Source organism: Dipteris shenzhenensis, chromosome 16 (genome assembly GCF_047967505.1).
Source record: "Dipteris shenzhenensis isolate YYH24624 ecotype China chromosome 16, Dip_SZ_1.0, whole genome shotgun sequence".
NCBI classification, from domain to species: Eukaryota; Viridiplantae; Streptophyta; class Polypodiopsida; order Gleicheniales; family Dipteridaceae; genus Dipteris; species Dipteris shenzhenensis.
Genome location: NC_141611.1, coordinates 27,079,904 through 27,224,082, shown reverse-complemented (window position 1 = coordinate 27,224,082; position 144,179 = coordinate 27,079,904). Strand labels below are relative to the sequence as shown.

The window sequence follows — 144,179 nt, the reverse complement described above, 5'->3', positions numbered from 1 at the left end:
TTTTGTATTGTAAAGAGTTCTTTTGAGAGTTTTGTTTACTTGTTTATCGCCTCTGGGCATTATGGTGGTTTGCTAACTCTTATTTATTGTTGCAACATACATAGTAGAAAGAGGAAGCTTACTCTATTATGTATGCTACATCCATTTTCACCATGCAAATATGTTAATCACTACTATAGTAGTGTAGCCTTATTTTACTTGAAACATAGCATGTGGGAACATTAATGTTTCATCTTCTTCCAACTACAATTCACCCCTTTGCCATTCTATCTTTCATTTTCTAATTCAATGTTCTATTTGGCCATTCTATCTTTCATTTTCTAATTCAATGTTCTATTTGGCAAATGTTTTCCAATTCCATCATCTAAAGGAAAAATCAATGATAGATGAGAATATATGGCACATCAAGGGATTTGATTTATTTATTCATGACTTTGGTTGTTATGGTTATTAATCATTTATGAATAGACTAGCACTAGCAAGGCATATGCTATAGCATTAACTTGGTTGTTCTTAGTAAGGGAGTGTCATGTCTTGTTGGTTGGTTAGTGATCTAAAGATTATACAATGATGGGGTAATGTTTGATAATGTATAGTCATTAGTTGGTCAGGTACCATGTATCTACTTTTGTATATGTCCAGTGTACATACATTGGGTAATGGGATAGGTTTACAAGAAACCCTATTATGGAACCTAAGGCAATGTATAAATGTCTTCATGGTCTTAAGCAAACCTCCTCTAGTGTTATTATGTAATGTGGTAGAACATTCTTTGTTAATGCTAAAGATCTACATTTTGTATGCCCAGTAAGAGGTATTATTATGTAATGTGGTAGAACATTCTTTGTTAATGCTAGAGATCTACATTTTGTATACCCAGTAAGAGGTATTATTTTCCCATGATTGTTTGTGTGCTAAAGTCGGTTAAAATTTAAAATTACCTAGTTGGATTCTCAATCAATAGAAAACTAGTTGGTTAGAATTTTAGCCTTTCTAGTTACATTGCAAGTCAAATTTTGGTTAGAATTTTGAATTTGTAGGTTTGATTACCATTCAACATGAAACCCATTATTGTAGCAAATGTGCGATGTGCTTTCAAGTTGGCATAAGCAATTAAGGGTGTTTGCAAACTATGTTATTGTTGCATGCCCACATACCATGGAAGGGTCAAAGGGCATTCCCATGGAAGGGTTAGAGGGCATTCCCATGGAATGCTACCTAAGTATATATTCCTACGAATGCCCAAAAATGCCTATGTTGAATATGTTACTGCTCCAAAACCTGTAGTGGCATTTAAATGATTCATTGGAGGCAATTTTTTGCCTGGGTTTGCTATGATAAATGGTCCATCCAACAATCCTAGTATTCTGATTTTGTCAAAGTTTTTCTATCTCCATCATCCATCATTCTAATTTTGACAGATTTTCCAAGCTCTATCAATGGCAAGATCTAGTGGGAACATATGCTCTGCCATGCACTCTTATGGCTCCTTGTGTTGAAGCACCCTAGCATAGCACATATCATAGCAAGAACATGCTCTTAGACTTCTTGCCCATATTTTCTCATGACCTAGATACATTCAATGCATTATGGGTGGGTGTAGTCTCTAAAGACCCTTCTCACAAGAGGAGGAGCTAGAGATAGTTAGAAGACATTCTCGTGACGTGCCATCTAAGAAAATATGCCAAAAATGCAAAGGTTTGCTTCGTTCCCCCATCCAATCATGGATTTTTAGGTTCCATGTTTTAGCATCACAGGTACCGCAGTGGAGACATAATTTTTTCCTCTCCACCCAGGCATGATGGGGCTGGGACTTTTTTGAGAAAGAAATTAGAGTTCTCAATCTATCTCCAAAAATCAAATGAATGTTTTAAAGCTTTAGCATATTTTCCAACCATGTGGACCTATGCTTGTGATTGCCAAAGTTTTGGCATTTTTGCTAGCCCAACAGTGCATGGGAAAGGCCCCTTAGGCACAATGTTTGTGGCAAGATGTTCATGGGGCAAGGAATCCATAATTAGTGGTGGGAGACAAGAGCCATGATACAAGACATGAGCTTGCCAAGTGGCATCAAACCCCTTAATGCTCGCGGGGGAAATCTTTTGGCGAGCTTTTTAATGTGAGCTTTTTTACCATTTCCTTTGTTTTTGCGAGCTTTTTTTAGAAATCCATACATGTTTTTGTTATAAGAAAAATGGGGAGGTTAGAAAGAGGGGGAGAGAATATAGGATATGTTCATTTTCATAGCATGTGGGAGGGGTGGAAGAGTGTATACTATGCACAAGGGGGGGGCAGATATGAGTGGCAGTAGGAGGCAAAAAATTATGGAAGATATGTCCATATTCAAAAAAAAAAGGGAGGAACTATTGGAGATATGTACATTTTAAAAGTGTATAATTTGAAATTTTTGACCTCATATTTGGATTCCTCGTCGAATTCCGGTCATTTTGAGTACCAACATGACCATATTCTGATAAAAATTGGAAAAATGGTGTTTTTGTCATTTTGGCCTGTTTGGGGCCTATTTTGAGTCTGCGCTGAGACTACACAAAAATGTGTTTTTGTGTAGTCTCAACGGTGACACATGTCATGGTGTTTTTGTGTAGTCTCAATGTAGGGAGAGAGACTTGACAATTAACCTAAGGAAGACCAAGGTTATGATCTTCAACACCTCACGTGCTATGCTGCACCGACATAGCTTCACGTATCGAGGTGAGCTAGTGAAGATAGTGCAGCATAGCACGTGAGGTATTGAAGATCATAACCTTGGTCTTCCTTAGGTTAATTGTCAAGTCTCTCTCCCTACATTGAGACTACACAAAAACACCATGACATGTGTCACCGTTGAGACTACACAAAAACACATTTTTGTGTAGTCCTAGCGTAGACTCAAAATAGGCCCCAAACAGGCCAAAATGACAAAAACACCATTTTTCCAATTTTTATCAGAATATGGTCATGTTGGTACTCAAAATGACCGGAATTCGACGAGGAATCCAAATATGAGGTCAAAAATTTCAAATTATACACTTTTAAAATAAACAAATTTCCCACATGCTCTCCCTTCCCCTTTACATTTAGTAGATGAACATAACTTTCACATTCCTCATCCTTTCTCTCCTCCTTGCACTCCTCTTTGCATACCTTATAAGTTCCCCCTCTACGTTCTCCACTATGATAATGAATATATGTTCCAACTCCCCTCCCCTCCCTTCTCCATGCCACCTTACCCATGCGCCTGTCCCTCCCCCTTTCCTTTATCTCCCCTCCCCCCCCTCTCTCCTCTTAACTGCAACCACAACCCAAACTTTCAACCCACCCCACTCCATGACCCCCCCCTTCTCTCTCTCTCAGGTGAATGAAAAGCTCGCAATATTCATGAAAATTGAAAAAAAGCTCATGACAAAAAGCTCACCAAAAAATCACACCCAATGCTCGCCACCTTCATCCTTTTCATGGCTTCCCCTACTATCTCTGCTTGTGTTCTCTCATGCCCATTGTTCTAATCTGTTGTACTTTTACTCATATTTCATCTCCTTTGTTTTGTAAATCCTTCTTACTCAACCATTTTTGGCCCTGAAAGGGTCCTAAGGGATGGTGTTGATTAGAGAATGTTAATCTGACTCATAGTTTAGAATGTGATTGATTTAGTCACATTGACCATGTTAATGGGTGTTTAGTGTTAGGATTAGTATTAGTTTAGGCCATTGAGTTTAGGTTTATGCTTTTGTCTCTTTATGGAGATCCTAAATGACTTTGTCACTTTGTATGGATTAAGTTTTTGGCCTTACATGAGGGGTAGTGAACTATTTGGTCTTTTAGCTTGTATGACACCACCTTTATTAAAAGCATGTGATATTATTTTAAATGAGCATCTCTTGCCAAAATGGCCACGTCCCCACTCATATTTAATTGTTCATCCCCTCTTTTATCTCTTTTCTCTCCTCTCTTTTCACTCATACAAAGTTTCCCCATATTCATTCACCTTCAAGTCACTTGCATTTTTCTCTTTTCCTCCCCTTCCAATTTACACCTTTTGTTTTCCTTTACAAGTTATTGGAAAAGTTCACTGTAATATTTATCCAAGCTACTTTACATTTTCTCTAAATGGGAACTTAATGATTGTGCCTCCTTGTTGAAAGCAAGACTATAGTAGTGACTTCAACATAGATAGCTCTCAAAGAACACCACAATCAACAAATCTAAAGACCATGGTGGATTACTTTCACTTCAACTTGAAATTCAAAGAACCAACAACTTACAACTCTCATTTAGTGACATCCTAAAAGTAGTTACCATCATCAAACATTTTTGCATTCTGCTAAGTATACAACACCTTTAGAGGGCATCCTATCTAATGACCTTACTCTTGATGAAAAGGTATGCATCACATGATCCCTTGTGAATTCAATGGGATTTTTGAGTTGGTGAGCACTATTCAAAGAGTAAACTTTAACATATACTTGTTTCCTTATTCTAAATAGGTGATTCAAGTAGGCCATAGTCTCAGTGAAAGCAGCATCACCTACGCTATCAAGCTCTTTTGGAATAAGGTCTACAAGGCCATCTTCCTCATTGCCATCATGCCATCAAAATTGTCAAAGCTTTGTTCTTACATCGCTTAGCTAGGTATGAAATTCATATTTGAAATAAGATCTCTAAGTCCACGAGATTCGGAATCTTTATGTTTTGGGGTTCATCTAGAACTCGCAAAAGTATTCCAGACTAGCGGTTCTACTACTCTCATCACTTATAAATAGAGAACTTTTAACATAAAACTCAAAGATACGCTGTAATGTTACACTGTGTGCTAAATACAAAATTAACAGTATGATTATACCAAGAATCACCATTACAACATAATTCAAAAACTCACAATACTATTTGAATTGTAGAGAACAGATCAATAGATAATAGGCATTTAGGAATGTAAAGTGCTTATAGATATAGCAAAATTATATCATCACAACTCATAATCCCATAACATCTCATTCTGGTTCTCATACGTTTCCAAGCATGGGGCTGAAGAGGTACACCCGACAGGTGGTTACCCTTTGTATTTGTAAGCACTAACTATGCATAAAGTGTACTAAAATACTATTTGGATATTATCCGCCTATCACTTTAATTTTTGCCAATATGACATCTTCTATGGGTAGGGGTTCACTATTGCAATCCAAAATGGTGCTTTGATCTTGAATTTTGCCAACAAACACTTTGCTCCTCCTACCTAGGGAGCCCTTAACCTTAGCCTAGTGAAGGATTGTTTTTACAATGTAAGCCCACCTGAGTTATGCACAATCTTGTCCAAAATTGCAGGCTACTTGTAATCTTGTTTTGAAAACCATCTTGTTCAGAGATTAACAAGAGGGATATTCTAATCTATAGGATGTAAATCTTGTATACACCACATTGACTCTGACCTTGCTAATCCTATTTCAAGAGGTGTTGAACCTGACATGTACAAACTGCAGGAGCATTCCATGCTTCTTTATCAAAAATACATTAGATCATGCATTTCCATCGAGCATCCAACAAGGCATAATTGATGCAAATCCAGCACAACAAGTCTTACAAGAGTGACCATGCGGCTTTCTTCTCTTGTACTGTGGCTCTAGGCTAAATTTTCGTATCCATAGCATCAACATGAAGGTGTTACATGCCAATACATAAAACTACAATGCATTATTAATGCTATGAGCATCACAATTATTTTGAAGGTTCTTGACTTCACTACAATGAAAATAAGAGTGTGTGCATCATCGTACATGAATTTGAACCATGGTAGTGGATTTGGTTAAGTTGTGGCCCTCTCTTAGAAATAGGAGTGCATGCATCATCCTTCGTGAATTTGAACCACAGTTTTGGATTTGATTGAATTGCTACCCTTCTCTCTCCCTCTCTTATTGCCTCCTACTCCCCCTCTTCAACATTCAGCTTGAGAGTATAACAAATGCAATAAAACCCATTTATATTTTTGATCTAGTAAAAACATATAAAACAAAGATAAAGATGATATCCATCCACATTTTTAAACTATTGTTCTTCCAACATCCTACATGTAACAACATTGTGATATGTTCTTTCTCTTGCTACTTGAAACTTGACTTTCAACTCGTTGCTTTTGAAAAAATTATAACCCGATGTGACCTATTTTTGTTTGACTAATAGCACACATAAAACAAATGTGGGAACCTTGAAATCAACCAATGGAAGAAGAACAATTTACAGTTATTCAAGTCTTTTATTTCAAAAGTCTCATGAACTCATTCCAATTAATGGAATATGTACGTGGACTAGAAAGGCCCAAAATTTTGAGTAGCCTTTTGTTTGTGACTTTGAAATAGTCTTTGTGAACTCATTCCAATCAATGGAATACGTGGACTTCAAAGGCCCAAAATATTGAGTTGCCTTATTGCTACGCAAGGCCCAAAATGTTGAGTTGTCTTGTTGCTAGCCTTTTGTTTGCGACCTTTCTCTCTCATACTCATTGATGGTGTTTATAATAATTCAGATCAATCACCATGTGCATTTTTGGTAATAATCAATGAGCATACATAGTTTCATATAATGGGGATAATGAAGCCATAGATTGAAGCTTTAAGCCTTCTTCTTCAAACATTGACTTCAAACATGGTTCCATTCATAGAACCATGTGGGTGGATGCATGGTTAGGTGGACCGGTCTTTGCACTAAATAGCACCTTTAAGTTAGCACCTAATGAGGCACTAACAAGTGCTAAATAGCATGATGAACTTAGCATCTAGCACTCTTCATGTACCACTATTCATAGTCTCACCTCATACCTCCTCCCCTCCTTTTTCAATTCAAGATTGTCTATGCTCCCTTGCGTTCCCCCTTCTTGGAATTCTCCCATGCTTCCCACCCTTTTCAATGCAACTCCAGTCTCTTGCTCCCTTGTGTTCCCCTATCCTTTCAATTCAACTCCACTCTCTTACTTCCCTGTGCTCCCTACTTTTTTCAACTCAACTCCACTCTCCTGTGCTCTGCTTTCTTCTCATCTCGATAGCAAAGTCTAGAGAATCCTATGGAAAAGAGTTGCTCACAAGACTCTTGGACTAAGAAAATGTGGGTGGAGCCTCCATTTCAAAACTTAGAGGTTCAACTATCACACAGAAGAGTTCCATGACGATTATGGTCTTAGCATGATTGGCAAGACTCCACACAAGATTTACGGTCTAGATGATTTAACCAAAGAGCAGTTGCTGTCTGTGTTTGACCATGTGATTCCAAAGTTTGGCTAGAAGGTGAATTCTCATTGGGTTCCTCCTAGTCTCGCACAAGAACTAGTGCTATTCCACTATAAGGTGTACCAGGGGCACCCAACAACCATGAGATTAGGATTGCATTTGCAAAGGAGGATCTTTCCAACCCTGATGGGTATCCTCAAAACCTTCATGCATCACTTCATAGACAAGTTGAGCCTCTGTAAAGGCATAAAAGGGGTCATCTTGACCCATCAACTACTTTTGTTTTTTGTTGGAAACCAACCTGTCTTTTTGAAAAGTCTTCTCATAAGGACAGTCTGCCATTTGATCTAGATAAAAAGGAAAGGCTAATGAAACTGAGAGGAAAATGCGAGGGCAGAGAAAACATGAAAAAAGTCTATACGAAACGAAGGTTGATAGCTAAAGAATAGCAAAGAGAAAAAGATAGCAGAGAGAGGAGGAGAAGGGGCAGCAGAGAGCCTATATGGACAACAAAGGGAAATAGTACGGACGACAGGGGAACCTGTACGAACAGATGAGCAGCGATTGTAGGCATTGTATGGATGGCGAGGGAACTTGTACAAACAACAAGACAGAGCCATATAGTTTGTACAAACATGTCAGAACTATACAGATAGAAGTACGGATGGGAAGGCAAAAGGGTTTGTACAAAGGGGCGAAGCCAAAGCATATGGACGTCAATAACGTGCATAGATGGGGGCGGCTGAATTGTACGGACATAGAAAACGTGGGCTATACGGATATTCAGAGTTGTACAAGCGATTAGAGCTGTATGGAGGTTGGCACGAAACCTGACAGGGGCTGCAGGGCAAATCCATCGATCCTTCCTCTCTCTCTTACACTCACGTTACACACACACACACACACACTTTGTTTTCTTTTTTTAGTGAAAACTTTTGATTGATTAGATTACAAGAGTAGCAACCTTAAAACGAGGTAGCCAAAAGTACATCAATTGAAAATCTTAGTGTATTCTAAATATACATCATGATCTATGCAGTGTGTTTGCAAGCAATCAAAGAAGGACTGCTACAAAGAATGCTTAAAAAAACCAAATAAAGAAAATATGGGATCACCAAATACTTTACAGTTCTTGTCTGTCCATAAATTCCAGAGTGCCCAATAGCAAACCCAAACAAAGAAAAGATGAAACTCTCGTCTGGGTGGATGAAAACCAAAGAGCTAGGAAGACTTCCCAAAAAGACTAGTTGGGAATCTCGCTCGCAGGCGCTGGCAAAGAAGATCCATGAACTCACGAGAACATGGACAAAACTAGAATAAATGAGGCATAGTCTCTTAAGGACTCAAGCATATGTGGCAATGAGCAGGAGCAATGTGTCTACGAGCCAACATCTGTCCAGATGGAAAAATGCCCATAAGCACTTGCCAGAAGAAAACCTGTTGTTGGAGAGGAGTTTTGTAAGCCCAAAGCTACTTTAATCTCTTTCTCCACCGCTTGGCTATGCGATGCATTCGCCAAATACAATTGCCTTTCTCTAAAACCCAAGGTTGAGGCAAAAGGATTTTATACAATGCAGGCACTATAATATGAGATAGCCTCAAAGGGCGAGAAGAGACACTAGTGAAGTCAAAGTCCAATCCTCCAACCTGTCCTGAAGTTCCAGAGGAAGAATCGAAACAAACGATGAAAGTATATAAGCAATTTGTTGCCACAAAGCATGATAATGAGAGCCCAAGCCATACCGTGTAGCTGTCAAAGAGAAAGTTAGCACAGAGCCATCATCCTGAATAACATTAGCAATAGAAGTGATGCCCTTAAAAGAAACAAAATAGGAACAACGAGGTTCCTGTAAAGCTAGTGGAGACTGAAAAACTGTCGACCAGTGAATGCTTTCAGCTCGCAAATAATTACCTAGTAAAGACTGTCGACCATTCCATTCCAGATGAGAGAGGACGTACTTCCAATCAAGAAGCAAACTGGAGACCAAAGGGCATCCAAGCAAATTGCCATCAATGCGACTATATAAGAAATCCTAGTAATTGATTTGCCAGTGACCAAAGGCAGAAACATTGATATGTGTAATTAGAGATCTAATCATAAGAGCCGAAGGCTGCTGATCACCTTGTAGGAAATGCAGCAACATTTTTCCCCTATGAGCAAGGATGTGCACCTGGATATTCATGATGTTCAAACCACCATGCATCTTAGGAGAACAAAGTTGATGCACTAAAAGCTGTGTGATAATTTTTCTGCCATATTTGGAACGCCAAAAGATTTCCATAATGGCAGACATGAAAGAAGCAAGACTTGCCTTAATGAACATGATCAACGGCAAGTAAAATTGAATATCTGCCACAAGGATGGACTGTACTATCCGAAGCCGAACATGCAAAGGCCAGGTTGCCAATTTCCAATATTCTAGCTTTTTTCGAAGCTTGACCATCACCCAATTAGTTTATTGAAGATGAGTGAGACCCCACCCCAAAGGGTAACCAAGATGACAAATAATCTGAGTGGGTGAAATGATTTCCCCGGGCCACAAAAGACTATGCTAGTCTTTAGAATGCAATGGGAGTAGCTTAGACTTTTGAAAATTTACATGAAGGCCAGCTGCCAAACCATAAGCAGATAGAGCTTGCATCAAAGCAGAAAGAGCGTTATGCGTATTCTTCAGGGTCACTCTACACACACATACACACACCAATAGTGCACACACAACACACACACACACACACTCTCTCTCTCTCTCTCTCACACACACACACACACACACACTTTTTTTTTTGGCGTGGAATCTTTGAGTCATTATATTACAAAAAAAGCTATCCCAGAAAGGGAGAGCTATAATACATCAAGAGAAAATCTCACTGTAGGACAAATATACATCATGATCAAAGACATGAGATTACAAGCAATCAAAAAGCGATTGCTGCAAAGAGTGTCTGAAGAAAGAGAAATTGGAAAAAACAGAATCACTAAAGACCCTATGATTGCGATCCTTCCAGAAAGTCCAGAGTGCCCAGTACCGAACCCAAACAAAAAAGAAATCAAACTCCTGTCTGGTTAAATGTACACCAAAAAGCCAAAAGAACTTGCCAAAAGCAATCTGAGGAAACCAAGCTCTCAAAATATGCCCAAGGAAGTCCAAGAAAGCACGAGAGGAAGGACAATGCAAAAAGAGATGAGGCATAGTCTCTCTCGGAGCCAGACATCTGCGACAAATAGAGGAAGCAATATGTCATCGTGCCAAGAGCTGTCCATGAGGAAGAACACCTAACAAAGCTCTCCACAAGAAAACCTGCTGACAGAGAGGAATCTTAGATTGCCAAATCCGTCTCAAACATTTCCGCCACCATTTCATAGGACGATTAAGATGCCAAAGCTGATTTACCTTTTGTGAGATAAATGGGAGAGGAAGTAGAACTTTATAAAGAGAAGAGACAATAATATGTGCAAACCGCAGAGGACGGTATGACAAGCCCACAAAAGAAACTGTCCAGTCTTGAAGATGATCCTGTAGATGCAATGGAGGAACCAGCTGAAAGGGCTAGAGCATCAAAGTAATCTTATGCCAAAGTGGACGATAATGCATTCCAAGGCCAAATTTGGTAGTGGCCAAAGGAAAAGTAAGGGGAATTCCAACATCATCAACAACATCCTGAACCAAACAAATCCCCTTGAGACTCAGAAAATACGAATGTCAAGGCTCCTGCAAAGCCAAAGGAAGGGCGAACACTCTAGAGCAATGTATACTTTCAGCTTTGAAAAAGTTGCCCGGTAAGGAATCACTGCCATGCCAATCCAAGTGAGAAAGGATATGTTTCCAATCCATCAACAAATGGGAAACCAAAGGACAGCCGAGGATTTTGCCTATCATAGAACCAAAAAGAAACTCCCACTAGGAAAGCTGCCAATGACCAAAAGCTGGAGATTCAACATGCAAGAATAAATGACGAATCATGGCAGCCTATGGTTGAGAATCTTGCAATCTTGCAAAAACTACAGCATGAGTTTCCCCTTATGAGCAAGAATGTGCATATGGATATTAAGAATATTAAGACCTCCATGCATCTTTGGAGAACAAAGCTGATGTACCGGAAGCAAATGCAAGCTTTTTTTGCCATGGTGAGAACACAAAAGATTTCCAGCACCTCATACATAAAAGAGGCAAGATCAACCTTACTGAACATAATAAGAGGCAAGTAGAATTGAATATACGCCATCAGAATAGATTGCACAATTCGAAGACGAACATGCAGAGGCCAAGTTGCCAATTTTCAGTACTCCAGCTTTTTCTTGAGAGCTACGAGAGTCCAATTAGATTGTTGACGAGGAGAAAGTGTCCAACTCAAAGGATAGTGAAGATGACAAACCAATTGAGTTGGTGGGATGATTTCTCCAGGCCATATAAGAGAGTGCCATTCCTTGGAATGCAAAGGCAACAATTTTGATTTCTGAAAATTTAGATGAAGCCCAGCAACTAAACCATATAAAGAAAGAGCTTGCATCAACTCAGAAAGATCCAGCTCTATATTGCAGGGAGTGAAAAAAGAATCATCTACATAAGCTTGAGCAAGCAATGATTTACTATCATGAATTTCCAAACCATGTAGCTTATTCGTAGCTTTGAGATGATCCATATACTGAAGCATGGGGTGTGTGGCTATAGCATACAGGAGCACACTAAGTGGACAGCCTTGGCGCACCGAGAAACGAAGAGTCCATGCTTCAGAGATATCCCCAGAAAAAATGCAAGGAGCTTGATTGTCACTATAAAGCCAGTATATGATATGCTGCAATTTTTGTGCAAATCCCCAAGCATGCATTGTCTGAGAGATGAAGTCCCATTGAACAGTATCAAAAGCCTTGGCAATATCAACTTGCAGTAAAAGAACATCCTGCTCTGTGTATTTGGCATACTCAATTCCAACATAAGCATTTGCGATATTATCAGTGATATGCTTGCGAGGAACAAAACCATATTGTGCAGGATGTAAACCATCATGCAAGTATCCTTTAATATGATCAACCACCATTTTGGTGATGATTTTATAAATGACAGGCATAAGAGTAATGGGTCTCCTATCAACCAATGTTTCACAAATTTGCTTTTTGGAAATAAGCTTTTCTAGCCCTTTTTTCCAAGAAACTAGCATATGTTGCTGTTCCTAGGCATGGTTGATCATATGTAGAAAAATGGGCTTGAGAAGATCCCAGTATGCAAGAAAAAATTCCACTATAAGGCCATCCCATCCCGGAGATTTCATGCTCCAGTAATTGAGTCCGAGCTACCAATACTGTTGGAGAAAGAGGATCAACCTATCCAAACTACCTGGAAAAATGATGAACACAAGCTGCAGCAAGTTGAGCTTGAGAGGAAGTCCAATGTCCATCAGAAAGCAGAGTACAACAAATATTGGTAGCTTGTCGCTTATGATGTAAGCTCTTAAAAAAAACCCTTCGACGAGCAACCTTTATCCAAGAAAGCTTGCTGACGAGCTCTTGTCTTCCATTTGGCAATTTTTCTATGATCATTACTTTGCAAACAATGTCTAGCTTGGCATAAAGATGTGCTTCCTTCAAGAGACAAAGACCAAAAATGACTGAGTTCAGGCAAAGACTGACAGGTAGATTTTGCCCGAGCAACCATATCCCTCAATGTTTTGAGATAATTTTTGCCATAATCCCGAATAACTGATTGCATATGAGCAACAAATGCATCCCAGACATAATCAATATCAATAAAACTCTGAGGTGAAAGAGGTTGACATGCATCATACACCATGGCCTTAAAATGATCATGATCCAAATAGCTATCGTTAACCATGAGGAGCCTTCTGTGTGGAAGCTAATCATCTGGCATGTCATGCAGAGAAATCCTCAAACATAGAGGTGCATGATCAAAATGCACAAATGCATAATCAATTTACAAGGTAGTAGTAAAAGTATCAGAGTGCTGAGGATCAACTCTGTACCACCTGTCCAGTCTAGTTTGTATGTAGATTGAGCATTGTACTGGAAAGTAAACCCAGGAAGCAATGGATATGATGCTGTCTAGAGATCAGCAAAATTGAAATCAAGCAATAATTTAGACCAGCTCTGCCTCTCAGAGGCCAACATATGTGTATGGCCAGATGTATTATCCCTTGGCTGAGGAGCATTGTTGAAGTCACCACAAAGAAAAGCATACTGCCTCCATGGATACCTCTGCATATCTTCCCAAATCTATCCTCCATGTGATGGGAGGATTGAGGAGCATAGACAGATGCAGATTCAAAGATATCACCCTGTACAATGCATTGCATAACCATCTGCCTTGTGAATCATTGAAGGCCACAGAGGGATGAAGACCATGCCTGATCAAAAAGACCACTCCCGAAAAGGAATGTTGTCAGCATAGAAAATCTCATAACCGTGAAAATGACCATGCTGTCTAGCATACACATGTTGATTATGTTCCTGCAAAGCTACCACATCTAGCTGTAAGTGATTGAGATACCCCACTGCTGTCTTCCATTTAGAAGCATCACACAAGTGTGATCGCTCGCCTAAACAGTATCCGCTCACCTAAATTGTGGCTGCTCGTCTAAAAATTTTACCCTGGAGTGACATGTTGTCATAATTTTTCCCTTGCTGAAATGACCTCCTGCGAAGGTAAATCTGCTTTCCCAAACTAAGCTGCAGCATGCTATGCCCTAGAAGAAGTCCAAACACTATCCGATAACAAAGCCCTACAAATATTTTAAGAAGACGTTCTATAATGCAGCCCTTTAAAAAATGCTTTGGAGGAGCAAATATTATCCAAAAAATCTCTCTATCGTGCACGTGTCTCCTATTTGGCTATTTTCCTATTGTCATTGCATTGCACATAATATTTTTCCCCACATAAAATCTGATTTTCTTGAGAAAAAAGATTCTTGAAGTGGCACTTTTTTTTGGGTTGAAAGAGTTATATTTATATTACAGAGTCACAATCCCAAAGTAGGATGTGCTCAAGTACATCAAGAGAATATTTCAAGATATGACAAATATACATCATGATCAAAAGTCCCCGTTTGCAAGCAATCAAAAAAAGATTGCTGCAAAGAGTGCCTGATGAAGGAGTATAGGGGGAAAGAGGGATCACTAAAGACTATGATTTCTATCTTTCCAGAGAGTCCATAGTGCCCAATACCAAACCCATGCAAAAAACAAATCGAAACCCTGTTGGTGTGGGTGAATCCCAAATAACGAGAAAGATTTTCCAAAAGCTGCATTGGGAAATCTGGTTTGTACACGCTGGTGGAGCAATCCCAAAAAGTCAGGAGTGTGAGAGCAATGCGAAAGAAGATGAGGCACTGACTCTTGTGGAGCCAAGCATTTATGACAAACAGGAGGAGAAACATGTCTGTGTGACAAAAACTGTCTAGATGGAAGAACTCCTAGCAATATTCTCCAGAGAAAAACTTGCCGTCGAAGAGGAATTTTAGATTTCCAAATCACGCGCGATCTTCGTTGCCACCATTTTGCGGGACGATTCATATTCCAAAGGTTGTTTGCCCATTGTGAAACCCAAGGCAAGGGCTGAAGAACCTTATACACAGAAGAAATTGTTATGTGAGACAGCTTCAATGGACGACATGTCGACCTTGGCAAATGAAGTGTCCAGTCTTGAAGCCGATCCTAAAATTGCGAAGGAGGTATCGGAATATAAGGTTGAAGCATATGAGTAATAAGATACCAAACATGACGGTAATGCATGCCAAGACTGAATTTTGCAGCAGCTTGAGGAAAAGAAAGAGGGATCCCATCATCATGAATCACATCTGCAACAGAATGGATCCTCTTAATACTCAGAAAATAAGATCATCGAGGCTCTTGCAAAGCCAAGGAAGGGGAAAATGCTCTCGACCAATGTATGCTTTCAGAACATAAAGAATTGCCCTGTAAAGAATCCCTGCCGTTCCATTTCAAGTGAGATAGAATATAATTCCAGTCGACCAACATTTTGGAGATCAGTGGGCAGCCTTTGATTTTTCCCTCAATAGAACCTAAAATAAAATCCCAAGGAGTAGGTTGCCAATAACCAACGGCAGGGGTAGTAAGTTGAGAGAGCAAATGATGCATCATAGTAGCCCATGGCTGAGAACCCTGCATAAATTGTAGCATCATTTTGCCTTCATGACCAAGAATATGTACATGAAGATTTAGAATATTAAGTCCTCCATGCATCTTGGGAGAACATCAACGCTACACAGAAAGTAACTGTAAGGTTTTTTTGTGATGTTTAGAGTGCCAAAAGGCTCCCATAACCAGAGAGATGAAGGTTGAAATATGCCCTTTGTTGAACATGATCAAGGGCAAATAAAACTGGATGTATGCCATAAGAATGGATTGAACAATATGTAGCCTAACATGCAAAGGCCATGTGGTAAGTTTCCAATATTCAAGTTTCTTCTTCACTTTGCCAAAACCCAATCAGATTGTTGCTGATGAGTAATCATCCAACCAAGAGGATAGCCCAAGTGACAAACCAGTTGATTTGGTTGAACAATTTCCCCAAGCCATAAGAGAGAATGCCATTCCTTGGAATGCAAAGGTAACAATTTGGATTTCTGAAAATTAACATGAAGTCTAGCGGCCAAAGCAAAAAGAGAGAGTGCTTGCATGAGAGAGGATATATCTTGCCGAGTGTTCCTTGGAGTAAAAAAAGAATCATCAGCATATGCTTGAGCAATTAGCGTACACTGCAAGGAATGTCAAAACCGTGAAGCCTATCTATTGCCACCAGATGATCCATATACTGAAGCATGGGATGGGTAGCAATGCACTAAGTGGACAGCCCTGACAAACTGAGCACCGGAGATTCCACGCTTCAGAAATATCTCCCGAGAGTATGCAGGCAACCTTACTATCACTGTAAAGCCAATAAATAATATTCTACAGTTTTTAACCAAAACCCAAGACACGCATAGTCTATGAAATGAAATCCCATTGAATTGTGTCAAAAGCTTTAGCAATGTAAACCTGTAATAGTAAAACATCATGCTCTGTATATTTGGCATATTATATACCGACATATGCATTAGCAATATTATCTGTAATATGCCGTCGAGGAACAAGACCATATTGAGCATGATGAAGGCCATCATGCAGATACCCTTTAATGCGATCAACTACCATCTCGGTGATGATCTTGTAAACAATAGGCATAAGGGTAATTGGCCTCCAATCAGCTCGGGATTCACATAAATTCTTTTTCAGAATGAGCTTGACAATCCGTTTTTTCCATGAATCAGGATGTTGATTTTCCCAAGTAGAATTGATCATGCATGAAAGAGATAGCTTAAGAATGTTCCAGTATGCAAGAAAAAACTCAACTGTGAGACTATCCCTTCCTGGATATTTCCATCTTCCACAAGGTTTTAATGCATCAATCAACTCTATTTCAGTAAAAGGCATTTCTAGTTCAGTAGCTTGCATAGGAGAAACAATGGGAGAAACATATTGAAGGAGAGCATTCCTGGCTTGAAGAACATCTTGTGAAGAGAGATCTTCCATCCCAAATTGACGCGAAAAAAGATCAACACATGCTGCAGCAAGTTGTGCTCTTGAAGAATTCCAAACCCCATAAAAATTTCTTTAGACGAGAATCCTTTATCCAAGAAGGCCTTTTGTCTTTATCTTGTCCTTGACTTAGAGATTTTCCTGTGATCATTACTTTGGAGACAATGTCGAGCTTGACACAAAGAAGAGCTTTCATCCATGGAGAGAGGCTGAAAATGGTTAAGCTCAGTTAAAGATTGGCAAGTCTGTTTTGCTTGAGCTACATTTGCCCGTAGAGTCTTCATGTAATTCTTACCATAGTTCTTGATAATAGATTGCATGTGAGCAACAAAAGCACCCCAAGCATAATCTATATCAATAAGGCTTTGAGAGGATAGAGGCTAACATGCATAAGAAACCATGTCTTTGTAGACATTAATGTGCAAGTAACTGTTGTTTACAATGAGCAACCTTCTATGAGATAATCGACCATCTAGTATATCATGCAATGATATTCTCAGCTAGGCAGGAGCATAATTCGAATGCACAAAGGTATAATCCACCCACATTTTTGAAGTAAGATTGCCATAATTCTATGGATTAACCCTGTACCAACGATCCAGGTGTGCTGATAAGAGGAGACTGCATTGTGTTGAAAAGTGAAGCCTAGCATAAAAGGTAGAGATTCTTTCCATAAGTCAGTCAAACGAAGCTGAAGTAAGTAGCATTAGAGCTATTAGACTAATACCTACATATCTCAGCAATTAGAACTAGCATAGTAGATAGTATTAGTCATCATTGCAACAATGTTGCTAGCATTGCCAATATCTATGTACTAGTAGATGCTATTAGTCAACACTACAACAACAGTGCTAGCATGATGAATATCTATATACTAATGTTAAGATTTCTAAGGGCCAACAAGTCTATCATGGCACTTTGATACTAGGCACTGCTAACTAGTAGCATCACATTTATGCAATATGAAATTGGTTGCTACTAAGCCAACACTAGGATGATAATGCTTGGTACAAGCATTACTAAGTACAAGATAGCAATAGCAACACATCTAACAAGACTAGCTATAATAGCAATGCTATGGTAACATGATAAGTACAACATTGCTAAGTACTAGCTATGGTAGCAGTGCTATGCTATCACTATAAGTACAACATTGCTAAGTAGTACTATTAGCACTAGTATGATAGTACTAGGTACAAGCTTTACTAAGTGCAAGTATGGTAGTAGCATACACATGCTAATACTACTAGCTATGGTAGTAGTGCTAGCATTTCTTGTGAAGTGTTGGTAAGTGCCAGCCATGCTAAGTGGTAAGTGCTATGCTAAATGCTAAGTGCTACCATTGAGAACTGGTAAATGCTAGCATCGCTAAGTGCTAAGTGCTAGCATTGATAAGTGCTAAGTGCTAGCATTGATAAGTGCTAAGTGCTAGCATTGTTAATTGCTAAATGATAGCATTGCTACATGCTAATTGCTAATTACTAAGTGCTAAGTAATAGCATTGCTTAGTGCTAAATGATACCATTACTAAGTGCTAATTGCAAAGTGTTGCTTAGTGCTAGAATTGCTAAGGGCTAAATGCTAAGTGCTAAGTGCTAGCCTTGCTAAGTGCTAAGTACTAGCCTTGCTAAGTCCTAGCATTTCTAAGTGGTAAGTGCTATACTAAGTGCTACCGTTGCTAAGTGATAAGTGCTAGCATTGCTAAGTGCTAATTTGCTAACATTGCTAAGTGCTAGTATTGCTAAATGCTAAGTGCAAGCACTCCTAGCATAGTAGTGCTAGTTCATAGAGTAGCTCCAGGTGGCAAGTACTATTGGCCTACTAGTTTACCCGTGTAAAAATGTGCTTCATCGTAGATGAGTGTAGAAGAGATGGAGTGGGAACCATCAGATACAAGAATCTACAAAAATGATTCTATAACTATTGAGGTTGCCACTTATTTTGGTGAAGATCAATATTTTTATAATTTGATCGTCATTTATTATCCTCAGATTATCACCGGCTTCTTTCAGTTATTGGCGAGAGGTTTGGTATGGTGGCAGAGATCCCCCCTCTCCCTAGCGAGCCCTCTTCGACTGCTGAGGCGGTCAGGATGGATGGGGTACCCAGGGTTAGGGTCATTGTCTAGGACCCCAATATTTTAGATGACCACATCATGCTACAGCGACTCGATGGGTCTTTCTTCTGCCAGATATTTGAGGTTGCAGGTCAGCAGGACCAGTGCAGGATTTGCAGATCCTCGGGGCACTTCGCCAGAGATTGCCCAAAGAAGAAAAAGAGGCCCACAAAGCAACTAGCTCATACTAGCTTACGATAGAGAGCTAGAGCAGGACCTACCATTCCACAGACATGGGCTCCCCCCTCTCCTAGGGCTACTCGAGTCCCTCGGCACCCTGCACCACCTCTAGCCCAGGGTGGGTTACAGTCTCGGCTAGGCCCTCTACTTTAGTTCACTCCTCCACCTCTTTGGAGGCTACCCCCTTGGAACCTCAGGAGGAGACTACTATTCAGGAGCCTTGTTCGACTCCACCCTTGGATCAGGCTGTACCTTCCTCAGCAGCGCAGGTTGTTGGCACCTCGTCCGTACCACTTTTTGATCAGGATCCAGTACAGATGCCTCCCTCTTTGGATAGAGGGAAGGGGGTTTTACATTCTCTTCCTGCTTCGGTAGGAATCCTTCATACCCCCTCCCCAGGACTGGGGCTCAGCGGAACTCATTTTCTGCTTTGGAGGACCTCTCTAGCCTCCCAGATGATGATTTTGTACCCTCTACTTTTGGAGAGCCAGTTATCGGCATCCCTCTTGAGAGATCCTTCTCTCTCTCACCTGTGGACTTTCCTCCCCTTGGACCTCGTGTGTATGGCAGGAGGTTTGCTCCGGTAGAGGTTTATTTTTTCGCCACCAGGTCGGGTAAGGTATTCCAATCCACTTCCTCCCGCTAATGAGGATAGCCAGTTGGAATATACAAGGATTGGGCGGCATCCCTCATCGCCGTCGCAGACAGCTGATCAGGAATCAGCTCCATCCAGGTGTTTCAGGTGGTTCCCTAGACATTATTTTTCTTCAGGAACACAAACTGGATATTAGAGATTGCTCCAAGTCAGGTAAGCTGCTCTCAGGCCGAACTTTTTGGCAACCTGCCTTGGGAACCAAAGGAAGTACATGCATTTCAATTTCAGACTCTATTCTCCCTCTGGTCATTGGACACGGTACCATAACCCCCTCCACGGCCTAGTGGGTTTTACTTCAGATTGACGGACGTAAGGTTGGTTTCCTTAACCTTTATGCTCCGAACAATAGAGGGGACCGTGTTTTGTTTTGGAAAGAGTTGCTCTCGTGGGCTGACATTGCGGATTCGTGGATTATTGGAGGTGACTTCAACATGGTTGAGGCACCTTTTGATAAGAAATCAGGCAGAGAAGGTGGTATCCACTCCCTTGAGAGAGCAGCCTGGGATGCCTTCTTGTTCAGGTTCAGTGGCAGAGATGTTTGGTCAGATGATGCATTTCTTGTTCAGTCTCAGTCACTTTTGTTTTCATGGTCGAACCATAGGGTGCAGATGCCTATCCATGCTCGGATTGACAGATTCTATGTGGGTGATTGGGCTCTTGATAGAGGGGGGGACAGTTTGCATTGCACCCAGTGTTTCCACTTCAGACCATTTTCCGGTAATTTTGTCCATCTCAGAGCCTCATCTGAGAGGATGGTCTCACAGTATCAGGATCCCCAACGCCTTATACACGGATGAGACTCTCACAGAGGCAGTGTTGGAGATATGGGTTTCTCATATGCAGGGGGTGGTCAGTCCTTCACATGTGGCCACAGTACTTGCCAGTATCAGCGACTTCTATCACTCCATTGCTAGTGCTCGGCGAGGTGAGGTACTCAGGCGAGAGATCGGTATCCGCCGGCAATTGGCAGCCCTATAGAGGGAGGAGCAGAAACGACCATCAGATGGTTGGATACAGGAGCGCCTTGCTGCGGCAAGAGCTCACTTGCAGACCTTGCTTGATCAAAGAGCAGAGTATACCTTCCATGCACGGGAGTCCTTTTGGATAGAGATGGGAGGGAGAGTCAATAAATACTTTTTCTCTACACTTGGTCCCAGACATAGTAGAGAGAGTGTCAGGCAGCTTATTGACTCTGACGGCGTTTTGCAGTCCCATCCAAAAACCGTCATGCATTTAGCGACAGTTTTCTATACCTCCCTACTTTCTGCAGATCCGAACTCACAGGCCAGAGAGGTGGCTAGAGATGAAGTTTGGCAGAGTTTACCTATGTTGGTCACCCCAGAGATGTTATGCTCACTCGATGCACGCTTTACCGACATAGAATTCAAGACTGCTCTCTCTGCCTTTCATAAGGGCAAATGCCCTGGTTCCGATGGTCTTACTCCTCCTTTTTTTATAGCCTTTTGGGATACGATAGGTGATCATATTACTTCAGCCCTACAGGGGATTTGGGACTCGGGTGAGATGCCTGACTCACTGACCGAGGGACTCATTCACCTTATCCTGAAAGGTGGCAGCAGGAATTTTGTATCCCATTGGAGACCCATCACTCTTTTGGGCGCTCTTTACAAAATCCTTGCCAAGGCGATCAGCATCCGATTATAGCCCCTTCTTCTAGACCTCATCCATGATACTCAGATAGGCTTTGTGCATGGCAGGAGCATTTTTGATAATATCTTTCCTTTTGGGAAGCCACAGAGTGGGCTATGCAGAGTGGGCAGAGGCTAGCAGTTTTACTCTTGGACTTCGAGGAAGACTATGACAAAGTAGATTGGGGTTTTCTTGAGGGCACTCTTCTACGGTTTGGATTTTCAGATGCTTGGATCAGAGGGGTGGCCTCCCTTTACAGATCAGCCCACAGCCAGGTTTTGATTGGAGGGGTAAGGGGTGATAGGTTTCAGATTTCTAGATCAGTTCGTCAAGGATGCCCTTTAGCCCCCTTCCTCTTTCTTTTTGTGGTAGAAGCTATGAGTATCTTCCTTAGATCTCAAGCTGAGCTTTTTGGGCTGAGATTGCCCTTGAGACAGGAGCAGGAGCTTTTTGACTGTGAGTTGGTTGATGACACTACTATTTTTATTGAGGCCTCTTCATAGTCACTTGATTCTTTCTGGACATCCTTGGATATTTTTTGCTCAGCTGCAGGGGCACACATTAACTGGCATAAATCCTTTGGCTTTTGGATCAGTGATGAGGACACTCCAGGCTGGGGAGTTGACATTGGTTTTTCTTGGATTCAGTGGGGTGTTCCTATCACGTATTTGGGATGCCAGGTAGGATTGGACATCTCTCTAGCACAGCAGTTTGCCCCAGTACTAGAAAGTATAAGGAAAAAGCTCCTTTTTTGGAGCTCTGCCAAACTCGACCTTGCATCTAGAGTTGTGGTAGTGAACCAGGTTCTCTTGGCCACCTCCTGGTTTGTGTGTTCTTGTTGGTGCAAGTCTAGGGATTGCATCACTCAGCTCATTAGACCAGTCAAGAATTTTTTATGGAGTGGACTTGATGGCACAGCAGATGTTGTAGCAAGGGTGGCCTGCGAGACCATTATTCTCTCTACATGTGAAGGGGGCCTTAATGTCATTGACCCAGACTTGCAGTGCAGGGCATTGCTTTGTAAGGTGGTGGTGAGGGGACTCATGCCTGGGCAGGAACCTTGGAAGGATTTCTTTTTTGGACGCATTCAGGCTTGCACACCAACCTTGGGAGATGATTGGGTGGACAGCCCTCGCTGGATTTTCACTTCAGCCCCTCTCAGATCTCCTGCCTCTCCTCTCATGACTGCCATCCTGAAAGCTTGGGGGAGCTTCAAGAACACTCTTCGAAGGATTCCACCTTCTACAGTCGAAGAGATTGATAGGCAGTCGATCAGTTGGAATGACAGTATTCTTGATGAGCATGCCAGGCCACTTGGCACTTCCCATTACATGCAGTGGTCTAAATGGGAGAGAGGCCCCGCCTACATAGTAGGCACTTGGAAATCTTTTATCAGGCTACCTGAGGATCAAAGACTGCAATCCGTGAGTCACCTCAGAGGGGTAGCACGCAGGATTCAGTAAATAGATGCAGCCATCCCGGTGGAATGGACAGTTGAGTTGCCTATTACTTCCACCACTTGGATGGGGGCTTTTTCGAGGACATCAGTTCCTTTACAAGTGATCGCTCTGTGAGGTCTTGGGGAAGATGCACTGGTCTTTGATGTTGGGGATGGACGTTTACTTTCTACATCCAAGGATGGCATTCTTCTTGAGGTTGCCTTTTAGCCTGTCATGATTGCTGGTTTTGTGGATCATGGAGCGGGCTTGCAATGGTACTTAGACCCCAACCCTCTACTCTTGGCCTTGGGATCCTGGAGGTTGTGGTTATATGGAGGTGCACCTATTAGGTGCTTGCAATGGGACCCAGGAGAGTGGGAGTGGATAGATCATGGGCACCGAGAGAGGGGGATTCCATTCTTTTGTTTCACGGTTGGTAATGCTAGGAGATTTCAGCTGAACAGTAGGGGTTGGATTCCCTCTAGAGCCCCCCATTGGGAAAGCTTCTTCATCACCGCAGATTTGTGTCGAAATTTTTGGAGGAGGCTCTGGAAATCCCTCAGAAATAGAAAGATCATTGTTTTCTTTTGGCTTTCTATTCATGGAGGGATTGCAGTGAACCTGTGGAGATCACGATTTGGGGCTGATCCCACTTGTCCTCGATGTCATTCTGCAGAGGAGTCAGTGCAACATTGCCTTTGGGACTGCAGTCAGGCGAGGACTGTTTGGAAAGGGGTTGCTCGGATACTCAGCATCTTTCACACTTCCCCTTTCTTCATGACTTGGGGCTCGGTCGCATGGTTATCTCTTACCGGGCCCCAGGTGTTTTATGAGGGTGAGCCTTCTTCTTGGGCACTCTCGGTCCGCCGGCAGGTGATAGAGCCATGCTCTCTGCAGGATGTACCACTTACTCCCTTCAGAGCTTCTCATGTTTCAGTGGACACCTCTTGGGAGATTTTGGCTAGCATTTCCTCTTAGCACATTTGGAGAGCTTGATGTACTGAGGCCTTGGATGGCACCCAGATACACCCATCACAGGTGTTCATGGGTATTTGGACTGACAAGGTTCACACTTTGATAGCCATATGGGCTAGCATGCAAGGCCCTTCACGGGCAGCCTCTTCTAGAAGGACTATATTTCTTCGAGTTTGGAGGGGTTCTCCCTTTTTCTCGGAGGTTTCTACCAGATTGAGATGGCACTATCAACCTCAATCCTTTCTTTTTGACTCTTGAGCTTTTCGTGCATTGCATGATGTATCCCGTATGGAGCTTGCTCTAACGGTTTTTCTTTAATACTTAATAGAAGTCTCTTTTTGCAAAAAAAATTTATTACAACCATCATGCCGGATGAGTCAAACTTGCCTCCAATTTCGCCTAACCATATAAGAAATTTGATGTTTGTAGGATTTCAATTTTTAGAGGCATCGAATCACTAGTGTAGCTGCTAATAAGAGAGTTCCTCTTCATAAGGTTAATAGTCTCAAAGGAGACACATAGCATGATAAACCATTGGACACAGTCCCATGCGAGACACGCAACACGCTAAAAACCATTTTTGACATTCTTATAGCATGGGAAGAAATAGGTGATGATGATTTCCTCATCACTTCCTTGCAAAGTAAGAAGAGGATAAGGATCAAAATGGCTAAAGAGAGAGGAGTCAACCCCTTTAACAAAAAGAGGATGGAAAAGAGAGTGGAAAATCTTGATGGTAGAGCCCTCAACACAAGTAGCAAAAGCTTAAGCCTTAAAGCTTTTCTCTTTTAAGAAGCCACAAAATGCAATCAATCTTGGGCCAAGACTACTGTTAAGTTCAAGATAATTAATTCGGTTATACTGATTGAATGCTTACTATAACAAATGTCGCAATGGCATCTAAAGATATTTTTATACATCATTACTGAGAAATAAATCATTTCATTACATCTTATGATGACAGTGCACACCTTTTATTTTAGTCCATGTTTGAAGGTGCCATGAGGATGTATTAGGTTTAGTCTAGTTTTGAAGGTTTCACAAGGTGGTAGAGAGCAGTTTTGTAGTGACAAAAATCCACATCTAGGTAGCACCTTACTGCCAGATGGTGGCACACTGTGCACACCTTTTGTACATGGTTTTACTCCATGTTTGGAACATTATATACATTTTGTTTCTACTCTCTTTGAGCATCATTAAATAATTGTCTGCAAAGCCTAGTGACCCCGAAAATAGGGAAGGCCAACTTGTGCCAATGCAGAGACATGAAAAGTACTTTTATCAGTTTTAAAAATTTAAATCAATATTTTCTAAAATTTTAAGTTCTCAAATGCGAACCAATAACATGAATAGTGCCTTGTGTTTTGCTAGTCGATTTGATATGCTAGATGACCTACTTTTGGCTTATAAAATGAAAGCTATAGTTGTTTGAAGTTTGGTAATTTTTAAAAAGCTGCATCAAACATTGATTCCACGTATAACTTTTTGGCCATTTGGGCAAATTGCATGCAAGCTTGAAATTGAAATGGCATGCAACTTGCATGCAACGAGGGATCAGAATGGCATGCAACTTGCATGCAATTCCGATCCTAGGGATTAAACTATTTCTCAAATGGCCAAAAAAGTGAGGTGGGATTGGATTTTGATAAAGCCCTTGAAAAACTGCCAAACTTCAAAAACCCATAACTTTCATTTTATAAGTCAAAAGTAGATTATGGAGCATATCAAATCAATCAGCAAAAGACAAGGCATCTATTCTTGCTATTGGTTGATCCATTTGAGAGTTTGAAAATCTACATGGGAGATCCATGAGCTTAGTACATCTTGAACGGGTAACATAATCAAGATTATGATCGTCATCGACACAACTAAAGCAAAAATTACAATACTTTGTTCCAAACATCAGCAAAAAGCGGTCAATGGCAAGTGGTACCACAAATCAACATTTTCTTTGACACTTGCATACACAATCACGGGTCACAAATCAGAGGGTGCAACAATCTCAAACAAAGCGTCGCTCATTTTCCATGAAGCATTTACACCGGGCCTTGGATACATGATGCTATCTCATGTAACTGAGAGATCGAAGCTGTGAATCCTTGGACTTCCAAATCCAGGCTTCTTTACTCTGATGCTGCTAGATATTCTACAAAATATTGATTAAACTTTTTTTGACTGTATAACAATACTTTCTTATATTAGATGTTATCACTAGTCATGTAGTTTTCAAGTTTACATCATTTTTTTGTATATAGATAGGTAAGAGATTTATTAAAATATGCTAAATTTATTACTTTCTGATGACACAATATGCTTTTCCAAGTAATGGGTTCTTTTTTAGTATATTTTGATGAAAAAGACAATTAATTAGATTTCAAGTGAGTGGCTCTTTATTTTGTTTATCTTGTCTCATATTGTTCCTTATAATAGATGTATAATAGATTTTCTTTATATCCTTCTGCGAAATTTTTAGTTCTCTTATTGAGATTATCTCAATACTACTAGTCTCCTTTTCGTTAGTTCTCTTCCTCGAGAATATCTCAACACTACTAGTCTTCTTCTCTTTAATGAATTATTTTTCAATTGAAATTTTATGACCACTATAATTAATTTTAAAAATAAAATAATAGAAATAAAAGTCTATACTAAAATTCAATGCAATACAAATTTTTTTTTATTACAATTTTAATATCTCTAAATATATCCTATTATGAAATCATGTATAATTCTAATCTGATTGTTATAGTTTTCTTTCTTATTGATAAAAGATCTTAAATTTTTATATTTTTTCAAAGAGACATAGTGAATTATAAAATAGTTTTGGAATATTAGTAGAAATATGTTTTTTAAAAAGGGAATCTTTAAAGTGGATACACTATAATAGTTCTCACTTAATGTGCAATCGTGTTCGCAACATCTGGTTTGCGTTGTCCCTCTCTGTCTCTCTCTCACGGTGTTGTAAGCCTTGCTTCCACTTTTGTTGTGGTTGTGGTTTGTCAATTTCTACGTGTTGCTAAAACCTTGAGGTGGAAGAATGTTGTGTCTTTTGGTGGCCACTCAAATGGAGATGTAAGTTGGTGGGAGATGTGAGTGATCCAATTTAGTCTGACCCACTAGGACTTGTAGATGATCTATAAGCATTCCCTGAACTCCATCAAAATGCTGCTCCAACTTTTTCTCCAATCTACCAACACTCTTGTTAAATTTTGAGAATAAGAACCATGACATGATAATAAACGGCCATAACAATCCCGATCTGATATGCTTGTCTTGCTTGTGCCTGGCTTTGTAGTGAAGCTTCACTAAGCCTTTCACTTGCAGTACTAGAGGAGAATCAATATAGAGGGAGAGACGGCGAGAGGTCATAGTGTTGCCTATTGTGATAACTTTGAGCACCTTGCTATCTCGAGATTATCACAAAATCTACCACTTCATCTAGGATGATAGACATATACGATTTCTGACATTCTACCGAAGAAGATGACAATGAGATGTGCATGGATTGAATCTCCTACAATAGCTATATTTCCCCCCCAAGAGAAAATACATTTCTATCAATGCTTGAAAAGGCCACCATGCAAATCAATAGTCCTAGAGGCATTGATCATAAGGAACATAATAAATATAACCCAGCCTGTTCACAGAGATCCGAGCTCATTGCTTGAGGAATCTTTGAAATTGGGGCTTAGCAACCAAGGAGGAGGACTGTACAGCTAACAAATCCCTCGCGGCGTGAAAATATATAATATGCATGCAGGCCAAGCCAAGCCAAGCCTTGTAGAAATGCTCTCGCCTTTTGGCGGTCGCTCTTGATCCTACTGTTCCTAGATTGGCTATTTGTTTCCAATCACGTGGATGAGGATGCTCTGAACATTGGTGGAGGGCCCATAGTGACTTGCCACCTTGGTTGGACAAATCGAATGTGACTTATTGTTGGAAAGTGATTCATGTCATAGATGACAAACTACAATGCTTGGCCAGCTGTTAAGTATATGCGCTGTTTCTTAAAAAAAAAAGTATATGCGCCCGCTGCTAAGTATTGTAAGTAGCCAATAATAGGCCAGTTATCTAGCGGCTTAGAATGTGCCACATGGCTTCGTAGAATTTTAGAGTTTCAGAAAACGCGCTAGTGCTGGCTAGCCAAGTAAAGATCCCATGAAAAGAGATTCGAAACAAAGGGGCACACATGCCTAGCACACTGCCCCTTGAAAAAGGTATCCAACCAAGTGGCTGCCTATAAGTGCGTGACACTGCCTGTTGTTCCGATTTCAAAGGGCTCTGAAAAAAGTATGTTCCTCTGTGCTAGAGCCGAGGCCCAGTTCCTCTAAATGGGCGCCCGAGTGCTAACAAATATGGGCAATTCGGGGTGTATTGAAAAATATAAAAACATGTGACACAATGCATTACGTGTGAAAAACCAAGCGTTGAAACAATGCGACAAAATGCATTACGTGTGAAAAAAGAAGTGCGCTCAGGTTCATTGTCCCCTCTACAGACCTTTCTCTACTGCCTGCTCCCTCTCCCAAAACATGTCCAAGGTTTGCGTTACTGGTGCCTCCGGCTTCATTGCCTCATGGCTTGTCAAGCTGCTGCTCGAGCGTGGCTACACCGTCCGAGCCTCTGTCCGAGACCCAGGTGCGTCTCTCTTGCTCTTCCTCTCTTTGCGAGGCAATCGTTGCCCCTGCACAAGTTTAGTATTTTCCTAGTCCTTTGGTGACTTCTTTTATTCGGTGTACTGCTCACGGATAGTGTTCAACTTTGCCCCCCTTGTTGGAGACCATGAACATGTGATGATTAAGATTTCAGTGACATGTTACTTTTACAATGTCTCGCTCTCCTGAGTATCAAGCCATGCATATATACCTTTATGTATTATCTCTGTTTCAACGTATTCAATGTCGTTGTTGCGTCCTGGAGAGAGAGGGAGAGAGGGAGAGAGAGAGAGAGAGAGAGAGATCCGTTTCAGATTCAACTAATTGTGCGATTTGTGGCATCAAAGAACGCTCCTCTCCTGGTTGTATGTCACATGATAATTTAGTGCTCTTTCCTATAGTATGTTCGGTCACCATGAGCCACTTCTTCAAACTCAAGCATGTGCGGTTTCTCCATTGCACGGAGGAGGTCTACAAAATCCCCTAAGACTGTCAATATCGTGAATCTTATTACAACAGGTATGTGCGGAGTATCAACAAAGGATCTTCGTGCAGTAGCCACACCCCACTGACCTCAATGAAAACTTTTCCTTCCACAAAGGAATGAACCCCTCCATGACAAACAAACCTCGCCCATTGTCTCACAAAGGTATTAAATTACATTCTCATTGCCTCCTCGTTCTTGCCAAGCCAGAACCGTGTCGTGATATATGCTATTAAGGTCTGTTTAACCTCCGTTTCGTATCATTAGACATTGTAACTCATAGGCCTTTGGGTCTCTTGGCCTACGTGTACTTCACCAATGTGACAGCCATAATATCCTTGGCTTTTGAGGGGGATATAGACAGTTAGATTCGTGCTTTATTGGACGGGTGTTTGCAAACATCTATTTAATAACACTCAAACATCAAATAGCCATCCACTGAAAATTCAAACAATCATTCATCACACAAAGTTTATAACATATAGAATAAAGAAAAAAGCAGCAGAAATAGTGACACCTTATAGGGTGCGAATGAGGATCACCCCTTGGTAGAACTAAAATATCACGCGTCTATGGAATAGCAGGAGATTACATAATGAAATAAAGAAGTAGAACAACTCCAAAATGGTCCGGAGTAGCCAGTATGTAACAAAACAAAAGAAGTGCTTCTACTATGATACCGCCTTGACATTTTGCAAAGGACTGCAGAAAGAAGGCTGTGGATCAGAAGAAGAAGAAAAGACTCCAATCCGGATTCAGAGGAAACAAAAGCACATGTGGTAACATGAGAGCTTTTCCATGTGTTACTGAGGTAAGGCATGCAGACCCCGGAGTAATAGTAAGGATGTCTGACATTGAGATGTGGTCAGAAGAAGAGTCATATGCCTTTGTGAAGGTGAAGGACAGCATTGAGTGCTTGGATTCCTCTAGGTGCTTGGCCGGTAGCACTGACATGAGGGAGGATTCTTCAGAAGGATCATTGGATTCAGGGTCAGATGAAAGCTATGATGCCCCAGTGAGGTGCATGGTTTGCATTCAAAGCAAACAAGCAAGCAAGTGGTTGAACTGGTTTGCACATTCATTGTATATTTTGAACCTTTATAACCTGTTGTGGGCATTATAGAGTTACACAGTGTGGCTGGGTGTGCCCCAGTGAGGTGCATGGTTTGCATTCAAAGAAAACAAGCAAGCAAGTGGTTGAATTGCTATGTACATTCATCGTATAGTCATTTTGAACCTTTATAACCTGTTGTGGGCAGATTCTATGCTTTGCATTTCTCAGGTGATGAGAGATTGGAGGGTTTATGCCTTTCTAGAAGTCAGAGGAGGGGGGCTTGGTGCTTCTTCGGGCTCGAAAGCAGGGTTCTAGAAGGGGAAGATGGTGGACTTGTTGAAGCCTCAGCGGTGGAGACAGGGACACTTACAAGAGGTTAGAGTGTGCTAAAGCCAGAGAGATACTTGTTTTGAGGGCTCGTTGGGAGCTCGTGGTCTAGGTATTCTTGAATTTCATTTGAATTGGACCTGTGTACTAGAGTGGTTGTTTTGCGGAGAGCCGGGGACCTGGAGGATCAAGAGTCACCAGTCTAGAGACAAAAGACGATGACTATCTCGAGGTGTCCCATAGGGCTTCATCATGGGAGTCGATGGACTATCTTCATCAACGGGTTGGGATTGGCCCAAAATGGGTCGGTGAAAGGGGGTGTTGGAATTTAGGTTGTCACCTCCCCATTTGTAAGCCGCCATATGAGGAGAGCATGGGGGAGGTGGACCATGATGAATGGGGATGCCACATGGGCAGCACATTGGGTGCCTATGTCGGCAGCATACATACATACTAAGGAAATACAACAAGGGGGCTGCCACATGGGCAGCACATAGGCTGCCATGTGGGCATCACACGAGCTCACTTGTATGTCATTGGAGGCTGCGTTTGGAGTAGATCTGATGGAAAGAGGGGAGCTGATCAAAAGCGCAATCATCTGGAGCAGCTGATCAAAGGCGCAATCATCTGGAGCAATTCGGAACAGATATGCGCAGGTATTACACCCTAGAACAGATCATAATTAGCCCAGGACATTCAGGGACTGATGGGACACTTGGCACCTATGTACGGGCTGCTGCAAACAACCTCATGGAAGCCTTTGAGGCTGGAAATGATTAAGAGCAGGTCCAGATTCAGGCGAAACTGTTGGGAGAGGAGAGGCGACTGTTTGGCAGGGGATATGGCCTGGTTTGGGGCAAGAATAGACTGCGACTGGGGCTGCACATGGCCTGGGCCAATGTGGAGGCCACGTGCCCAGGCGGGCAGCAAAAGGCTGGTCAGGAGCAGCCGACCAGGTTGTGCCTACAGACCAGCAGGTCGGTTGTTTGGGCCTGCCTAGGTTGGCCAGAAAAGGCTGCTGGGTCGGTTCATGTTGGGGGCCCTTTGTTGGAGATAAGTGCACACTAAGTGTACTATTTCCCTAGTCTACATTTGTCTAAGTCTAGTCTAGTCTTTGTGTCTTGAGTGTGTGCCATGTGGCACCTCTACAATTATCCCATAAGCACTCTTGCTTTATGTCTTGTACTTTGGCCCATATATTCATGGGTCACATCATTGCAATCTATCTATCTAGCTTGTGTCTTGTCTACACTCATCTACAAGGTAACTCTTTGTCTGTCTTTCAATCTTGTTCTTATTTTACTTCTAGTTTTCTAGTTTCTAGTTCTTCCTTTTATATTCCAACATGGTATCAGAGCCATGTAGATTCCTCTTCTCTCCCCTCAGTCTGCTGTAGCCATAGCCGCCTCTTCTCAGATTTTTTGCTCCGCTCAGCTGGTCGCCATCTCCATCTTCTGCCCGTCTTCTCCACGCTGCTGCTTTTCCTGCTCAGGTTGCCGCTGCAGATCTGCCCGCCTCTTTCTGCCCCGCCATCTCTCTGCCAGATCTGCGCCACCACAGCACGCCATTGCTCTGCCAGATCTGCGCGCCAGATCTGGCAGATCGGCGTAGTTCTGCTCCAGATCTGCGCACCATCTCTGCCAGATCTGCGCAGTTCCGCTCTAGATCTGCGCCCATCAGCTCCCGCTCCTGCTGTCGCTCCTGCACCTGCATCAACGTACAAAGTACAGCCAAGATTGTCCGTACAGTCCGTACGACTGTACGGAATCTGTACCTGCACAGCGCACCTCTCCAGCTGCTGTTCGTGATCTGCACCATCTTCATGGAGATCTGCGCCATCTGTTCGTGACTGCACGGAGATCGCCTGAGACTGCCCACGCCTTCCCTACGGCATTGCTTTGGAGCTCGCGCTGCCTGCACCTCCTGGACCGCGCCTCTACCTCTGCTTGGGATTAAGGTACTGTGCATTGCCTCTTTCAGTCTGCTGAGCAGACCTTTTTTTGTTGGTTCCTCCTGCTTCGATGGGCTGTCACATGCTATGGCCTTGACAAAGTGGTGAGAGAACCGGCTTCTTGGATCTCTCCTTTCATTTATTTCTGCAATATTGTAAGGGAATAGACACTGCCCTTGCATCCTAGCAAGAGGTAAGACCTTCCCACATGGCATCTTCCTCTCATTCTCTCATGTCTATCGACAAATTCAATGGGTCCAACTTTCATACTTGGCAAATCAAAATCAAGTGCCATCTTATGAAAGAAGGTCTTTGGGACATTGTTCACCGTGCTGCTCCCGAAGGTCCCAACATTGAGCAAGTTGTCACTGCCAAAAACGACAAAGCCTATGCTATCATCTTGCTCGGTCTTGGAGATGATTACATTCATCACATCTCCGACATACAGCTTGCTCCTCAAGCATGGATCACTTTGGATAGCCTTTTTGGACCCCGATCTAAAAACTCTAAGATTGCACTTATGATCTCATTCTTTGATCTACATATGCAGGAAGGAGCTACTATAGCCTCTCATGTCAATTATCTTCGCAGTCTTATGGTTCAGCTTGCATCAGTAAAGTCTCCCATCTCCGAATATATTGCTATTGCTGTGCTTCTCAAAAGCTTACCTGACACCTATGCTACTCTTGTCACTACCTTCAAGTATCACAATAATCCTTCTCTTGAAGGTATCATCAATGCTCTCCAAGAGGAAGAAAGAACTCAACAACGAAAGGTAACTGACACTGCATTTTTAGCAAAGAAAGGAAGTTCTAAGGTAAGAAAGCCTTGCATCCATTGTGGCAAAACTAATCATATGGAGAAGGATTGTTTCAAGGCTCATCCATGCACCATTTGTGGCCGTGATAATCACCGGGAGAGTTACTGCTACTCCAAACCCTCTACATCAGCCCCTGCATCTACCTCAGCCCATGTTGCTGCAACATCTCCATCAGCAGATCCTGCTGTTCCTTCCTCATATGATGAGAAGTGGGCTTTCTGATTACTTCTATTTCTTGTCTACCACTTTGACCACCGATGATGTAGGTCAAGGGGTTTTAGTGTCTTGGTCTTTCTGTTTGTCTACAGTCAGTCTTCTATCTATCTAGTCTTGTCTGTCTGTCTATTTGTCTATCAATCTGACTATGTTTTGTTTTAGATCCATCTTGTCCCTACCCTTGTGGACCCATATGAGGATATCACTTGAGGAGGGGTGTCTCAGGATCTTTGTCTGTCATGTCTTCTATCTTGTCTCTCAGTCTATCAGTCTTTATGTCTGTCTTCTAGTCTTGTCTTTCTGTCTTACTCCTAGTGTCCACTTAAGGAGGGTGTTGGAGATAAGTGCACACTAAGTGTACTATTTCCCTAGTCTACATTTGTCTAAGTCTAGTCTAGTCTTTGTGTCTTGAGTGTGTGCCATGTGGCACCTCTACAATTATCCCATAAGCACTCTTGCTTTATGTCTTGTACTTTGGCCCATATATTCATGGGTCACATCATTGCAATCTATCTATCTAGCTTGTGTCTTGTCTACACTCATCTACAAGGTAACTCTTTGTCTGTCTTTCAATTTTACTTCTAGTTTTCTAGTTTCTAGTTCTTCCTTTTATATTCCAACACCCTTGGGGGCTATAAAAGGGAGCCCTCTTGGGCTCATTAGACATCCACTGGGCAGCACTTCAGGAGCAGATTGGAGCAACAGATCAGCCAGATTTGGGCCATCATCCAGGAGGGACAACAGTTGCAAGCTAGAGGCCCAGTGCTGCAGACAAAGCTCAGAAGGTGTCTTCATCCTATCAGGGCAGCAAGGAGGACGGATCAAAGGGGCAGGTTGGGCCTCATCATTGGCTGCGTTCAGAGCAGCAAGGAGGTCAAGCATCTAGGTCAAAGCACGGCCTAGGCCGAGTTTTTTGGGGGTGCCATGGCAGTAGTAGAACAACCATTGTTTATGTGGAGGGGTCCACATCTAGATAGCAGTCTACTACTAGAGAGTGACACACTGGAGATTGCTTTTGTGTGTCCATTGTGGACGGAAATATAAGTTTTGTTGGTTCTACATCTCTCTTGTGCATTGTCCATATACTTGCTGTACATCTACTTTATACATAAGGAAAGAAGTTTTGGATTCGACATATTACACCACTGTGTGAGTTCTTGGGCTCAATTAGTCTTCCGGTTTGTATACCCTCTGTTGTCCTCGTTTTCTAACACTATCTTGGTGAAAATCCAACATTATTGCCTAGCCCAAAGTCTGGTATGAAAGCACTAGGAACTCAGGGTGTAAAAAACCTATAGATGAGTGTGGAAAACTGGTGCCACCTCCATTGTAGAATTGTGTAAGCATGTGGTGTATAAACCATGAAAAGTGAACACTTAAACTATAAGTTCATGGTATATAAACCATGGAAAGTGATCACTGTAGTTGTAAGTAACCAATGCGGTGGATTTGATGTAATTGTCTTGCTGGATGCGTAAATACTCATATGTTGTTGAGATATGGTGCCATGTGCACATAATTAGAGGCTAAGGTATGGTATAGGAATGTATTAAAGTAGCCACCCTAGGATGTGGAGTACATGATGTGAGAATGTGGATCGAGGACATCCACAAGGAGAGATGTGGATTAGAGGATCCCACAAGTGTTGACTATTCTAAAGGCTCTCTCTATATAAGAAGCTTATCATGTATTGTTAATTATGCACATTGCAAAAGATTGAGTAGGGCCTACCTTATGTCTCTCTCATGGTGTTTTGATCCTCCTCGATCCCTCACTTTGTCATGGTATCAGAGCTCCCTTGCCTTCCGCTGAGGCATTGAGATCCTTGTGAGAGAGATTGAGCGATCGAGTGTTTTCATTCTTTCATTTCGTTGATGAGAGAAATTTCCATCCACTTTTAGAGGATTCCATCCATTCTTCCACTATTTTGCGAGAGGGAGAGTTTCCTTGTGTTCATTTCTTCGAATGAGTTCTTCCTTAGATTTCAGTTGGAGAAGAAGATTTCAGTTCGTATGAGTTCTTCTTTAGATTTCTTCGTATGAGTTCTTCCTTGGATTCTTCTTATTGTGAGGGTTTCACTCTTGAGAGTTGTTCTTCTCTTAATCCGAGAGAAAGATATATTTCTGTCATGGATATCCGTCCATTCAATATCATTGTGAGAGAAGGAGTTTGAGAGAGTTTCGTTTTTTGTTTTAGAGATTTTGAGAGAGCAATTGTGCACCGACGAGCTACAACAATCTAACCAAGGCTTTGCTGCAGCTCTACGAACCTCTCAACGACACCCCACAAGCCTCTTTATGGACTTTTGTTGTACCACCAAGCGGACTGCTTGCAGTCCAACACCATAGCCATCTCCTTGCTTCCTTCATCACTTGTGTACTTCCAGTCTTGTTCTCTCTACTTCCCTCCCCTATTCCTTCTCTATCTCCCCCTGCCTTCCGTGGCTTTCTCTCACTTCCCCTTTCACCTTCACTGCATTGGTATCAGAGCTTAAAATTCTGGCACCTACAGATGGTTATCTACGATTTCAAAATCTCGTTTCCAATCGACGGAAGCACTTTCTCGTTGTATTCGAGACTCGGACGCTTGAAAATGTCGGGAAGCTTTTCGACTTCGGGCTGATACAGGACACGGAGAGCCATCTGCAAATCCTTGCTTCTAGTAACGGGGGAAACGGAGTGAGCCTGCGTCCTGTGTTTTTCTCACTCGTGACCTCGCTCCGACACCTCCTTTCCGGCCTGCTTCCGTCCGTTTTCCTCTGCTCCCGCCCGTTTTCCTCACGCCTCCGTCCGTTCCTCACGTTGACCATCAACCTGTCACCGTCACCGTCTTCTGCCACCGTCACCACCAGCGCCTCAACCTCAGCCTTCCGCCTTCCGTCACCCGCATCCGCCTCAGCCTGTCACCGTCGACCATCTTCCGCCAACCGTCGACCATCTTCCGCCACTGTCTCCCGCCTCCGCCTCAGCCACCGCTTTCCGCCCCCGTCGATTCCGCCCATGCCACCGTGAATCGCCAATATTCACACCTTAGATTATTTTCTTACCTAATCTTTTTTCTAAGGATAGTTAACCTACGAGTTAGTTAACTGTTAACTGTGGTTAGTCAGTTAGTTAGTTAGTCAAGTCCTACAGTCCTAGCTAGGCCCGGACCATCCTAGTAATCCTAGCTAGGCCTGGGCAATCCTAGCAGTCCTAGCTAGGCCCGGACAGTCCTAGCTAGGCCCGGACAGTCCTAGGCCTGTCTCTTTTTTGGGCACTTCGAAGTTCGACAGTTTCTTTTGGTTCCTTCTCAGCCACCTTTGTGGCTTATCTCGAGCCTCATCTCCATCCTCTTCACCGAGCTTTCTTCGCACCCCCCCCCGTTTCATCGACTCCATCGCACACTCATGGCACCCAGGCGTGCATCCCGATCAGATGAGTCATCTCAGCATGGCGATGATGTTGCTCAGCAGGAGCTGATGCCAGTTACAGAGGGTGTATCTCCCTCACAGCCAGTTGCTGCTATGCCTACAGACACACAGTTTTTGGATGCATTGGCCTCGATGCTTCAGGGGGCTTTTCAGCAGATGGGTCAGCAGTTGGGGCAGCAGCTCACCACTGCTATGGCTATGCACGATACAGCTATCACCCAGATGGGTAAGAACATTGGGCAATAGATCACTACCGCCATTAGTATGCACGATAAGGGTAAGCAGCCCGCACCCCAGCACGGGGATCAGTCGGATAGCCAGGGTGATTTTCTTGACCCACACAGGGGATTTATGGCTGATGGCCGTTGCACTTATGATGTTGGTTCTATGCATGCACCCCAGCATGGGGATTATGTTGATTCTGGTGATGCCTTGCCCGTGCCGCCGAGCACTTCTCTTATTGATTCCAGGCCTCCATTTGGCTCGCATATTTCATTGGCTGAGCCGTCCATTTTGGGCCGGCCCATTGGCACATTTTTACCAACGGCAAGCATGCCTGGATTGGGTGTTGGGTTTCAGGGCAGTTGGGAGAGGGGCCAGTCCTCTTCTCAACCTTTTTCTATGCCACCCACCCACCGAGATGTTTATGGCAGGCAGACTCAGCAGGGATTGCATGCTTCGATGACACCTCCTGTTAATACATTCAGTCAGACTCAGCCTGCGTATCAGGGAGGTAATGCTTTCAGTCAGACGCACTTTATGCATCAGGGGAGTGGTTCTCCTAACCAGCATGATGCTGGAAGTGGGCAGCATGCAAACATGGATGATATGCTTTCAGATGCCTTACGTTCATATAGGGCTTTGCCTGAGGATGTTCCTGATGAGATGCCCTTTTCACAGTATGTGAGCTTCAAGCGTGAGTATGCTGGTAGTCACTATAGGAATAACACAGCCAAAGATGTGAAAGATAAAATCTCTGTGCATAAGTTTAAGGGTGACACTCGCACTCCCAATGAGTTGGAGGAGTGGCTCACGAAGCTGGAAGATTATTTCCGCTTCTACCCTAAGAATGATGAGGAGAGGATCATTTTTGCTGGCATGCATTTACAGGATTATGCACATACATGGTGGCGTTACATGCGAGAGTCACCTCAGAAGCCTACCACCTGGAAACAGTTCAAGGAGCTTATGGTCATGACCTTCGTCTCGGCCCTGATCCTTGACCAGTACCTTGCTGAATTCTATCACTATCACAGACAGGTACGGTCCAGGAGTACTTGCAGCGTTTTTGGAGACTCTCTTTGTTTGTACAGGATATTTCTGAGAAAGGGAAGTTGCTGCGTTTTATACAAGGCTCAAATCCCTCTCTAGCTGCTGATGTGAGAGCTCACAATCCTCTAACCATTGAGCGAGCAGCCCAGCTTGCTGAGGTGTTTGAGCCAAAATATGCTTGGCAAGTACAAGCATGTGTCACATAGCTTCTATGGTACTGCTTATGATGCTGACAGGAAGACAAATTCTGCTGATTGGATTGATAAGAAACCAGCGGCTGCTTCCTTCCCACGATATCCAACGGTTTCTGGAAGTAAGATGCCATATGCAAAGCTATACAGGCCCATGGATGCAAAGACAGGTGTCAAACCCAGTGCTGGTTTTGACAAATCAGAAGTTAAACAACATTCCAGAGCCATAATGGACAGTAGGAAGAAGGCAAATTTATGCTTTAGGTGTGGAGAGAAATGGACACCTGAGCACCGAGATGTGTGCAAAATGAAGAAAGTCAGCTCAGCCAAACTCAGCATGATAATTGAATTATCTGATGATGATGAAGTGGCTGATGTAGCAGACCCCCATGATGTCTCTCATGAGGAATTGACAGGAGCTCATGATGCAGATGAGTCTCCTGACACAGATGCCACAAAGGGGACTGCTTTTCCTTTTGATCCGGGTGGGGCTATTGAGCAAACCACTCATGTGATGCATGAGATTGATATTCAGCCTACATGTAGCAGGAAAGGCCGTAAGCCAACACTCTCTGTGTTGGAGCATCAACCTACAATGCCTTTTCATGTCAGAGGTGATGCTAATGGTAATGTTCCTGTGGGTGATGAACAGATTTATTGGGATGCCCAGTCTACACTGTATACCATCTCACTACATGCCTTGATGGGTGCCAAAAGTGCTGACACAATCAGGTTGAAGGGAATGATTAATGGCAGATCTGTCCATGTATTGGTAGACAGTGGTAGCACTCACAGTTTCATTAATTGTAGAACATTGCAAAGATTGGGATTAGTTGCTACAGAGATAGACCATGGTCTGAAAGTGGAGATCGCGAATGGACAGCACATGATCAGCAGACATTGTTGCCAGGATGCCAGGATCAAGTTTTCTGATCATTATGAGTTTGCAGGTGATCTTTTGGCATTGGATATGGGGCCCATAGATGCTGTCTTGGGTTGTGATTGGCTGAAATCCTTGGGGAAAATTAGTATAGATTTGAATGTTTTATCTCTTGAGTTTTGCCACAAGGGTAGAACTGTTACATTGCAGGGCATTGTGAATCAGAAATTGCAGGTCATTTCAGCAAGGCAGCTAGCTAGGGAGCTCAAGAACGAAAGTGCCATTTATGCATTGAATGTCTCTGTACCTCAGGAGGGTGGTATTCCCCATGTGGATAATTGTGAAATGCAGAAATTGCTCTTAGAATTTGGGGATGTGTTTGCTGATATGCCATCTCAGTTGCCCCCAAAAAGAGATGTTGATCATGCCATAGTTCTGGAACATGGTAGTAAACCAATAAACAAGGCCCCCTATCGACTTTCTAAGGTTGAACGGGAAGAAGTGGCAACACAGGGGCAGGATTTACTTGAGAAGAACTTCATTGATCATAGCACCTCGCCTTTTGCATCTCCAGTACTTCTGGTGAAGAAGAAGGATGGCTCTTTTCGTATGTGCATTGATTACAGAGAATTGAATAAGACCACCATTAAGAACAGATTTCCTATTCCCAGGATTGATGACCTGCTGGATGAACTCAAGGGTGCTCAGTATTTCACGAAGATTGATTTGAGGTCAGGTTACCATCAGATCAGGATGAAAGAGGGTGATGAGCATAAGACTGCCTTTCGTACAGAAAGAGGATTATATGAGTTCAAGGTGATGCCTTTTGGTTTGACTAATGCACCAGCCACCTTCGAGGCACTCATGAACAAGATCTTACACCACCTTCTTTTCAAATGTGTGCTGGTATTTTTCGATGACATTCTCATTTATAGTAAGGATGCACAGGAACACATTGACCATGTTCGACAAGTGCTAGAAATCTTGAGGATGCATCAGCTTTATGCCAAGGCCAGCAAGTGCACATTTATGGCAGAGGAGGTTGAATATCTTGGTCATGTTGTAAGCAGGCACGGAATCAGGGTAGACCCAGCTAAGGTGAAATGCATTAAGGAGTGGCCGCAGCCACAAAATACCACGCAGCTCAGAGATTTCTTGGGTCTTGCTTCTTTTTACAGGAGATTCATTAGGCACTTTGCCAAAAGGGCTGCCCCTCTCACTGATTTGCTGAAAAAGGATGCCTTCCAATGGTCAGAAGTAGCACAACTCAGCTTTGATAACCTCAAGGATGCCCTTAGCAATGCACCTGTATTGGTGTGCCCTGATTTCTCACGGTCTTTCATTATTGAGACGGATGCCAGTGGCAAAGGTTTAGGGGCTGTCCTAAGACAAGAGCATGGTGTGATTGCTTTTGAGAGCAGGAAGTTTAATGCCAGGGAAATGAATTATCATGTTTATGATCAAGAGATGCTGGCAATCTTGCATGCTTTTGCAAAATGGCACCACTACCTGTACGGTAGCAAGATTAAGGTCAAAACGGATCACAGGACACTCAAGTACTTCTTAACGCAGCCTAATTTATCCATGAAGCAGAAGAGATGGCTGGCTGCAGTTCAGTCCTATGATTTTGACATTGAATATAGAAAGGGGAAAGAGAATGTGGTTGCTGATGCCTTGTCCAGGATGTGGTCATGCAAACTGTTTGACATTTCCACGCTTCATCAGGAGTGGATACTTGGGATTGAGGAGGAATACATGCAAAATTCTGATGCAGCCCCTATTTTTGTGGAGTTACAGAGTCCGTCCAGCCAAGGACATGTTCGATTTCAGCTCCGCAACGGACTGTTATGGTGCAGGGACAGAATTTATCTTGTGCCAGACTCCAAGTACAGGTTGATGGTATTACAGGAAATGCACTCATCCCCTATGTCAGGGCATACGGGTATCACAAAAACATATGAAAAAGTCAAGGAGAGCTTTATTTGGGATGGTTTGTGGCGAGATGTGGTTAAGTTTGTCAGTGAATGTTTGCCCTACCAACAAAATAAAGTGGACAGCCGGTTACCCGCGGCCTTCTGCAACCGCTACCCATTCCTGAAGGCAAATGGACTCACATTGCCATGGACTTCATTACAGGCTTGCCTTCTACAGATAAGGGTTGGGATAGCATATTTGTGGTGGTTGACAGGATGACTAAGCAGGCCCATTTCATACCGACTAGGACTCAGTACTCCGCTTCACAGGTTGCCTGGCAATTCATTGAGTATGTGTTCAAGCATCATGGTTTTCCTCAGGAGATTGTCAGTTACAGGGATGCTAAATTTATGGGTCACTTTTGGCAGGAGTTATTCACTGCAGTTGGTACTTCCCTTGTGCCTAGTACTGCTTATCATCCACAGACGGATGGACAATCAGAGAGGGTGAACAAGTGGTTGGAGGAGTATCTAAGGCATTACTGTCATGACACGCAGAAGTCTTGGGACAAATGGTTAGCATTGGCTGAATTTTGCTACAACAGCACCAAACACCTCTCTATTGGCATGAGTCCATTCGAGGCTATGTATGGATGCAAAGTGGGAATGCCTTCCAGGGTTGCAGACTTGGCTGTGAAAAATCGGCAAGCAAGGAATGATTTGGAGAGTATGGATGCCCTTCTGCAGTTGGCTAAGAGGAATATGCAGGATGCCCAAGCCAAGCAGAAGAAGTATGCGGATGAACAAAGGAGGTACTTATCTTTTGAAGAAGGGGATTATGTGCATTTACGTCTCCATAAGAATCGATATTCCTCGCTGAAAGGTAATACCAACACAAAGCTTGCCCACAGGTATTATGGCCCCTACAAAATCATCCGCAAAGTTGGGCAGGTAGCATATCAGTTGGAACTACCCAGTACCTCCAAGATCCATAATGTTTTCCATGTATCCTTGCTGAAACCACATGTCGGACAGCATGTCCAGGTTCTTCCTGAGTTGCCTCCTATGGATGAAGAGGGCCACATAATCTATGTGCCGGAGCAAATCAAGGGCTTCAGAGATCATGTACTCAGGAACAAAGCCTACACAGAATACCTCATCAAATGGAAAGGTTTAACGGAAGATGAGAATTCTTGGCAACCTGAGAGCATTGTGCAGGACTACCCCTATCTCCTACAGAGCTGATCAGTTTCTGTTGTATCCTTCTCATCCAGGGCAGCCTCTTGGAAATTTTGAGGGCAAAATTCTTTGGGAAGGGATGGCTGTAATGAAGGTGGGAAAAAGATGGATTTTAAGGGGGAAATAGATGGGAGAATAGTAGGGGAAATGTGGGAACTGTGGGGGACCATATAAGTCAACCCAAAAGGATTGTAAGGGGCTATTGATTTGACGTCTAATCCACTTCTCCTTGCTTCCTTCATCACTTGTGTACTTCAAGTCTTGTTCTCTCTACTTCCCTCCCCTATTCCTTCTCTATCTCCCCCTGCCTTCCGTGGCTTTCTCTCACTTCCCCATTCACCTTCACTGCATATGATCTGTGTGTCAACCCTCTGTTTGAGCTATCGGGTCACCGAATCCGGTCACGATCATGTCGAGGCCTCGTCTCGCGGGGTCTACGTGGTCTGGCTGAAAAAACTCTGTGATAGAGCTCTGAGAGGGATCAACCGAGGAAGAAGTCTGATCCTGGCTCTGTGCTTGGAGTATCCTCTTGCGGTGTCTAATTGTCTCATGAATGAAACCTGCCAAACATTGCTAGTCTGGGTAGGAGAGGAAGCGGGCCAAAATCCCATAGCTATCTCTAAAGAGGCAGTAGAAACATAGTAAATAGGACACCTGAAGATGAAATGCTGCTCTGTCTCAACCTTCTACATGTCACACACTGTGCATATGTGCCTGTCCTTGGGTAGTCGCTCTGCTTTGTCGCTCTCGATACGAAGTTTGTGTAAAGAGACTTGGAACTACCCAAGAGAGATCCTTAGCGAGGGGGGTAGGTGAATCTGCGTGTATCCTGGTTGACCTCGTGTGATAGGAGGGGAGAAAACGGAGTATCCATGCTGTACTGGAATGGAGGTAGTCTGTCCATGTGGAGTTCTAGCCCCTCAAACCATCTCTCTGTGCGTGCATACCAGCACCTCTGGTCCCCCCCTGTTGCAAGTGCCATAGAAGAGGACAGTGCTAGCCATGGTAGCTTGCTACACCCATAGGTGTAATCCCCATACTACCTCAATAGGTGATCCATCAAATGCGAACTGCTCCTGGCGCATGACGGCTCGAGATGTATTGAAGATCATCACATTGGTTTTACCCAAGTTGACCTTCAAATCATGAGACTCACAAAAGGACTGTAGTGCATAAGGTGTCTCTAGAGCCCCTCTGCTGAGGAAGACAAGAGAGCCACGTTGATAGGTCAAAAAATGTAGTAACCTCTTGTGCACTGTACATAATAAAGGGTAGGCACATAGATATGCACTTTCATGTTTAGGTTTGGGTTATGGGATACCAGAGACTACTTCTGGAACTATGATGAATGCCTGTATATATTTCAAGGTAAATAAAAAATGTTTTTTTTGCAGAGGCACATGGAAAATGATGAGAAGCAATGTGGGTACACCCATATCCAGAGCATTTGTGGTATCGATAAATGTTCTTTTATTACCTTGTGTCTTGGGTTTCCTTTGTTATGAGTAGTTTCCATTTGTTGGGGCTCATATGAGTATCCCGTGTGTCAAGGATGGGTTCATTATATGTGATAGATTGTGGGTAAGTGCTGGCTTGAAGGGAACGTGCATTAAATGTAAATGTGGGGCATTTTTTGCCTTGGTGTATGTTTTTTGGGAAAGGAAAAGAGAGTGGTTTAATGCATGAGATGAGGTGGCCAGCAAATGTGGGAGTTTTGCATGGATGTGCAAGCTGGCTACGTGATCAGGTGAAACGCTCGAAGGAAGTGGGAAGCTGCCATGTTATGTGGTGGAAGATTGCTAGAGTTTCCAAAAGGGTGATGGATCCGTGGCTGTCTCAAGGAGGGGGTTGGCATGCAAATGGGGGAGAGCCTAACATCGTAGAAGAGGAGAAGTGCGATGGGAGAAGGAAGGAGTGTGGTTGCAAAGAAACACAGTTCAGCGTGACGTGCTGGTCTTCTTCAACGATGGTGTTCTAAGAGAACTGGACTCATCGTGAGGGTAATGAAAGGCCAGTTGCTGATTGTGATTCGTTCTTAGGGAACTGAACGATTTCTTTGCGATACGTTCTTGTTGTTGTGATCATTTGCTGATTTGATTGTGGGATATTTCTTGAGAAGAAGGCTTGAGTGATGGGCTAGTTCACAACAATGGTTTCACGATCGAAGGGAAAATGTTCTTGCTGTTGAATGAAAGGGGCTTCTACGTCATTCTCTGATTGACTTTGACTTCTTGATAGTAAGAGAGAAGAACGACTTGCTGCTGGTGTCTTTCCTCCATTGGTGTGGCGTGAGAATGATCAGTATGCCAAATGATTGATCGAATTGCGTTGAGTCAAGAGTTTGTCAGGTTGCTGGTTGAATTACTAGATTTGAGAGTTCATTTGAGATTCTCCTTGGCTGCTCTTCTGAAGTGATTGGATGGGGATAAGGCAGAGGCAGTTTAATACAGGTGCTGATTTGTCTATGGATCTACCTACGACCACGTGATTGGTGGGTTGCTGATTTGTCTATGGATCTACCTACGACCACGTCATAGGTGTCCTATCTTTTAATGAAGGGTTGGCAATGTGCCTTTACCCCAACAACCTCCCACCTAAAGGCCAATGTGCCTAAAGGGGAGAAAAGCATAAAAATTACAGCAATATACAGTTACTGTATACAAGACCATAAAGTAAGAATGGTCTCATCCTAATCCCATGATGTGGCGGCAATGTGCAAACCGCTCTGTAGGCAAGCTCTTAGTGAGCAAATCTGCAGGATTATCATCAGTATGCACTTTCACAAGCTCAAGTCGCTTGTCTTCCAGTACCTCCCTGATGAAATGATATTTCACTTCTATGTGCTTGGTCTTCTGATGAAAGACCGGATTCTTTGCCAACATGATAGCACTCTGACTATCAGAATGCAAAACTGGCATATCTCCTGTAATGCCCAAATCTCCCACCAGCCGAGTAAGCCATATTGCTTCCTTGCAAGCCTCAGTGGCTGCAACATATTCAGCTTCTGTGGTTGACAGTGCAACGCATTTCTGCAACCGAGACACCCATGATATAGCACCTCTTGCAAATGTGAAAATATAACCGGTAGTAGACTTCCGGTTATCCGCATTCCCTGCATAGTCTGAATTTGTAAAACCATGCACCAATGCATCCTGCCTACCATAGCATATGCACAAGTCTTTGGTACCTTTGAGATACCTCAAGACACCTTTCACTGCTTCCCAATGCCGCTTGCCTGGATTTGCCATATACCTACTGATGACTCCCACCGCAAAAGCAATATCTGGACGAGTGGCAACCATGGCATACATCAAAGATCCAACTGCAGATGCATACGGAACCTTGGCCATTTCAGCCTTATCATCATCTGATCTGGGGCTGTCCTTACTGCTGAGTTTTAAATGTGGAGGCAACGGGGTACTAATGGACTTCCCCCCCTCCATTTTAAACCTCTGCAGTACTTTGTCAATGTACTCTTTCTGTGACAGAAACAAAAGTCCCTTGGACCTGTCACGAGTAATACGCATGCCAAGAATATGATTTGCATCACCCAAGTCTTTCATGTCAAAAGACTTATGCAGTTGTTTCTTCAAAGCACCAATCTCATGCTGAGATTTACTGGCAATAAGCATGTCATCCACATATAGAATGAGTAGCATCAAACTGCCATCCTTTGCCCGTTTGGTATACAAGCAATGATCGGTCTCACACCGATGATACCCTTGGGACTGCATGAAGGCATCAAACTTCTTGTACCATTCCCTTGGCGCCTGCTTGAGTCCATACAAGCTCCTCTTGAGCTTACACACAAGCTGTTCTTTCCCTTTAACAGCATATCCCTCTGGCTGACTCATATAGATCTCATCATGAAGATCTCCGTGAAGAAAAGCTGTCTTCACATCCATCTGACATAAATCCATGTCATCATGAGCAACAAGAGCTAACACTGCTCTCAAAGTAGTCATCTTGACTACAGGGGAAAAAATCTCATCAAAGTCAATGCCCTTTTCCTGCTTAAATCCCTTGGCAACCAATCTGGCCTTATACCGAGGTAAAGCATTTGAATCCACTTTGACTTTGTAAACCCACTTGCATGGCAAAACCTTTCTGCCTGCAGGTAACTGCACCAAATCCCATGTATCATTCTGAAGTAGGGAGTCCATTTCTGACTGCATGGCTTTCTCCCACTTCTTTTTCTCTGTTCTTCCCATAGCTTCCTTGAAGCTGGAAGGCTCACCACAATCTGTCAGCATGATAAAATCAGCCACATTATTGGCTCCTGGAACAAACGTGGCAGGAGGCCGTTGTACACGGGTGCTCCTCCTAACAAAATGTTCCGGATTAGGCTGCTGTCCAGCCTGTTCGTCATGCATGACGGGTGGCTGTACCACCATATCTGGCTGTTCTACAGCCCCATCTGCTGGCATATCCAGTGGTGCATCATTGGCAAAATTATCTGGCTGATTTTCAGCCTGTATACCCTCTTGAACAGGGTGATCTGCAGCAGCCTGCTGCTGCATATAAATGGGCATTCTTTGCTGTCCAACATCATCATAAATAACCCTCCTGTATTCCACAGGTTGCACGGGTTCCTTGTGTACACTATCTTCTTTAAAGATGACATCATTGCTGCGTATAATCTTCCGTTTAACGGGATCCCATAACCTGTACCCCATTTCACCTTCGTCACCATAACCCATAAAGATGCATCTGATAGACTTTGGATCCAGTTTGGTGCGTAGATCTTTGTGTACATGAGCAAAGCACTCGCAGCCAAATACACGTAAGTGCTTATATGAGGGTGGCTTGCCAGACCACACCTCCTCTGGCACTTTCAACTCCAAAGCCTTATTTGGTGACGTGTTAATAATGTGAACTGCTGTTTGCACGGCTTCTGCCCAAAAGCCATGGGGTAATGCAGCATAAGACAACATACATCGAACCTTCTCCTGAATAGTTCGATTCATCCGCTCACTTGCACCATTTTGAGATGCATTATGAGGGGCTGTGAGTTCCTGTTTGATGCCCTTAGCTTGGCAAAACTGCACAAAAGCATGTGACACATACTCACCCCCATTATCGGATCTGAGGCATTTCAGCCTACGACCTGTCCGATTCTCAACCTGAGCGACAAACTTCTTGAAAGCATCTAAGGCATCTCCCTTATCCTTCAAGAAGTAGACCCACACCTTACGTGTGGCATCATCAATGAAAGTAATAAAATATTTTGCACCCCCTAGTGATAACTGTGGCATTTCACACAAATCAGTGTGCACTAGATCAAGTGGTGCTCTATTCTGAGGAGTTCTCCTCTTATGAGGAGTGACAGAGTGCTTGCCAAAAATACAATGATCACAAGTAGGCAAATCTGAAAAAGAGAGAGGCGGCAGATAACCCAAACGTGACAGTTCTTGCATTCCTTTAACAGACATGTGTCCCAACCGGCTATGTCACAATGAAACCTTTGGCAGCTCGGTTATGGCAACAACATGATTACCCACACTGGAAACATAAAGAGGGTACAAGGTATCACTTTTAAAACCCTCAGCCACTACAGTCTGGCCATCAGTAATCACCCATTTGGAATCCCCAAATGTGGTGTGGTAACCACTGTCATCCAATAAGCCAGTGCTAATCAGATTTTTCTTGATTTGCGGCACATGGCGAACACCATCAAGCATAAATGACTGTCCATCAGGAAATACTATCTGTATACTGCCAATCCCTGCAATCTGACATGCATAGTTGTTCCCAAGATGAACAACTCCATGAGTACCTGTGTAGGAAGTAAACCACTCCCTATGAGGAGTAACATGAAAAGAGGCACCTGAATCCAAGAGCCAGGTGTGCATGTCATGACCATCAATAACCAAAGCATGTGCTATTACAGCAGAAGAGCATAAAACATCATGTATGTCACTGTCATTGTCCTCTGCTGCAACATTCACTGCATCCAAGTCATCTGCCTTGGCCTTGCCTTTACCTTTGCTTGCATTTCCTGCATCCTTTGTTTCAGCCTTCTTGGCTTTCTGATCCCGTATGAACTTGAAGCACTTCGACTTCACATGTCCCTTCTTGCCACAATAAAAGCATTCAATGTCCTTTTTGCCACGGGACTGACTACGGGATTTGGACTTACTAGCAGATCTCCCCTTCTGCTGAGTCCTGCCTCTGTCCTGTACCTGCAAAGCATTTGAAGACTTGCTGCCCGCATTATTCTTCCTGCTCATCTCCTCCATAAGGAGAGAGCTCTCTACATCAGCATAAATAAGAGTGGCATTCGAGTTTGACAGGGTGGTCTTGAAGGTGTCCCAACTCTCGGGGAGGGTACACAACAAGAAAGTAGCCTTGAACTCCTCATCAAGGTTCAACCCCTGTGCAATCAGCTGTGTAAAGATAGCATTGAACTCACTCAAGTGTGAGGTCATAGCTGTACCTTCCTTCATGCGAAGATCGACCAGCTTCTTCAGCCAATAAACCTTACTGGCTGAGCTCTTTTGGGCATACAATTCTTCTAGCCTTTGCCATAGACCATAAGAGGTCTTTTCAGCCTGTACATTGAACACAAGAGTGTCTGAAATAGTGAGCATGATAGCTGCCCTCGCGGACAAATCAAGCTCTTCCCAGTCATCAGCTGCCATGTCAGATGGCTTGACACCCTTCACCCTTATGGGCTTAGCAATCTTCTTTAACAGAAGTACATTCAAGCACTGTTCTGCCCATAATGCATAGTTGTGTGCTCCTTCCAGTTTCTTTATGTTCAGAATTGAAGAATCACCTCCCCCTGATGCCATATCAGATGAGGAAAGTACCTGACTCCCTGGAAGTAAAAAAGACTGAATAAAAATTCTGATTTCTCAGAGAAAACCTGCTCTATTCAAGAGCCAGAAGCACTCTCAATTGTGCTGTTTTTACTGTCAGTAAAATCTGCAGCAAAACAGTAAATGTCCCTGCAAATACTGTACCTTCTGACAAACTGTTCTGAGCTCAAAGAGGCATAAAAACAGTAATTTCAGACTGCTGCTGCTGCTCAACAAGTGCTTAACAGTGCACAATCATCTGACAAAACCACCAACACTGCTGTAAACACTGCTGTACTGACTTACTGATCACTTCTCCCACCTCAGATGAGGTCTTGCACTGAGTTAAATTGCAGAAACCACTTGACTAACACCCAAAAAACAGTAAATGATCCTTCAGCCTGTCACAAAACCTGCAACAGTAAATGGGATAAATCCCAAGCAATCACCCTTAGACCAAGGGGAGAAAATGCATCTGAAGATCTCTGTCGGTAACCCAAGTGCTATCAAACAAAGTCTGGGCAAAAGCCCCTTGATCTGACACCTGAATCAAGTGGAGAACACCTCAACACTGAGGTAGCAAGCAATATGAAATCTCTCTGACACTTGTACCTGACAATGTGCAATGCATAGACTGCCCCTGTGTACTCAGTAACAACACAAATCACAAAGTACAAACACCAAGAAGAAAATCTTTTGAGCACTGTCAACGATGGGCAGTTAGGGACCGAGTAAACTCGATGCGCCCTGACCAAGCGTGGCTCAACTGAGATTTTCAAGGTGCGTACAAAGAATGTGACCTGCAACAAATGTCACCAAATGCACTGCGGAAACAAAGCAAATGTGTGCTCCCTGGCTACACACTGCCTCAAGGCATATACTGCAAACACATCCAGGCAAAAGCCCTTTGAAATGGTCACCCAAAACTGAGAATTGCACTCAGTAAATGCATAGAAACTTCTGCAAAACAAGCATCTGACCTTCCTGAATGACAAGTAACTGCGCAAACACCACCACTGTGGCACAAGTCACCTCAAGCGTGAGTGACACGAGAGTACCTGCTGTACCTCAACAAATGCACAGTATACAGCTGAAATGCTTCAGGAATGTATCAGAAATGCTTCATGTACTGCGCGTACATGCACAAAACAGAGTGCTTCAGCACTATTCCTCTTCCAACAAAAAGTGTGTCTGCTGTACTTTTCAGTACCTGCAAAGTACCTGCTGTACTTCTGTCCTTGCAGAGTACCTGTGTACTCTCTGTCCCTGTAGCAGGCACGCTTCCCCCCAAAAAAGTCGAGTCTTTGCAGCAAAAAACTGTACCTTCGGGTGAGGCGTCCGTACAGTTGTACGGCAGCCCGTACGACTGTACGGACAGTCCGTACGGCTGCCTCGAATCAGCTGCGCCGCTGCGCAGCGCCGCCCTTGGAGTAGCACGACGCCCGAAAAGCCAGCTGCTGTACAGCTATAGCAGTTGCTGTGCAGCTGCCTGATGCAGCTCCGCCCTGAGGCTGAGAAATGCACCGCCGCCCTGAAGCTGCCCTGCGAAATGCGCCGCCCTTGGAGCTGCGAAAAAGAAAACGCCGCCGCTTCCTGCACAGGTCGAGCCCGTCCGTACGTCCGTACGGATCTGTCCGTACGTCCGTACGGATCTGTCCGTACGTCCGTACGGAAAAAGGGTAGGCTAGGGAGAAGGCTGGGTAGGGAAAGGGGGAGCTAGGTAGGCTCTGATACCAGATGAGAGGGGGAGAGTAGTGGAAGAGAGCAAGAGAGTGAGAGTAAGAGAGAGTGACACTCTAGTGCGGGTGTGAAGAATGATGAGCCACACCACAAACTCACTTATGTTTTATTAGGATTAGGTTTACCCTATGACTGTCTTAAGACAGTCATAGGTGTCCTATCTTTTAATGAAGGGTTGGCAATGTGCCTTTACCCCAACAGTTGGTTCCTGATGTAGATGTAGAGAGACTTTTCTTAGTGAGCTGTGGGTTCATTTCCTATATTTTGCTGTTTCTTGTGCTGTCAGAAGGTGCTTGTGGGTGTTACGTTATCGTGAGATTGCTATTTTTTTTGGGATTGGTGGTTCCTGGGCTTTCTGCTTTGTGTCTGGGAAAGTTTACAATGAGATTGTGTCTGGCACGATTCTTGTAATTTTGGATCCATGCTCTGGATGGTGTGCTAAGCTACTGTCACTTGGAGCTAGATCACACAGCTTTCAGATATTTTGCCCTCAGTGGAGGTCTGGCATAAAGGGAAGGGACTTGGTGAGGCATATATTGATGGGGGAGCCCAAATATGTGTGATGACTCAGGCATGTGCTGAGAAATTAGGATTGAAGATCTCTTCTCCTTCAAGATTTTGGATTCGGATGGTTAACCACGCAAAAGTCAAAACCTTGGGGATTGTGGCTGAATTGGATGTTGAAGCTTTTAAAGTGCATTGCAAGATGGATTTTCATGTGATGCGAGCTGGTTTAGGGGCTTATCCTCTTATTCTTGGAAGACCTTGGTTACGCAGGGTGGGGGCAATTCAAGATTGGAAAAATGGGGTGATTACTGTTCATGCTCTTTCAGGAAAGAGAATGAGATTTGATATGGTTAGTAGGGCAGAAATTTCTGATCCAGAAAAAGGGGAGGAACAGGGCAGTGAAAGTGATTCCAGCGGTGAAGAAGAAAGCAGCTTTACATCAGGAAGTGATGATGTTGACGTGGCTTTTATTGGTGGAGCAGAAAATCTGCAGATAGAACATAATGAGATACCTGAAAGCAGTGAAGAAGGGGAGGACAGAGGTGAAGTAATGGAGAAGTTCATGCAGCCCAACAATTCTTAAGAATCAATGCAAGAAAAGGTAGAGCAGACTTTAAACCCCGATTTTACTGCAGAGGAGAAAAAGGAGTATTGTGCTATGCGCAGCAAATATCCAAATTTGTTCATTACTTCATATGAACAGATAAGAGGATTCAAAGGTAAGCCATTAAGGATTCAGCTTAAGGAGAATGCAAGGCCGATATTTCAACAGATGAGAAGACTTAGTCCTGAGCAGACAGAAGTCCTGAGGCTGGAAATAATTAAGTTGTTGAGGGCTGATATCATCTATCCTGTAGAGTTCTCTGATTGGGCCAGTCCTGTGGTGATAGTACCCAAAAAGAATGGCAAGTGGAGGGGGTGTGTGGACTTCAAGCCCTTGAATGCAGTAACGAAGAGAAATCATTATCCCTTGCCTCATTTAGATGATATACTTGATAGAGTGGCTGGGCATGAGATGTATAGTTTATGTGATGACTACTCAGGCTATTTTCAGATTGGTATTGCACCGGAGGATCAGGAGAAGACCACATTTATAACTCCACGGGGCTGTTTTAGATATAGAAGGATGTGTTTTGGCCTTTCAAATGCTCCCTCTCATTATCAAGGAAATTCGGATGCGGTGTTGGCACCGTTCTTGGATAAATTTTGTAAAGTTTTTATTGATGATATATGTGTGTACAGTAAGCGTAGAGAGCATTGTGAAAAGTTGGACCAAGTACTTCAAAAGCTGGATGATATTGGAGGGAAGCTCAATCCTGATAGGTGTTATCTGGCAAGGACAAGAATGAAAGTGTTGGGACATATTGTTTCTGAGCAGGGGATTGAACTTGACCCAAGTAAAATCAAGGTGTTGATTATGCTTGATGCTCCCGCAAACACTAAACAGTTACACACATTTTTGCGAAAGATGAAATACTTGTCTCGTTTTGTTCATATGTTATCTCAGGTTTTGTATCCTCTTCAACAGGTCGTGAAGCATGAGCCATTGAAATGGACTTGTGAATGTGAAGAGGTATTTGAAGTAGTGAAGGAAATGCTTGGTCATATTTCAAGTGTGAAGGTACCAGACTTCCAAAAAACTTTTTATGTGAATACTTCGGTGGGTCCTGTTACTCTAAGTTCTTGACACTTCGCAAATCTGCTGACCTCGGAATCAAGTACTGATGCATAAATCTTGGACATGACATGTCCAATCATAATGGTCCTGTAGTTCTTTGGGCTCATGGGATCCCCTGCCTTGTGAATGTGCATCTCTTTGCTCTACTGAGATGGCCTTCAAAAGTGTGGATCTGTAAAGGACTATGACTCCTCCTGATCCTCGAACCCCTTCTGTATCCCTTGTCTCATCTCTGTAGGCTGACTCCCATGTATATATCCGCTAACTACTGGTAGTGGATGCTTTGGACTCTGATGTGTCTCTGCATAAAAGACTATGTCGTGACCTGTATAGGATTCCGAGAAGTTTCTTGGTTTTGACCATAAGGTACCATTACAATTCTAGATGGTGTAGGATAGGGTCTCGGATATCTGAGTCTCAAAGACCCCGCCTCCCTATGTGGGAGGAGAGGTCGGTGTCCGACGGGTGCCTGTAAGGAGTCGTCTATCTTGTACTACTGTCCACTTCCCCTCCTTGTGGGCTTGATCTCGCTGTTGCTGCGTGGGATCCCACGTACTGTGATGTTGAGAGCCTTACTGGCTCTCTGCTGCTGCTCCAAGAGGGTAGCCGAAACGGTTACCCTTGCAAGTTCCCGTTTGGTTACGTTGACCCATCTTGACGTCTCCTTGATGGCAGATTGCATGCTTCCAATCTGTGCCTCCACTACTGGGATGCTCCCTGGGACTGTGCGTATAGTAGTGAAATCTTGTCGGAGCTGTGAGATCTCCTGCCTGAGTCCCTGAATAAGGTCAGGCGGGTCTCGGATAGCCTGAGCCGTCCCTGGGTGAAGCGTGTCTGCTCCTGTGCGAAGCGTGACAACTCCATCTTGGCTCCGGGATACTATGTACCTCCATCAGCAGGTTCTCCCAAGCCTGTGATGGGGCAGCTCGTCCGTGCCCTAGCGGGAATTGAAAAGACTGTGGCATGAAAGTGTGAGGATGAGACTGGAGGCTGGGTGATGATTGGGTGAGATGAGTGTGGTATGGAGATGAGAGTGGCATGGATGAGGAGATCCCAGCAGGGTGTGGGAACGTGGGCTGATTGAGAGGTAGAGGGGAGAGAAAGGTCAAGGCGTAGTGCGGAATAGTGTATGACCCTCCAAAGTAGGTGTCATAATCGGTGAGAAAACTGTAGTGGGAGACGAAGGGAGAGATGGAAGAGATGATGTCAGTGACAACACCTCTATCCCAGGGTAGGATGGAGCAAACGATGTCATGGGTATGGGTATATCAGTGCGAGTAGTAGTTGTAGCTGCGGATGTAGAGGCTGTGGATGGAACTGGAGCTGACACTAAAACGGAGGCTGACGCTGAAGCTGAAATTGAGGCTTGCACTAAAGCTGAGGCTGAGGATGAGGATGTAGCTGAGAAGGAAGCGGAAGCTGAAGTTGAGCTGAAGCTGAGGCTGAGGTGGAGCCCGCCTTCGCTTTGCTGTCAACTCCGAGTCCACTTCGGTTGTAGCGTGTGTTCACATCCTGGAGTTTCAATTGTGTTTGTTTCTTGGTTTTGACATCGTCTTTCTTGGTGGCTTATCCGTATCTTTGCCACCTTTCCCCATACTTTTTTGCTGATCCCATGTTTGGTGCAGGTGTTAGTGCAGGAGCGGGAGTGGGAGCATGAGCCCCCTCCCCATGGTGAGAGGCACCCCCAGTCCGGGGCTGAAAAAGAAGGGGAAGTGAGAGGCTATGAGAGAGTGGGGGAGCTCAACAGACAGGGCTGTAGGTCAAGGCGGAGGGAGCAGGTTAGAGTAGAGATGCAGCGTGGGGGGGGGGGGGCTGTGGGCTGGAGCGGAATGGTGAGGAGGTAGCATAGGGGGGGGCTGTGGGTTGAGGCCGTAGGCTAGAGTGAGCAGGAGGGAGTTGGAGGCGGGTAGGAGGGCTGCGGGTTGAAGGTGCAGCAAAGCGGAGGGGCGGGGATGCAGAGGGTGCACAGCTAGGCAAGAGGGTGCGCAACGGGTGGAGGAGCCGCCAAGGAGGTTGGAGGTGGAGCGGTGAGCAGGGGGGGCGACCGAGGTGTACGCGCGGGCAGTGAGCAGGGAGCAGCTCCAGTAGAGAGCGGAGCAGGGTGGGCAGAGAGCGGAGCAAGGCAAAGTGGAGCAGTAAGCGGAGGCAGAGGGCGGAGGGGGAGCAGGGCGAGGCGGAGCAGTAAGCGGAGGCAGAGTTGGGTGAGGCGAAGATCTCAGTATATGACAAGTACGTTAGAAATCGACCAACAAAGGGTAGGTACAGCGGAAGACTGATAGAATACCCCAGGAGCTGAGAGAGAGAGAGAGAGAGAGAGAGAGAGAGAGAGAGAGAGAGAGAGAGAGAGCATGCCTCAAACACACACACCACACTGAGAAGGAGAGAGTGGAGAGAAAGGAACAAGAGAATTGCAAGTGATCTTTGGAGAAAACCCCGCTACAACTAGGGGAAAACCTCGGAACAAACAAGCTGCTCGAGAGCTCAGCCAGATAGCTCAACAACCACGAACACAGAGAGTGGCAGAACTGCTCCACACCTCTACCCTGGCAATCCTCCTGAAGTGCAACATTGGGCTGGCTTTGCTCCTCTGCCAGAGACTGGAATGAGATGTGATAAAATGAGCAAGTGGGGGGGGCCTATAAATAGCCCCCCAGCCTCCTAGTCGGCCAGCAAGGGGCTAGGCTGACCTGCTGCCTACATGGCCGACTTACAGGCCTAGGGGGCCGACCCAAACAGCAGCCTATATAGGGCTGCACAAGGCCCTAAGGCATGGGCCTGCCAGCCGACAGGCTAGGCTCTAGGGCCGACTGCTCCTAGCCCTCCACCGGGATCTGCACGGCCAATATGAAGGGGCTGTGCCCTCTGCCCTCCAGCCGACCTGCTCATAAGGGAGCCGACTCCTAGGTTCCTCAAAGGGGGCTGCCATGCAGCAGCAAAGCAGGCCTTAGGAAGGCCCTGAACAGCCTCCACATCGCTAGCAAGCCCTCCACGCAATGGGCATCCTGCCAACCCTACTTTACCTAAGCCTTACAAGAGGGGCAGCCACACCCACAACACTGGCTCTCACTCATCTACCCTAGCCTCACTCACTGGGCGGGCACACCCTCAAGCAAGGCCCTCTCGGACAAAGTCTTGTTCTCTACCATCTCGGACAAAGTTGCCATGTCGGAGTGAAGAGGATGATAAACTGAAAGAGAAGATGGATGGGATAGAAGGGAGCTCAGGGTTGAAGAAAGGAGAAGGCGGAACAAGAGGATGAAGGGGCTGACAGCCCAATGTACCTCCACACCTGGCTTTCTGTCCCTTGGAAACACCTCCTCTCTGATCTGAAAACACCCTTCAAAGTCACCCCTTTGCTGGTCACCTGAACAGTCCACTCCTCGAACACGATCCTCCTCAAAGACACCTCGGAACCCTTGGAAACACCTCCTCTCTGGATTGAAAACACTCTTCAAAGTCACCCCTTTGCTGGTCACCCGAACAGTCCACTCCTCGAACACGATCCTCCTCAAAGACACCTCGGAACAGCACCCTAATTCTCCTCTCTGTGTGTTGGCTCAAAACGCCCTTCGCTTCTCAGGTCTCAAGCCAACCGTGGCTCTTATACCATGTGAGAAGTGGAGCGGAAATGAACTGAAGAGAGAGAGAGAGAGAGAGAGAGAGAGAGAGAGAGAGAGAGAGAGAGAGCATGCCTCACACACACACCACACTGAGAAGGAGAGAAAGGGACAAGAGAACTGCAAGTGAAAACCTCGCTACAACTGGGGGAAAACTTCAGAACAAAAGAGGCTGCTCGAGAGCTCAGCCAGACATTTCAACAACCATGAACACGGGAGGCATAGAGAGTGGCAAAACTGCTCCACACTTCTACTGGGACTGCTCCTGGAGTGCAACACTGGGCTGGCTCTGCTCCTCTGCCTGAGATTGTAATGAGATGTGATAAAATGAGCAAGTGGGGGGGCTATTTAGGGCCTTAGCACATGGATGGGGCTAGCATGGGAATCTTTTTGTCATCATTACTCCCATCCTACACCAAGTGGTCTAGGATGGATTTAGAATGGGAGTAGCCACTTTTTCTCCCATCCTGGACCATGGCCTCTAGACCCTGGCAGCCAAAATGGGTTCCCCTTTTTTAGGGATTAAAAAACATGCAACGATGACATGTATCCTTGTCCCCACGTGGTCCCCACCTCCTAAACACATGAAATGATGCCATGTGTCCTCTTTCACCTAAACCCATCCCTAGTTCTTTTTTTGTTAGCACATGGTGGGATGGGAATAGGATAGAAATATGCATGGGACCACTTGGGACCACCTTTTTCCATTCCCATCCTATTTATTCCCATGTGCTACGCCCCTTATAGCCCCCCAGTCTCCTAGTTGGCCAGAAAGGGGTTGGGTTGACCTCCTGCCTACATGGCTGACCCACAGTCCTAGGGGGCCGACCCAAACAACAGCCTATATAGGGCTGCACAAGGCCCTAAAGGCATGGGCCTGCCAGCCGATAGACTAGGCTCTAGAGCCGACTGCTCCTAGCTCTCCACCGGGATCTGCACAACCAATATGAAGGGGTTGTGCCCTCTGCCCTCCAGCCGACCTGCTCATAAGGGAGCCGACTCCTAGGCAAAGCAGTGCTTAGGAATGCTTAGGAAGGCACTGAACAGTCTCCACATGGCCAGCAAGCCCTCCCGCTTTGAGCGTCGTGCTAGCCCTACTCTACCTAAGCCTCACAAGAGGGGCGGCCACATCCACAACATTGGCCCTCACTCATCTACCCTAGCCTCACTCACTTGATGGCACATCCACAAGCAAGGTTCTCTCTCTAGGTGACATTAGGAGATGTTGACCTCTAACACCTTTCTCAGCTCCTGGATGGAATAGAGAAGCCAGGGAGCTGGGTGTGCCGCTAGAACAACTGAAGGATTCCGTTGTGTAGTGCTTCACTATAGAAGATTGCCACAGGTATTGTCGAAGAAGCCTCCCCATGGCTCGAACCACCTCAGCACGATCAGTGGAAACCTAGAATTGTTTCTCCCAGGCCACAGGTGCTAGGTATTCCTCTTGTCTGGTAATGGTACACTGGTTCATCTAGTACAACAATCCAATTGCTGGTACTGGTACGTGACTCCAACAGAGGATCTTGGAACAATAATCGAATTGATACTACCTCCAGTGCAAGGTCTGCTTCCCTGCATGGGCACCTGTATCGTAGAGCTAGATAGCCCCCTCTCAATTCCAAACTGGTACACTGTCGCCAGATCGATGAACTTCAATGCTCCAATGACAACGGGTTGATAATAGCTCACAAGGATCAATCGACTGTGTCTGGGTTCCCGCATTGGCAATCTACTGACCCATCTGGATCTCCTGCAGCATCAGACATTAAGTGCATCAGTACAGTAGGAGACCCCCTCTGGATCTGCCAGGTCATAACGTCCAAACAAAATAGATACTGGTAACATGCCACCTGAGTCAGCGAGAACAACTCCCCGTGGCTCGAGGTCTTGCCTGAAAGCCTATCTGATGAATGACCCATTGCTCGATGCACGTGATCGGCAGGTCCAACTGCCACAAACAAGCAAGTAATCCTTCATTTTGATTCGGAAAGCCTGCTGGCAGCGCCTGCCAAGTGCTACTAAAAGGCTGGAGTATACGTGGTCGCAGCAGTCACATCGTTGGCCATCTTGTTACTGGACCCCTCTGCATTTTGTTGGGACATTGACACCAATAATGACCTTTCTGGCCACATCGGTTACACATACGAGATGCCTTGAGAGCTTCTCATTCCTCAGCTGTCAACTGCTTTCTGCCTTTTTGATCAGCTGTCACAGCCTTAGGTTGACTGTCATAGGTACGATCGACGAAGTGCTCCCCCTAGTCAAGCACCATAGGGACCAATTCCTCCTAGGTCAACTCATTCACCCTACCACTGGTGATCAAGGATGAATAGAAGGCCCCGTATTGAGAGGATAACTGGGATAGGAGAGTAATGGCCATGTCCTCTGATGAAATCTGCTTCCTTGCCTGGAGGAGCTCGTGCTAAAGTTCCTGTAACTTGTTGATGTGGTCCTGCATCGATGAGGACTCACCTGGACCTCCAGTGAGACCCTCTTCATGGGAAAGGTTCGGTTCTACATGGACGTCAAATGCTCCCATATACTTTTGGCCACTGTCATGTGCTTCACGTGATTCATCACCTGAGGAGTACAGTTAAGAAATATAAATGATTTTACCCTGGCATTAACACGGTCCCAAAGCTGAGCCTTTTGCTCTAGGATGCCAAGGTCCTTCGCCAGGGAATCTGGTTGAGCAACACCTATCAAGATGAAGTTTGCCAGGTCGTATGATTGTAACATAGACTCCATCATCACCTGCTTGACGTTGTAATTGAACCCATCCAATTGCCGTCAACCAGGAACGTGGGCGACATTGGAATTCTAGTCTTGTTCTCTGCCATCTCGGACAAACTCGCCATGTTGGAGTGAAGAGGATGATAAATTGAAAGAGAAGATGGATGGGATAGAAGGGAACCGAGGGTTGAAGAAAGGAGAAGGTAGAAGAAGAGGATGAAGGGGCTAACAGCCCAATGTACCTTCACACCTCGCTTTTTTGTCCCTTGTGAACACCTCCTCTCTGATCTGAAAACACCCTTCAAAGTCACCCCTTTGCTGGTCACCCGAACAGTCCACTCCTCAAACAAGACAGGGTCTCGGCCTCCTGCTGCTCCAGGATGCCAAGGTCCTTCGCCAGGGGATCTGGTTGGGCAACACCTTTCAAGATGAAGTCTGCTAGGTCGTATGACTGTAACACAGACTCCATCATTACCCGCCAGACGCCGTAATTGAGCCCATCCAACTGCCGGTCAATTGGGAACGTGGGCAACACTAGAATTCTAGTCTTGTTCTCTGCCATCTAAGACAAAGGTGCCATGTCGGAGTGAAGAGGATGATAAACTGAAAGAGATGATAGATGGGATAGAAGAGAACTGAGGGTTGAAGAAAGGAGAAGGCGGAAGAAGAGGATGAAGGGGCTGACAGCCCAATGTACCTTCACACCTCGCTTTCCGTCCTTTGGAAACACCTCCTCTCTGATCTGAAAACACCCTTCAAAGTCACCCCTTTTCTGGTCACCTGAACAGTCCACTCCTCGAACATGCTCCTCCTCAAAGACACCTCCGAACAGCACCCTAATTCTCTTCTTTGTGTGGTGGCTCAACACTCCCTGTGCTTCTCCGGTCTCAAGCCAACCATGGCTCTGATACCATGTGAGAAGTGCAGCGGAAATGAATGGAAGAGCGAGAGAGCATGCCTCACACACACACCACACTGAGAAGGAGAGAAAGGGACAAGAGAACTGCAAGTGATCTCTGGAGAAAACCCCGCTACAACTTGGGGAAAACCTCGGAACAAAACAGGCTGCTCGAGAAAGAAAGAAAGAAAGAAAGAGAGCTGAGCCAGACAGCTTAACAACCACGAACATGGGAGGCACAAAGAGTGGCAGAACTGCTCCCTACCCTGGCAATCCTCCTGAACTGCAACACTGGGGTGGCTCTGCTCCTCTGCCTGAGACCGGAATGAGATGTGATAAAATGAGCAAGTGGGGTGGGGCTATAAATAGCCCCCCAGCTTCCTAGTCGGCCAGCAAGGGGCTGGGCTGACCTACTGCCTACATGGACGACCCACAGGCCTAGCGGGCCGACCCAAACAGCAGCCTATATAGGGCTGCACAAGGCCCTAAGGCCTGGACCTGCCAGCCGACAGGCTAGGCTCTAGGGCCAACTGCTCCTAGCCCTCCACCAGGATCTGCACAGCCAATATGAAGGGGCTGTGCCCTTTGCCCTCCAGCGGACCTGCTCATAAGGGAGCCAACTCCTAGGCACCTCAAAGGGGGCTGCCATGCGGCAGCAAAGGAGGCCTTAGGAAGGCCCTGAACAGCCTCCACATGGCCAGCAAGCCCTCCCGTACTGAGCATCATGCCAACCCTACTCTACCTAAGCCTCACAAGAGGGGCGGCCACACCCACAACACTGGCCCTCACTCATCTACCCTAGCCTCACTCACTGGGCAGGCAGACCCACAAGGATGGCCCTCTCTCTAGGTGACATCAAGAGATGTTGACCTCTAAAACCATTTCCACCATGGTCCTGTTTTTCCTTTCAACCACTCCATTCTCGGAGGAGTTCCTGTGTTTGCAAGCTCTTTTTTGATGCCTTTTTCAGCATAAAATCTTTCAAAAGCATGTGAAAAAAACTCACCTCTTTTGTTAGCCTGGAGAGCTTTCACGGGCAGCTCTGATTTGGTCTCAACTAGAGCACACCACTCTCGAAACCGGGGAAAAGAAAATAAAATTCCCACGTGTGCCAAGCTTGAACACCTCATGTACGGAGAGCAAATGAAAGCTCAGTGATGGTACAAACAATACCTTGGAGAAACGCTTCCCCCCTCTGCCATCCGGGAAAATTTTGAGCCTTCCCTTTTTACAAACTAGTATTGTGGAATTGTCGCTGATAGCACGTCGCCTGACTTCAACCGAGCCTTGATTTCTCTCAGGGCAATTCCTCTAGTGGTGACCCTTCTAGCCACAACGGTTGCATGCACGTTCTGCCTTCAAGGCCTTTTTCTCTGCATCAATCTTCTTCTCTGAGGAGGTGGATGAAGAAGAATTCCACTTACCGATGCCTTTGTTCCTCCCTTTGTTTTGCAGGACAGCCAAAGCCTCCGCACATGCGCCCTGTGGAGGGTTCTAGAAACGTTTCTCTTGATGAAGCACCATGGGCATAATCTCTTCCCACGTGAGAGTGTTTAACCTCCCACTGGTGATAAAGAGAAAGAGTAAGAAGCTGAATACTGGGATGATAATTGGGACAACAATGTGATGGCCATGTCCTCTGGAGAGATCTCCTTGCCTGCCTGGAGTACCTCCTATTGAAGCACCTGCATTTTATTGATATGCTGCCGCATGGTGGCAGACTTGGGGGGTTCAACACTCTTATCTGCACTTCGAGGGAGACTCGCTTCATGGGGGAGACTCTGTTGTAGAGAGACGCCAAATGCTCCCAAGTCCCCTTTGTCAACATCATGTGCTTGATGTGGTCGAATACTATTCTGAAAAGTAAAGGAATGAACATGAGCATTTACTCGATCCTTGATCTAGACCATGGTCTCTGCATCCTTTTGCTCAAGGATTCCAAGGTTCTTTGCAAGCAGATCTGGCTTGGTAACTCCCACAAGGATGAAGTCGGACAGGTCATAGACTGAAGAACGATGCCATCTAACTATCGGTCAACAGGAAGGGTGGATTGAATAGAGGGATCTTGACCGGTTTCTCGGTCATATTGGACAAAGTCGTCATCTCAGAGGGGTGGAGAATCAGCTCTGGTGAAAGGGAGAGGTGAAGGAATAGAAAGAATGAGAGCCAAAGAGTGTGAGAGCTAGAGAGAGTGAGAGAGTCAAGAGCTTGGAAGCTGTAGGTAGTGTAGATAAGGTTTTGTCATAGTGACAAAACCTTAGTAGTCACTAACCATAGTTAGTGAACTAACTGCAGTTAGGGGGAAAAACCTCTAAATGAGGGAAAAGTGCCCCTAACTAACTTATTATATTACATTGGTCACTGCTGAATTATAGATATAATTCCAACACCCCCCTGCAGTGCCAATGTCATGTACAAGGCTGATCAATCACCAAATGGATATAAGTTCAGGGCACTGCGAAATGCCTCAAACTTCTCACGTGGTAGTGCTTTGGTGAAGATATCTGCAACATTGTCATGTGTGGACACAAAGATCATACTGATCTCTCCTGCATGTAACTTCTCTCTGACGTAATGATAGTGAACCTCAATGTGCTTCGTGCGAGCATGAAACACTGGATTCTTTGCCACTGCAATGGCACTCTGACTATCAGTGAGAATTGGAGAAGGACCCTCCAAAGACAGATAAAGATCAGCAAATAAACGTCTCAGCCAGACACATTCCACTGTTGCTGTGAAAGCTGCCCTGTACTCAGCTTCACATGATGAGGTAGCCACTGTAGATTGTTTCTTGCTTAGCCATGAAATGCAAGATTTTCCCAAAAAGAAACAATTGCCACTAGTGGACTGCCTAGTGTCATAATCACCAGCCCAATCTGAATCACTGTAGGCATGCATCTGTAAGTCACCCCCCCTGGGAAATAGTAAGCCAAAAGACTTGGTGCCTTGCAAATAACGGAAGATGCGCTTAACTGCCTGCCAATGCATAGTTTTAGGGCTGTGCATATACCTGCTCACCTGAGATACTGCAAACTGAATATCAGGCCTAGTATTGCAGAGATATATGAGGCATCCAACAGCTTGACTGTAAAGTGTGGCATCAACTGATTCTCCTGCATCATGCATTGTAAGTTTCAGCCCTGGTTCCATAGGAGTAGATATGGGCTTACACTCTTGCATGTTAAATCTGTCCAAAAGTTTCTGAACATACTTGGACTGAGACATAACAGTGCCACGTCTCTCATGAGAGAACTGGATCCCCAAATAAAAATGAAGCAGCCCCAAATCTGACATATCAAAGTGGGTCTGCAAATCAGTTTTGAAATCTGCAATTTTGTCGTCATTGGACCCTGTGAGCAGTAAGTCATCAACATAAAGAAGGATGACTAATATTTCCCCCCCATCCATCTTGATGTAGAGGGTGCTCTCAGTAGGACTATTGTGCAGCCCCTTGCTGGTCAAAAAGGCATGTATTTTGGCATACCATGCACGAGGGGCCTGTTTCAGCCCATATAAAGCTTTATTAAGCTTGCAGACTTGAAGTGCATTTGCTGTAATTTCAAAACCCGGAGGTGGTTTGACATACACCTCTTCCAGCAAGTCCCCATTTAAGAAGGCTGTTTTGATGTCCAACTGATGAACATTCCACTCAAAATGTGCAGCCATTGCAATTATTGATCGGATGGTGGTCATCCGGGATGTAGGAGCAAAAGTCTCCTCATAATCTATGCCCTTTTTTTGAGCATAGCCTTTAGCAACCAGCCTGGCTTTATATCTGTCAATGGAGCCATCTGGCTTCCGTTTGACTTTAAATACCCATCGGGTTCCAAGAGCATGTTTACCCGGTGGCAAGTCCACAACATCCCAAGTCTGATTTTTGGCAATGGACTGCAACTCATCGTGCATGGCATTCATCCAATGCACATTACCTTGTGCCTCTTCAAATGTGGCAGGCTCCTCTTCATCAAGGAGAGTACCTGCATATGCTGATTCCACTGAATTAGCACCTTCCATGTGCCTTGCTGCACTGCGAGTCCTGCCAGGTAACGGGGCATCAAGTTTACTCTCCCGGAGAGTCTGCAACAGCCAGTTTGGGACTGTTTTGGCTGCATGTATGTCTGCAATTTCTTGCTGTACAACTTGTTCCACTTCCTGTGGAGGAGGCATGACATCCCGTGGCGGAACTGAAGCATTTGAAGGTTGCTGTAAATTCTGATGTGGATCAGAAAAATCAGCAGGGGAACCCAATGCAATGGGTAGCAACCCTTGAAATACATCTTCTGAAGGTGAAGGCATTTGAAAATCAGCCTGAGTGTAAGCTGAATTTTCAGAAAATATCACATCTCTACTTACAATGATTTTGCGTGTAGCAGGATTGTAGAGACGATACCCCTTGCTTTCTGCACTGTATCCAACAAATATGCATTTGATGGCTTTATCTGACAATTTGTGCCTAAATTCAACTGGCACATGTGCATAGGCAAGGCATCCAAAGACTCGGAAGTGATCCACTGAAGGCTTCCTGTCATTCCAGACCTCAAAAGGTGTTTTTGTTTTTAAAGCCTTAGTGGGAGCCCTGTTCAAAATGTAATTGGCACACATCAAACCCTCTAACCAGAATTTATGAGGCATGTGTTTGCTTTTCAGCATACATCTGTCCATCTCCATGAGGGTTCTATTTTTCCTCTCAGCTTTGCCATTTTGCTGAGGGGTCAGCTTGACTGTGAGCTGATGCACAATACCCTTTTGTTTGAGGAAAGCATCAAATTCTGCAGATAGGTATTCCCCACCTCTATCTGTGCGTAATATCTGTATCTTGAGCCCGGTTTCATTTTCAACCATGGCTGAAAAGTGTTTAAACACTGTGAACACTTCAGATTTCTTTTTCAGCCCATAAACCCAAGTAAAATTGGAGTAGTCATCAATAAATGTGACAAAGTAGAGATGACCACCCAATGAAGGAGTCCTCATGGGACCACAGACATCACTGTGTATAAGCTGCAATTTTCGAACAGCTTTAACTGAACCATCCTTTTTGAAGGGAAATCTATGCATTTTACCTAAAATGCACCCTTCACAGGGATGTGGAGGAGGTATCTCCAGAGGGGGCAATGCATCAACCATGGAAAATTTCTGAAGTGTCATCAAGCTGTTGTAATTCATGTGGCCATATCTGGCATGCCATAATTCTGCATTTTGCATGGCAACTGTAGGGGAAGAAATTGCCAAAGCATGAGCTGCTCTTTTCTGAAAAATATCAAGCTGAAAAAGCCCACGCAGCAGAGTACCAGATAACATTAAGGCATTGTTAGCTTCCCTGTCCCGGACAGCACATTTGTCATCCTCAAAGATGACCTGAAATCCATCTCTGTTAAGAGTGGACACTGAAAGGAGATTTTTGGTTATGCCAGGCACATATAAAACATCAGAAAGTCTGAAAATTGAGCCATCAATGGCAGTGAGCTCAACTTCTCCTGTGCCACGTACTGAATATGAGGAGTTATTGGCACAAGTGACTTTCTTACCAACAGGAGGTGGATGCAAGGAAGTAAAAAGAGACTTCCTCGAAGTGATGTGCTTGGATGCACCGCTGTCAAAATACCAGATGTTCAGTGTTTCATCAACACTGAAAGCAGATGCATCTGAAGAAGAGTCAAAACTGCAAGTCAAAAATGCATAAGTGTCATCACTGCATGAAGCTGTACTATCCCGAGCATCTGGAACAGCCAACCTAGAATCAGAAATGCAAGATAAAAAGGCATAATCTTGACCAACAAAGTTGGCTGCAGCATCCCCACTGTCAGATGCACAAGGGGCTGAATCTGAAACAGCCATTCCTGAGCTGTTTTTCTTTTCCTTTGCAATCCTTTTCCTGCATTCTGCTATGTGATGACCTGGCTTTTTGCAGTAGTGACAGAAACCCTTCTTTTTGGGCTTGCTAGCATCACTTTTAGCCTTTTGTGAAGGCTGTCCTGACCCACTGGAAGGCTGATTTGCTGCTGTTTTTGCCTGTCCCTTTGTTTTTGATTTGAATTTTGAGAGCATGGCTTGTTCACCTGCACGTGAAGCCAAATTTTTCCTGGTCTGCTCTTCCTGAAGCAGAAGTCCTATCAGCTCATGAAAAGAAAGAGGATTTGCACCCCCCCTCAATGATAAATTCAGCGAAGTATGAAAGCTGAGATAAGACTCAGGAAGAGAATTTAGAGTGGTTGTAATCATCTCTGAATCAGGAATAATTTCATCTATATTTAACAACTGCTCTCTGAGATCCTGTAGCTTAGTGAGGTGGGCTGACATGGAGTCACCCTCCTCCATATGTGTATTGGTCAACTCTCTTTTTAAAAAAGATACCCTGGCATCATTCCGTGCTGCATACATGCTTTCCAAAATATCCCACGCTGCCCTGGAGGTCTTACACGACCGGATATGCGGAATGATTGATCTTTTCACTGAAAGAGAGATGCAAGACAAAGCTAAGGCATCTCGTGAATCCCATCTCTTTTGTTCAGGAGTATTAACTGTAGCTGCACCAACAACTTGTCCTGCAGCTGCACCTTGTGCACGACCTCTTCCACCTCCTTGATGAGGAGGGGTAGCAGGTGCAATATCTGCTGGTCGGATTTCATCCCCATTGACATAATCCCATAAATTGCGAGAAATCAGAATATTACGTACCATGAAACTCCAGAGGGAGTAGTTGGTACCATCCAATTTGTCTTCCTGAGAAAGACCACCGAACTGAAAATCATTCTGATTTTGATGGGCCATATCTGAAAAAGGAATTGAAGCAGATACAAAGCTGAATTCCCTTACTGGGAATAAAATGCACAACTCCCAAACCACACCCAAGCACGGGCTGTATAAGCAACTTAGATTTCTGCACTTGAGCTGTCAGAAATCTGTCCAAGCATAGAACACTCTCCAAAATCTGCCAAAAGTGTTCCAAACACTCCAATAAAGGCAGTATATACTGAATACTCCAAAAAATGCTCTCCAAACACAAAAGCCCCAATTTGTAGCTAGAAATTGCAGCCAGAAAGGGGTAAAAATGTCAAAAGCCCCAAATCTGCAATTTTAAAACAAAAGCCCCAAATTTCAGATGAATCTGCAATTTTGCTCTTGTGATAGCTTCAAAATTGCCCAATGATTGCAATGGCTTCAATCTGCAAAATGCCCCAAATGTTCTTGCAGAATACTTAGCCAAACAATGGCTGTCTGCAAACTCAGCCTGCCAAAAATCAAAGATGACCAGCCAAGAGACACCTGCAAATCTTTTGTCCGGAACCAAGAAGAATTGCTGCTGTACTGTACTGAGATTCAGTACAGATTGTACTGAATAGTGTACGGAAGTGCCGTACAGATTGTACGGCACTGTACGGGAAGTGCCGTACAGGTACGGTGACCACGACAGATACCGTACGGTATCTGTCCACGGTGTACGGCGCTGCAGATGACAGGTACAGCAAAAAAGCAAATGCAGTACAGGTACCAACAGTACAGGTCGACGGCGCTGTACGTCGACGGCGGAATCGTACGGCGATGTCTGAGCGGCAGGCGACAGGATCGTACGGCGATGTACGGGAGCTCCGAGCTGTACGGCGTACGGCGAGGTACGGTTGCAGGTACGGAAACTCAGAGCTGTACGGCGAACGTCAGTCTTAGAAATCCGTACAGTCGTACGGACTGTACGGTCAGATTTGCTGAGGCTGAAAGTCGAGGCAATGGTTGAAGCTGGAGGGAGCAAGGAGCACCAGGCTCTGATACCAAATGAAGGAATAGAAAGAATGAGAGCCAAAGAGTGTGAGAGCTAGAGAGAGTGAGAGAGTCAAGAGCTTGGAAGCTGTAGATGCTCAATAGAGTGTGTAAAAAGAGTACAACTCAAAGTAGTGTAGATAAGGTTTTGTCATAGTGACAAAACCTTAGTAGTCACTAACCATAGTTAGTGAACTAACTGCAGTTAGGGGGAAAAACCTCTAAATGAGGGAAAAGTGCCCCTAACTAACTTATTATATTACATTGGTCACTGCTGAATTATAGATATAATTCCAACAAGAGGATGTGCGAAAGAAGAGGAAGGAGGTTGGGAAAAGAAGAGAGGAGGCTGGAAGAGAATATGGGAAGGGAGAAGAGGCTGCTTCGATGATTGCAGCCTGCAAGACCTTTTCAACAGTTTCTTGCTGTCCACGCCTGGCAACACCTTCTCCAAGGAATCACCTTCTACACCGAATTGGCCTCACCTTCAAGTATGCCCCTACCAACACCGCCACAAGAAAGCCTATTGCTGGAGAGGAAGTTTACTAGTCTAGATGCGGCGAAGACAAACCTTTTACCAAGTAAGAGACTCGCCAAGATGCCAAAAATGATTCCCATACTCTTGGATCCACAGCTATGGAAGTAATAGATGATAAGCTTTTTTGGCAAAAAGATTTGCCAAATGAAAAGAGTAACCCGGTGATAGGATAAAATCTGTATATATTTTTCTCCACATAGATTGTGCATGAGGGTAGACACTGAACACATGATAGTGTCAATTTGCAGGTTGTGTGTGAATAAGCCAATGTAACTGGCTGCACATGTAAAAGACCTTTTTATTTTGAACTTGAAAGACTAAAAGTTTTTTGCAGGGACTTATCAGGGAAATGATGAAATGCAATGTGGTTGTACCAGACCTTCAGAGCAAGGGTGTCCAGTGTGTGGTCAAATGAAATGTTTTTGGGGTCATGTAAAGTCAAGTCATGAAGGGTTTTTTTATATTTTCCTGAGTCACTGTGGTCTTATATGTTATGGGAATTTGATGCGTTCTGGTGCCCATGTCAAGGGGCTTTTCATGTGTGTATATGGGGAAGCATGCAAGCTTTAATGTGCATGCTAATGTGTGTGGGAATTGTGTGACTAAAGGTCCAAAATGTGCATTTAATGTGATTTGGGGGAAATGTCTTGAGAGTGGTAAAATGTCACTAGTAAGGTGGCAGATTAGGCTGAGGTGGCTGGACTGATTGAGAAGGCATCGTGCTCATACATGTGGCTACGTAATAGAAGAAGGAAGCTTCTGGTTGATGAGTGAGCATGGTACGTGGAGTCTTGGGCTGGCAGATAAAGGAGAAGAGGCAGGAAATAGCGATAGGAGGAGTTGGTGAAGAGCGGACGAGCTGTACGAAGAGCTGGTGCGATGGTGGGAGGCTCCTAGGGTGAAGAGGAGAGAGCAGCACAAAGATCGCAACTGCTAGCTGGTTGAAGGGCTTCACTGTAGGAGGGGGATTCCATAGATGAAAGAGGCTGTGTGTGTGTGCATAAGCGAAGGGCTGAGCGCCTATGAAGAATACGGGCTAGTACGTGATGATAAGGGAGCTTTGGGAACAAGCGTAGCCTTGCATCGGATGGCGTGCGTTGATTGAAGGCTGGAAAGAGCCGTACGGGTGGTACGGAATCTGAAGCGTGGGTTTTGTGCGGGCTGCAGTACAAGGTTGTACGGGGTGTAATCGTTGATCAGTACGGGCTGGTAGTACGGTGCCTTGATTACAGGCTGAACAGGCACGTACGGGTCATTAAAGACGTCTTCTACGAGCTGTACGGAAGATGGTCGTCATTAAATGCAGACTGTACGGATTACTGTGTGGTTGTACGGGCCTGCTGTCGTTCGTATAATTGTACGGCTGCTTGTACGGTGAATATACCTGCAGGTTTACAGATGATGGTACCCACCAGTTCTTCTTTTGAACAGCTTGTGGCCTTGGGAGTCGTGCTGGCCATTGAGCAGTGGGCTGTGGGTTCATAGTGTTATGAGGCTGACTGCTTTCTGAGTTTTTTTTTTGGGGAAAAGTGCAGTTCTAAGTTTAGTTTGTTTCGGGCTGTGTAGGCTTTCCCCTCTTTCGAAGAGTCTGGGTGTGTTCTAGTCAGTTTGTGTGGGAGGTTGACTTGTTACTTGTGTGCTCTGAATACCCGCTCTGAAAGTCGGTGCATAAGCTCTACCTTGAGAGCTACCACATTACAGTACTGATCCCGGAGAAGTCCCGAAGATATGATTTTGTCTCTAGAGTTGGAATCTAAAGAAGTGGATATGATTGTATGGGGTCAGCAGTAAAGTACTGAGTCTTTTTGTGTTTGTCCGAGGACAGTCTCGTGTTTCTTTTTTTTTCACATCACTGGAATGGCCTGATCACACTTCCTATCCATCAGAGGAAGAGTAGTAAACATTCAGGGGATAGGCTGAAAAGGTTGCAGCATAGTAGTGAGAATGCGCCAAGTAGACCTATGATGCAAACCCAAACAATACTGCCTCTTGGCCTGAGAAAAAGAAAGAATGCAGCCCCGATCATTTGAAATACGCAAACGATGCAGGAAATACACCTTTCTAGGCTGAAGATGGGCTAGCACGCAGCTCCAATGAACACTTTGCAAACCGAGGGTGTTGCTAGGGTGACCCAACCGATGCAGATAGCCAGAAGCTTCTGCCAAACATAAATCAAGCAAGTAGAAAAGGGACAGCCGAGAATACGACCATGCAAGTGCCCAAAAATAACGCCAGAGATAGTGGGAATCCAATGGCTGAAAGCATCTGCACAGAGAGAGCCCACCATATAGAAATCATAACAGCCCATGGCTGATGTTGCTCCAAGGAGGTGATCAAGAGAGTGACCTTGCGAGCTAACATATATGTGCCTGCGCACTATGCGCGCACACACAACACCTTATTGTGTGCGCACACGTGTGTGTGTGTTTTTTGGGTGGGGGGTATGTGTTTATGTTGTGTACACATATATGCATATACATAATTATATCTTTAGTAAAGGGGGAGTATGTGTGTATGTTGTGTACACATATGCATATAAATAATTATGTCTTTAATAAAAACGACATCTATGACATGTGAGTTCAAATAGAATCAATGGTTTCTTGATGTTTCATGTAATTTGCGAGGTTTTGGAACTGATTTTCCACTAAGGAAGTAACACGAAGACATTTTTTATTGAAAGCTGTTATTATTTATCGAAGACCACATCCATGGCAGGTGAAATCAAGTTTGCAACTATGGTAATGAATTGCTTCTTCAAGAAAGGAAACTCTGTCTGAACTTGGTTCATACCTTGTCGTACTATTTGTTTTCTGGTGTCACCTATAATGACCCACCTTTTCAATGTTTTGGAAGCATTATACTTCAAGTGCTTCATATCGGGGAAAGGAATTTCCTTGTCAATTAGGTTTTTAAGCTTTATCAATTTAGACTGAAAAGTGTCATTACTACCTCTGTGAGCAACATTAGAGTTTTTGGGACAAGCATGAAGTTTTAGAATACCTTATCAATACTGGAGCAAGCATTAAAAACTTGAATCGATGGTGGAAAGAGATGGCTTCATCTAGTTTATTCATGTTTAGAAGACATGTCTTTTATCGTTTGTGTTTCTTATAGCTGAAGTTACTTCAAATTAAGGCTGTTTTCAGTTTACTATTTACTGTACCTCACAAAAAAGAACTGCAACCTGCTGTTCTCCATTTCTGTTTGCAGAGAACCTTGTGAAGACGGCTCACTTGAGGAGTTTACCAAAAGCAAATGAAAGGCTTGAACTTTTCAAAGCTGACCTACTGGATAATGGCTCATTTGATTCCGCTATAGATGGTTGTGATGGGGTTTTTCACACTGCATCTCCTTTCTTCTTTAACACAACCAATCCACAGGTAATTCTTTGCCTATGCCATCAATTCTTGCAGCATTTTGTTGTGCATGTAGATGGTCAGTCTCATGTACAATACTATTGCATTTACATGATTCTTGCGGAAATATCGACTCTACACAAGCAAGATAAAGTCTCCTGGATCAATTGATGAAATGCTTGAGTATGGAGATAAATGAAAGAGGCCAACTGGGGCTCATAAAGAATATGATAGTAAGATTAAATGCTAAAGTGCGAAGCAAATCTGCATGCAAGTGTGTATAGGAAGCGTCACCTACTGCAGCTTGTCATGAATGCATGAATAGGGACAGCAAGAAAATAAAGCCCAGGAGAGGGCGAAGAACACCATAATAGTGGCAGGATTTGCTGTAATACAAAAGCAGCAGGGTTGGACGTGAAGTGGGAGAAGAGCAGGCCTAATCTGATTTCCTAATATACGAAATCGAGAAGGGAGTGAGTAATAGATCCGATCACTTCCTTTTGTGAGGGAGAAGGGGCAGAAGAGGCAAGAAGGAAGAACAAAGTTTGAAGGAATAACAGAAAGGAGAGCAGAAGGGAAATGGCAAACTTAAAGAAGCTAAATTATTATTGAAAATAAACTTGGCATAATCTAAAAAGGCAACCCTTATCCTGTCTCAGAACTGCCTTGTCCCTAACTATGCATGATGAATTTGTGTAACACCCATGAATATACATGCTATGTGCCAAGAGTATGATGTCCTTTTTGCGCCACACCTAAATGCCAAGACAAAAATGCTCAGATCTGACAGGATAGCTGTTATTGTTTGCATCTTTCCATATGAGCATTGAGTCATATGGGCTATTTTCCTCATGTACCTTTTTTTCTCAGAAAAGAAGATATTATGCTCTGAAAATCAACAGAAGATCAGCTATCCTTGAAGGCATTGATAAGAGAGAGAGACTGGCTACTTTGCAGACTGCTTCTCGGGGTTCCAGGCTCACTACTTATGGTAACCCTTGGGCAGGTGCGAACAGCCAGGATACAATCCTGGATCCAAGAAAATGGCCAAGCCTTGCAGAAATGCTGACGACACTCATGGCTTTCCTGGATCCCTTTGTACCTTGTTCGTAGATCAAGCGAAAGGTATATATGATTTCCAGCCATATGCTGATGAGGATGGAAGCTGATTGAGTCTGCTGTCCGCAATCTGCTGTCTTCAATCACAAGGCTGCAAGATTGCTTAGAGAACGTTGTGGCATCCTGGACGTCCTGGTGTATAACTGCCTCTGCACTGACATGGGTTTTTTGGGTAAAGCATTATGTATGTAATATGGCCAACTAGAGTGCCATAGGATAGTATGCGTTGATAGCTTTCTGAGTAATTCATATGGTTTCCACACCAGAGTGCCATTTCAGCATTGTAATCAAAGCTAGCATTTATGTGCCACGGTAGCAAATCTTGTGCTTTCTAAATGTTTTATGCTTGTCCCTTATTTGTAATCGTGTAGTTTTTAGGGCTGAGAGTTTCTAGAAGCTCTCAACATCCATCTATGTGTGAGAGCATGTGTCTATACTTTAGATGACACCGATGTAATAGAAGCTAGTTTCTACTATGCGTGAAAATCAGTGGGCAATTGTCACAAGGTTGAAAGTGCATTGTTTTTTGTTTCCAGTGAGTGAGTCTGAGCATGATTTTGCATTCATCTAGATATATGTTTTCACCATATCAGCAAACATGCAAATTTCACATATGCTGGAACTCCTACAGCAAAAATCTGAGGGGATATCCTGAGATCTACTGGAGATTACAAGGCTTCTCCCTATGTGCCTGCTTTGCAGAAGCCAATCACCTCCTTATCAGCAGCCTATATTCATCAGCAGTTGAAGAGGATGAAACAAAAAATAGGCAACACAGCAAGGTGCAGGCTCTCACAGATCTCGGAAATGCATGGCATCTTTGGGTAGAAGCTGTATCTACAATTCTGTATCAACAGATGGCGTGGATGCAAGGCAAACAAATTTAGTAACATTGGCTATTGGGAGCAAAGGGTGTAGGCTATGTCTCAATTAGGCCATATCATATTGAGACAGGCAAAGCTTCGTAGGAATGCTTTCAGAAAGAAGGAAAGCCATTATGATGTCTCAAAACAGCAGCCTGATTTTGGAGTACATGAGACTGGATGATAATCCTCCGAATAAGAGTGATGAACCCAAGGAAATGAAGGTGAGTCTGGGGCGGCAAAATACTGCCCTCACATATTGAACAATTGCAGCAAAGCAGCAGCCAGCAGAGGCTGAGGAGGTCAAAAAATTATACAGATGATATTTGATTTGCAGTTAGATGCGGCATTCCAGACTCTCACTTATCTCTACCACGTACGTGCGTACGGCCTATGTACCACAGGGCGACGCATGCTACCTTGGTTGGCAGTAGCATCTTCTATGGCATTAGCAGCTCAGGGTGATCAGAGACGTCACATGCGGGTGGTGTGAGATTCATATAGACAGTCTGCCACCCTTCCAGTACAACATTGACGCTCCATTTGTCCCGTTCCGGGACAACGAATTCAACCCAATCATCCGGGAGGATCTTCTACAGCTACACACATTCAGGACCTGGCTAACACAGACAGAGCTCCCTGTGAAGCTCAGTTTCTATCGGGACTACTGCTTGCACATTTCAGTGGAGGGCTTCATCATCCTACCTGGGTACACCTAGATCTACCTACCATGTTCACTTAGGATTGCCCTTGGACAGTTACGTGTGTCATCGCACCGACTCCGTATCAAGAGCGGGGGCGTGTAGAGGGGATAGATCTACACATTGTGTGAGCGGCATGAGGTGGAGTCAGAGGAGCAAAATTTTTTCTGTTGCGCAGTCTACTATGAGATTCGTGGACGATACCTTCACTTCTTTAGAGATGGATTCGAGGGCCTCTCCAGACGACTCCTATACCGAGACTAGAGACGCTTGGTAACTTTTATTCACGAGGCAGTCTGACATAGAGATCGTCTCATCAGATCGAGGAGACAGGAGCAGGGGACCGTGCTGGCCCATCGCAGAGTACGATCACAGAGTTCTTCGAGGCAGAGCAGGTTTCTATCCCAGCCATGGTTAGCAGGAGAGGTAGAGACCTTGAGACCAAGACGTGACACACCTGGCAGAGGACTGTTGGGGTAAGTATGATCAAGGGCTTGCTCTATGGTACATGTGTCCATCTAGGGGAGTCACATGTGTGTTGTAAAGGCACATCAAGTGCTATGATGTGTCTAGTGTGTGACCTAAGTGATGATGTAAGACAAAGGCAATCCCACTGATGTAGGGATTGATTCCCACTGATGTAGGGGCTGATTGCCACTATGTAGGGAAGGTATTACCTTCTCCCCCTTTCTATAAGAGAGAGACCTTTCTCTCACAATCATAATAGAGATCTACCATCTTTCTTTCATTGTGCTCTCACACCTCTTGCAAGATGCATCTATTCTATCCTACGGGATCCTACAAATGGTATCAGAGCTCTAGGTTCTAGATCTAGCCTAGCCTAGCATTAGATGCTTTCTCTAGCCTAAGCCCTAGTTAGGTGCCACATCATCATCTTCTTCCTCACCTCCATCTTCCACCTTCCCTTCCAAAGTCGATTTTGGAAGTGAGAGTTCTCTTCAAGCTCGCATTCTCAGCTTCTCATCTTTTAGGAGAGTCTTCCCAAGGTTAGGGCGAATCTGCAGAACAAGCCATACGCGCTATCTCGCCATTTTCGGGGCGGCATTGTCTCAGGAAGCTGCGTCGACCTTCTTCCTGGTTCTCACTGTGGAGAGCAACATTGGCAAAATCCTTCCAGAGGGAGCTGGGCGACATCACGACCTTGCTGCTCATCAAGTCTGAGCTCATTTGGAGCAACATTCGGGTAGATCTCGTCAAAAAACCACTCCACGGTTCTTCTACAATGCTGGGCGACGTGTTTATCTTCTGCACGATTCCTTTCTGAGGGTGAAGCTCTACATGTTTACCTTCCTCTCCAGTGCAAAACCCCTCTGAGTTTTGGCCTCTACATGATGAATTGGAGCAGATTTTTGAGCTGCCTCTTTGGCCTTGAAAGCTTGACTATGCTAGTCTAAGTTTGACTTTGGACAGTCAAACTTTGACTGGTAGTTTGACCAAGATTTATTTTCAGTCTGCTATGCTCATTTTCTAGCATCTACTTGGTCATCTTTTGCTTAGACATGTTGCTCTGACTAATTGCCTTATGCTTTGACATTCACTTAAGTCACATAGAGAAATCCAAGTCAAAGTATTCAAGTTGTTACTCTTTGAAAGATTATTTTTTATTGCTCTTATTTTACTTGTAAGGCATTAGACACTGGCCTTGGGTAAGACCTTGCCATGGAAGCTAAGACCTTTTTTGAGAAGTTGGATGGAACTAATTTCCATACTTGGCAAACAAAAGCCAAGTTTATGCTTTTGAAAAAGAAGATATGGAATGTTGTGAATGGAAAGAAGTCTACAAAAGAAAAAGCTAATTGGTTGATCAAAGACAAGAAGGACTACTTCAACAACAAAGCAAATCTGGTTGAAGGGAAGAACTCCATCAGCAAATGAAGAAAATGAAGACTATGCTTTTTAGGCACTTTGTCTTCTTTATTTATCATCACTTGGTCAAATTTTGAGGTTCTCTGCCTGGAGTAGTATTCCAAAAAGAATATGTAAATCACCTTTGGTCACCATATGATGTAGACCATGTGATATGTGTTTTGACTATCCCATTTCTGTGAACCTCATACCCTTGGGAACCCTTGCTAGCATGAGATCCTAGCCATAGATTAATCCTTGACCACCATGAGATGGCATGAGAAACTATGAGACTAGATGTATCCTTGACACTGCAAGAGGCAATCCCTTGAGGGGGGTTTGTTGGGGTAAGTATGATTAAGGGCTTGCTCTATGGTGCATGTGTGCATCTAGGGGAGTCACATGTGTGTTTGTGTGTGTTGTAAAGGCACATCAAGTGCTATGATATGTCTAGTGTGTGACCTAAGTGATGATGTAAGACAAAGGCAATCCCACTGATGTAGGGATTGATTCCCACTGATGTAGGGGCTGATTGCCACTATGTAGGGAAGGTATTACCTTCTCCCCCTTTCTATAAGAGAGAGACCTCTCTCTCACAATCATAATAGAGATCTACCATCTTTCTTTCATTGTGCTCTCACACCTCTTGCAAGATGCATCTATTCTATGCTACGGGATCCCACAAGGACAGACACACATATCACACTCACTAATATCTCCTCTATTTTCAGACCTGGGGTGCAGCCGACCGAGGTTACACTGGCGCATCAGACGTCGGGTAGCGGCGAGAAGGGCATGACATGTTACTCATCCATATAGCAGATGGCGATCCATTACGGGCTTCTTGCCTACACTGCCTAGTCCGTTGTTGGGTATATCTTGATGTTCTATATGCCTATTGTATTGTATTGGATTAGACGTGTCTCCACATGAGTATGATGATGCCAGGATGGCTGCATAGGTTTATGGTGGACATATACTATGATATCATTGACTATGTTGACACAGTGTTCTAGCATGGGTTAGGATGTTGGCTTAGTAGCTCCACCCTTTTGTTCATAGTATGAGGTTTTTCTTCAGTCTCATAGACCCATCGGTCTTTAGCAGACTTTAATAAATTTTCTTTCTTTCTTTCTTTCCTCCTCATCAAACAATTCGATGGGAGTCCTATCATTTCTTATTGTGCATACTTGACACATCCCAGCACTCCTGAAACCCCTGATCTGCAAACAAACCACACACAACATCAGATCTGAGCAGGCTGCTCACCACCCAACCGTGACATCTACGGGATGTGATCCCGAATCAGAAGATGTCCCCTCCGAGCCACGAGCTGAGCTACTGGCACGAACTCCCAATCAGATCCAAACCAGCCTGGTGTCCCATACCACCAGGTGGCACTGTGAAGCCCTGGATCTGCCACTGGGCCTTGGGCTACGCTAAGATGCAGGCGCGCGTCCGCGACTCAATCCAGGATCAGACCATTGCACCTGGGAACGAGACTTGCTTCCAACTGCACACTGAGAACTGAACCCCCTGGGCCCCTTTTATAGACTCGGTCCCCGAGCGCCAAAAATAGCGAAGACCTATAAATAGTTCGTACCCTTGCCACTCAACCCGAGAATCAAGCCTGCCTAGCTCTAAGCCTCCCCAGGCTAACGTGAGCTAGTTCTGTGTACCTAGTACATGTCAGATACCAATCCGTGCACATCAGATACCAATCCGTGCACATGACATACTCCCCCTCCTCTAAGAACTCACTCCTGAGTTCGCTAAGAAATCTGGAAATGTTCTTTGGAGGTTTTGTAATGTCTCCCATGTTGCATCCTCCTCAACACGATCCTTCCACTTGATCTTGTATTCCGTGATAGTACGATTACGAATCTGTCTTTCACGAAATTCAAGAATACACTCAGGTTCGTGAGGAATAAAAGTCAAATCTGTAACTTCTATAATCTCATGAGGAGAAACAAGTTGATCGTCTGCACCCAAGACTTCTTTCAGTCTACTGACATGAAAGACTGGATGGACTTTAACATCAGGAGGCAATTCTAGTCGATATGCAACTGGTCCAATTCTTTTAATGACCTTGAATGGGCCACAGTATCTGGGGGATAATTTTGGAACCAAACCAGTACTTAGGCTCTTGGATTCCTTAGGAATTCGCAAATATACCATCGTTCCTTCAGAGAACTCTCTGGGTGAACGATGTCTATTAGCATAAAATCTGTCCCGATCTTGGGCACTCCTAATAGACTCATTGGCAAACTGCAACATTTCCTGCATATCTAGCAAGAAATTCTTAGCAGCATCATTTTGAATCCCTTTTAATCCAGCCATAACTGGTGATTTAGGTTGAAACCATAGTTAGGGGAAACGGAAACGGGGAACGGAAACGGAAACGTTTCGGGATTTCTGGGAGGGCTGAAACGGAGAAACGCCACGTCAGCAAGGGAGGGGAGTAGATGATGATGGAGGGCTAAAGCAGGCTGCAGGAGAGAAAGGAGAGGAAATGGAGTGAATGGGGCTGAAGGAGGGCTGGAAAACCTTGAGGATGGAGAGAGTATGAGGCTGAAGGAGTGGAAGGAGCCTGGAGACCAAAATCAAAAGCAAAAAGACAAAAAATGTGATTTTGGAGACCTAGCAGCCTGTGTTGTCTGAAATGGCACGTTTCAGAACTCTGAAACGCGTTTCAGACTGGCTGAAACGTTTCAGCCAGCCGTTTCAGGGTCCTGAAACGTTTCAGACTCTGAAACGCGTTTCAGAGAAGCCACGCGTTTCAGGAAACGGGGCTTCTCTGAAACGGCGTTTCAGGCCTGGCTGGGCTCTGAAACGCGTTTCAGCGTAACTGTGGTTGAAACCCGTACATAAGCATAAAAGGACTGTAACCTGTACTAGAATGCTTTGCACTGTTGTAAGCAAATTCAATCATAGGTAGATAATCTTCCCATGAAGACTGTCTCTTAGATATATATGCCCGAAGCATGTCTTCAATCAACTGGTTGACCTTTTCTGTACTGCCATCGGATTGTGCATGATCCGAGGAACTCATACTTAGAGTAGTTTCCAACTTCTCAAATACAAGTGTCCAAAAAGTACTTGTAAACTTTGAGTCCTTGTCACTGACTATGTCAGATGGCAAACCATACAGCTTGAACAAGTGGTCCACAAACTCGTGAGCCAACTGAACAGCTGAAATAGTTGTTCTAGTAGGTAAGAATCTAGCCATTTTTGTCAAACGGTCGACTATGACCCAAATAGAGTCATGACCCTTGCGCGTTCGAGGCAAACCAGTAATAAAATCCATGGAAATACTTTCCCATTTATTACCTGGAATCTGTAAAGGCTGTAATAAGCCCGCGCTTCTAAGGCGTTCTGCCTTAGTAACTTGACAAACCTGGCAACCTACTACATAGTTCTCAATAAATGCACGCATCTTAGGCCAATAAAAGGTATGCTTCACAAGAGACAGAGTCCTATGTATACCTGGATGTCCCGCACTAGGAGCATCATGACACTCCCAGAGAATCTTAGACTTAAGGTCCAGAACATCAGGCACACAAATCTTTTCATTCCGGAACAGCAAGCCGTTCCTAATCATCCACTGACCTCCAGCCGCCTGTATCCTAGGTGGCACAATCCCCGAGTCCTGGTTAACTATGGAGCTCCCATCCTGGACTCTCTGCCAATAAGAACTGAAATGACTATCAGTTGCGTATAGCCCTCTCAAGGATTGAAATAGGTCTGAGGATATTTCCGTAAATGACAAAGCATTTACAAACTTAACTCGACTTAAGGCATCCGCCACACTATTCAACGAACCCTTACGATAACGTATTTTGAAATCAAAATCCTGCATTAATTCTGCCCATCTAGCTTTCCTTCCCCTCAATTCTGATCCATCACACACATACTTAATTGACTGATGATCAGTCAATACAAGGAACTTTGAACCATACAAGTAGTGTCTCCAAACCTTAAGAGCATACACTACAGCATAAAGTTTTTTCTCGAGTGTGGGCCAACGATACTGAGTGTCGTCTAGCTTCTTACACTCGAAAGCTACAGGTCTGCCCTCTTGGAATAGAGCTGCCCCAATCGCATAATCACTCGCATCGGCCTCTAAAACATAAGGCCGGGTAGGATCGGGTAATGCAAGAACGGGTCCTTCCTTGATAGAAACCTTCAAGGTTTCAAAAGCCTTGTTCATTGCATAATTCCAAGAGATTGGCTGGGTAGACCTGCGTCCACGACCTTTCAATATGTTGGTCAAGGGTGCTGTGATATGTGAATAATCACGCACTGACTTCCGAAGAAATACCGTAAATCCTAGGAAAGAACGAAGTTGTTTCACAGTCTGAGGGATAGGCCATTCTAAAACCTTCTGGATACGATCCAGATCAATGCTAATACCTTCAGAAGAAATCTTGTGTCCTAAGGAAATGATCTCCTTCATAAAGAAGTCACATTTACTCATCTTGGCATAAAGCTTATGCTGTCTTAGAACAACTAAGACAACCCGGAGGTGTCCTATGTGATCCTCAAGCATTTTACTATATACCAAGATATCATCTAAGAACACCACAACAAATTTGCCCAGAAAATCCCTGAACAAATCGTTCATCATCTGCTGAAAAGTAGCAGGAGCATTGGTCAAACCAAAAGGTAATACGAGGAACTCGTAATGACCATACCGTGTCCGGAATGCGGTCCTATCTATGTGTTTAGCATAGATACGGATTTGGTGATAACCTGTACGCAAATCAATCTTAGTGAAATACTTCGCTCCGGCCAAACGGTCTATCAAATCATCGGAGCGAGGTAAAGGATAGCGGTTCTTAATTGTGACTTTATTTAATCGTTTATAATCTATACACATTCTCCAGGAAGAATCTTTCTTCTTTCTTAAGAGGACAGGTGCACCCCAAGGTGATTTACTTGGGCGGATATAGCCCATATTCAGGTAATCCTGAAGCTGGATAGCTAACTCATCCTTCTCTACCTGGCTCATCCTATAAGGTGGTACACTGATAGGTTGAGCCCCTGGGACTAAGTCTATGGGATGATCTACTGCCCGTTCTGGAGGTAAACCTTCCGGCAATTGAGCTGGGAATACGTCCTTAAAATTATCTAACAACATTCTCAATTCACGGTGTTTAAACACACTTAATTCATTCTTGTTAATTACCGAAACAACAAATGAAGAAAGTGGAATCAAAACACACTGATAGACATCATAATGAGAATTGTTTAATATATTCCGAAGCTGCATCGCAGATACAATAGGCCCCTGAGAAGGGGGAATTTTATCACACTGAATACAAAATTGGGTGTCCTTATCTACAAAAGAAAGCGTATGCTCCGTCCATCCGATCTGAATATTGTGGGTTTTAAACCACTCTATCCCGATCAATAAGTCTACATGCTCTAGATGCATAACATAACATGTAAGAGCTCCCGTGTAGGCTTGAATCCGGATAGGAGGCGCTTCAACCTTGCGATCCCAAAACTGCTTCCCAACTGGAAGCTGCACCTCGTAGGTGTGGTCGCTAGGTACTGTGGACAGCCCCATCTTCTGCACAAGTTTGTAATTAACAAAATTGTGAGAGCTGCCCGGATCAAAGAGAATGTGAACCCGTTGGTCCCTAACTTCTCCATAAACTCGGAAAAGGTCATGGGAACCAAACAACGAAGTATTGAAAGTACAATTACAAGAGAGTGGGCAGGTAATGACATTTACTGAAATACCTGTCATCGCGACTTGGTTTGCTCCCTTGGCTGCGGTACGTGGACCCGCCTGGAGCTTCGGTCCTAGCACCAACTTTTGGTTCTTCCGCTTAGGACACTCATTCTTTGTGTGGCCCTACTCCTCGCAATAGAAGCATCGCCCTTCTTTCTTGAGCCTCAGAGTGCGAAGGAAACGGGCTTTACCATTCTTTGCTGGAGTTAAGCTTTTCCTGGAGACGTTGTCCGTAGACTTCGTCTCCGCAATACTAGTCGTATGCTGAAAGAACTTGCGTTTGTTCTTTCCACTCGTGTCGGTAACTGTGGTTGCTTTGGTACCGGCCATGGTATCATCATATATGCGCGCATAAGTCATGGCCTCCTGCAACGTTGTGCACTTGTTGTTCTTTATCTGCAACTTGTAGGAGTCTGGCAAACCATCCACGAAGAAACCTAACAAGGTCACTGGATCCATTTTAGTGGCCCTGGTTTGCAGATCCCTAAATCTTTGAAGATAAACTTCAAAGGTCAAGTTTAATTTTGACATATCGAGGGCCTTGAGCTTGCCAACGATATCGTAATCATCCTCCTTCTTCAGGAACTCCTTCCAGAAGATCCCCTCAAAATCTGTCCAAGTATCAGGCTTAGGCTGGAGTTCTTTCCACCATAGCAAGGCTTTACCTGACATAAACCCTGCTGCAAGCTGGATCTTTTTCTCATTTGGATAGGGGTGGAATTGGAAGTGTACCTGCCACTTGTGTAACCAAGTGTCAACTACCTCCTTTGTTCTTGACTTTTGGTCACCCGGAAAAGGATCTGGAGTTATATTCGGGCCTAGCACTGAAGCCATGGCATCCACATGCGTGAGTGCCTGTACAGTGCTAGCCAGAAGGGTGAGAGTTGCTTGTATCCCCTGGAGTTCCTGTGTCAACCCTGATTGATTAGCATTGACCTGCTCGAATTTACCATCAAGAGCTGTCGTAAATTCACTGAAGGCCTTTTTGGTTATCAGGTCGTCATAGAGACCCTGATCCTCCTCTCCCACAGGAGTGTAATCCAAGTCCTGCTCTCCCATGGTGAACTCGGGATTTGGAGCATCAGACATGGCTGAAATTCGATTGAATACGAACTGAGAGAAATAACTGATTGAAACGAAGCACAGAGGAGAATGGAGCAGAAGAAAACCGTCCCGAAAGATGCCGACGGAAGGAGATGCTGGAACCTGGCGAATTAGAAGCCCACGAATCCCGAGACCTTTCCGAATCCGCAACCGGATACACGTGCTGCTGAAGTGGCTGTACGGTCTGCTGACGTGGACTGTACGGCTGCTGACGTGGACTGTACGGCCGCGCTGACGTGGACTGTACGGCGTCCGTACAGTCTGCGGGTACTGTTTCGATGCAGGGAGTGCTGACGCAGGGCTCGCTGCAGCGGGATCTATACAGCTGGCGCTGACTGTGGCGTAGGCTGGCGCAGGGTATTCCGTACAGCTCCGTACGGTGCTGATACAGAGCCGTACGATGGCTGACGCAGGCTGGCGCTGGCAGTGTACGGCCGCTGCAGACTGCACGGTGCAGGGGTAGCGCTGGCGCAGGCAGGGACGGCTGATGCAGGCTGGCGCACAGTTCGAGGCAGTGCTTCGAAGTTCGAGGCTGGGCTTGTGGGTAAGCTGGTACCCTGCCCCCAACTATATAGGGAGCAGGGCAGCCTTATTTGGAAGCTGTGCTTCCAAAAAAGGCCAAGCTCCCCTAGCTTTGGAGGGGTGCTTTTTCGGAAAAAACACCCTCCACGCAGGCTGCATGCAGCCCTATGCGCAGGCTGTAAACAGCCTTTTGCGCAGGCTGTACACAGCCTATTCGCCGCCCCACGAGCCTCTCTTTGCCCCCAGCCTGTTCTGTACTGTCCTAGGCGCCCCTTCCACGCCTCCCTTGCAGCTTTTTTTTCGCCTCTCTCTCCTAACCTTTCTGCTCTCTCTCCACTTCCTACAGCCTTCTCTCACAGGCCCTTCGGGGATCTCGATTTCTCTCTCTCCTTTTCTTCTTCCTTTTCCCAGATATCTCTCCACCCCTCCTATCCCAAGTATCCAGCAAAAACGCAGCAACAGATTTCGAAATTTAGGGCATACCTGGAGGAAAAACTCGTCAAAAGTTCTCGCATCAGAAGTTCCTACCTCAGGAGCTGGCTCTGATACCAACTGACACATCCCAGCACTCCTGAAACCCCTGATCTGCAAACAGACCACACACAACATCAGATCTGAGCAGGCTGCTCACCACCCAACCGTGACATCTACGGGATGTGATCTCGAATCAGAAGATGTCCCCTCCGAGCCACGAGCTGAGCTATTGGCACGAACTCCCAATCAGATCCAAACCAGCCTGGTGTCCCATACCACCAGGTGGCGCTGTGAAGCCCTGGATCTGCCACTGGGCCTTGGGCTACGCTAAGATGCAGGCGCGCGTCCGCGACTCAATCCAGGATCAGACCATTGCACCTGGGAACGAGACTTGCTCCCAACTGCACACTGAGAACTGAACCCCCTGGGCCCCTTTTATAGACTCGGTCCCCGAGCGCCAAAAATAGCGAAGACCTATAAATAGTTCGTACCCTTGCCACTCAACCCGAGAATCAAGCCTGCCTAGCTCTAAGCCTCCCCAGGCTGACCTGAGCTAGTTCTGTGTACCTAGTACACGTCAGATACCAATCCGTGCACATGACAATACTTCCCTATGATTGTAGTCCATTTCTCACAACACTTAAAGCATAAGTTTTCCCTCTTCCTACTGTCCATAATGGTTCTAGTATGTTGCTTGATATCTGATAGCATTAGCGTTTTCTCTTGGTTTCGCATCTAGGTGCTCATAAGATCTCACATATATCTGCGAAATGGGGATGCTGAATCCTTTTCTTCATGCCGCTCAAGTGTTGTGGGCTTCCTCTCAACCTCCAATTGCGTTCCCATGCACGCTACCATTGTTTGCTTGTACCAGCTAGCATATTTTGGCTCGAATACCTCCTCAAGCTTGGGAGCTAGCTCTATCGTCTATGGCTTGCGGGCCCTCACATGAGATGCTAGGGAGGGGTGAAGTCCTCGAATAAAGCAACAACTTTCCATTCTTTGATTTGTCATGCACAAAGAGGAAAAGCCTCCAGAATTGTTGCAAATACTGTTGGACCGAGCTATTTAATGACCACATAAAAATCAACCAATTATTTTTCTAGAATAAGCGAGATGTTAGACCCCCCAAAATGAGGGGTCCTATACCAGAGCGAAGGATAAGGGGAAGCAAACTGTGAATTGGAGTCCAAATCATATGGATTGGCCGTAGTAGAGCCCCAACCATGATAGAGATAGTGCACTTGGTGGAAAGTCACGAAGCATTTCTGCCAACAGTCTCGGCAAGAATTCAAATTGAAGCTTGAGATTGACGAATCAAGACGAGCCAAAACGAGCTAGGGGTTCATTGTAAAGAAGAAATGAAGATGGCAATTGAAATAACCAAGGCATTGAAACAGATAGATCTTTCGAGAAGAATTAGAATGTAGTCAGATGATGATTCAAACCACGCAAGAGCCAGAATGCAGATAGACAGAGAACTGAAGCAGAGACAAGCTAGAAATCAATGATGAAATGGAAGGCACCCCATTGGAGCATACCATAATCAATGCAACTTTTTTGTTGCAAAAAGTTGAATGCGATTTTTTGAATATGCCAACTAGTGAAAATTGCTCTTCACGAGATTAGAGTTTTTAGAATTGCCCGAGACGATGATTTGGGATGAAGAACTGTCAATGATGAAGTCAGCGTTTGAAACCATACGATTATTCATGCAGGGTTGGATTCGACATCATCTCATAAGAAGTCCAAAAATGGCTCAAGCAAATAACTTGAAACCGTGGTCCTTCAAGATTAGTATGGTAGATCAATAGTTGGTGATGCCAAAGGGTATGGTAAAAAATCTATGCATCAAGATAAATGGGGCTTACTCCACCGTGATATTTATCATGGCAAGATGGAAAGCGAACAATGATACCATATGTTGTCGGGTAGGTGATGGCTGAAAGGAATAATTTGTGCAGTTAGCAAAATGATACATTCACAATTGAGAATGAATGCAAGGAGGTGCGGATAGGCGATGGCAAAGAATAGAGTCACAAAGGAATGCAAGCTAGAAAGCTTAGAAGTGGAGGAAGCATATGCCACAAATACAGAAAACAAGCTACTTGCAATGAATATTATGTTGATAGCTACAATTGATGCCATGAGAGTGGCGACATAGATGCCAGTGGATGGAGAGGAGCCAAAAATGACGTTCCCCAAGGGATGCACTAAAGATGGAGGAGGACAAAGGAAAATTCAAGAGGAGCCCGCTCATCAAATGAGAAGAATTAGTGGTAGTGGTCAATCATTGAGGGGTAAGCCATCAAAGAGCTGAATATGGGTTTGGAAGGAGAGCCAAAGATGATACAAATCAATGAGCAAATGCCTTAGGAGTTTTTTGAGCAAGCCTATGAACTCTTCTTGTAAACTTCTTTGAGCAAGCCTATGACCCTACAAACTTGCAAACTTTCTCGACTTTGCTTGGCTCCTTCATCTTTTGAATGATCCCTTCTTTCAAAATGGTCTGCCCCAATGATACTCCTGAAAAGACTTAGAACACACATTTGTATGAATTGAGGGAGATTTGATTCTTTGTACACTTTTGGAAATCTATCTATCTATCTATCTACGTATCTCTACACACTTTTTTTTGGGTGAAAACTTTAATGCTTTACATCACAAAATAGCTATCCCAAAATGGGATATGCCAAAATACATCAACACATATGTCCCAGACTGGGAAGCTGGAAAATACATCAAGAGAAAATCTCACTGTAGGACAAGTATACTTCATAGTCTATGTATTGAGTTTGCAAACAATCAAAGAGAGATCGCGCAAAGGGCGACGAAAGAAAATGAAAGTAGAAAACATAGGATCACTATACACTCTGTGGTTTTTCTATCTTTCTAGAGAGTCCAAAGGTGCCCAGTAGCGAACCCAGGAGAAGAACAACTCAAACTCCAGTCGACGAGGATAAATCCCAAAAAGCCCGAAAAACCTGCCGAAAGTAGCATGAGGAAATCTCAATTGCAATCTCTGGCGAAGGATGCCCAAGAAGTCACGTGTCAGGGCAGTGCCAAAAAATATGAGACACAGACTCCCTCGTAGCCAAACAACGATGACAAATAGCTGGAGCAATATGTTGGCGTGATAGAAGCTGTCCAGACAAGAAAAGCCCAACAGAATGCGCCATAAAAAGACATGTTGAAGAGGGACCTCGGAATGCCAAATTTGCCTCAATCTTTGCCGCCACCATTTGGCTGGAGGATCCAATTGCCAAATCTGATTTGCCCGAGCTGAAGCCAAAGGTGGGAAGGACGAATGGACGAGTGTGCTGGAAGAAGAGTCCAATCCTAAAGCCTGTCTTGAAGTTCTATAGGCGGTATCGGCTGAAATGGCTAGAGCATACGAGTAATAGCCTACCATACAGGGTGGTATGTATTTGTAAACCATACTTTCCAAGCAGCCAAAGGAAAGGATAAGAGAGTCCCGTCATCGTGAATGACATCAGCCACAGAAGGGATCCCTTTGGAATTAAGGAAATATAAGCATCTGGGCTTCTGCAAAGCCAACGATGGAGGAAAAACCCGTGACCAGTGGATGCTCTCAACTCTCAAAGAGTTGCCTTGCAAAGAGCCACAACCATGCCAAGTCAAATGTGAAAGAATATGTTTCCCATCCAAAAACATTTGAGAAACAAGAGGACAACCTCTGACCTTGCCTTCAATACTATCCTACAGAAAATCCCACTGAGTAGGCCGCTAGGAACCAAAAACAGGGGTGGTGATTTGTAGAAGCAAAAATCGCATCATAGCAGCCCAAGGGTAATCACCATGTAGGAATTGAAGCATCATTTTCCCCTTATGGGCGAGAATATGCACACGAATATTAAGAAAATTCAACTCCCCATGCATTTTTGGCAAACATAATTGCTGTAATGGAAGTAAGTGCAAGCTTTTCTTGCCATGTTTGGAACGCCAGAAATTTCCATGATGGTGGACATAAAGGAGGTAAGATCTCTTTTGCTAAAAAATATCAAAGGCAAATAGAATTGAATGTATGCCACCAAAATGGAACGAACAATTCGGAGCTGAACATGCCGAGGCCAAGTCTCTTAAGTTCCAATATTCAAGCTTTTTCTTTAATTTGGCAAGGACCCAATCACTCTGTTGGCGACGAGTAATCGTCCAACCCATAGGATAACCAAGATGGCATACTAGCTTAGTGGGTGGGACAATTTCCCCCGACCATACAAGACTGTGCCAGTCTTTAGAGTGCAAAGGCAACAAGCGAGATTTCTGAAAATTCACATGAAGGCCAGCAGCCAGCCCATACAAAGAGAGAGCCTGCATAAGCGAGGAAAGGTCCCTTTCAGTGTTCTGTGGCACAAGAATCATCTGCATAAGCGTGAGCAACCATTGGACGACTTCGAGGAATCTCCAAACCATGTAACATGTCAGCTGCCACCAAATGATTCATATATTGAAGCATAGGATGCGTGGCTATAGCATACAAAATGGCACTAAGAGGACAGCCCTGGTGGACTGATGAGCATTGGAGTGTCCAAGATTCAGAGATATCCCCGACAATATGAATGCAGCTTTGCTGTCATTGTAGAGCCAATAGATAACATTCTGCAATTTCTGACCAAAACCCAAAGCTTGCATGGTCTGCACAATAAAATCCCATTGAATGGTGTCAAAAGCCTTGGCAATGTCAACTTGCAACAAGAGAACATCTTGCCTTGTATACTTGGCATATCCCAACATAGGCATTTGCAATATTGTCAGTGATATGCCTACAAGGAATAAAATGTATGCAGGCCATCATGTAAATATCCTTTGATACAATCAACCGCCATTTTGGTGATGATCTTATAAATAACAGGCATAAGAGTGATAGGCCTCCAATCAGCCAAAGATTCACAGATTGGCTTCTTGGGCAGAAGCTTTACAAGCCCTTTCTTCCAGGAATTCGGCATGTGTTGATTTTGCCAAGCACTATTTATCATTTGCAGCAAAGGAGACTTGAGGAGATCCCAATATTGGATAGAATTCAACAGTGAGACCATCCCAGTCAGGAGATTTCCACACACACACACACACACACACACACACACACACACACACACATTTTTTTTTGTGGAATCTTTGAGTCATTATATTACAAAAAAAGCTATCCCAGAAAGGGAGAGCTATAATACATCAAGAGAAAATCTCACTGTAGGACAAATATACATCATGATCCTTTAAAGACACGAGATTGCAAGCAATCAAAAAGCGATTGTTGCAAAGAGTGTCTGAAGAAAGAGAAATTGGAAAAAACAGGATTACCAAAGACCCTATGATTGCGATCCTTCTAGAGAGCCCAGAGTGCCCAGTACCGAACCCAAACAAAAAAGAAATCAAACTCTCTGCTCAAGGAAGTCCAAGAAAGCACAAGAGGAAGGACAATGCTAAAAGAGATGATGCAGAGTCTCTCTCGAAGCGAGACATCTGCGACAAATAGAGGAAGCAATATGTCGTTGTGCCAAGAGCTGTCCATGAGGAAGAACACCCAACAAAACTCTCCATAAGAAAACATGCTGACGGAGAGAAATCTTAGAATGCCAAACTTGTTAGAATTATTGTTATATTCTAGCAGTGACCAATGTAATGTAATTTTTTTTTGCGCAAAAAGTAGTGCTAGTTATATTACTTGAAAGCGAGAATACAAGAAGGCCTAAAGGCCAGCGGGCTGTAATCACAAAACGGATTCAGCCCGAGGAGTCAAAATGCTAAATACAAGGCTCTTAGGGCATAACCAATGTAATGTAATAAGTAGGTTAGGGCACTTTTCCCTCCTTAGAGGTTTTTTCCCCTAACCACAGTTAGTTCACTAACTATGGTTAGTGAAGGATAAGGTTTTGTCACTTAGACAAAACCTTTTCCTCTTCTTGTATTGTGTCACTTCATCTATTGCAAACTTACGTTCAGCTCTCTTGCTCTCTCACTCTCCTATTTCCCACATTTGGTATCAGAGCAGCAAGACCCTGCTCCTAGCTTTCGGCCTAGCTCCTGGCTCCCAGCTCCTAGCCCGTTACTCCTAGTTCGAGCTGCACTTCGCTCACCTTGCTCACCTTGATCATCTCCGTACATTTTATACGGACTGATTCTGTACAGCCATAGTTGGCTGTTCCGTACAGTGGAATCCGTCGTACACCCAGCGCCAATTTGCTCGTTTGCACCTTCTGCTTGCAGCCCGTCCGTACAAGTGTTGTCGTCCGTACAAGTGCTGTCTCCATCCATACATTGCTCCCGTGAGCAGCTCGTACCTCCGTACAGCAGCAGTCCGTACCTGAGTTGACTGAGTAATACAGTCCGTACGGTGCTCCTGCGCCTGCCCCTACCTGCCATCCGTACCTGCGCTGACTGCCCGTACAGTCATGCGCAGACAGTCCTATAGCCAGTCGTACAGACCCGTACAGCTCCAGTCAGTTGCACCGTACAGCTGTACGGCTGTTTTCTTGTAACTTGTTCTTGCAGGTGCATTGCGCAGGAAGCCATTGTTTGGCTATGACTTATAGCAGGTGGGTGGTCAACAGTGACCACATTTGGTGAGAATTTGGGCATTTGGTGAAATTTGGGGGCTTTTGTTGAATTTGCCCTCTTCTGATCGCAATTTCTATTAAGAAATTGGGGCTTTTGCAAGTAGATTGCAATTTGGCAGAAGAATAGCAATTTTGGAGGTTTGCAGGCTTTTTGGGACTCAGTTTGAGTCACATTTGAGCACTTGAGAATTTTTTCATTTGAGCACTTGGGAATTTTCATCGGCAATAGAATTTACTCCTTTTGCAGATAAATTACAAATTGGGGCTTTCAGTCAATTTGCCCCTTTTCTAGTTGCAATTTCTTGCAAAAATTTGGGGTTTTTTGCTTTACACAGCAATTTCATGCATTTTTGGGGCTTTCAGGCAATTTGCCCTCTTTTGGATGCAATTTCCCTGAAGAAATGGGGGCTTTTGGCATTTTGATGCAATTTGGCAGTGTACAAGCATTTTGGGACTGTTGCAGGCAATATTGGACTTATTTTGAGTGACATTGCAGACATTGGCATCTTTTGCAGTGTTTTTTGGCAGTTTTGGAGAGCATTTGCAGGATAATTGAAGTGCATTCTGAGCCTTTGACAGGCTGTGACAATATTTGTTACTGTGGGCATTGCAGATTTTACTTGTGCATTTTATATCCCAGGAAGGGATTTCGCTTGGTCAGTCTGCTGTATTTTTTGATATTTTCTGGTATAAATGGCTGAGAACAACTCCAATGAGGTGGTCTGGGTACTCACACAGGAGGATAAGTTGGATGCAACAACTCTTCCTCGTGGAGTTTCATGGTTTGCAATATCTTGGTTGGCAGACATCTCTGGGATTATGTCAATGGAGATGAAGCAAGACCAGATACAGCAACTACACCTGTCACTCCTACAGCTGGAGGCAGGGGTAGAGGTACAAATGCAGCACAGGTGGTTGGACCAGCGGCTCCAGGAGCTCCCACAGCAGAGCTGAAAAGATGGGACTCTAGAGATGCACAAGCTCTTTCAGTAATTTCTCTTTCTGTCAAGAGGTTCATTATACCTCATATTCGGTCATGCAAGACATCTATGGCAGCCTGGGAGATACTAGAGAGTATGTTTGCAACAAGAAATGATGCCAAGGTTTACTTTCTGAAGCGAGAACTTTCCCATACACATATGGAGGAGGGAGATTCCATGAATTCTCACCTCACAAAGCTTCAGGACCTCAGGGAACAATTGCTCAATATTGATGAAGTCATTCCGGATTCAGAGATGATCACCACCACTCTAAACTCTCTCCCTGAGTCCTATCTTGGTTTCCACACCTCGCTGAATTTGTCATTGAGGGGGCAGCAATCCTCTCTCCTTTCACGAGTTGGTAGGACTTCTGTTGGAGGAGGAACAAACTCGTAGAAATATGGCAACCCGGGCTGGCGAGCATGCTATGCTCTCCAAGTTCAAGCCCAAGGGTAAAGGGCAGCAAAAGCCACATGCCAATCAGCCCACACATCAGCATAAAGCTGATTTTGGACAGCCTTCTTAAAAGGCAAAGGGTGATACAAATAAGCATAAAAAGAAGGGCATCTGTCATTATTGCAAGAAGCCAGGTCATTATATTGGAGAGTGCAAGAAGCGCATAGCCAAAGAGAAGAAAAGGGATTCCGGTATGGCTGTGTCAGATGCATTAGTTCCACATTCTCATGATGGAGGAGATGTTGTTGAAGAGCACTATGCCTTTCTATCTTGCACTTCAGATTTTTCAGTGGGTAGTTCTAATATTACAGCCACTAATGATGATGACCCATATACTTTCTTGACTTGCAGTTAGGATCCTTCAAAGGATGAATGCTCCTTTAGTGTTGATGAGACACTTCATACTTGGTATTTTGACAGTGGTGCTTCAAAGCACATCACTTCCAAGAAGAGTCTGTTTGTAACTCTGCATTCTTCACCCACCAAGAAGAAGGTAACTTGTGCGAATAATTCTTCTTATTCAGTGTGTGGAGTGGGAGACATTATTCTCACATCCACTGATGGCACAGATTTCAGAATTTCAGATGTTCTCTATGTGCCAGGGATAAAGAAGAATTTGCTTTCAGTGTCCTCACTCAATAGAGGAGGATTTCAGGTTGTTTTTGATGATGACAAGTGTGCAGTCAGAGACAGAAAATGACTATGCTTTGATGTTGTCTGGCACTTTGTATTGGGGTCTTTTTTAGCTTGATCTATATGAAAAAAGATTCCATCTTGCATTATCAGTTAGCACTCCTACTGCTGCGATGCATAATGCGGAGTTATGGCATGCCAGGTATGGGCACATGAGCTATGGCAGCTTAATGACAATTTAGAGGCATGATATGGTTGATGCATTGCCTCCTTTGGAGTTGCCTCCTCCTCATGCATGTGAAGGCTGCATTCTTGGCAAAATGCATAGACTTTTCTTCAAAAAGGATGGTGCAATGAAAGCTACACGGAAATTACAGCTTATTCACAGTGATGTTTGTGGTCCCATGAGGACACGTGCTTTTGGGGGTTATCTCTATTTTGTTACATTCATAGATGACTTTACCAACTACACTTGGGTCTATGGTCTCAAGGCAAAATCAGAAGTGTTTATGCATTTCAAACACTTTGTGGCGATGGTTGAGAATGAGACAAGACTCAAGGTGTAGACACTTCGAATAGATCAAGGGGGGGAGTACATGTCTCATGAATTTGAGACATTTTTGAAAAAAGAAGGTATCATGCATCAGCTTACAGTGAGGCTTACACCTCAACAGAATGGCAAAGCTGAGCAGAAGAATCGCACTGCCATGGAAATGGATGGATGCATGCTCACAAGTAAGAAGTTGCCTCACAGGTTTTGGTTGGAAGGCCTCATGTGTGCCAACTATATTTTAAATCGGGCTCCTACAAAGGCTTTGAAGACAATCACTCCCTATGAGGCATGGCATGGGAGAAAGCCTTCAGTGGACCATTTCAGAGTTTTTGGTTGTGTTGCATATGCCCACGTGCTTATGGAGTTCAGACACAAGTTGTCACATAAGGCACTCAAATGCATTTTTGTGGGATATAGTTCACAAAGCAAAGGCTATCGTCTCTACAATCCTGCTACACGTAAGATTTTTGTTAGTAGAGATGTTATATTCTCTAAAAATTTTGCACATACACATGCTGAATTTCAGATTCCAGCCTCTTCAGATGATGTGTTTGAGGGGATGCTTCCTATAGCATTTGGTTCCCTCGCCGAAACTCAAAATTTACAGTAACCTTCGCCAGATCCACGTGTACAGATTCAGCCCCCCAGCTGAATTAGTACAACCTCAGGGTGTGGATGAAGTTGTCAGGCAAGAAATTCAAGAGATACACGCAGCCAAAACAGTCCCGCATTGGTTGCTTCAGACTCTTAGGGAGAGTAAGCTTGAGGCTCCATTGCCTGGCAGGACTCGTAGTGCAGTAAGGCACATGGGGGGGGCTCTTTTAGTTGAATCAGCTTATGTAGGTACTCTTCTTGTTGAGGAGGAGCCTGAGACATTTGAAGAAGCAAAGGATAATGTGCATTGGATGAATGCCATGCACGATGAATTGAAGTCCATTCATAAAAATCAGACTTGGGATATCGTGGATTTGCCATCAGGTAAGAATGCCATAGGACACGTTGGGTTTTCAAAGTCAAAAGAAAGCTAGATGGGTCCATTGATCGGTACAAGGTTGGTTGCAAAAGGATATGCTCAGAAAAAGGGCATAGATAATCAGGAGACTTTTGCACCTACATCCAGAATGACCACCATCAGGTCAGTTATAGCAATGGCTGCAAATTTTGAATGGAATGTTACATTAAAACAGCTTTCCTTAATGGAGACTTGTTGGAAGAGGTTTATGTCAAACAACCCCCGGGCTTTGAAATTTCAGGAAATGCACATCAGGTATGCAAGCTGAATAAAGCTTTGTATAGGCTGAAACAAGCCCCACGTGCATGGTATGCCAAAATTGATGCCTTTCTAACCAGCAAGGGGCTGCACAATAGTCCAACTGAGAGCACCCTCTACATTAAGAATGGGGGGGATATTTTGGTCATCATTCTTTATGTAGATGACATGCTGCTCACCGGATCAAATGAGGAAGTAATTGCAGATTTCAAAGTCCAATTGAAAGCTACATTTGATATGTCAGACTTGGGCTTGTTACATTTCTTTTTGGGGATCCAGTTTATTCAAGAGAAACGTGGCATTGTTATGTCTCAGTCCAAGTATGTTCAAAAACTCTTGGATAGATTCAACATGCATGATTGCAAGCCTATGTCCACTCCATGGAGCTGGGGCTGAAGCTTACAATTCATGATGCAGGTGAATCAATTGATGTCACACTCTATAGCCAGGCTGTTGGATGCCTCATTTATCTTTGCAATACATGACTTGATATTCAGTTTTCAGTTTCTCAGGTGAGCAGGTATATGCACAGCCCAATGATTATGCATTGGCAGGCTGTAAAACACATTTTCTGTTACTTGCAAGGTACAAAGTCTTTTGGCTTGATGTTTCCCGGGGGGGTGACTTGCAGATGCATGCTTACAGTGACTTAGATTGGGCTGGAGACTATGATACTAAGTAGTCCACCAATGGGAATTGTTTCTTTCTAGGACATGCTTGCATTTCTTGGTTGAGCAAGAAACAATCTACAGTGGCTACCTCCTCATGTGAAGCTGAGTACACAGTAGCTTTCACAGCGACAGTTGAATGTGTTTGGCTGCGTTGTTTGTTTGCTGATCTTCATCTTTCATTGGAGGGTCCTTCTTCGATTCTCACTGATAGTCAGAGTGCTGTAGCAGTGGCAAAGAATCCTGTGTTTCATGCTCGCACGAAGCACATTGAGGTTCACAATCACTATGTCAGAGAGAAGTTGCATGCATGAGAGATCAGTATGATCTATGTGTCAACACATGACAATGTTGCAGACATCTTCACCAAAGCACTTCCACGTGAAAAGTTTGAGGCATTTCGCAGTGTCCTGAACTTATCTCCTTTTGGTGATTGATCATTTCCTTGTACATGACATTGGCACTGCAGGGGGGTGTTAGAATTATTCTAGCAGTGACCAATGTAATGTAATAAGTAATTTAAGGGCACTTTTCCCTCCTTAGAGGTTTTTGGTTTTTCCCCCTAACCACAGTTAGTTCACTAACTATGGTTAGTGAAGGATAAGGTTTTGTCACTTAGACAAAACCTTTCCCTCTTCTTGTATTCTGTCACTTCATCTATTGCAAACTTACGTTCAGCTCTCTTGCTCTCTCACTCTCCTATTTTTCACAAAATCTGTCTCAAACGTTTCCGCCACCATTTCACAGGACGATTAAGATGCCAAAGCTGATTTGCCTTTTGCGAGATAAATGGTGGAGGAAGTAGAACTTTATAAAGAGAAGAGATAGTAATATGTGCAAACTACAAAGGACGGCATGACAAGCCCACATAAGAAAGTGTTTAGTCTTGAAGATGATCTTGTAGATGCAATGGAGGAACCGGCTGAAAAGGTTGGAGCATCAAAGTAATCTTATGCCAAAGTGGAAGCTTTTTTTGCCATGGCGAGAACACCAGAAGATTTCCAGAACCTCAGACGTAAAAGAGGCAAGATCAGCCTTGTTGAACATAATAAGAGGCAAGTAGAATTGAATATACGCCATCAGAATAGATTGCACAATTTGAAGACGAACATGCACAGGCCAAGTTGCCAATTTTCAGTACTCCAGCTTTTTCTTGAGAGCTACGAGAATCCAATCAGATTGTTGACGAGGAGAAAGTGTCCAACTCAAAGGATAGCCAAGATGAAGAACCAATTGAGTTGGTGGGATAATTTCTCCAGGCCATAAAAGAGAGTGCCATTCCTTGGAATGCAAAGGCAACAATTTTGATTTCTGAAAATTTACATGAAGCCCAGCAGCTAAACCATATAAAGAAAGAGCTTGCATTAGCTTGAAAAGATCTTGCTCTGTATTGCGGGGAGTGAAAAAAGAATCATCTGCATAAGCTTGAGCAAGCAATGGTTTACTGTCATGAATTTCCAAACCGTGTAGCTTATCCGTAGCTATGAGATGATCCATATACTGAAGCATGGGGTGCGTGGCTATAGCATACATGAGTGCACTAAGTGGACAGCCTTGACGCACCGAACAACAAAGAGTCCATGCTTCAGAGATATTCCTAGAAAGAATGCAAGCAGCTTGACTGTCACTATAAAGCCAGTATATGATATGCTGCAATTTCTGCCCAAATCCCAAAGCATGCATTGTTTGAGAGATGAAGTCCCATTGAACAGTATCAAAAGCCTTGGCAATATCAACTTGCAGTAAAAGAACATCCCGCTCTGTGTATTTGGCATACTCGATTCCAACCTAAGCATTTGGGATATTATCAGTGATATGCCTGCGAGGAACAAAACCATATTGTGCAGGATGTAAACCATCATGCAAGTATCCTTTAATACGATCAACCACCATTTTGGTGATGATTTTATAAATGACAGGCATAAGAGTAATGGGTCTCCAATCAGCTAGTGATTCACAAATCTGCTTTTTGGGAAGAAGCTTTACTAGCCCTTTTTTCCAAGAAACTGGCATATGTTGTTGTTCCCAGGCATGGTTGATCATACGCAGCAAAATGGACTTGAGAAGATCCTAGTATTCAAGAAAAAATTCCACTGTAAGGCCATCCCATCCTGGAGATTTCCATTTACCACATGATCGGACAGCAGCGGTCAATTCTGTTTCAGTGAAAGGGCAAGAGCTTGTGCATGCGAAACAATAGGGAAAACATGCTGCAACCACACCACCATCAATAAAGTGAAGGTGCTTTTTACCCTTGTGATTCTTCTTGAGATAAGTGGGCACTCGAAATTTTTGAATCACAGGATCAAAAACCTGCTTCAACCAGGGATGGAAAGTGTCTAGGGAAAAAGGAGAGGCAGGTGCAAGATCCGGCTTGGCATCTGTATTCAGTCCAGCAAAAACATCCATAGTATCAACCCCAGCCTGAGTATCCTTGTCTACATTTAGTGCCAGTACACTATTATGAATTGTATCCAAAGGAGAAAAATCCACTTGTAGCTCAATAGACTATGTCTCAATATCCGGAGAAGCCCACTGAATGTCAATTCCAACCAAAAAGGGTTGTTGAGCTGAAGAAGGTTGTTGAGAATCAGAAGTAGTGACACCAGAAGATTGAGAAGTTTCAGGCATAGGTGTATCCGGCATTGATAGGGCTTGGAAAGGATTTGACAAAGAAACCGAAGGAGAGGGTGAGATGATTTTCTTTTCTTGTGGTCTTCAACTGTTGCATCTTGTCTAGCTGAAGATGCATAGAAGCATGAGGAACAGAGAAAGAGCTGTTCACATTAGCAGATTGACCTGATTGCAAAGGGCAGCTCCGAGCAAAATGACCAATTTGTCTACACGTATAGCATGCATTTGGGAAGGAAGAGAAAGATAAGGGAATGCGAAGTGGATGCGCAAGACCATAATCTATATCCAAGCGTGAAGGAACCAGCTGCTCCATATCCCATAAAATGCAAATTCGGATATCTCTACTCTGCACCAAAAAATCCAACTTGGGAAGATAAAGAACTCTCCCGAGAAGAGAGGCAAGAGTTGAAATAAGTGGGAGAAGAGGTACCGGCAACGCCTTCAAAGTGATCCAGATAGGACAAAAGCGAGGGAGATTTTTATCAGGGTCAAAAAGAGGATCCCATGGCATAATATAAGCAAAGATCCCAACACCATGGACCCCTACCTTGCTGACCAAATCATAGACTGTATCTGTATTAACACAACGAGCAAAATAAAAACCCTTGCCAAGGAAGATAATGGAGTCGATTTTATCCATTCCCACAGCCGCTGTCGACCAAGCTAGAAGCATGGAGGCGGTCAGCCCCATGAAATAAAGGCAAATACCATGCTTTTGCGCCTGAGAGATACTTTGAAGGAGTGAATCTGAAGGCACAGCCCGATACAACGAAGTCGAATTCTGAGGCTGAGCGACAGAATCTTCACATAGACGAGTAAGCACATCTAATTGCACGGATGACAAAGACAGTCCAGAAGCCAATTTCTGCGTCTTATCAGGTTGAGTAGAATCTAGAAAATGAGCGAGGCGCTTGCTTTTGTTGGAACGGCTAGACCAATGCGAAACAACAAAATGAAAATCAAAACTAGGAGAAGCTGTGACCAACGAAGCAAGAGGAGAGGCTGTGACCAACAAAGTGGGAGGAGAGGCTGTGACCAACGAAGCGGGAGAGGAGCGGAGAGGCGATGAGGAGCTGGGAGATGAGACAGGTAAGGAAAAGAGAGGCGGAACTGTCGTACAAGGAGACGAAACGTTCTCTGAGGTCGGAGACCTCAGAGAACCCTACCCCCTTCTTTTCTTACAGTACACGCACGGGCCGGCGTGCTCTTGGGGCTCTCTAGCGTGGGCTACCCACACAGGCACATAGGTGGTATGCCCAGGGAATATCCTTGGTCTTTCTTCGCACCTTCTGGAAGACTCTTTGGGCCAGTTGGCGTCCGAGGAAGATCTCCTACTTCCTTTGGATGGTGGCACACAAGGGGCTTCCAGTTGGTAGCTGGCTGAGAGAGATGGGGCAGGAGGGGCATTGTCAGATGTGTCTTCAGGAGGAGTCGTCCCTGAAGCATTGCCTTTGGAGCTGCTCACACGCGCAGACAGTTTGGAAGGGAATCATGGGGATCTTAGCTAGGGCTACACCCGAGCTAGGACCGATCACTTGGGGAGCCGTTTGTTGGTGCAGCACTGAGCCGGGACATCACTTGGCCTATGAGTTCTCTAGACAGGATCCCGTCTTTTTCATCACGCAGGCCACTTGGGCATACATGGACAGCTTCCCGTGGCATTTGACAGAGACAGATGCAGGAGCGACGCCTCGACACCCAGTTTGGGAGATCATAGGGAGCATCACAGGCTGGCATATCTGGACTTCCAGATGCACGCAGACTGTAGGAGCTTAGACTTCTTCTACCACCCAGACCCTCGCAGATATCTGGAGCATGATCATTCACACGCTCAAGGGTCAATGGGATCAGATTCAGGGAGAATCCCGGGCAGGGAAGGAAAAGAGACGACGTTTCCTTCGCGATTGGGACCACCGGGAGCTATTCTTCCAGCACTCCACTCAGAGTCTTCAGTGGCATTACGCCCCTCCACCGTGGCTGTTTGTCCACTCTCCGATGATTATGCCCTAGGAGGCTTGTATTTAGCTTTTTGACTTCTCGGGCTGAATCCGTTTTGTGATTACAGCTCGCTGGCCTTCAGGCCTTCTTGTACTCTCGCTTTCAAGTAATATAACTAGCACTACTTTTTGCGCAAAAAAAAAAAAAAGGAGACGAAACGAAACGGAACAAGGAGGAAGCTGAGAGACGGACGTGGAAGGATGAACTGTCGTACAAGGAACCGAAACGGCAGGCGACGAGGGAGACGAAACAACAGCCGTAACAAGAAAGGAGGCCATTGCGAAGCCACACACACACACACACACACACACCACCCACCCACCTACCCCCCCCCCCCCCCCCCCCCCCCCCCACACACACACACACACATGCACAAACACGTAGGCGCAAACGTAAACGCACGTGTGTACACTTTTTTTTGGGGGTGAAATCCATTTGTCCTTATATTACAAAAATAGTCCCAAAGAAAGGGACAGCCAGTTACAAGCATTATAAGATCATTATATAACAAGATGACAAGATAATCTAGATCCTGCGCATGTAGACAATCATAGAATGATTGCCTTAGAGATGCCCGGAAGAACTGATGCTTAGCAAGGGAAGGATCACCAAAGACTCGATTGTTACGATCCTTCCATAGAGTCCATAGTACCCGATAACGAACCCAATAAAAAAGAATATTATGGCCCCGCCTTACTGGATAAAGTCCAAATAGCTCAGAATCAGTTGTCAAGCAAGCACTAGGAAAATGATGCTACCCATCATGGTGTGCCTCCACCCATGCCACTTGCCACCGCCCGTTATTCCTTTACGCCATATACTCCTATGAGCTGACTCACATGTGTACTTTGTCACTGTGGGCTGCGTGCGTGCGTGCGTGCATGCGTGTGTGTGTGTGTGAGAGAGAGAGAGAGAGAGGGAGAGGGGGAGAGAGAGAGAGATAACGTCTTTGGGAGGCCTCACCGGCCCATGAGACAAATTACGAGAGTAACTGCTCTCTTGAGTGTTTGACAGTCGAGGAGTGCACATGGCATCTTAGCTCAAAGTTATTATAGCACACAACTATGTTCTAGTTTTGTCATAAAGTGGCCTTCATTACATCAGTTTAAGGCTGGAGTATTTGGCTTTGGATTTAATTAATGCACGATGCTTGACTGCCTCAAAGATTGGGTTCTCCAATCAAATGATCACATTTGTTGTACGCTATGATTGGTTGATATCACGGTTGCCTTTGTATATAAGGTTTTGCTGCCTCCCCCTTGGGTTTCTCTTCATGCAACCACATCTGGTCTATGACACACTCCTCTCGGTGGTGACTTCAAAGATTGCAACACACTGGGGCTTCCAAACTCCCTCTTTGGCAAAAGTTGTTCTTATGGAGAGTTTTAGTTCTCCCATTTGGAAAGCATTCGGCTCGTCGTCATATTGCTCCTACCACTTGTTGACGATGCTTGTCCTCGTGGGAGTCTATGCCTCATCTATTTTGACTTTTCCCTGGATCTCATGATTTCTTGTTATTACTACAGCAAAGGCTTTGAGCTGTACAATCCATATGGGAGCAGGTTAGAGTGAGGTTATTGCGTTTGTAGTCGCTGAAGTTGTAGCCTCTGATACCTTCTTCTTGCTGACTGCTTGTATTGATACAATGAATAATCTTGACAAAGTTGCAGAGTGAGTGCTGATTGAGGCTGCTTTTTTACTCATATGGTGGGCTGAAGTGAAGCAACGGGAAGGGGTACAAGGCTTGAGCAAAGTATTGGAGTGAGATGAAGCGGAGGGGGGGGGGGGAGAGAGAGAGAGAGAGAGAGAGAGAGAGGTAGGGAGCAAACGAAGCTAGGAAGCGGGAGGGATCTGTAGATTAGAGTGGTGTCAGCATCAAAATGTACCTATAGAAGAGGGAATATGACCTATATAGAACTCCCCCACCCTTCCCCCCCCTGCGGCGAACCGAATGACCACCTTTTTAGCTCTCTCAATTAGGCTACACCTAACTAGGCCTCTTTTCCTCCTTTCTTACATAGTCACCTTGATCCTACGATGAGTGTTTTCCTAGAAGTGATCCATAGTGGTTGCTGAGCATGAGTGTCTACTATAGTGGGATCACCTACCACTAGCACATGAATGCCTCTCGTCCTATCTTCCTTGATCAGTAGATGCACATGAATGCCTTCTCGGTGTATGTTCTTTGCTCAACTGATGCACATGAATGATGACTTGTGGTGGCATGACGTTCACACCCCTTAGTGGATCAATTATACTTGGCATATTTGGATCATTCCTGAGAGACATAGCTTGGCAAGCTTTGAGAAACCTAAGAAGGGAGTTGGTAGTGGAGACTATTTCCTTGCTTGAAGTCCACATAGACTTGTTCTTCAAGCGACATGATTATGACCGCTCGTTTAAGAATTGAGAGTAGTATCACTTGCCTTGTGGCTGTTTGTTTATTGGTCTCCTCCTAAAAAAGTAGAAGGACGTTCTATGTGAAAGTGAATGAAGCAATCCAACATTTCTTCGCTAAAGTTGCATATGGTATGTCCTTTCTGCTCCGGTGCACAATAGGCACAGTGTGCTTTTCTGTCTATGTGCTTAGGAAATCAAAGAAAGTGTCAGATGTCTTCTTTTTGAATGAGCTGAAAGTGAATGAAGCAATCAAACATTTATGGCTCTAAAGTTGCATGTGGTAAGTGCTTTCCGTTCTGGTGCACAATGGATACAGTGGGCTTTTCTTTTTTCTTTTTTCATGAAAAGGACTTTTATTAAGTATAAATAAAACCCCCAAGAGCAAGCTCAAGGTGGAGATACATCATGAGAATACAACACCTTAAATGGAACATAATAAGGAGCAAATAGAAAAAAACCGAGGCTGAGGCTAAAAGTGCCATCTCAACCCTGCTGTGGTCTTTGAGAAAAAAGATAGAGTCACTCCATTCTTGAAGGAAAATAGCCCTCCTAGTAGAGGCTGCCCATGAGGACCCCTGCATCCTCACCTGAATGGCCATAAATGTGTGTACTAGATGAAGGCTCAATCAATCTAAATGCTTATAAAAATCATGATATGAATTGTAGATTCAAATCAGAGAACTATAGAATCAATGATAGATCAAATGACTCAATAACTTTCATAAGATAAGCTTCAAATCACTCATGCACACAGAGCTCATCCCTACGGGGCTTGTTGCTCTTTACAACACAACTAGGTAAGCCACAAAGGCACTACACACACTCTCGAACCAAAACGATTTCATCTCGTATATCATAACGACCTACTCCACGGCTATGTTGCTGTGATGCCACCGCCTGTGTGCCGCCTCACGTGGTCGCCAGCAAGCTCCTAGCCCTCGAATGTGTGAAGGAGCCAAGGGTCGCGCTCCCTCTCAGATCTTTCGGAGGTCGACTATCATCACCACCAACAACGAACGTGAAGCCTCTTCTATGTGGTTGTTTCCATGCATAGAGTCCACATGGATAGACATGCCTAACCACACTTCCACTAATCCTCATGAGGATGAGTAATCACTAACCCAACAATCCCCCCTTCAGCCGAAATGAGGAAGAAGACAATACTGTGTAAAACAAAAAACATTCTCCTACAAATGGGACTATGCTCACAAAGAGCTAGTATCAATTGCTCATAAAAGAACCAAAAGAGACCGTTCACAAACAGCCCAAACACATCAAATATTCTGACAAATGCTTACAAAGAGCCTAACAATGATTGCTCACAAAGAGCTCTGCTTACAAATAAAATACCGAGTCTTGTTCGCTGAGACAATCATCTTCAATCATCATTGTAGTTTCTTCCTTATCAACTGCAAGTGCTTTACCCTTCTCTTGTTTCAGCATCTCGTTGCGTTGTTTGGTGTAGCAATATTTTTCAATATGGCCTTCCTTGTCACAATAATTACACTTTCGTGAGTCTCGTGGTGGTTTTCTCCTCTGATCACTTGCTGCATACGCCTTGTTGTCAAGCCATGTGAAGTTGTTACATTTTTCTTCACTTAAAAACATTCCTACACAATCCAAGAATTCCATGTCGTCGTCAAGCCTGAGAATCCGAACAATGTCACTGTATTGATCTGCTGGCTCAACTCCTGAGAAGGATGGCTTTCTTATCCTCATCTTCAACTCGTGCTCCCAAGTTTTTTAGCTGTCTTAATATGGCTTGCATGCGATTCAAAAACATGCCTAGAGTCTTCGACTCGTTAGCTGGAGGTCGAATAAGTCTTGCTTCAAGTTGGACTTTGAGTGCTTCATGCGTACTCCGAAGAGTGTCTCCAACATTTTCCAATTCTCAGCAGCACTACATTTCACGTCGAGGTGATGGAAATACTCAAGGCCTAGAGCACGACCCAAATTTCCTAATGCTTTTTCATTCTTTGCCTCCCATGCATGAATCTTCTCTACATCATGAGATCTTTCCTTCGGTTTTTTCTCCACACCAGAGATTATACTCCACAACCCTTTTTGCATGAAGAGAAGTTGTGTGGCCAATTGCCAGGAAGCGAAGTTCTTCCCACTGAATGTGACTAGAATGGCTCCGTGCTTATCCTTCTTAGGAGAGTCCATGCCTAGAACCTTTGTAGATTGAGAAGAACTCGAAAAGATGCCTCAGCGAATGCGTCAAGGGAAGTCTTCCGACCACCTCGTGTGCTCCTGCGTTTCTTCACAATCTTGATGCACCACCAGATCGGAATACCTACCTTAGACATGCATGCACCACAGGAAGTATCAAGAAGACAACTACCCGCTCTGATACCACTGAAGGCTCAATCAAATCTAAATGCTTATAAAAATCACGAGATGAATTTTAGATTCAAATCAGAGAACTATAGAATCAATGATAGATCAAATGACTCAATAACTTTCATAAGATAAGCTTCAAATCACTCACACACACAGAGCTCATCCCTACGGGGCTTGTTGCTCTTTACAACACAACTAGGTAAGCCACAAAGGCACTACACACACTCTCGAAACAAAACGACTTCATCTCGTATATCATCTACTCCACGGCTCTGTTGCTGTGATGCCATTGCTTGTGTGCCGCCTCACGTGGTCGCCAGCAAGCTCCTAGCCCTCGACTGTGTGAAGGAGCCAAGGGTCACGCTCCCTCTTAGATCTTTCGGAGGTTGACTATCATCACTGCCAACAATGAACCTGAAGCCTCTTCTACGTGGTTCTTTCCATGCATGGAGTCCACATGGATAGACATGCCTAACCACACTTCCACTAATCCTCATGAGGATGAGTAATCACTAACCCAACACTATATATGACCCAATGCTGATCATAGTGTGGGAAGGGTGGACTTGAGATCTATCCAAGGCCATGTGCATCTAGCTCTCCAAAAATGCCACATTGAAATACTTGCTAATATGTCCCAAGGAGAATGCATGCAGGGGCATGAAGGGGGAAAAGGGAACATCATCTAGAGAGCAAGACTCCACGAAGTGTTGACAAATCGAAAGATCCCAAATAGAGTCGTGTCTCTCATAAAAGACGTGAGGCCCCGAAAGAGAGAGCCAAGCCACTGAACCCTAGGTCATAAACAAGGGGAAGGGAATAAAGATACTCAAAATCCTAGCAATCCCCTTCCAAATGATCCATGCCTGACTGCAATCCCAAAGGTAGTGCTGAATAGACTCCTCAACAGAAAGGCGTTAAGGACAAGTAGATTGAGCCCCGAACTTGAACCTTCACAGGTTATTTTTCTATTCCTAATGGATTTCTAGAGCCTCTTCCAAAAAACTTTCTGGAACTGAGCAAAAACTTGAAGACTCTCCCAAGGAGGAGTTCTAGAGGGCCTCTAGCCTCTACAACTGAGCTGAAATCTCATGGTGTTATTGACCATGTTATGAAAGAAGGGGAGGCTCTTCTCTCGATGCCTTACATAAATCCACTCCCCCTCTCCGGGCTCCCACAACAAAAACTTTATGGGGACTCCTCCATAGAGCCAAATCCTCTGTGAGCCCAAAGAGAGAAGAAGCAGGTCTGGGTCTAGGTACCATTGTGAATTTGGGTTGTGCTCCGTATAACCTATGATCCTGATAGGCTAGAAAGGAACTTCCAACATAATATCAGGTGGAGACCTAGACAGCCTGCCCCCTGAAATCAGCTCCAAGGACTCCCAAAGCCACCTTGCGATCAATTTGCTGCCAATAGAGGGGCTGTTGGGCAAATCGCAGCAAATAGTGGATCAGGGTGCTGGAATAAATTGCAATTCAGCCTAATCATCAATAAACAGGCCAAAAGTGTTGTTTGTTGGATCCATTGGATGTGTCTGACAGAGTTCAGACAGGGGATTCAATCCTTGTGAATCTTTGGATGCATAGCTTTTCGAACAAGGCCGCAGGTAGGATATCTCGCTCTGCCTTGATCTGTGGATCATGGCCGTCAACAATACGTCACTGAAGCAGCTGAAAAATATGCAAGATGTGGTGTCCGTTGGGATCTCGGTGGGGTGGAGTTCCGGAGAGCGAAGCCCGGGAAGAGTGAGAAGCGGGAGGGAAGAGAACGCCTTTTCTTCCCCGTCCTGCTTTCAGTACCGGCCGGCTGATACAAGAGGACCGGCTTTAGCCCAAGTCTTTCTATACTATCACTCAGATCTCATGGGTTCCGACCCACAAGAAGCCCACAGGCTCTTCGGTCGCTTAAGCGTTACTCCAGCGTTTGGTAAACGTTAGGAAACGTAAAGCAATGGTATGATTCCATCCACCATGAGATACTAATGGGGGTCATTCGCAGGGAGATAAGAGCTGGAAAGGGCTGGCTGAGCACCTTTCATCGGGGGGGGCAGATCATGACCCCCCCCAGCACACCCCAAAGAATCAGTGCTTTATTAGCGAAAATTGACTCGTAGGAGAAGAGCTTGACAGATGGGTGGAAGATAATATTTCCCAATACGACCGGAGAGAGAGGCGCGGGTCAATTAACTTAGTCTGAAGGAGATTGAACATCTCCGGAGAGAATAAGCAAGCTCGCCCTTTCTCCTGGTATCCCCCCCTGCTCCCTCCGGGGGAGAGCCGGGGACCCCGCGGATGGGAGAGGAAAACAAGTCCTCGAGAATGAGGTACCAATAAAGTGGGCATCGTTGAGAAAGCGCTTGCTTTTCTCGCTCCGCTCCTTCGTTCGTAAAGCCAACGAAGTTATCTGAACTTGAACGATTCAGAACTAACATCCGAAGCAAGTTGAGTGGGTGAGCCGTATGATGGGCGACAGTCTCCCGCGGTTCTGGGAGGACTAGGTACCCTAGGACACCAGGGAGTTACTCTATTTTATTATATACGCCTGGTGAAAATAATGTATCTCGATACACCTAAAAGATGGATTCTGTATAAACTAATGGATCCCGAGAAGTCGTTGCTACTAGCTATTAGTTTCTCGTTGATTAGTTTTCTCCCCGCTTTTTCTAGTTACTCATGAAACGGCACGTTGTCTATGTATCCGAGTGGTCTTATTGAATATCTTTACCTCGGGGTGGGGGTCCGCCCCCTTATCCCTCGCCCGCTGCAATGGCACTCCATACAAGACCTTTTCTGTAGTAAGATAATCAAAAGGGAAAAGTTGGTCAGATTGCTTCTACACGGAAAAAACCTCGAGCTAATAAATAAAGACTTATTCATGAGTACTCCTTTACTAAAGAGATCGAAACTTCTATTTTTTCGGGGTCTGAGAGGAAAGGGTGGAATAAGGGAGAGAATAGGCAACCGTTCGAAAGCCGCGGTCAAAATCATGCACGTGGCCAATTGTGGTTGCGGCGGCGTCGCTGTATGGCGATTGGCTGCGATGGTTACCTCCTGGAGGAGGGCTTGATGCCAAGGCTCGGACGAAGAGAAAGACCAAAAGGATAAGGGGAAAAGGCCGATGGAAGAGGAGGTGGGGGAACGCTCTCGGAAGCAGCAGAGGCCGGGGAAGCGCCCGGAGGAGGAAACGGGGAAAGAGGGAGGGGGCAGCGGGAAAGCGGAATCCCCGAATCCAACCTCGGCAGAGGAACTATTCCATGCTTTACGAGAGGAGCGAAGTTGGAAACGCTGGAAAGGCTTAGCCGAAGGGGGGCAATGAGCAGTCGTTGACAATGAGCAATGAGATGTGGGGGAGCAGTAGAAGGAATTCGCAGCAAAAGAAGAGAGTGAGAGAAGGAAGGAAGAAGACAATACACCACTCTAGCGGCGGCTGCCCCCCTGCCCCCCTCTGAAGGTCTTTATTGCATTAGAAAGCAACTTTGTACAACTGTCTCTAAGAAGAGCATGAAGCTGAGTACAACTCTCTTGAATCTAGGAGCACTGAGGCTCTTCTTTTATAGACTTGGCCTAGCAAAAAACTAGACCAGCTTTTCTAAAGCTACTTTTACAAAAGCTGAGCTTTCTTGCTTTTAGCCACCTAGGGGCAGCTTTTATGATCTTTTTAGAACCCTGTGGGGCCCTCCTTAATGGTGCCATCTGCCTGATGCTTATTGGCCTTGTGGGACATACTTTTTGCCACTTGCTCCATTATATGTGAGCCTTTTTGCACTCTTCCAAGTCCTACACAAACACCAACTTTTCAACCCATCAAAGGTTAGCAAAATGCATGCATTCCTATTTCTTGGACTAATCCTAGTCCCTTATGGGCATCCCCATAGTTCTCTTTTTCCAATGTAAAGCAAAAGTAAAAACAAGAAAACTTTTAGTTAACTAGAGTCAACATTCTTTCATCGAAGTCAATCTCTCGATTATTCTTTATTTCTTGGGAGAAGCACCAAATGCTGACACCCCCTGTTTGAACATGAAAGACCAAGGCATCCTCATCTGATCATTGTAATGCTATGACCAGAAGTGGAATGCCTATCCCCATGAAAGCCCTCATCCAAGTAGAGCAAGAAATAGGCATGTCATCTTTATCAACCCAATCCATGGAAATGGCTTTATCAATTTGTTGGATTCTCCCTGTAATTTCTTTGAGGTGACTCACCATTTGCAACTCACGATTCTCTGGAAGGTTTTCAAAAACTTTCTAGGATCCCAAAGAAGAAGCAGGCCCTCTCTCCCATCTAGACCATTGCATATAATGAGAGTTGCCAAGAGGTCTGCCATGCTCATTAATTATGCTATCATTCCACATGATAAGTTGTCTATCAAGAAGGGGGAATTTTTTGAAGACTGTTCTTGAAGCTGGCCCAAGATTTCAGGATAGCAGTCCCATAAGAGGGGAGGAGGGAGTTCTAAGATGGGCTGAAAGAAAGATCGGCCTCGTACTACCCATCTAGTCTCCATTTGAAGAGGGAGTACAAGATTGTATGCAACGTATACAAAAAATATTTCCATGGCTCTTGTCCAGGCATAAGTCCTCTGACCAAGCAAAGCCATTGTAGGTCTGGAGCAATGATATTAAGACCCCCTTTCCGTGTGGGAACAATCAAAGTCTCAAGTCACCTTGGCTATAGTGTCTACTATACCATCTAGCCTACTCCATAGAAAATTCCTTATAGGCCTCTTGAGCTGAGCAATGCAATCCCTAGAATGGCACCAACAAGAGCAAATAAAACATGCCGTGGCCCACAGAAGCTGCGTAACAACCACCACCCTAGATTGGTTGAACTCCAAAAGGGGGGTTTTTTCTTGATATTCTCCAACATAGGAGCAAACCACTGTGAAGGAGAGGATACCCATACCGACCTGGCATCCTAACTACCTGACGAAGACACCCCTCTGAATCCAAGAAAACCTCAATTTGGAGTGTCCTTGTCAATAATCCAAAAGCCAGTGGATTTATTCCAATTATTGTATGCACCTGTTGCAGTACACAAATAAATCCAAGGCTGACCTAACAGAAGTGAGATTCTAAGCAGTAGCATTCAAATAAACATGATGTCATCCGCCAACTCACTGTCTAAACGCTCCTCATTGTGTCTCAGGGGAAGTCTCAGCCCATGAATGTCAACTTGAGATATAAGAAAGATACTCATAGGTTTAGCCACAAACAAAAATAGGAAAGGAGCTAGAGGGCATCCTTGACGGACTAGTCTGGAGATCTGAATCCTCTCTCCTTGGATCCCTCTAAGAAGCACATGGCTGTGGGTTGATTTGTATAAAGAGGAAACCCCTCTAATCCATGCATCTGTAAATCCGAAACAATGAAGGGTGCCCTCCAAAAAAATCCCAATTTGTCATATGCTTTCTCAAAGTCTAAGAGTGGAATGGCTAGCCTCTGGCTGCTCTTGATAGCCCAATCTGAAGCTTCCCCAAATGAGAAAATATGCTTCTATAGCTAGAGCACGAGAAAATAACGATCCTGCCAGAGCTTTGGGGGATTTCTCCAAGGCTCTGGGATTATGCACAAAGCCTGTCTGCGTGTCATGAATAAGATCTAGAAGGATGGGCTGCAAACGCAAACTAACAACTTTAACTAGAATTTTATAATGGATGCCCAAGAGGGTGATTGGCCTCCATGGTGACACCAAATTTCTGCAACCCCCCTTTGGAAAGATGAATGAGACCCTTTGTTAGTGAATTAGGAATAACAATAGAGTCCCAAATGCCCTGTAGGGCTGAGGTAAAATGATCACTAATTGCATCCTAGAAAGTAACAAAAAAGGAGGGTGTAAGCCCATTTGAGCTTCCTTATGAAGGCCAAAAGTGCACTTCTAAAGTTTATATTGGTGAAAGGCATACCAAGTGAGGCTTGCATATTTGGTTTCACCAATACTAGAGTACACTGCCATATAGCATGTCTGGCATCGTCTCTGGCAGGGGTGTCTGGATCTGCCTGATCGGAGGGATGCGTAAAACTTGCTGGCTATATGCAAGACAGTGATAAGAGAAATTGAGGGACTGTAAGTGACCACTATAACAGCTCTTCAATGCACAAACACAATAAGCACACCACAGATGAATCCATAACCCGTATATTTCATCAACTTCTCAACCGCTTGCAACATCTCACGCTCTCTAGACTGCGCTATGCTAAAGACATATTATTCACAAACACAATATAGGCAATCCTTCAAGGTGATTTCTTGTAAAGACAAGCATACATAACATCTAACAAGAGGATCAGCCCTGAAGTTAGGGTGCAGGTCTGATCTTTGTTGCAAGATAGGAGCAGTCTGTCATATTCTCTGTTTTCAATCCTCTCCTTCGTGGATTTTGGCTGCGACCTCTTCTAGAGAGTTGTAGAGCTCGATCTCAGCTTCACAACAAAAAAAAGAGCTCCCAAATCCGAGTTACGAAACAAAAGTTCTCGCAAAAATAGCGACTGCTGCTTTTTCTGGGGAGGTGCGACTGCTTTTTTTATCTGCATGCTCATTACCCATGCCTCCACTGGCCTATCTACAAGTAGTTCCACCATCAACAATCACTTTCTACCTTCATGCAAATAAACTTCTAGTTCTAGCATGCAAGTTTCTACCACTAGCAGCTCAAAATTGAGGTCCTCGAAATATGCCTATCAATGGAAACAGGATTTGACTGCGATATCCTGTCTGAATCAATAAGTTGTGAGACACTCTCTTTACTATGTCTTGGGCCTATATAGAGAAGAATTGTTTATTTAATCTACCTCCCACGTGAGTCCAAAATGACTCGCGTGCATGAAAGGCATACTCTGCACTGTGATCTAACAATATCTGCTGATGAGTCCTTATTGCTTCAAATTGCTCCTTAATCTAAGCATTTCTAGGCCGTTTCTACTCTTCCCTTTGTAGGGATGGAACTGTTGGTGATGACGAGCTTCGTGTTTGAGAATCTCCTGTCTCCTGTTGCTAGCAATCGAATGTTAACAATTACTAATCTCAGGAAGGGCTGCTGCCACATGCGAAGGAGATGGCACTCCACGTTTCATATGAGAAATCCAGATCTACAAAATTGCCTCAGCGAGGTCCTCTTCTGCATAAAAGGCATCCATAATCTTGATACTAGCAAAGCGTCCTCTAAAGTGAGGCTCAAGAACCATCAACAACACTAGAAATGATTTGAGGTGGAAACTCTGTGAATTGCATACTGATCCACCTCTATCCAAAGCCCAATCATCCACATAGATCTATCACTACGTGCATGGATGGGCATCTGAGTGCTTTTGTTCGACTGCGAAAATAGGAGAAATTGTGGCTGAGTGTGAAAGGCATCATCAAACCAAGTATCTCTGCCATTGAACCGAAAGAGGTAAGACATCCTAGGCTGCTCTTTTCTATCTAGATGCGTAGGAAACCCGAAGAAAGAGATAAGACCAAAAGGATTTATGGACTAAATCTCTACGAGCAGCAACACCTTCCACCTATTTTTCTGTCATATATCTTCTTTCGAATGATGTGTGTTGATAAAGCAATTCTCAAAAGTTGTTTTCCAAAATATATATCATTGCTCTACCTTAGCATTTTTCAACTTGGAATCTTTGTCTATTCTTAATACACAGTAATAAGTAGCTGCAATTCAAGTGGATTTTTCCTATGATTGCAGAGAGATCTTATTGATCCAGCATTGGAGGGGACTATGAACGTTCTCAATGCTTGTGCAAAGGCTAGATCTGTAAAGAGGGTCGTCTTGACATCATCCACAGCTGCAGTTATTTATTCACCAGGCAGAAAGCCGGAAGATGTTGTCGATGAGAGCTTTTGGAGTGACCCAGAATATTGCCGACAGGCTAATGTAAGTATATTGTCTGTTTTCTGTGGCCCAAATAATGTATTGCAATGTTGTTTATGCATCCTTGTAAAGGATATTTTCCAGAACCCAATTATGGACACCTGGTTGTATAGTACTTTCAAATACCAGGAGTCAAGTAGTGATCTTGAAGTGCCCCTTTAATGTTATCCCATAGAGATAGAAAAGAAGAGACAAATCTTCCTAATGTATATTCGATCTGTTTCTTACTGCCATCAGATTGCCTTGTTTTTCATGCTTGGTTTCTGTGAAGCTGTCAATCAACTATATGTCATGGATATCAGGCAAATAATTTTTAAATATTGTCTAAAATTTTGTTTTTCCATTGATGGGATACATTACACATGACATAAAGTGTGGATGTTTTTCCTGGTTTGAATGTTCAGATTCCATCCATGACCATATGCTTGACATTATTTTTGGGATTGCCTTTTTGTACATTTGATGTGGCTTGGTTGGGGGTCTCTTGTCTGCTTTCCTCCTTTCGAGCCAGTTACTTTTTTTTTTCTTTTGAGGATGGTTTTGCATGTGACTATGATCTGCTTCCAAGATAACATGCTTTGCATATTCACTAATGTACGGTGATCATGTTGGGGTAAAGGCACATTGCCACCCTTTAAAAGTTATGACCCCTATGACTGTCTTAAGACAGTCATAGGGTGAATCCCTAATCCTAATAAAACTCTTGAGTTTGTGGTGTGGCTCAACACATTGTACACACCCACATTTTCTTGTGTCTCTCTCTCTCTGTCTCCGTCGTTCCACTCCCTCACTCTTTCCCTCCCGCTACGAGGCGGGCGCAGCCAGCGCGCGCAGCGCGCAGCACCGGCCGCGTGCAGCCCGTCTACCGGCTGCAAGGCAGCAGCCGCGACAGGTACGGCCATTCGTACCGGCTGTACGGCAGCCGTACAGGGCAGCCGTACCGTACCAGCTGTACGGACGTGGCTGTATGGACGCCGCGACAAGCAGGTACAGGTCAAATTTTTTTTTGGGGATCCGTGCCCTCGCAGGTACAGGGTACAGCAGGTACCTTGCGCAGGTACAGAAGGTACAACAGGCACAGATTTTTTTTTGGGGGAAGAAGGAAAAGAGAGAGCACTCTGCTCTTCATTCCCGGAATTTTTTCAGTTCTAAAACTGTGTGTTTGAGGTACAGCAAGTACACTCGTGTCCCTCGTGCTTGAGGTGACTAGTGCCACAGTGTGTGGTGGTTGCACAATTATTTTGTTTCGGGAAGGTTAGATGCCTTAATTTGCAGAGGGCTTTTATGCTTTTGCTGAGTGCAAATCTCAGTTTTCGGGTGACAATTTCAAAGGGCTTTTGCCTGGAAGTGTATGCCTTGAGGCAGTGTGGAGCCAGGGTGCCCACATTGGTCTTGTTTCCGCAGTGTACTCAGTGACATTTCTTGCAGGTCACATTCTGTGTACGACACTTTGAAAATCTCAGTTGAGCCACGCTTGGCCAGGGCGCATCGAGTTTACTCGGTCCCTAACTGTCCATCGTTGACAGTGCTCAAAATATTTTCTTTTCGGTGTTTGTACGTTGGGATCTGTGTTGCCACTGTGCACAGAGGCAGTTTATGCATTACTTTGTCAGGTGAAAGTGCCAGGAGAGCGCTGTTTTTTTTTAGTATGCTACCTCAGTGTTGAGGTGTTTTTTACTTGGTACAGGTGTCAAATCAAGGGGCTTTTGCCCAGATTTTGCTTGTGAGCACTTGAGTTACTGTTTGAGAACTTCAGATGCCTTTTATCCCCTTGGCAGAAGGGTGATTGTTTGGGATTTGTCCCATACTTTGTTGCAGGTTTTGTGACAGGCTGAGGTGTTTGGAGCCTTTTTTCAGTGGACAAAATAGTGTATGACAAGTGGTTTATGCATATAAAATCAGTGCAATACCTCATCTGAGGTGGGAGAAGTGTCCAGGACAGCAGTGTTTTGTGCGTCGTCAGATGATGATGCACTGATAAAGCACTTGTGGAACAGCTGCAGTATTCTGAAATTACTGTTTTATGCCTATTTGAGCACGGTAGAGTGTGTCAGAAGGTACAGTGACTGGAGGGAAAATTTTTCTGTTTTGCTGCAGATTTTTTTTTTGACAGTAAAAAACAGCACTATTGTGAGTGCTCCTGGCTCTTGATAGAGCAGTTTTTCTGAGAAATCAGAATTTTATTTAGTCTTTTTTGACTTACACGGAGTCAGGCACTTTCCTTGTTTGATATGGCATCAGGGGGAAGTGAATCTTCAATACTGAACATAAAGAAATTGGAAGGGGCACACAATTATGCATTATGGGCAGAACAGTGTTTGAATGTACTTCTGCTAAAGAAGATTTCTAAGCCCATAAGGGTGAAGGGTGTCAAGCCATCTGGGATGGCAGATGATGAGTGGGAGGAGCTTGATTTGTCCGCAAGGGCTGCTATCATGCTTACTCTCACTGATTCTCTTGTGTTCAATGTTCAGGCTGAAAAGACCTCTTATGGCCTATGGCAGAGGCTAGAAGAGTTGTATGCCTAAAAGAGTTCAGCCAGTAAGGTTTATTGGTTGAAGAAGCTTGTCGACCTTCGCATGAAGGAAGGTACAGCTATGACCTCACACTTGAGTGAGTTCAATGCCATCTTTACACAGCTTATTGCACAGGGATTGAACCTTGATGAGGAGTTCAAGGCTACTTTCTTGTTGTGTACCCTCCCTGAGAGTTGGGACACTTTCAAGACCACTCTGTTAAATTCAAATGTCACTCTTATGTATGCTGATGTGGAGAGCTCTCTCCTTATGGAGGAGATGAGCAGGAAGAATAATATGGGCAGCAAGTCTTCCAATGCTTTGCAGGTACAGGAAAGAGGTAGGACTCAGCAGAAGGGGAGATCTGCTGGCAAGTCCAAATCCCGCAGTCAGTCCCGTGGCAAAAAGGATATTGAATGCTTTTACTGTGGCAAGAAGGGACATGTGAAGTCTAAGTGCTTCAAGTTTATACGGGATCAGAAAGCCAAGAAGGCTGAGACAAAGGATGCAGGCAGTGGAAGCAAAGGCAAAGGCAAGGCCAAGGCAGATGACTTGGATGCAGTGAATGTTGCAGCAGAGGACAATGACAGTGACAGACATGATGTATTATGTTCTTCTGCTGTAATTGCACATACATTGGTTGTTGATGGCCATGACATGCACACCTAGCTCTTGGATTCAGGTGCTTCTTTTCATGTTACGCCTCATAGGGAGTGGTTTACTTCCTACACAGGTACTCATGGAGTTGTTCACCTTGGGAACAACTATGCATGTCAGATTGCAGGGATTGGCAATATACAGATAGTATTCCCTGATGGACGCATATTTATGCTTGATGGTGTTCGCCATGTGTCGCAAATCAAGAAAAATCTGATTAGCATTGGCTTGTTGGATGACAGTGGTTACCACACCACATTTGGGGATTCCAAATGGGTGATTACTGATGGCCAGGTTGTAGTGGCTGAGGGTTATAAGAGTGATACCTTGTATCCTCTTTATGTTTCCAGTGTAGGTAATCATGTTGTTGCCATAACCGAGCTGTCGAAGGTTTCATTGTGGCATAGCCGGTTGGGACACATGTCCGTTAAAGGAATGCAAGAATTGTCACGTTTGGGTTATCTGCCGTCTCTTTCATTTTCAGATTTGCGTACTTGTGATCATTGCATTTTCGGAAAGCATTCTATGACTCCTCATAAGAGGAGAACTCCCCAGAATAGAGCATCGCTTGATCTAGTGCACATTGATTTGTGTGAGATGCCACAGCTATCACTAGGGGGTGCAAAGTATTTCATTACTTTTATTGATGATGCCATACACAAAGTGTGGGTCTATTTCTTGAAGCATAAGAGCGATGCCTTAGATGCTTTGAAGAAGTTTGTCGCTCAGGTTGAGAATCGGACAGGACGCAGGCTGAAATGCCTCAGATCCGATAATGGGGGTGAGTATGTGTCACATGCTTTTGTACAGTTTTGCGAAGCTAAGGGCATTAAACAGGAACTCACAGCCCCTCATAATGCATCTCAAAATGGTGTGAGTGAGCGGATGAATAGAACTATTCAGGAGAAAGTTCGATGTATGTTGTCTTATGCTGCATTGCCCCATGGCTTTTGGGCAGAAGCCGTGCAAACAGCATTCACCTCATTAACAGGTCACCGAACAAGGCTTTGGCGTTGAAAGTGCCAGAGGAGGTGTGGTCTGGCAAGCCACCTTCATATAAGCACTTACGTGTGTTTGGCTGCGAGTGCTTTGCTCATATACGCAAAGAACTGCGCACCAAATTGGAGCCAAAGTCTTTCAGATGCATCTTCATGGGTTACGGTGACGAAGGTGAAATGGGGTACATGTTATGGGATCTCGTCAAACGGAAGATTATACGCAGCAATGACGTCATCTTTAAAGAGGATAGTGTACACAAAGAACCTGTGCAACCTGTGGAATACAGGAGGGTTGTTTATGATGATGTCGGACAGCAAAGAATTCCCATTAATATGCAGCAGCAGGCTGCTGTAGATAACCCTGTTCAAGAGGGTATACATGCTGAAAATCAGCCAGACAATTTTGCCAATGATGCACCACTGGATATGCCAGCAAATGGCGCTGTAGAACAGCCAAATATGGTGGTACAGCCACCCGTCATGCATGACGAACAGGCTAGACAGCAGCCTATTACGGAACATTTTGTTAGGAGGAGCACCCATGTACAACGGCCTCCTGACAGGTTTGTTCCAGGAGCCAATAATGTGGCTGATTTTATCATGCTGACAGATTGTGGTGAGCCTTCCAGCTTCAAAGAAGCTATGGGAAGAACAGAGAAAAGGAAGTGGGAGAAAGCCATGCAGTCAGAAATGGACTCCCTACTTCAAAATGATACATGGGACTTGGTGCAGCTACCTGCAGGCAGAAAGGTTTTGCCATGCAAGTGGGTTTACAAAGTCAAAGTGGATTCAAATGCTTTACCGAGGTATAAGGCCAGATTGGTTGCCGAGGGGTTTAAGCAGGAGAAGGGCATTGACTTTGATGAGATCTTTTCCCCTGTAGTCAAGATGACTACTTTGAGAGCAGTGTTAGCTCTTGTTGCTCATGAGGACATGGATTTATGTCAGATGGATGTGAAGACTGCTTTTCTTCACGGAGATCTCCATGATGAGATCTACATGAGTCAGCCAGAGGGATATGCTGTTAAAGGGAAAGAGCAGCTTGTGTGTAAGCTCAAGAGGAGCTTGTATGGACTCAAGCAGGCGCCAAGAGAATGGTACAAGAAGTTTGATGCCTTCATGCAGTCCCAAGGGTATCATAGGTGTGAGACCGATCACTGCTTGTACACCAAACGGGCAAAGGATGGCAGTTTGATGCTACTCATTCTATATGTGGATGACATGCTGATTGCCAGCAAATCTCAGCAGGAGATTAGTGCTTTGAAGAAGCAACTGCATAAGTCTTTTGACATGAAAGACTTGGGTGATGCAAACCATATTTTTGGTATGCGGATTATTCGTGACAGGTCCAAGGGACTTTTGTTTCTGTCACAGAAGGAGTACATTGACAAAGTACTGCAGAGGTTTAAAATGGAGGGGGGGAAGTCTATTAGTACCCCGTTGCCTCCACATTTAAAACTCAGCAGTAAGGACAGCCCCAGATCAGATGATGATAAGGCTGAAATGGCCAAGGTTCCGTATGCATCTGCAGTTGGTTCTTTGATGTATGCCATGGTTGCCACTCGTCCGGATATTGCTTTTGCGGTGGGAGTCATCAGCAGGTATATGGCAAATCCAGGCAAGCGGCACTGGGAAGCAATGAAAGGCGTCTTGAGGTATCTAAAGGGTACCAAAGACTTGTGCATATGCTATGGTAGGCAGGATGCATTGGTGCATGGTTTTACAGATTCAGACTATGCAGGGAATGCAGATAACAGGAAGTCTACTACCGGTTATATTTTCACATTTGCAGGAGGTACTATATCATGGGTGTCTCGGTTGCAGAAATGCATTGCACTGTCAACCACTGAAGCTGAATATGTTGCAGCCACTGAGGCTTGCAAGGAAGCAATATGGCTTACTCGGCTGGTGGGAGATTTGGGCATTACAGGAGATATGCCAGTTTTGCATCGTGATAGTCAGAGTGCTATCATGTTGGCAAAGAATCCAGTCTTTCATCAGCAGACCAAGCACATAGATGTGAAATACCATTTCATTAGGGAGGTACTTGAAGACAAGCGGCTTGAGCTTGTGAAGGTGCATACTGATGATAATCCTGCAGATTTGCTCACTAAGAGCTTGTCTACAGAGCGGTTTGCACATTGTCGCCACATCATGGGATTAGGATGAGACCATTCTTATTTTATGGTCTTGTATACAGTAACTGTATATTGCTGTAATTTTTTATTCTTTTCTCCCCTTTAGGCACATTGGCCTTTAGGTGGGAGGTTGTTGGGGTAAAGGCACATTGCCACCCTTTAAAAGTTATGACCCCTATGACTGTCTTAAGACAGTCATAGGGTGAATCCCTAATCCTAATAAAACTCTTGAGTTTGTGGTGTGGCTCAACACATTGTACACACCCACATTTTCTTGTGTCTCTCTCTCTCTGTCTCCGTCGTTCCACTCCCTCACTCTTTCCGTCACAGATCACATGTCTGAGGATTTGAGATGGGGCATTTTAGCCGGGTAGCTGAGGATAATTTTGTTTTTTTGGGCATTTTAGATATGCTAGCTGAGGATGGTTTTGGATGTCATTATGGTCTGCTTCCAAGATCCACGGTTTGCAGATTTGATAATGGTACAGTGACCAATCTGACTTAGGTTTTACTTCCCTTTTTGCCCCATCTCAGCTTCCATTGGATTTTTGCTGCCTGGCTTTTAGGTTACATCATCATTGGGTGACTCTTTCAGATTTTATGGTGACCATTGGTGTGGGTGTATTTCATAATGGTATTTAGGACCGCTTCCAGGGCATTCCTTGGGCTGCTCAGGGTTTCTATGAGGCTGTCTGGGGCGTTCGGAGACAGGGTTTCCTTTTTTTGTTATATACTAAGATTTTCTGGCATTGCACACCCTGGTTTGGGTTCTTGTCTGATATATAGGTTATGTTGGCATGTGGAACCATCAATCCATTTCCTTTTATGGTTTTTGCTTTGATGCTTTTCTTACCATAGGCTGCTTTGGCTCAAAAAGTTGAGATTTGTGCAACCAAGGTATATGAGCAGTGAACTTTTTCCAATTAGAAAAAATGATCTTTTTCAGAAAAAGGAAAATAAAAATTTTGAGAATGATCTTACTAGAGATCTGGGTCCACTGTGCTTTCTTGCAAGCTCATCACTGTTGGATTGAGCCAAGTTAAAACAGTGAAGATGCACTGCCATTTATCATTGGACAGCTGCTTGAATGGGTTGGCTTCAGGGTATAATGTCGTTTCCTCCTTTGGTGGTCTGGCAAATATGATTAAATACCACGTTGCTTGTTTGTTCGGGCTATGTAGAAAAGTAGGAACATATGAAAAAGCAGCGAGATTCTATTAATTACAAAAAGCTAAATATAGTGTGCATCCAAAGAGAAGGGAGACAACTCTAGGATGTGTGATACACAAAAATGGGAGGCAAGTAGCCATGTGATGGAGGATGGAGAATAGCAGGTTGGAAGCATTGTATGGAAGAGGTCATTTCATTGTTTGGGCTTTGGAGGGAGAAGGCTTGAGAGTACGGTTTTAGGCAATGTACAGGTGGGAATGGTCTGCAAACCCTTTTGTGATACGTGCTTAACGAATCATCTCCTGTCCAATTGGGTCGAAGTTTCTTGACACTCCGACTACTCCCTTTTACACACAAGCAGATTTCATGGGGTTCGCGCAGCATGCCTTCGGGAACCTCCTTATACGTTTATGCATTTTGCATGCATTACTCTTTAAATGACATTGATAAAGCCAAAAATTACGAAACCATGTCAATCCTCAAGCCTTCGCAGTAATGGTAGCATATCCTATCTTATTCACACACTCTGCGCTATTACTTACGATGTAAAATTTATCAAAGAACTAGGGTAGGATCGGCACTTTAAGAACTGGGAGCTCGAGTGGAGCTAAGCCTAATGAATATTACGTGGTGCTACACTTTGCTGAGGACATACTTGAAAATTTTCCTTGTAATTGTTCAAGATGTTAGCTGAAGATCTCCTAGTTGCCACCTCATGGGTTGCCTTAAGTCGACCCTTCACAAAGAACTCATTATGATCCTAAGGCTTGCCAACCAAGATTTGGACCCCTCTTAAGCATATATCCCAAAGAATGGTGAGGTCTACTTACTACCTTAAAGTAGAGAAGTAAACTCCTATGTATGGCATGAGTTTAAGAAAAAACTTTACTTGAGGATTGCAGTGATGATTGCAATATGACTTAAAATGAGGCAAGCACTATGGACTGACTGTGGATACAAAGAGAAGAAGTAGAGGAGAAAAAACATTTTAAATAACAAGACCATCATTCCAGATCATAATATTAATGTCGTGAAACATTATACAAAAATACATGTGCCATTGCAATTGTTGGCACTTCTGTTGGGTCTGATAGCTTCATGCCTGTTCATCGTCTTCATTGGCCAGCTCCACTAGTTCATTTACCTTCAACACTGACATTCTTTAGCCTATGTAGGTTTTGCAATGTCCTCTAGGATTCCTCCATGACTAAGGTTGCAACTTAATGGGTGGACATGGAGCGCAACATCTATGAGCCTGGGAAATGGGAATGAGCGTTGAGCCAAGATGGAAAAATATTGAGCTACAATTTGCGACATTACGTGGTGGTTTGCTTATTGTAGAAGGAGCAGTAGCAAACTCACCTAGAGCAGCCACTGAAGTTCGATTGAGGACTTGCGGTGATCTCGGAGAGGTCTACAATTGTTACATCAGCAAACAGAGCATGTTTTTGGTAGCTTACCTCGGCGTATCTTTGCTGATGTTGTTACAGTTATGGCTATATGTCTCCATATCTGAAGTGCTTCCTCTCTATACATACATGCACAGAGTGAGTTAGGCAGTCAAAGTGTTTTGTTAAGACTTTCTTTTTCCCGTCGCATAAGGGTTGGCTGTAGAAAGCTACCCTTTTCTCTAACATGGTATCATCGCCAAGCATGCAGGTGATGCATATTTCACTTGCCAGTTGTGGCCAGTGATACCAAAATTCTAATGGAATCCATTTTGGTTACTAGGGCATATGACTCTTCATACTCTTGTTGATACTGTTGTGTGCAATAAATAGCTTTGTATCTTTCAACACTATCACTTGGATTGTACTTGACCTTGTACACGTGTGTTTCCAATTGCCGCCTTTCCTGATGATAATTCATATAATCCCCATCTTTTGTTCTTTTACAAAGCATTCATTGCAATTTATCATTCTGTCTTTTTAATTGCATTTTCAAAAGAGCTTGTCTCTTTTGTTGTCATGATAGTGTTATAACAGCATAACTGATACTTTCAACCTGAATAGCCTTTATTTTCTGAACATATGTCTTTTCCTTCCCGAAGTAGATCTTTTCAATTGTTGTGATTCTGCATGTTCTTCTACCTGTGCTAGCTGATGTATGTATATATTTCACTTATTGGTACAATATTCTCTTGTGAATTTTGAGGTTTTTCATTCCGAATTCTCATAAGACACTACATTCCTTGAGATAATTATTTTTATGTTAATTGGATCGTACAGCTTATAAGCTTTGCTATGTTCACTATATCCAACAACCAGTATGGATTTCCTGGACTTCACATCTAGCTTTCTTCTGTATTATCATGTATATGTGAATATGCTAAGTATTCAAAAATTCTAAAATGTACAATCCTTGGCTTAGACCCAGTGAATGCTTTATGAGGAATCATTCCTTGCACCGGTTCTATCGGTAGCTTGTTTATTAAAGAAAAAGATTGATTGCTACTGGCCAACCCTTACACAATAGAATAAACGAAGTCTTGAGTTCTCACAACAAAAAACTTTGGCTGCCTAATTCCCTTTATGCATGTATGTATATAGAGTAAGCACTTCAAATATGGAGAGAATACACACACAGACATTCAGCCAAACAAATCTTATAAATAGAGGTGATTTCCAAGTAGAAAATATAGTCAAAACTGTGGCAACATCATCAGCAAACCTGTGCTGAGGTAAGCCACCAAGAACAAGATCTGTTTGCTGATGTAACTGTTGTAGACCTCTCCTAACCACCGTGTGTCTACAGTGCCCTCTCTAGGTGAGTTTGCTACTGCTGTTCACCCAGCAGGTAGATCTGCCCCTTTGTGTGCCCTTGGACAGTCCAAAGACTCCTGAAAAATGACTGTGAGAACCACTTGTGCTGCATGCAGCTACTCCTTTGCTTCCACCAGATGGCTGGTCTGTACCTGGAGTAAACTAATCTGCCCAGAGACTGAACTGTTCAATGACCCTGCATTGGGGCCCTCTTATAAGGCCCAATGCCCTGCTGTACCACCCAACCTAGAGCCAGATCCGGCCGACCAGATCTGGCCAACCAATCTGGCAGCAGCCTGTTTGCCCGACCTTTGCAGGCCGACCAGGCGCCAGTGCTGGAGTACCATCTGATTGATGTACCTGCATCTCTAGGTGTTGACCTACAACACTCCACAAACAATCAGAATCCAGTTTACAACTCTGGTATACTCTTTAATCCAAGTCACTAATACTCCACAATCTTCAGAATCCCAAGGCACCAAAGATCCGTCCAGTCATCTGTCTCAGAAGATAGGAACTGATCAAAAATTGTAAGGAACTGAAGATCTTGGGTATGTTTCAACCCGTCATCAAACCTGCACCATTGGTGTTCTAGTCCATGATTCCTTGTACAGTGAGATCCTTGTGGTGGCTCCACATCGGTCTTCATTGGTAGGAATCCCTCCAGCAAACTCTCGAGTAAGTCTGTCACCCACTGGTCTTCCACAAGTGCTATCATCTTTCCTTGATTTATAAGATCCCTTGTCTCCACCAGAAAGGATTTGATAGGATCGTTATCTCGTCTTTCCAGCATCATGCAATTGGGTTGCTCAAAGAAGCCTCGTGATCACCACCACTGATCAGTAATTTGAACTTGTTAAAGTCTTTGTCGCTAATCCTGAAGGTAACCTTGCAGCAAGCGTCAAAAGCCTCCGCAATGAGAAATCCCCCTCTGTTTGTATAAAGGCTTTCACCTTGACTCTCCAACCAACTGCAAGCACCAGTACAAACACTAAGTTATCTACTGTCATCTTCACAAAAACATAATGGAACCACCTTCCTGGAATTTCAGTCTAGGTATGCTTGCCATCGCAGCAAGCTAGGTAGCTCCGAGAAGTACTACGATCTTCCTTGCCTTTGTGTAACCCTATAGTCATGCTCTCCTTGGTGATCTCTTACTTGTCAAGCTCCCATCTTTAGGTGTGTTCCTCCGTTTTTGCAAGTGGTATCGGACAAGGTGGTACTGCATGTTAGGTACGATACATACGGCACGAGTACCAGTACACTGCGTTGTACAAGAAAAAATTAAAGGTACGTTAGGTACGCATGCTTTGTAAATTATGATTTTTTCACCCAAAAAAAGAGGAAGAGAATGGGGAGGGAGGGGAGGACGAAGGCCAAGGTAGGAGCTAAAGGTTCAAGGAGGCTAGAGCAGAGGGCAAACATAGGTAGTAGCAGTGGATTTGTCTCAAAGACAGGTGCAAAAGAGGGCGTGACAACACATATGGAAACACGTGCAAGCAAATATCTTATAGCGTATGGTACATGTACTGTCCAAAAAATTCCATACGGTATGCGTGCTAGTACTACCATTGTATTGGATCGGTCCTCATATCCAATGACTGAGCAACATTCTTGAACTTGTGCACTATTGTTCGGTGTTTGCTATGAACACCATCGCCTCTAGGTATGCATACACTGTCTCAATGGGACATGGCCCCGTCACTAAGAAGAGTTCCTTGGTTACCACATTGGTAGTTGCCGTGTCAGCCTAGTCCTCCTTTGCTTGGTCAGTCTTCTCTTTTTACAATCTTTAGCAAAATGTCCAGGCATGTCGCAATAGAAGCACTTCTTCCTCTTCTTGTTTTCACCATGAGAAGAGCCCCCTCCAATCATTCTTGGCTTCCTTTTGCCAACCTTTCTTTTAGCTATGAGAGCCTTTTCGTCGCCATCATCACTTATAATGAGCCAGATCTCGTCAGACGTTAAAATGCTGCATTCTTAAATGGATACTTGGACCAAGATGTATACATGTAAGAACCATAGAGACATGTAGAAAATGGAAAAGAGAATCATTGAAAAAGCCACTATGGCTTAAAGCAAGCACCTAACAAGCTATTATGGTAGGATTGATAGGTTACACAAAATTCAATGTAAATCATACTACAAAGGTCAAGGGGAAGACATCACCATTGCATTGCATTCATTGTTGTATGTAGATGATTTGATAGTATCAGGAGGCAATGATAGCGTAACCACAAAACTCAAACATGACTTATTGCAAAGTTTGATATGAAACTCATGTATTATTGTGTTGGCATTAGATTTTAGAGAGATGCAGATAGCATATTTATGAGTCAACATAAATATGTTGCAACTTATTGAAGAAGTTTCATATGCATGATTGCAGCTACTCCAATGGAACAAAATCTGAAGTTGACAACAGATGAAAAAAACTAATTGTGACATCTTATTACATCTTTGATATATCTACAAATGTAAGGCAAGATATATGTTATGCTTTGTTAATTCAGAATAGAATACAAAGGATGCCATAAAAACTATGACAACGACTACGCAAGTGATCAAAATACAAGAAGATCAACCTAAAGTTATGTATTTTTCCTTGGATAAGGTGCAAATTTATGGCAATCAAACACACAGCCAATTGTTCCTTTGTCATCCACAGAAGTAAAATATAGAGCTCTCATAATAGGTGCATGTGAAGCTATATGGCTCAAAAGACTATTCTTGGAGATAAATTACTTGGATGGCTCAAAGCCAACCACAATATATCGTGATAACCAATCAACTTAAGCATTAGCAAACTCAAGCACAATATATCGTGATAACCAATTAACTTAAGCACTAGCAAACTCAAGCACAACATGTTGATAGAGTATTTCATTAGAGAAAGAGTGCTATGTAGTGACATCACATTGTGGCATTGTGATAGCAAAGATAATTTTGGACACCTTTACCAAAGCACTTAGAAAAGAGCTTTTTGGGAAACAACAACAAGCTCTTGGCTTGACTAAGAGGAAGGACACCTTTACCAAAGCACTTACGAAAGAGCTTTTTGGAAAACAACAACAAGCTCTTGGCTTGACTAAGAGGAAGGGCATTTCTATTAAGGGGTTGTGATGAATAGTAATGCTCAATCCTTCTTCAAACACGATAATCGTATCTTGAGAGAAGGCCTACTTCATGATGGGTAGATATTGAGGATCAATCTCAACAGCATGTATACATATGTTAATGAACTACCTAGAGAGTGCTAAAAGAAAAGGTTTAAGAAACCCTAATCCCAATCCTAATCCTAAATGGGTGTTGTTTACATTCATCCTTCACAGCCAATGTAGTGTACAGTTAGTCATTTGTGTGTTTTCTTTAGCTGTGCCCTCTCTCCGTCTCCACTCTCTTCTCTCCTTTTTGCGACTTTGTTACATTTGTGAGGGCATATGTTTTTTTAGTGGTCTACACCCGCAACTGGGAAATGATAATGCTATCACCAAATGTGATGAAATTTGCGGTTTTGAACCTTGTGGGTGACCATTAGGAGGTTAAAACACACTGTTTATTTTGTTTTAAGGATTGGTTGGGCATAAGTTGGATTTATCTAAATATCTATTATGCAACTAATAACGCAGTGTGCTTTGTTTATCTTTTTTTGGGGGAAAGAAGGGATAATTTTTTTTGGAAATGGACATATAGTGGAATCATAGATGGGGGAGCTTTGTTGACAGTCTGGTGGAGTGGTTTGCAAGCTGTATCATGCTTTTGAAAACAAGCACAAAAGCATGGATATTTGGAATTGGAACTTCAATGCTACCTGTTTCAAGTGCTAGTATATCTCTGTTTTCTTACACATAGGGGTACTGTGGGGCAGCAGTTTCTCACTTGAAAGGTGGAACTAGCTTAAATCAATTCAAACGGTTTCTTGCGAATCATTTTAGGGATAAGGGTGACAACACCTTACCTATCCTCCTGATTGGGGTTGAGATGATGTGTCTTTAGCCATTAAAGCTGCAGAGTCCTGCCATGCACCTGGACAAGGTTATAAAGATGCTAGGCTACCATTCGCAAAAAAAGCCAAAATTGGCATGGAAGGCTAAGAGTAAAATATTACAAAGTGCTTGGGTCATGGACTTACAAGAGATTAACCTAGAGTTCTCATGCTAAACCACATAGGGATGGAGATGCAGTGCACTTGGCTACAAAGCTGGCAGAAATCCCTTGTGTAAACAGACTATACTTGACTTGAAGTTAGCAGCAGTACAAACAAGGAGCTGCATGACTTTTGGAGGCCCAGGGTACCTCATATCAGAGTGAGCTCAGGCATGTCTTTGGTCCCTCCCACAGAACGTTTTCAGATTCCTGGTCGGAGAAGACAAAACTAAAGCAAGCAGCATCTACAATTTCAAGCTGAAGTTTTGGCAACGCTGATTGGGGAATGAATGTGGATCTTAAGCTCCACATTTCACTACAGTATAGCAGCTCACACTCTCACATGGAGGAGATACAGGGAAATAGTATCGGGTAATTTTGGCTTGAGACTCTCATATCAATTTTCGAAACAATCTTTCACCCCCTGCATAGAGCTGATGTAGTCGGCCCATAAAAAAGGAGCAAAGATGGCTGGATGCTAATATATATCTATCTTGATCCCATAGACTTGTTTGGTCTGTCAAGGATGATTAATCATTATAATCTGTTCTAATCCAGTTCAGTCATATTTTTGTTTGTTGCAATTTTTCATATCTGCTTCTTAAAAATAGTAATCATTGGATTATACAGAGCACTTCAGCCGAAACATTGACTCTTATTTTCTTCCTATTGGCTGCCCTTACCTTCCGTAAATTTTTTGCATGAATAATTGTGACAAAACTTTAGCCAAATGTTACAGAATTCCACTGGCTTGAGTGTCAAGTCTTAAATTTGATCTTTAATTTTGAGGCCTAAATTGTATTTTGTTATTCTTGCGAGTCACCCTTAAATGATTTGGGGTGGGATTTTGCTAATTTTGGCATATTTAATGTCTGTTTTAGTGCTGCTTTTGTGACAAATGAAATGCGCAAATTGGGGAAGGGGGCTGTCTTGGCTTCTGTGTAACTGTTTGTGTGTTTTATGTTACTCCTTTCCAATTTTTGACTTATCATCTCTGTCATTGGTCTTGAATGGGCTGGTTCTGACAATTGTTAGCAGATGAACTTTGTTAATCTTGTAAATCTACTCTTCAGGGTTTGAGAATTGCTGATGTGCTTTTAGAGGATGAGTATGGCATGTTTCTGGGTCCATCTATATGTATATCCACCTGATAGAGTGATTGCTGATTTTTCCCAACTCTGGGTAATGTCTTGTGCTTGGGTGCAATTGAGCTTGTAAACTTTGCATTTATTGATAGAATTGATGTTTATTTGGTCTTCCTCCAGCAAAGAACTGCCCTGACAGAACAGTAAAGTTAGACAGTAGATGTGAGTGGTCACTCTGAAACTGCTATCTCTGAAAGATGTGAATATGTTTTTATACCCATTCCCTCAATAAACCCTTCAGCAATGATGTAACCTGGATTACGATGAGGCTATATGAATGGACCAAACTAGACCGTTAGGTATGCTATCTCTATTTTTGTCTTGTGAATGTCTAATCCCACACATTTTTATTGTAGGCATGGTACCAGTTATCCAAGACTCTAGCAGAAGGTGAAGCTTGGAAATTCGCGAAGGAACATGGATTAGATCTGGTGACAATAAATCCTGCAATGGTCGTTGGACCCCTTCTACAGCTTACCATGAACACAAGCTCAGAGATCATCTTGAAATTTTTAAATGGTCAGTTTGTGTGATCAAACGTATAGATTGTATGCATTTCTTTTTCAAGTATGTGGGTAGGGCACATGGAGGCATTCCATGATATGAGAGCCAAGGTTGAGATTGTACGAGTCATTTCGGTGCGTAACTGCACATGATTAATTTTCATTTATATATGCTGCTCTTTGAAATTTAGGCTATTTCAACTGTATTTTGTTAACAATTCCTTTGTGTTATAGGGGATTCTTCTACATTCCCAAATGCCACGCTGGGTTGGGTGCATGTGAAAGATGTAGCAGAAGCACACATTTTGGCTTATGAAGTGCCCACAGCATCAGGACGGTACCTTTGTACAGAGAGAATTGCTCACTATGAAGAAATAATAGGAATCCTGCATAAACTCTGTCCTGGCCATCCAATACCCACAAAGTTGGTGTCTTCCCTTTTTTCCATTCCACTTCTACTTCTTAACATGTTTGTGATTAGCCGTGTATTCTCTTTTTTCCATTCCAGTTCTACTTAACATGTTTGTGATTAGCTGTGTTCCCATTGCTACAAGTAGAGGTTCTTTCCCCTTTTTGGGAAGTGTGGATATATGCATGTTACATGTAAAATGGCCACAGCTTTGGACTCCATGTTAGGCGTAATGAAACCTGTATTCGAAATTCTTTTGATGGGGATACAATCATGGTGGCTCACACTTTGTTTATGCTGAGTCTGGGGAATAGATTTGGGTTTCATGTGCGTGTGCATGCATGCAATTGTGAATGTGTACACACATACATGCACCCTACAGACACACAGATGAAGCACCCAAATGCACACATATGCACACGTGTACTCAAACACATGCATATGCGTGCACACAGACATCCACACACATGCACACGTGCACAAAAGTATGTTCCTTGAATTTCTATAGGGCTAATTTACTTCTCTGCTGAGGTGTTCAGATGTGCAGATGAGACAGCCCCTCGTGCTCCAGTGTACAAGGTGACCACAGCAAAGCTACAGAGTCTGGGATTGAAATTCACTCCAATTGAAGAGGCAATTGAAGAATGTGTGCACTCCTTAATGAAACAGAAGTTGGTAAAGCAAAATGCCTGAGCTCTGAATAGAAAGCTCATATGTAGACTCCAATTTGTTTTCTCATGGCTGGAAAGATGCTGGATGATGCCCGACATGTTCTTTTAGGACTAAGCCAACAAAAAATGGCCTATTCAGGTATAATAAGGGTGACACTTGATGAAAGTGAATTCGAAGACGTTGTCTGTACAATCAGGTTCCTAAGCGTCATCTGGACACTCTTCCCTGAGCAGTGATTGATATGTGATCGAAGGATTTTAATTGTATGGGTTGGCTATTGCTGGAATAAGTCTTTGAATTGCTGCCAGAAATTGGGAGTTAGTAACAAGTGCATGGCCAGTTTGCCTTACAAGTCTTGCTTCATGCAGAACCATGCTAAAGAGAGACCTTGCTTCTTGATTCTGTAATTGTTTTACTGGAAATTGTTTTATGCATAATTAACCTAAATGATAGGAACTCAATCACCTTCTGCAATCCTGACGAATGCTAGACCCTGATATCCCATACTTGTTTGATCTATCAAGCGACCTACGATTGTATTGTTAATATTTCGAAACACCACAAGCATGCAAGAGCGAGTAACCTCCAAGCCTAATCCAACACATGTAAACAGTCCCATATGCTTGCATAGACACCTTGTGTATTTCTTTCCAAAAAAGTATTTTCATGTGTGTTGAGCCCTTCCAACCTAGAAGGTTCCTACACTCCATGCCTTGTCTTAGTGGCCCCTCTATTGGAAATACAATCAATTGCCATGTTCATTAATCAACCCTAGGTAATCTTGTATAGCAATCATATCCCCATGCATAAGGGAATTGTAGGAATATTCTAGTTACCTTCAGTACTCATTAAGCATCTCGACAGCTCTAGTCCTTGAAAATTAGTTTGACCCTAAACTTGCAAATCAAACATAAACCATAGCCATGGTTTCATACCTAAAACCAACCAGTTATGTACCATAATGATATGTAAAACAATCTACACACACGGGTTGCCCTTGATAGAGGAATTCCATGCCAAGCTACGAATTGTTGGGGTAAAGACCAATGGCTTAGTATATACCTCTTTGTATCATACATAATAAGAGTTTACCTTGATCTGGGTGAGTTAGCATCCATAGTTTCGGTGTTCTCCCTTTCTTTGTTACTCTTCGATAAGTCTTCCTCTCCATCAACTGGTATCAGAGCTTGGTTGAAGGAAGCCAACAAGGAGACTGTAGCATTGCGGTGTTGCTGTGTCAAGAGCCTGAACTTGTTGCGTGGAGTCTCCTATTGTCCGTGGAAGCTGTATTTTGACATACACTAGCTCGTTTTTACTGTTTCAGACATATATATTAGGTTGTCTCGATTGTTTCAGTAATCTATTGTCTTGTTTGAGTGGGAGAGAAGGAATATTATCCATCTACGGTAAAAAACGACCTGCTGCTCTGTAATTTCAGTCACTGAAAGTTGTTTTTTTGGAGCTTGAAAGTAAAAACGTCTTTTGCTTGTGGCGGACTCCAGTTGATTAAAGGCGGTTGGTACATTTAGATTTCAGTTGGGTTTATGTCTTCAAGTTGATGTATATCAAGTCAAAGGTTGGCTGAAAGTGATTGTTTACAATTGATGCATTTTGAGCCTTTGTTTAGCTGAGAAAGTGAGCATAAGTGAGCAGTGTTTTTCTGAAGCTGTCTTATATCTTAGGAATGGATTATTTTTATGAGTGCAATACTCTTCCTACTGAGGAAATTTTTTGGACAACATTTTTCAGAATTGTTGGGTTATTTTATTGGAGTTTATGCCTCAAATGCTTCAGGAAAAGTTAGTGATTGGCAGTTTGCAATCTTGTGACAGTAGTAAAAAGTGAGCAAGTGATTGTTTTCAGAAGTGAATATTAGAGAATCCATGAGGAATTGTCTTCTGAGTTGAACTAAGAAGTTTTAGTTTTTTGGATAATCTATAATCTTGTTTTTGAAAGCATTTCAATTCGAGATTTAAAGAAAAAGTTATGATGTCTGGTATGGCCATGATTTACAGTTTTGACAATTTATGACAGCAGTTAGAAAAGTGAGCAGGGGGTTGCTTTCAACAATAAATATAAAAAATTTCATAATGAATTTGGACCTGCAGTAAACTAGAAGTTTGTAGATCTATTGGTTGTCTACAATTTTGGTGTTTACAGCAAAGGCAATCGAGTTATGGTTGGAAAGATATTGACAGTTCAAAATAGGTCAAAACTGTTGTAGACTGTTATTACAGCAGTAAAAGTTTGCAAGTGGTGGTTTTCAACAGTAGATATAAGGAAATCTGTAAGGATCTTATAACTTTGGTGTTTATAGCAAAGGCAATTAAGTTACGATTGGAAAGATATTGATAATTCAAAATAGATTAAAACTGTTGTAAACTGTTATTACAGCAGTAAAAGTTTGCAAGTGGTGGTTTTCAATAGCAGATATAAGGAAATCTGTAAGGATCTTGGACTTGTAAATCGAGAAGTTGTAGAGTTTTCTACAAGCTACATTTTTTTTGTTTACACCTTTTGCATCGGAGCTACCGTGCAAAAGCTATTGGTTAGTTTTGAGATGTCTTGAGGTCACTTACAGCAGAACATGTATTTGTGACAGTGACAGTGTGGCTGTTGTCATTGCAGTTGATATTTTTGGGCTTGAGTTTGGTACATTGATGCAGTGTCTCTTGAATCAGATGCATGCAAACTTATACTCCATGTGGCTTGCACGAAGCTTCCTAACAAATGCTTCTTTGCAATCAAAGCTTTAGAGTTACCTAATATTGGATTACTTGCTATTCATATCTTTCAAAGAATCAGATAGGGCCTGGCATTGGGCATGTACATATACAATACAACATAGATCAGGCTACAAAAGGTTGGATCGAAATATGTAAGCTGCGTCAGTTGATCTTTGAGGTCGTACTAATGCCTGTGAAAACTTAAATGAGGATGGATGTGTCTGAAATATACAAGCAGACTCTAAAGATCTAATAGAAGACAGAGCTCAAAACAAGGAGACGAAAGATGATGCAAATTTTGAGATGCTTTCATTCATGAATCGATCGTAGAAATGACCCGGGTGGTTACAATTGATTCGTAAGGTCTTGCTTTCGTAGCAATTAGCATCTCTTCTCTAACATTGGGAGCATGCAAGCTCATCCAATTCCTTTCACTCTTCATCATCTTCCCAATCCTCCGGCTTTATGCCTTTGCGTTTTATAGGCTTTACTTGCTTCTTCTGTACCAAACATTGTAGATTTGCTCCTTCCAATAGGAGAAGTTTGTGCCATTCAACTTCTCAATGTTAAACAATGCATTCTCTGATGTCGAAGCCATCACAATGGATGGCAGAATCGGTGTATTTCAATGTGAAAGATACTGCAGGTGGTACCTATGATGTGTGGACAAAGATGCATGATCTTTATGAGAAGTAGAGTGTCGCTTGTCAAGTGTATTGGTTGAAGAAACTCATAGATCTTCGCATGGAAGAAGGGACTTTAATATCTAGCCATTTAAATGAGTTTAACACAAATTTCAGTCAACTTTTAGCTCAAAAAATTACCTTTGATGACTCAGTTAAGACAATGTTCTTATTGGTCACTCTTCTTGAAAGTTGGGATAGTTTGAGGACTGCTATAAGCAATTCAGCCCATGCAAGAGGCCTGACAAGCAGAGATGTTGAGAGTAGCCTTCTCATTGAGGAGTTAAATAGAAAGAACAATGCTGGAACTAAAAGTTAAAGTGCTCTCAATGTGAGAGGGAGGTCATATTCCAGGGGGAAATACCATGACAGAAATACAAGTAAGTCTAGAAGCAAATCTAGAGGAAAATCCCATGCAAAAAAGGATTTGGAATGCTTCTATTATGGGAAGAAAGGCCATTTCAAAAAGGATTGCTACAAATGGAAGAATGATAAAGGCAAAGGCAAAACTAATGTGCAGTCCAAGAAGTTGGGACACCTTTAGGACTGCTATAAGTAATTCAGCCCGTGCAGGAGGCTTGACAAGCAGTGATGTTGAGAGTAGCCTTCTCACTGAGGAGGTAAATAGAAAGAACAATGCTGGAACTAAAAGTTCAAGTGCTCTCAATGTGAGAGGGAGGTCATATTCCAGGGGGAAATACCATGACAAAAATACAAGCAAGTCTAGAAGCAAATCTAGAGGAAAATCCCATGCCAAAAAGGATTTCCGACTGCCATTCTCCACTAGTGGCAATGTTTATTCTTCTATGTAGTGGAATGTCAATCTATAGGTTTAGTTTGTCTAGACAACCACTAGTGGAAAATGGCAGTGGTGCCAAACTCATGGTGGCACCTACATAATGACACTGAGATCATCAGACTCACATGTGGATTGGAATCGGACACCACTCTCCTATGATGATTGGAATACCCCTCCTAGAATAGTAGGGTAAACATTTGTGCAAGTGGAGAATGGCAGTGGTGCCAATCTCTTATTGGGGCCTAAGAAATGGCAGTGGTGCCAATCTCTTAATGGGAAGAAAGGCCATTTAAAAAAGGATTGCTATAAATGGAAGAACGATAAAGACAAAGGCAAAGCTAATGTGCAGTCCAAGAAGGAAGAGAAATCCACGGTCAATATAGAGGAAGTGAATGTCATAAGTAACAATAGTGATGAGGGTGACATTCTTTATGCCTCTATGTTTGAGCATGCTTTTCTTGTGACTAGTGATGATGCATTGTCACAGAATTGGATACTAGACTCAGCAGCATCTTTCCATGTCACTCCACATAGGGAATGGTTTACCATTTATGATGTAGGAAGGAAAGGAACTGTGAGACTTGGAAATGATTATCCATGTGACATTGTTGGAGTGGGAGATATCCACTTGTCTCTTCCTAATGGTTCTACATTTGTACTCAAGAATATTAGGCATGTTCCAAATCTGAAAAAGAGCTTGATAAGTATAGGATAGCTTGATGATGATGGCTATCATGTGTTTTTTGGCAACAATACGTGAAAAATTAGCAAAGGGTCACTTGTGATTGCTAGAGGTTCCAAGCATGGAATGTTATACTCAATGCATGTGTCAGGCATAAGAGATAATGTAATCAATGTGACCGAGCAGCCATCCGTCTCTTTGTGGCATCATCGGTTGGGACACATGAGCATGATAGGAATGAAGATACTTTTTGGTTTGCAGTATGTTCCCGTGTTTAACTTTTCAGATTTTAGCATGTGTGAGCATTGCATGCATGGGAAGCAAACACGGTCTTCACATGAAAAATCTTTAGGCAAGAAGAGGCTTGAACCATTGGAGTTGGTTCGCAGTGATATGTGTGGGACCTATGCCTACTGTCTCATTGGGTGGTGCTTCTTACTTTGCTACTTTCATTGATGATGCTACTGTCTCATTGGGTCTATCCTCTCCAGAAGAAGAGTGATGTCTTTGATGCATTTCAAAAGTTCTTAGCATTTGCTGAAAATCACTTGGGTAAGAAGCTTAAATGCTTGCGCATTGATAATGGAGGAGAGTATACCTCTCATGCATTTAAGAATTTTTATGAGCTACGTGGCATCAAGCGGGAGTTGACTACTCCTGAGAATCCTTCTCAGAATGGGGTTGCTGAGAAGATGAATATAACTATTCAAGAAAGAAATATAAGCATGCTTTCTAATGCCAGTCTACCTCATGGCTTTTGGGCTGAGTCTATCAAGACAGCAGTACACATCTTATCAATAGATCGCCTAGCAAGGCACTAGATGAGAAAGTGCCAGAAGGTTTGGTTAGGCAAGCCACCATCTTATGGGCATCTTCGTGTATTTGGCTATGAAGCTTACGTTCATATCCTTAAGGAAAAACGCAGCAAGCTTGATCTAAAGTCAAGGAAGTGCATTTTTCTTGGATATGGTGATTCAGGCGAGATGGGATACCGATTATGGGATCCAGAGGCCAGGAAGATAGTATGCAACCATGATATTATCTTTAATGAGGACAAGATGCACAAGAAGCCAAAAAAGACTATTGAGATATGCAGAGTGGTGTTTCAAGAGGATGGACAACCACCATATGAGAGGCATGCACAACCTGTTCCACATGATGCAGGGCATGGACAGTCCACAGATCATGAGGTGGTAGAGCCATATCTAGGTGGACAACCTCAAGTTATGCAGGAAAATCAGTTGGGACAGCAAGATGCTCATGGTGAGCAAGTGTTGAGACGTTCCACTAGAGTCTCACGACCTCCACAGAGATATGCTCCATCTCTAGATTATGTCATGTTGACAGATTGTGGTGAGCCTTCATGCTTTGATGTGCTATGTCTAGGAATGACAAGCATAAGTGGGAGAAGGCTATGCAGTCAGAGATGAATTCTTTGATGAAGAATGCTACTTGGGATTTGGTTTATTTGCCCAAAAGAAAGCATGCATTGCCATGCAAATGGGTTTACAAGCTGAAGATGTCTCCAGCAGATGCATTGCCTAAGTATAAGGCAAGGTTGGTAGCCAAGGGTTTTAAGCAAGAGAAGGGTATTGACTTTGATGAGATCTTTTCCCCAGTGGTGAAGATGACTACCCTTCGTATAGTGCTTGCATTGGTTGCCAGAGAGGACATGGAGCTTGTCTAAATGAATGTAAAAATAGCTATTCTACATGGAGATCTTCATGAGAACATCTATATGCAGCAGTTAGAGGGGTTTGTTGTGCAGGGCAAAGAACGGATGGTATGCAAGCTTCAAAAAAGTTTTTATGGGTTGAAACACGCTCCTAGGGAGTGGTACCATAAGTTTGATGCATTTATGCGATCCTAAGGGTACACACGGAGTGAGATAGATCATTGCCTCTACACAAAGAAGGCATAAGATGGCAGCCTTCTTATTTTGATTTTATATGTTGATGACATGCTTATTGCAGGGAAATCTGCTTTGGATGTGGATGCCTTGAAGAAAAGGTTGCATGAGACCTTTGACATGAAGGATTTGGGTGATGCCAGTCACATACTTGGCATGAGGATTGTTCAGGATAGGAACAAGAAACTCCTTCATTTGTCACAGAAAGAGTACATTAGCAAGGTACTTGAGCGTTTCAATATAGAGAGGGGAAAGTCCATAAGTACTCCGTTGCCTCCATATGTGAAACTCAGCCAAGCGGACAACCATAAGTCAGATGAGGAGCAGGCTGAAATGGCAAAGATACCTTATGCATCCACAGTAGGAAGCTTGATGTATGCCATGGTTGCTACACGTCCAGATATTGCTTTTGTAGTGGGAGCTGTTAGCAAGTATATGGCAAATCCTGGCAAGAAGCATTGGGAGGCAGTGAAAGGTATCATGAGATACTTGAATGGTACAAAGAACATGTGCATTTTCTTTGGGAGGAAGGACATATCTGTTGTTGGATATGCAGATGCTAATTTTGCAGGGAATGTAGACACTCGGAGGTTTAGTACAGGATATGTTTTCTCATTCACTGGAGGTGTAGTTTCATAGGTCTCTCGTTTGCAGCCATGTACGGCTTTGTCTACCACTGAGGTAGAGTATGTTGCAGCTACTGAGGCATGCAAGGAAGCTATATAGCTTACTCATCTAGCGGGAGACTTGAGCATTGCAGGAGAGGTTCCAATTTTGCACTGTGATAGTCAGAGTGCCATCCAGTTGGCACGGAATCCTGTCTTCCATGCGAAGACAAAGCATATTGATGTGAAGTATCACTTCATCAGAGAGGTGATTGAGGACAAGCGCATCTAGCTTGTCAAGGTTCACACAGATGAGAAACCTGCAGATCTTCTTACAAAGGGTCTTTCCTCGGAGCGGTTTGCACATTGCAGAGTATTGATGGGTGTTAGATGACATTAGGATGCCCATCTTCTCCCTTAAAGGCGCATTGGCCTTTAAGTGGGAGGTTGTTGGGGTAAAGGCTAATGGCCTAGTATATACCCCTTTGTACCATACATACATAATAAGAGCTTACCTTGATCTGGGTGAGTTAGCACCCACAATTTCAGTGTTCTCCCTTTCTTTATTGCTCTTCGATAAGACCTCCTCTCCATCATGAACATCATAGGTATCTATCAATTTTGAGCTATCATCTCTTTCCGGTCTACGATGCTTGCTGGTTTGTGTTCTTTGAACATAATTATTCAATCAATTAGAGAGTTAGTTAGTTGAAAGAGTTTTAACAAGGATCATGTAACATTGGATGTACTTTGTGGTAATTCTGGTCCATAGGCTACCTTACCTATTCTTTTTAGAATTAACTGTGGCTAACATTGGAGTGACAACTTAAGGCATTGTTTTGTAATCAAGGACTCACTGTGTAAAGGAATTGTGAGGAAAAGTTCCTCATTAAATCCTCTAAAGTTCTATTTTCATCAACATAATTCTTAGCCTTGTACATCGCTTGTTGAATGTTTGCTTTTAGCTTGTGTGGATTACATATGTAGTGGCATTAGACACATTATGAAGAATCTCAACTATAGTTGGATTAGTTAGTCTAAACCCATAATTTCATTCAAAAGGACTCACCATATCAATGAATGTTGTAGACAAATTCTAGTAATGGCAATCACTTGTTCCATGTTCTTTGCTTTAATGAAACATATGCTCTTAGGAAATCCTCAAGAGTTTGGTTGACCCTCTTTATTTTGATATCCATCCATATTGTGGATCTTGGTAATTCATAGAATAGGGTAAAAACAAGCACGCTACTATTGACACTTGTCATAATGAAGTGTGCCATCGTGGTAAGACAGTTAGCCATCATAAATGGAATCATATCCTTGTATTTGCGACATATGAATAATATGCTCTCATCAACTTCCTAATATTTCTAATGGTTGTTTATAATTGGGTGGCTTCACTTGCTCTACCTTGATGTAAGAAAATCTTTGGTCAAAAGAATCATGGCATTGATGGATGCTCTTTTATCTTTGGATTAGGTATAACAACTTGGCCAATTCTCTTAAGCTTACGATCATCTATGCTATATCTTAAATATGTATGACCTCACCTAGATGCTAGGTCATCAATCCTTGGTCTAACCTTAGTAGCCCTAGGCTAAAGGCTTTCGACGTACTCGCCCATCTTTTGAGTTTTCTTAATTTGAATCACCATCCTTTGGATGTGCAAGGAAAATTGCTCACCCAAGGACTCTTGATATCGAAAACTTCTCTCAAATCTTACACTTGATTGGTACTTCGACAAGACACTTGAAGACGATGCACATAGAGATGCACATAGACATCAGTGTCGTTCAAAATAGGTCATACCAAACCAGGACTTTGATTACATACCTATCAAGAAGATTCAATGATGTTGACCTTATCATCGAAATGAACAACATTATTCAAATTGCAACTATGAAGGTCAGGTGTGGATCTTGTGTGCCTCCTTAGAGGGCTTTGGTGGATCCTATGTGCTTGCTCAAGCTATCTCTACAAGGGCTCGCATAGTGTTGACTTCTCCACATTGCTTTAGCATCTGTTCGCTTGCACCAACAATGCGAGTTCTCCACTTTGCCCAGTAGCTACACTTTGCAATATAACAATACAATGTACAATCGTTGTAGTCAAAAGAATGACTATATGATGCTTGAGTTCTGTACTACACGTAACTAATTTTTCTCTACTTAAGAGTGAAGGCCCTCTTTGCAACTTTAATTGGTGATATATTTTGAAACCTCATCTATGGGATTACCTTGCACCTTGGCTTTGGACTCAAACTTGCGACTTCTCCATGCTGCTGAGCCTTGTCTCTCAAGCTACTGCTCTAGACTTGTTTAGCCACTATGTTACGTAGTGTAGCTTATCTTAGCAATTGCTAGCCTTGGCACTTGAAAAACTACTCCATTGAGCGAGCTCCCTAAATTCTTGTCATCCTACAGTGTTGTAAATTCTATGACTTTAACACCTCAAATACCTCTTGACAATCACAAAGATTGGCTCTTATTCTTTACTCAATGTATAGAATACTCTCTTTTCCATCGTCCTAGAAATGGCGGTGGTGTAAACTCCATGAATAACGCCCCAAATCTCTATCAACCATCACAAAGATTAGCTCTTCATTTTTTGTCGGTGTGGTCAACCTATTTGATCCATCATCCAAGGTGGCAATAGGGTTTCATATATTTTAAATCAAACTCGAGACTCTTGCCTTTGAGATCCTAGTCTTGATTTCCTAAGGGGCTATGTGTCGTTTGGGGTTGACTTAGGAATTCTGTCTTTGGATTAGATATGAGTTATATGTCTGGATCCTAGTCTAAGGTGCTTGTAGGCTCTTATGTGTTATCTAGGTCCGACCTAGGACTCCTACCTTCTGCATCCTAGTCCGAGTTGACACCCGAAATTTGGCTTCATAGAGAAGCCTAACTTTATAGTATTCTATCTCATGTCTTTTCTCGTGCCCATATGACAAGTCATAGTCCTTTTCTCATGTTTCCTTTTATATGAAGTCAGAGAAGATCTAGACCAAGTCCATGCTGTCATAGGGGAAAATTTGTTCGTTGTTTGCATAGTGGATATTATCTCCAAGCCAGATAAACAACATTATGGATCATAATCAAACATACCTTTCCAAATGGTTGAGGCATGCTCTAGTTCATCTACGTGTAAGGTTTCCTCTAGACCTTTGTTCTCTTATTTCTCTACCAACCTTGCTCAATGGTCTCTTAGCGAGATCTCATGACAAGATAGGAGAATCAAAATTTTGACATCTCCTAAAGGAATCGAGTTTTGAGATCTACCTGTTGGCGTTGTAGGGAACACTACTCCACCTCCCAAGAACATACCTATTTGTTGACAAAGTCGAGAAGAAGGTGAGAAAGTCCATTCATCAACAAGTCCATTACGACCACTAGGACAAAGGGACTCTCATCTTCAAATGAAGTATAAATGAAAGCGATCTAGGTGCCCATGGAGATGTTCTTTGCCTAAACATATCCAGATCAAGCGTAGAGCTACAAATCGCTTCTTTATGATGGTGGAGTGTACATTGAGCGCCTTTTACTAGATTTGAACTAAATTTTTTGCTTACGTGCCTTTGCACTAACGTATGCCTAACTATGGCAACCAAATACTTTGTACATCTGTCCGGGTGCTTGTGGTTGAATGTTTGCATGCATATGTAAGTACACACATACATACATACATACATACATACATGTATGTATGTAGGTGACTTTGGGCCGATTATTTATACTAGATTGTATTAACCTATCTATAATCTAGCCCATTGTGTGGCTCGCTTAGGTTGGATTGTAGCAACCTACAAAGTAAGTGTTATAGTATATTCTACCAATGTGTAATTGTTTGCCTTGGTTCTATTAGTGTATGATTGTTCACCTTGGTTCGCATGTTGGTAATACTTTTTGCATGAATAATATATATTCTTTGAGTATCGGATTTGTTGCTTTGATACGCATGGTTGGAGATATAGTTCACATTTATTGGAAGAGCATTAATTAGTATAATATGATATGCTACAAATGTGCTCATGTGCATTTGTAAGTTGATATACCTATATGTTACCCATGTAAAATGTAAGAAAGCATGAAGTACATGCACTAATGTTATATAGTCTTTATTGCTTAGATGGGGCTTGGATGTGAGAGATAACTTTCCATGTGGTTTTTTTTCTCATGAAAAGAGTTCTATTAAGTATGAAAGAAGCCCCAAGAACAAAGCTCATGGCAAAAATACATCACGCAAGGCATGAATAGCAGCTCACCAAATAGAGCTAGAAGAGCACCAAGGTTGAGGATAAAAATGCCACCTCAACGCTATCATGGAACTTTGACAAAATAGGCAGCTACTCCACCCTCTAAGGAGAAAAGTCGTTGCGGAAGCCGCCTAGGAAAACCTTGCCATATTCACCCAAATGACCATCAAAGGATGTATAGTATCCATGCAAATACTAGCCAATGTGTCTGAAGGTTGGATCTAGGAGCCATCCAAGCCTTTGTGCATTTGGATCTCCAAATATGCCATGATGAAATGCTCACTAGAATCTCCCAATGATTATCCATTGAGGCATATGTAGGTCTGTAAAGAGAGTGGGGAACATGCATGACTCAACTAAATGTCATTAAAATAGAAACCCAAGAAGAGTCACGATTCTCATAAAAGAGATGAGGCCTAAGAGAAGATCCATGAAGAAAGGATAATCCCCTTTTGGATAATCCTCACGTGTCTGCAATCCCATAGACAATGCTAAATAGACTCACAAAAGAAATGCAATGATGACAAATAGAGGCTGCCACAAACTTGGACCTCCAAGGGTTCATTGCAATCCCTCTATGAATAGGAAGCCAAAAGGAAAGAGTGATTTTTCTATTTGTGATGGATTTCTAGAGTCTCTTGCAAAAGGATTTTTGCAAACCAATAGAAACTTTAAAATTCTCTCAATGAGGAGCTCTAGTAGGCTTCCGACCTCTAAGACCGAGCTGGGATGTCCTAGCATTACTGATTGTGTGCATAAAGAACGGGAGGCTCTTCCCTTGGTGCCTTGCATGAATCCACTTCTACTCCCTAGGGTCCTACTACAAATACTTTATGGGGACACCTCCATAGAGCCAATCCTCTATGAAATCGAGGGAATGTGATTTGGGTTAGGGTTTATATACCATCTTGAAGCCAAGAAACACTTCCCCATAGAGCCAATCCACCATGAACGTGAGGGAATGTGATTCAGGTTAGGGTCTAGATACCATGTTGAAGCCAAGAAACACTTCTCCAAATGACTAGAACCAAAAGGTTCAAACACATTGTTCACAAGAATATCCTCATCTTTAGGGTGGATAACCTACCCTCAGAATGAACATAAAAAAGAAAGGCATCTCCATTTGAACCTCATCATAGTGCTATGACATAAAGCAGGATACCTAATCTCATGAGACCCAAGACAAGTAAAGCAATGGTGAGGCTTGTCATCTATGTCAACCCAATCCAAGGGTATGGATGCATCGATTTGTTGAATTCTCCTTGCACTTCCTTTAACTAGAATTTTTGATTATCTGGGATGTTTTTGAAATCCTTCCAAGAGCCCATAGAGGAAGCATGGCCTCTATCCCATCTAGCCTGTTCCATATAATGAGTACCAACAAGTGGTTTGCCATGATCACCAAGTATGTTGTCATTCCACATGACACAATGATCGTTAATCTCTTCCAAAAAGGAAGGGGGAACCTCTGAAGAGTACTCCTAAAGCTGCCCCTTTAGGATAGCAACCATATGAGAGTGCTCTCAACGGAAGCAAGAACAGAAGAAGGAGAGAGAGAGACAGAGAGCCACACAAGTTTGGTGGGTGCAGAACCACCCTAATCTTCTTTTTCATTCATTTATATATGTGTTTGAGTATTGTACATAACCGGGGTTAAGGCACAGTGACCTTTAACCCCCACAACCTCCCACTTAAAGGACAATGTGCCTTTAAGAGAGAACAACTAGTGAGCATACTATCCAATGCCCATCAATACATGACAATACTCAAACCGCTGACTAGGTAGACTCTTCGTCAGCATATCTGCAGGGTTATCATCTGTATGAACCTTGACAAGCTCTATGCGCTTGTCCTCAAGTACCTCCCTGATGAAATGGTACCTGCCCTCAATGTGTTTGGTCTTTGCATGAAATCATGGAATCACTATGCAATGTCGGTACACCTATATGAATCCCCAAATCTCCCACTAGCCGATCAAGCCATATAGCCTCCTTGCAACCCTCTGTGGCTGCAACATACTCGGCCTCTGTGGTAGACAAAGCAATGCACTTCTGTACATGAGACATCCACGACACTGCACCATCTGCAAAGGTGAACACATAACCAGAAGTGGATCTCCTACTATCCACATGCCCTGCATAGTCTGAATCTGTGTACCCAAGTACACGCATGTCTCCTTTACCAAAGCAAATGCACATCTCCTTGGTACCCTTCATGTACCTCATGATGCACTTAACTGCCTCCCAATGTCTCTTTCCTGGATTAGCCATATACCGGCTAACAACGCCCACTGCAAATACAATGTCTGGTCTAGTAGCTATCATAGCATACATAAGACTCCCAACCACTGATAAATAAGGAACCTTCACCATCATGGCCCTCTCCTCATCTGATTTGGGACTATCTGTATGACTCAGTTTCACATATGGAGGCAATGGAGTACTCACTGCCTTCCCCCCCTCCATATTGAAACGCTGCAATACTTTTGTAACATACTCTTTTTGTGAAAGCCAAAGGAGTTTCCTACTCCGATCACACGTGATGCGCATACCAAGAATATGACCTGCAAATCCCAAATCCTTCATATCAAAGGCCTCATGCAACTTGGCCTTTAATGCATCTAGCTCATAAGTATTCTTGCTAGCCAATAGCATATCATCCACGTATAGTGCCAGGATTATGAGGCTATTATCCTTAGCCCTTTTAGTGTAGAGGCAGTGATCAATTTCACTCCTTCTAAAACCCTGGGACCGAATGAAAGCATCAAACTTTTGATACCATTCTCTAGGCGCTTGCTTAAGACCATAGAGACTCTTCTTCAG

The 144,179-nt window shown here is 43.7% G+C and overlaps 2 protein-coding genes and 1 pseudogene across 2 annotated transcripts; 2 read left to right on the top strand and 1 right to left on the bottom strand.

The window, feature by feature from the left end:
- The first annotated feature begins 28,227 nt into the window (after nucleotides 1–28,227).
- LOC147892765 (phenylacetaldehyde reductase-like) lies at nucleotides 28,228–130,078 on the top strand. The gene is made up of 6 exons (XM_087387257.1): nucleotides 28,228–28,408; nucleotides 71,661–71,830; nucleotides 112,394–112,582; nucleotides 128,468–128,630; nucleotides 128,849–129,038; nucleotides 129,563–130,078. Exons 1-6 carry the CDS (start codon nucleotides 28,303–28,305, stop codon nucleotides 129,714–129,716), a joined length of 972 nt encoding a protein of 323 aa, XP_087243383.1. The 5' UTR covers nucleotides 28,228–28,302; the 3' UTR covers nucleotides 129,717–130,078.
- Nucleotides 38,445–51,814, top strand: LOC147892767 (uncharacterized). The gene is made up of 2 exons (XM_087387324.1): nucleotides 38,445–39,614; nucleotides 51,188–51,814. Exons 1-2 carry the CDS (start codon nucleotides 38,460–38,462, stop codon nucleotides 51,812–51,814), a joined length of 1,782 nt encoding a protein of 593 aa, XP_087243450.1. The 5' UTR covers nucleotides 38,445–38,459.
- On the bottom strand, nucleotides 61,469–61,928 carry LOC147892766 (uncharacterized; annotated as a pseudogene).
- Nucleotides 130,079–144,179: the final 14,101 nt, after the last annotated feature.

Coding starts and splice junctions, on each gene's coding strand:
- LOC147892765 (XM_087387257.1), top strand. CDS start 28,303: ATGTCCAAGGTTTGCGTTACTGGTGCCTCCGGCTTCATTGCCTCATGG. Junction 128,631..128,848: donor CATCTTGAAATTTTTAAATG/GTCAGTTTGTGT, acceptor TTTGTGTTATAG/GGGATTCTTCTACATTCCCA. Junction 129,039..129,562: donor GGCCATCCAATACCCACAAA/GTTGGTGTCTTC, acceptor TGAGGTGTTCAG/ATGTGCAGATGAGACAGCCC.
- LOC147892767 (XM_087387324.1), top strand. CDS start 38,460: ATGAAGAAAGTCAGCTCAGCCAAACTCAGCATGATAATTGAATTATCT. Junction 39,615..51,187: donor TTGCATCTCCAGTACTTCTG/GTGAAGAAGAAG, acceptor ACTTGGAGCTAG/ATCACACAGCTTTCAGATAT.